Consider the following 120,257-nt stretch of genomic DNA (forward strand, 5'->3'; position numbering starts at 1 on the left):
AGCGGGCTAAGATTAAGGATCAGTAGCAATCATTATGGGTGGAGTTTGGTTTGAGGTTGAAAACAGGGTTAAGATTCTGGCAAAGATGACAACCAGCCCTGGTGTATGGGTTATGACCATAGTTGGGGTTAGGATTAAGTGTGTAGGATAAGGGTAAAGGTGAAGTATAGAGTTAAGACACTGGTTATAGCAAGAATCACAGTCAAAGCTAGGATTATGGCTAAGATTAGGGCTTGGTTTGGATCTAGGACTGAACTGGGGTTAAAGAGAAACTCAGAGACAGAGAGAAGTGATCAGAGAGCAGAGAGAATGGGGGGGAGAACTCAGAGAGACTAGGGGACAGAGACCTAGAGAGAGTAGGGGACAAAGATCCAGGGAGAGGGAGGACAGAAACAAAGAAGGGGAAATGGAGATCTAGAGAGATGGGAGACAGAGACCAAGACGGAAGCCTAGAGACTAGAGAGGAGTGGACAGAGAACCAGAGAGAAAGGGACAGAGACCTTGAGAGGGAGTGAGTAGAGAACTAGAGACAGCAGGAGACTGAGATCCAGAGAAAGAAGAGAACAAAGATGGCGGAGGGGGGGGCAGAGAATCAGAGGGAGGGGGAGATGGGGGAGAAAATAGATACCCAGAAGGGTAGAGGATAGAGACCCAGAGAGAAAGAACCAAAAACAGAGAAATTCAGGGAGGAGTGGTGAGAGGTGGAGCCCAGAAGTCCTCTCCTCACCCTCACCTAAGCCAGCTTCTCCTCCCTTTTTACTTACTGAGGTGTGACCCTCCCCCCCAACACACACACACACACACACACACACACACACACACACTGGGTGGTTCTGAGTAATATCTATATGTAGTTCATTTGTTGATTTTAATAGATGAATTGTCATTTTCTGTTTATTTTCCTTTTTTTCTTTTTAAGTTTTGTATCTTAGAGGCAAGGAAAGGGAGCCTCTCCAATCCTGACCACTCCTTTTTAAAAACAAACAAAAAAACCTTAACCCTTTCCTCTCTTGCTATGGATCTCAGAGATTGGGTAGAATTTTGAGGATGAATGTAGCAGACAAGTGTCCTTTGGTGAGGGGTATCTGCACATCCCCAGATGCCTGCAGCTCTTTTGTCCCCACCGTAAGGTTGATCCCCAAGATGTTTTTGAAAGATCACTTACGGACAAGGAGGTGTGGGTGGGCAGATGCCTGTGAGTCTCATGACCTTCAAGCCCTCTGCCTACACCCCTCCAAGGCCCCGAGATTCATGTGGCTCTAGGAAAGGATGTACCTCGCCCACTCCCCACGGCAGCGCCTTTCCAGGGGCAAAAAAAGTCTCCAGGACCCACACTCATCTAAAATAGTGATTACTCAAGGTCTAGGGCATTGAGGGGGCTGCGGGGGGCTTCGGTCACCTAGAACCTAGTGGACAGGGGACGGTGATAGACCGGGCGGGGAGGAGGCATGGTGTCCTGTGGGGCGATTTGGGCTGACCCAGACCTGGAATTGACAGGGAAGCGTGGCTTAAGGACTTTATGTCTGGGATTGGAGGAGCGATTGGGGGCGTGGTCAAGGGGCTGTGGGCGTGGTTAGAGAACGCGGGACTTCGGGACGAGGGAGGTAGCTGACTTTTTTTTTTTTTTGCGGTACGCGGGCCTCTCACCGCCGTGGCGTCTCCCGTTGCGGAGCACAGGCTCCGGACGCACAGGCCCAGCGTCCATGGCTCACGGGCCCAGCCGCTCCGCGGCACGTGGGATCCTCCCGGACCGGGGCACGAACCCCGTGTCCCCTGCATCGGCAGGCGGACCCTCAACCACTGCGCCAGCAGGGAAGCCCGGTAGCTGACTTCTTTAGCCCCGGGATTGGAGGGTTGGGGAGGGGGCGTGATTCCAGACCAGTGCCCAGTTTGTACTAGAGTCGGAGAGTGGATGCGGAGAATTAATCCTGTAACTAGTCCTGGAGTGGAATATCCAGAAAGTATCAATGTGGCACTTCCGACCGCTCAGGAATACACAGGATGGCAAACATAGTAACATCCAATGGACAGGAAATGAAGCTTAGGGAGTATCACCCAGCACACACTGCAGAATGACACACTGAATCAAATAGACTGCCCTTGATGAACCACAGGCTGGGCCTTATGCCTGACACCTGACAAGCACCATCTCCTTGAATAATCACGCGGCCATGTGAAGCAGAAATTGTGATTATCTCCATTTTACAGAAAAGGAGGCACAGAGACGCTAAGTAACTTGCCCAAAGTCACCCAGCTAGTGAGACATGAGGTTGGAGTTGAAGCCATGCAACCTCCTTCCCAAGCCAATGCTTTGATATACTAAGACTCAGATACTCCCACGGACCCCAGGAGCAGAGTGAAGGTAACAAGCAACAGATGCACACGATGCATGCCCTGACTGCATGATCCTCCCTCGTGCCCACGTTGCCAACTGTGGGACCCCAACCAAGCCACCCTCGCCCCAAGCCTGGGGTCCTCACCTAACCCAACAGTGACAGCCTCTGCTTTGCCCAGCTTTCCTGGCAGAGCTGGAGTCAAATAATCGACCAGAATTTTTGACTGGGTTTGAGACCCCTGGGAAGACCCTGGTTGGATTTTAGGGCATCCTTGACCCCTGAGATTGAGTTAACTTGGAGGGAGTTCTGGCCCAATGGCTAAAACCAGAGACTCCAGGTTTGTCACCCTTCCTTTGTCACTGACTACCTATGTGGTCATGGGAAAGGCAGTTATCCTCTCTGGTTCTCATTTTCCCATCTGGATAATGAGGATCACCAAGCACCTTCCCAAGACCTTTCTCCCTGGGTTGCTGTGAACACTGAGTTACCTGCTTATAACGCATTCAGAACAAAGTGTGGCACACACTAAATGCTCTGTAGATGCTAGTTATTATAACTAGCTGTGAGTCTCCGTTTACCTGTGTGAGGGGGACGGCGTAGACCAAACCACACAGTCTGCACCTGAGTGTTCCGTGAACCCCCTGAAATCGCACACGAAATTGCACGTGTTTCCATACAGCTTTTCTCAGATTCCCCAATGGTGAGAGAAGCACAGAGAAAGACAGAGACAAAGACACGCCCCTTTCTAAGCAAGGGTGAAAGGGACCTCGGATCACATCACTCTCTGCTTACAACCCCCATCCCCACCCCAGTGGCTTCCCATGTGAAGTCCTTGCTACCCACGTGGTCTGCAAGGTCCCATCCCGCCCGCCAGCCCATCAGCCTGATCTAGAGGGGACCCAGCCTCAGCCTCACTTGCTCTCCTTGACCCCTTCCCCCGTCCCACCACCAGCCCTCTCTCTGCTCATCAAATACACCATATTTTGTGTAGTCTCAGGGACCTATTGTATCTGCTTTTCCCCTTTTTTCTGACTCAAAAGCACGGGCATATTGACACTCCTAACATCTTACCTAAAATAGCCACACACCGCACTTCACCGCACCCCAGAGTCTCTTTAACAAATACTCTGTTTTACAGTCTTTATAGCACTTAATGTTATTCATTCATTCATTCATTCATTTCAACATGTTTTTATTGAGCGTATGTGCCAGGTGCTGTTCTAGGCACATATGCAGCAGTAAACAAGACAAATCCCCTGCCTTCACCCAGCTGACATTCGGAACCTCCTAACGATTGGTTTATTTGCTGGTCTGTTGTCTTCCTCCCTCCACCTCACCCCCAGCTAAAAGGTTGCTTGGTGAGAAGGAGGGGCATTTCTGTCTCGTCTCTAATGGTAGGCACTTTTTAAAATGTTAAAATGTATCCTAAGCAGGATCTTCACATAATCTTGAAGTGTTATCCCAGCAATCACTTGGTAATTACAAAGGGGAGAGGGAGCGTACACAGCGGTGAGGTCTGGTACACGCCACCTAAACAGAGGGACAGAACTCAGTATTGCCCATGACAGGCCATTCTGATGTCCTGTGCCCCCCATGTGACATCCATCCTAGCACAGAAGGATGGGACAACACCTATGCACTATGATTGCCCCAGATGCTTGCATCTAATCATGAGGAAATATCAGACAAACCCAAATTGAAGGACATTCTACCAAACACCTGGCCTTCTTGAAAAAAAAAAAATCAGTATCACGAAAGAAAAAAAGGTAGGGGATTGTTGTCGATTAAAAGAGACTGAAGAGGGGCTCCCCTGGTGGCGCAGTGGTTAAGAATCCACCTGTCAATGCAGGGGACACGGTTCAAACCCTGGTCCTGGGAGATCCCACATGCTGCAGAGCAACTAAGCCCGTGCGCCACAACTACTGAAGCCTCCGCGCCTAGAGCCCAGGCTCCGCAACAAGAGAAGCCACCGCAATGAGTAGCCCCCGCTTGCCGCAGCTAGAGAAAGCCCGCAAGAAGCAACGAAGACCCAATGCAGCCAAAAATAAATAAATAATTACATAATTAAAAAATAAAAAAAAAAGACTGAAGAGATATAACTAAATGCAGCACGGATCCTACACTAGATCCTGGATTTAAAGGGGGCAAAAAACACTGCTATATTATTGGAAGGTTGGAATGATTAGGCAATTTTGAACATGTATATTTGATGATAGTAGTCCGTCTATGTGAAGTTCCCTGAACTGGATCATTGTGCTGTGGTTGCTTAAGAGAATGCACCTCTTATTAGGGGGTGTGCACATGCTGAAGCATGTACAGGAGTGTCATGATGTCTGGAACTAACTCTCAAAAAAAATCAACCAAAAAAAATATATATATTTTATATATATTATATTATATATAATATTATATATAACATTATATTATATATAATATTATATGTAAAACATATTACATATAAAATTTACACACACACACTTGTGAGAGAGAGGAAGCAATGCGGCAAGTGTTTAAAACTGATGCCTCGAGGAATTCCCTGGCGGTCCAGTGGTTAGGACTCTGCGCTCTCACTGCCGAGGGCCTGGGTTCAATCCCTGGTCCCGGAATTAAGATCCCACAAGCCGCACGGTGCGGCCAAAAAAAAAAAAGTTAAAAAAAAATTGATGCCTCAGTTCATACTGTATGGGGTTTCATTATACTAGGTTGCAACTCTTCTGTGAGTCTGAAAATTTTCAAATTAAAAAGTTGAGGGAGGGAGAATGAATCAAGGACACTAACTCCGTAAAGGTAGGCTATGGTTGTGCTTCAGGGCATCTGTATGCAAAGTTGTAGGTGGGGGGGTGGATTTTCCTGGGAGGGTGGGGTGGCCATAGCTTTCAGCAGATTCTCGGTGAAGCCTAAGACCCAGGAAGGTACCACAGAAAGCAGACAGGAGACTCTCCATATATGGAGGGTATCTCACTGGGGAGCACAGACTTTTGACACGGTGGTCAAAAGGATCCCCTGAGGGTGTCCACAAATATCTTGGGTGTCCACGAATACTTCAGGGAAGCAGATCTACAGATTGCAAGAAAATTCTGCACTTTCAAATGCTATACCAACTCCTGGTCCATACAAGCACTGTCCCAAGTGTGGGCGTGCAAGATGGCCCAGCAGGAGGCCAGAAGGAAATATTAGAACCTGTTTCTACTGTTGATTTTTATCTGGTTCTTTTTTTCATTTTAATTGGATTTTTCAGGTGGTGTAGATTTATAATGTACATTAAAACATCAGTACAGGAAGAAATATATATATTATATATATATAAAGTTTGTAAATAAACCTACCTAGTGGTACATTCATGAAAAAAATTTCACTGAATAATTTCACTCTTTGCAGCCAAAAATTAACAAAATAAAAAATGAATAAAAGAATGGCCACGTGTCAACAAGAGTGGGAGCTGTCTGATGAGTAGGTGAGGGTGGATGTATTAATCTGCTCAGGTGGCCATAACAAAATACCATAGACTGGGTGGCTTAAAAAACAGAAATAAATTTTCTCACAGTTCTGGAGACTAGAAGTCCAAGATCAGGGTTCCAGCTGATTTAGTTTCTTTCACGTGGCCTTTCCTCTGTGCTGGTGGAGAGAGAGGTCGGTTTAGTGTCTCTTCCTCTTACGTGGACATCGAATCCATCAGATGAGACCCCAATCCTATGAGGTCATTTAACCCTAATCATCTCTGCAAAGGCCCCATCTCCAAATACCACCCCATTGGCGGGCATAGGAGTGGGAGGGGTGGAGCTGGGGTAGACACAATTCAGTCCATAACAGTGTGTGTTTGAAATTTTCCGTAATAAAAAGTTCTTAAGGAGAACTCTCAATGTGCGTCAGAATCACCCAGAGTGCTGGTTAAAAATGCAGATTTTTTTTTATAATTCATCTGATGGCCTTTTATTTTTCTATTATTAGAAAAGTGCTATGAGTTCACTGTACACATTTCAATCAAACCGAAATATAGAACGTGGAACATACAAGTTCACTAAGAATTCTATTTCTAGACTACCACCATTTGCAGTTACATTAAAGATGGGAATATTTTAAGACTCATCCTCGGAAACATCTGCTTCTCTGGTGTGGGACACAGAAGGCTGTATTTTTAACAAGGTCCCAAGCTCCTTCTTACGGTCCGTGGACCACCATCATCGTACTCCACTCCCAGTCTTGGAGAAACAGTGCCAAGGATTGAGGTCCAGGAATTAGGATGCAACCCAGTCCTGCTGAGAGCAGGAGGTTGGCAGACTCTGGGGGAGGGGGTCCCAGGCTTGCTTCATGGAAACCTCCACTCTGTTATACCAAACACATCTCAGGCCTCCTAACATTTCATCCACAAATATTCCGGGATGTGTCTTTTAAAAATAAGAGTTTTTTGTTTTGGGGGGTTTTTTTGGCTGCACCATGTGGGATGTGACATCTTAGTTCCCCAACCAGGGATCAACCAGGGAGCCACCAGGGATCGAACCGGAGTCCCCTGCATTGGAAGCACTGAGTCTTAACCACTGGACTGCCAGGGAAGTCCCATAAAATAATGGCTTTTTAGGGCTTCCCTGGTGGCGTAGTGGTTGGGAGTCTGCCTGCCGATGCAGGGGACACGGGTTCGGGCCCTGGTCTGGGAGGATCCCGCGTGCCGCAGACCGACTGGGCCCGTGAGCCACGGCTACTGAGCCTGCGCGTCTGGAGCCTGTGCTCTGCAACGGGAGAGGCTGCGATTGTGAGAGGCCCATGCACTGTGATGAAGAGTGGCCCCCGCTCGCCGTAACTAGAGAAAGCCCTCGCACAGAAACGAAGACCCAACACAGCCAAAAATAAATAAATAAATATTAAAAAGAAGGAAAAAAATGGCTTTTTAAAACAACAAGGTCCTCCTGTATAGCACAGGGAACTATATTCAATGTCCTGTGATAAACCTAATGGAAAAGAAGATGAGAAAGAATGTATAGGGCTTCCCTGGTGGTGCAGTGGTTGAGAGTCCGCCTGCTGATGCAGGGGACAGGGGTTCGTGCCCCGGTCTGGGAAGATCCCACATGCCGTGGAGCGGCTTGGCCCATGAGCCATGGCCATTGAGCCTGCGTGTCCGGAGCCTGTGCTCCGCAATGGGAGAGGCCACAACAGTGAGAGGCCCACATACTGCAAAAAAAAAAAAAAATGTATATATATATATATGTATAACTGAATCACTTTGCTGTACAGTAGAAATTAACACAACACTGTAAATCAACTATACTTCAATAAAATAAATTTTCTTAAAAATTTAAAAATAAAAACAAGGGCTTTTAAAAACATTGCTATAATACAATGATCACACCTGACATTTTTTTTAGAATAATTTCTACTCTCACTTGATAAAACTAATATGATACCTGGTGTGTTTGAACATAGGAGAGGTCTTTTTACTCTTATAGTGAAGAGTTTGGGGTTGACTCCATGGTGGAAAACTAAACCAATCACATAAATGGCAATTATTCAATCTCATGAAAATAAAATGTTATCTCAGAAAAGAAATATAATCATAGCGTACGCTAAGGTTCAGCTGAGGACAGGATTTTACTTAGTCATCATAATATAGACGTGAATATTGATCTCATGGTCAATTGGGAGGTGATTCTGCAGTGAGGAAGGGGAGAGGAAGTGCATTTGTGAAGTGGTGTGTATGAAGAAACCTCAATCTTTACCTTCCATAGTGGAAGTCAATTGATAATGTGAAATAGAAAAATAAGAAGTAGCAATTTATTTATTTATTTTTATTTCATATTGGAATATAGTTGATTTACAGTGTTGTGTTTGTTTCAGGTGTAAAGCAAAGTGATTTAGTTATACATATTCATATGTCTATTCCTTTTCAGATTCTTTTCCCATATAGGTTATTACAGAATATTGAGTATAGTTCCTTGTGCTATAGACTAGATCCTTGTTGATTATCTATTTTATATACAGTAGTGTGTATATGTTAATCCTAACCTCCTAATTTATCCCTGCCCCCGACCTTTTCCCTTTGGTAACCATAAATTTGTTTTCTTAGTCTGTGAGTCAGTTTCTGTTTTGTAAATAAGTTCATTTCTTTAGATTCCACATATAAGTGATATCATATGACATTTGTCTTTCTCTGTCTTATTTCACTTAGTATGATCATCTCTAGGTTCATCCATGTTGCTGCAAATGGCATTTCAGTTTTTTATGGCTGAGTAATATTCCATTGTATATATGTACCACATCTTCTTTTTCCACTCATCTGTTGATGGACACTTAGGCTCCTTCCATGTCTTGACTATTGTAAATAGTGCTGCAATGGACTTCAGGGTGCATGTATCTTTTCGAATTATGGTTTTCTCCAGATAGAGGCCCAGGAGTGGTATTGCTGAATCATAGGGTAGTTCTATTTTTAGTTTTTTAAGGAACCTCCATACTGTTCTCCATAGAAGTAGCAATTTAAACATGTTACCTAGAATCCTGAGGGTAAAATACCCAGAGAAACACCTACAAGAGTTCAAAGTGATTTGATAAAAATTAAAATTAAATTAAACAAATAATTGACACAAAATATATTAGGGGTCCTTAAGATGGAGTGTCCATAGGGCCTCTCAGAAGGCTGGGGGTCCTTGAGCCATGGCCTTGTGTTTGTGTAGGTTTTGTTCAAAGAAGAAGGGTGCTGGAGTCTGGGATGTGAAGGGCCCTCTGAGATGAGATAATGGGAGATGGGGTGGGCAGGGCCATTAGGATTTATAAAGTGCCTGGCATGTGTGCAGGGGGTTGTCATCCCCACAAGAAAGCTCAGGATGCCCCCATCTGCCACCTGGGAGGCCAGAGACTGGTATTCCGGCAGAAACAGGGCACATTCAAATTGGGTCATTTGAGGAGTTTGAGAAAGGAGCTATTTACAAAGGTGTGGGCAAGGTATAGGGACATCCCAAAGCATGGTGCAGTGCCCTGGGCCAGGTAAAGGTGGGAACCCCAGGCTGACAGCTGTGAGGGGAGGGAAGAGGACCCAGATCTGGACAGAGAGAAGGTTTTGGGAAGGGCATGAACTCTGTGAGGTAGTGATGCCTTGACCTCTCTCTCGTCTCACTTCCTCCCATCTCTTGGGATGGGGTGGGGTCGAGCATTGGCTGAATCCTGTTGATGTAATCTGTACAGATCAGCATCCCGGACAGAAACAGCTGGGAAGAGACGGGCAAAAGTGGATCCGGGGCTTCCCTGGTGGCGCAGTGGTTGAGAGTCCGCCTGCCGATGCAGGCAGGGGACACGGGTTCGTACCCCGGTCCGGGAAGATCCCACATGCCGCGGAGCGGCTGGGCCCGTGATCCATGGCTGCTGAGCCTGCGCGTCCGGAGCCTGTGCTCCGCAACGGGAGAGGCCACAGCAGTGAAAGGCCGCGTCCCGCAAAAAAAAAAAAAAAGTGGATCTGGAGGGACAAACAGGAGCTTCCTACAGCAGGGAACTGAGGGACAGAAACATCAGTATGTCAAATTTCCATACGTAATTAAAAGGGAGAACAGTGATAGCTAGGCTGTTGGTTCCTTGGAACCTCTTCCCAGCTGACCCCCCCATCTCCGCCCAGCCCCTCCTCACGTGTTCCTCCCCACCATCCCTACTCCACCTTCTAAAATGCTTCCCTCAGGGATGCCTGGAAATAGCAAAGGACCAGAGAATACAAATGACTCATCAACAGAAAAAAAGATAGCTCAGAACACCAGTAGAATCTCTAGGAAAGCTTTTAACCTGGAGAAGTTATGGCCTGGCCATCTTTTTTTTAAATTGAAATATAGTTGACATACAGTATTGTGTTAGTTTCAGGTGTACTACATCATGATGTGACATTTGCATACGTTATGAAATGATCACCATATAAGTCTAGTAACCATTGGTCCCCATATAAAGTTATTACAATATTATTGACCACGTTCCTTATGCTGTATATTACATCCCCGTGACTTATTTATTATACAACTGGAAGTTTGTACCTCTTAATCTCCTTCACCTGTTTTGCCGCCACTCACCCCCTGGGCTGGCCATCTTCTTAGAGGGAATATGTTCGGATAATTGGAAAGTTTAACGTAATGCATTGGGTAATGGCTGGCTGAACTATTCACAGCACCCGTCCCACTGAGCACAATGGAAATGTTGGAATTTTTTTTTAATCTCAAAAACACTATGGAGAAACAGTTTGACAGTTTCTTATAACACTAAACAGGCCATTACCACATGACCTGGCAACTGCACTATGGGAATTACCCAAAGAAATGAAAATAAATGTTCACACATAAAATTGGTACATGAATATTCACAAGAGCTTTATTCAAAGAGCCCAAAACTGAAAACAATCCAGATGTTTTTCAATAAGTGAATGGTTAAATCGACTATGGTACACCCACACTATGGACCACAACTCAGCAATAAAAAGAATGAAGTGTTGGCATGTACAACAACTTGGGTGAATTTCCAGAGAATTCTGCTGCATGAAAAAAAGCCAATCCCAAAAGGTTAAGTGCAGTATTATTCTATTTCTGTAACATTCTTGAAATGACAAAAATCATAGAAATGGAGAATAGAATATGTTGCCCGGGTACAAGGAGAGCGTAGGAGCCAGGAAGGAAGTGAGTGTGTCTATAAAAGGGTAACACAAGTGATGCTTGGGGTGATGGAAATGTTCTGTGTCTTGACTGTGGTGGTACGTAAACAAACCTACATGTTACAAAATTGCATACAAGTAAACACATACACACACAAGTTCACAGGGCAAAAGCTAAACAAGATCAATGGATTGTATAAACGTCTACATCCTGGTTGTGGTATTGTATTATTATTTTGTAGGATATTATCATTTAGGGAAACTGCGTTAAGAGTACACAGGACTGGGGCTTCCTTGGTGGCGCAGTGGTTAAAAATCCGCCTGCCAGGGCTTCCCTGGTGGCGCAGTGGTTGAGAGTCCGCCTGCCGATGCAGGGAACACGGGTTCGTGCCCCCGTCCGGGAAGATCCCACATGCCGCGGAGCGGCTGGGCCCGTGAGCCATGGCCGCTGGGCCTGCGCGTCTGGAGCCTGTGCTCCGCAACGGGAGAGCCTGCAGCAGTGAGAGGCCCGCGTATCGCAAAAAAAAAAAAAAAAAAAAAATCCGCCTGCCAATGCAGGGGACACAGGTTCAAGCCCTGGTCCAGGAAGATCCCACATACTGCAGAGCAACTAAGCCTGTGTGCCACAACTACTGAAGCCCGTGAGCCACAACTACTGAAGCCCACGCACCTAGAGCCCGTGTTCCACAACAAGAGAAGCCACCGCAATGAGAAGCCCGCGGGCACTCCAACAAACAGTAGCCCCTGCTCGCGGAAACTAGGGAAAGCCCGCGCGCAACAATGAAGACCCAATGCAGCCAAAAATAAACAAATTTTTTTTTTTTTTAAAAAGAGTATACAGGATCTCTATTCTTTCTTATGACTGGATGTGACTCTACAGTGGTCTTAAAATGAAAATTTTAATTTTCCAAAAAACATTGATGAGATGAAAACACAGAGGGGATAAAAGCCTGCAGAGTTTCCAATATAAACAGAGAGGCAGGGGACTTCCCTGGTGGTGCAGTGGTTGGGAGTCCGCCTGCCAATGCAGGGGACCCAGGTTCGAGCCCTGGTCCAGTAAGATCCCACATGCCACGGAGCAACTGGGCCCGTGCGCCACAACTACTGAGCCTGCGCTATAGAGCCCGCGAAGCCCGCACGCCTGGAGCCCGTGCTCCATAACAAGAGAAGTCACCGCAACAAGAGAAGCCCGCATACCACCCCCGCTCTCCACAACTAGAGAAAGCCACGCGCAGCAACAAAGACCCAATGAAGCCAAAAATAAATAATAAAATAAATTAAAAAAAAAAAAAAAACAGAGAGGCAAGCATATGATGCAGCAATCCCACTCCTGCGCATATATCCAGAGAAAACCGTAATTCAAAAAGATACATGCACCCCAATGTTCATAGCAGCACTATTTACAATAGCCAAGACATGGAAACAACCTAAATGTCCATCAACAGACATTTAGGTTGTTTCCATATCATGGGTATGCAATATCAATATAACATCATGGGACATGTTAACCTTGATCACCTGGTTAAGGTGATGTCTGCCAAGTCACTCCACTCTAAATTTACTATTTTGGGGGACTTCCCTAGTGGCACAGTGGTTAAGACTCCGTGCTCCCAATGCAGGGGGCCCAGGTTCGATCCCTGGTCAGGGAACTAGATCCCACATGCATGCTGCAAATAAGAGTTCGCGTGCCACAACTAAGAGTCCAGATGCCACAGCTAAGGAGCCTGCCTGCTGCAACTAAGACCCAGCACAACCAAATAAATAAATAAAATAAATATTTTAAAAAAATAATAAAAAATAAAGTTACTATTTTTCCTCTTTCCACACTCTATCCTTGTAAGTAATTCTTAAAAAAAACTGAAATAATAATCTGACTTAACAAAAATATATATATATTTTAATATAAACCTTTACCAAAAATCTAGAATGCTGAAAAGCTGCGTTGCAATCACCACTAGAGTTCCCATATACCTCCTCTCCTCCAGTTTCTCCCATTTCCATCCTGGTCTATTTAATTTTGCTCTGTCTGGAAGTTCTGGGTGGTTGCAGTGAATGAGAAAGCGGTTCAAGACAAGGCTGGAGAAAAACTGGGCAACTACTCCTCAGAGTAAGACAGGTAGTGTTGTATAAGAGACAGAGCCCTTGGCTGGGACAGGCCCCCATCCCTGCCCTCCCCAATTCTGCTCTAGTTTTGGTCTCATTCATTTATCCCCCCAAATCTCCCTTTGTGCCCAGCCCCTGTATAGGACAGTGTTGGGGACACAGCTGTGATCAAGACACTCCTGGCCCTGCCCTCATGGGGCTTCCAGTCCTGTGGAGAAGACAGACCTGTCCCCAGACAGACATGCCTCAGAGTGGGCAGAGGTGGGATGGGGGAAGCACTGGGGGCTGCAGGAGCCCAGAGGGGTCATCTGACCCAGCGGGGGGTCTCGGAGGGCTTCTTGGGAGAGGGAATGTTGGAGCTGAGATTTGAAGGAGCAGTGGGTGTTACCGGGTAGAAATGTTTCAAGCAGAGAGAGTAGTATATGCAATAGCCCAGAATGGAGAGGAAGCCTAGAGTGTTTTCTAAAGCTCACGGGACTTCCCTGGCGGTCCAGTGGTTGACTCCTTGCTTACACTGCAGAGGGTGCGCCTTCGATCCCTCGTCGGGGAACTAAGATCCTGCAGCGCAGCCAAAACAAAAAGAGCTCAGGGCTTCCCTGGTGGCGCAGTGGTTGAGAGTCCGCCTGCTGATTCAGGCGACATGGGTTCGTGCCCCGGTCCGGGAAGATCCCACATGCCGCGGAGCGGTTGGGCCAGTGAGCCATAGCCGCTGAGCCTGCGTGTCCGGAGACTGTGCTCCGCAAAGGGAGAGGCCGCAACAGTGAGAGGCCCGCGTACCGCAAAAAAAAAAAAAAAAAGAGCTCAGATATAACCATGGCGAATGAACCTTCCTTGGCTCCCAGTGGCCTTATTAGCACAAAGTCCAAAGTCCTCTGGTTGGTGTTCATGCATTCATTCAACAAACATTTGCCTACTCTGTGCTCTCTGATGGTTGAGTGGGAGTTACCAGGCCTTATACTTGGGGACACATCGCTGACTCCTGAGAAAGCCCAGACCTTGGTACATCAGAATCACAGGTGTGTGTGTGTGTGTGTGTGTGTGTGTGTGTGTGTGCGTGCGCGCGCACACATCCTCCAGGAGGGGATATGTGGGACTGTTCCAGACCAGCGATGATAGAGTCAGACAGACAGACTTGGGCTCTCTTTGGACTCTGCCATCCTGGACACATTGATCTTCCATCTCTGAGCCTCAGTTTCTTCCGCTGCAAAATGGGCTTAATAGTAGAACCACTGCACAGAGTTTTATTCAAATGCACATGTAATCCTAGAGCCCAACCTTCCTCAGAAGCCACTGTTAGATCTTGAATCAAATCATGTCACTCCTGTGCTCAGAACCCTCCCATGGCTCCCACCTCATTCAGAGCACAAGCCCAAGTCCTTGCAGTAGCCCATGGGGTCCTGTATTACCTCTCACCTCCATTATCTCCCACTCTCCCTCTCAATCTACCTAAGCCACGATGTTCATTGAACACAGCAGTCACGCTCTGACCTCAGGGTCTTTGCACTGGCTGTTCCTTCAGTCTGAGACACTCTTCCCCCGTATATCTACAAGGGCTCCCTCTCTTACCACCTTTAAGACTTTTCTCAAATGTCACCTTCTCCAAGAGGGCTTCCCTGACCACTCTTTTTTTTTTTTTTAATTTTTGGCTGCACCACGCAGCATGCAAGATCTTAGTTCCCCAGCCAAGGATGCAATCTGCACCCCCTGCAGTGGAAGCACAGAGTCTTAACCACCGGACTGCCAGGGAAATCCCCCCTGATCACGTTTATCTCCCTACCCCCTTTATTTTTTCTCTATAGCACACAGCCTTACCTGAGATATATTTCACTTTTCTCTCTTATTTGTTATCTATATAAAATTTCAGCTCTGTAAAGGCAGGGATTTTTGTATTTTTTGGTCATTGCTGTATCTTTGGCACCTAGAACAGGGCCAGACACATGTTAGGTATTGCATAAATAGTTACTGAATGAATGAGCAAATATTCCTCTACTGGGGCCTGCACAGTCTCCTTCCCCCTGCCTAGCACTCGTCAATGAATCTTTAACGAGGTAATAAAACTAAAAATAATGGCTAAAGCTCACTGTGTACCTGTTCTAATGCCTTCACCTGTGTTCTCAGCTGCCATCTTCAAAACAGCCCCAGAGCAGGGGATCTTCAATGATCTCCCTTTTTGTGAAATGGAGGAAACAGAAGCCCAGAGAGGTGACATCACTTGCTAAAAGCCACATCTCTGTAAGTGGCAGTGCCAAGATTTGACCCAGGCCCTCTGGCCACAGCAGCCACACACTCAACCACGTTATTTTCATTTTCTGCCCCTTGCTTCCACCTCTCTCTGCTGGAACCTCTGTCCCTTCCCATCCCTGGGAGTGTGAGTGTGTCCCTCTTCTCTCTCTGCAGACCTGGATTTGAGTCTAGGCTAACGGGATAACATCGATAAGAGATGTCACCTCCCTGGGCCTCGGTTTCCTGCTCTGTAAAATGGGGATATTATAACACTACTTGACAGGGTTGTTGCAAGGGTTTCATGAGGTCTCACAGGCCAGCACCCAATACATAGAGACCATGAGGACGATGACCATGACCTCCTTGGTCTCCGGGTGTCTCACTTTCCCTTGGTCTTCACCTCCCCTGTCTTGGTCTCTGCACCAGTGTGTCCCTCGGTCCCTTTGGGAGTCTCTCCCCCTCTTTCTCAGGATTTCTCTCCTCCTGACTCCCCCTAGCTCCTCCCCAGCCCTCTCTGGACCCCGCATGAGCTGTTTCTGGCAGACATGAGGGTGAGAGGGAAATTCACAAGTAAACAGAGCAGCTGTGGAGTCTGGGCAGCAGGAAGTGGTGTGGCCTTGCTGTGGGGGTGGAGGTTATGATCAAGTAAACACCAGGCTGATGAATTTCTCATCAATATCATCTTTGACTTTCCTTCAGTACACAGCAGCAACCCTGCAGAAGAAGGCTTGCCTGAGGAGGGGTGCCCTTCAGTTATTGATCCAATAAAACACCACAGGGTTGGGGGTGAGCTTGGGGGTTGGGGGAGGGTAGTCATGGCCCCAGTAACAGAGTCCTAGAAGAAAACAATTGGGGAAAAAATAAATAATAAAGAAAAAATACTGGGAATTCCCTGGCAGTCCAGTGGTTAGGACTCGGTGCTTCCACTGCAGGGGGCACGGGTTCGATCCCTGGTTGGGGAGCTAAGATCCTGCATGCCCCTAGGTGCAGCCAAAAAAAAAAAAAAAAAATCACAAACAAGAGAATCTGAGAGTCTCCAAACAATAGGTGCGATTGTTGAGGGGATTCTCACACTTCCAGCAGATGCCACAGCTGCAGCGACCAGCACTGACTGGGTCCCCGGGTCCCGCCCTGCTGCACACAGGGGACGCATGCATCTTGAGCTGGCGGTCTCGGCTGTGACTTTATGGAAAGCACTTAGTGCAGAGGCCTCCCACACCCGTGCTGTTTCCTCCCTCCGGGAGCCTCATTCTTCCACATGGGAGAGAGCCCGGTCTCTTCTGCCTTGGAGTATGTCCATCAGTGACCGACAGATCCTCCCTGTGAAAACTGTCACTCTAATCCCCCCCATCCTTCCTGGCTTCTCATCTCATTCTCTCCCTACGCCTAGGAAGTCCCTGGCTCCCTTGCTTTCCGAGCCCTGGGTTCGAGCTCCAGCCTACCACTCACTGTCTGTACAACCTCGGACAAGACCCTCGGCCTTTCTGAGCCTCCCGTTGCTCATCTGTAAAATGGGGCTATTGCTAAACCCTACTTCACAGGGTCTGGGGAGGAAGCAAGGAAAGCCCCTGAGCATGGTGCCGGCCCAAAGGAGATGCTCAGTAAATAAGTGCCCTTAAGATTATTGCCTTAATTGTGTCTCAATTTTCATGACTAACATTGAATAATCATACCCCACAGCCAAAATGTGCTATTTGCAAACACACCTGCAGTCCGTGCCCTGGGGCATGCACCGGTGTCATCCCCTCTTGACAGATGAAAAAACTGGGGTTAGGAGAGGTTAAATAATAAGCCCACAGCCACGCAGTGAGCAGGTGGTAAAGCCTGGCTTGAACTCGGAGCTTATCACTGAACGTTTACCCACGATGCTGCCCACCATCTAAACTGTGGGGGGAAGTTGTGCTCAAGTCACCCCACTGCCCGACCCGATGATCCCAACATAATAACACAAAGGTCTGATTTACCTCTTCAGGGAGATGAACAAGCTGAAAACCTCACAGCCTACCCTATGACCACTGGTGTGTTTTCATTAATAGGTTTCCAGAAGGTACTCAGTGTGCCTGTGAATCCGGGGACCTTGGCAAGGAACCATGACTTTAAGAGACTGAGGGCTTCCCTGGTGGCGCAGTGGTTGAGAGTCCGCCTGCCGATGCAGGGGACGCGGGTTCGTGCCCCGGTCTGGGAAGATCCCACATGCCGCGGAGCGGCTGGGCCCGTGAGCCGTGGCCGTTGGGCCAGCGCGTCCGGAGCCTGTGCTCCGCAACGGGAGAGGCCACAACAGTGAGAGGCCCACATACCGCAAAAAAAATTAAAAAAATAAACAAATAAATAAAAAAATAAGAGACTGAAACTTGGATTCTTCCAAGGATCCTTCCCTGGATCCTTCTTGAGGCCTCATTTCCACATCTGTAAAATAAGAAAGTGAGATGAGCTGGACCAGGTGATCTGGAAGATGCTGTGTATGCATTCATTTATTAGTTCATTCTCTTGATGAGTGTTTATTGAACAGTGTAGGGCAATGGTTAAAGGCAAAGACTGAACTCAGGTAGACCCAGTTTGGAATCCCAGTTCTACTGCCTGCCAGCTGTGTGACCATTGACAAGTCACCTAACCTCTCTGAACATCAGGGGCTGCCTTTGCAAATCAGGAATAATATTGGTACTTAACTCGAGAAAGCAATGAGGGGAATTCCCTGGTGGTCCAATGGTTAGGACTCTGCACTTTCACTGCAGGGACCAGGGTTCGATCCTTTCTTGGGGAACTAAGATTCCCGCAAGCCGTGCAGCGCGGCCATTAATAAATAAATAAATAAAAGCAATGAGGGTTAAATGACAGGAGACACATAAACGTGGGAACAGCCTTAGACCTGCCCTTACAGCCCAGAGGGAGAAACAGACCCACCCCAAGTCAGTGATGACCCAGAGTGGGCAGGGCTGGGATGGGGTCTCTGAGAGAAGGCTGACCCAGCCTGAGGGTCGGGAGGGCTTCCTGGAGGAGGAGACGTTAGAGCTGAGCAGTGAAGAACATTGTAAGCACTCAAGACACAGGAATCACCCATGTGAATGATGTATTAATAGTCTGTGGACATTCTTCCTGCTAACATCTCCTGTTCTGCTCGCCTGGCCCTGTGCTGGCTGATGCTGGGGACACATCAGTGACCGAGACAGCCCTGACCCTGACCTCCTTGGGCTCACAGATTACCAGTGAGGACAGACATCAAACAAGTCATTATCCAAATCATTACTCAAAAGGAAATTACGGAAAGCTAGAAGATCACACCGCAAGAAGACCTTTCCTCTGACATTCACAAATTCCTCCCTTTGTCATCTCCCAACCTTGAGCCCATCCACAGAGAGAATACGTTCACTCTACAAGCATGTATTAAGCTCTTTCTGAAGGCAAGACACAGTGTCCGCCAAAAGGGAGTCCTCAGCAGACTTTGTTCAGACTTTGCTCCCTGACTAGACGGAAACAATGTGAGCTGATGGGCACAGCCTCACTGCCTCTATTCAATCAACAGCAACCAGAGGAGCATCCTAAAACACACTTCTCATTTGTCCCTCCCTCGCTTATACCCTTCAGTGGCTTCCTATTGCTCTGAAGGCAAAGACCAATGGGCTGATCTTGGTCTATATCACGGGTTCTTAACCGGGTGAAACCTGACACCCACTTTATCTAACATCTTAAGATGTCCCTTTAGTATTCTGAAATTAAACTCAGAGGTAATAGAGCCCACCAACACACAAATTTTATTTTCTGAAATTAATATCATGTCCTAACTGAATTACAAAGGAAAAATAAAAAGGCAACAACTTATAATCAACTGATCATCTATTTTGGTGTAGAAATGCTCAGGCATGGCTGCTCTACAAAGCATCTCATCAGGCAGATACTAGCATCTCCGTGTAGACTCACCATGAATGAGATAGGAATAAACTGTGTGTTGTTTGGACAATCACCACAATCAGCATTGCCTGGGGTGACGTGGCTTCTAGAAAGAGTGAGCAACTCCGGATCAAGTTCCCAACAAAATCAAGAACAGGCAGGCTGTGATGGACACAGTCTTTGCATTTCAGGAAAGTTCAGTGTACCTTAAAATATTGCAAAAACACTTAGTGTTTATACGTAAAACATAGCTGAGCTCTAGACTCAGACCATCATAAGTGGGTTTTTCTACCCACATGGGTGTCCAGTGAGACACTGGAAAGTTAAGTGTGTCCGGGACAGATCTTGGTCATATGGATGGCTGAGACATCTGGCATCCCTGGTCCCTGTCCGTTACATCTCTTCACATGTCATCACACCTCCAATCACTGTGGCAAACCCAAAACACCCCCATCATTTCCAAAACATCTCCTGAGGGAGATCACAGTCTGATGGCATACACCCCCTGCACACTGGGCTGGCCTCATCTTGGGACCCTCACTCCATTCTGGCTACCCCTGTCCCCTAGCTGTCCCCAGACTTCAGGCTTACATAGTTTGTGTTCCTTTTCCTGGAAGATTGTCCTGTGTGGTCTCAGCTTCCAGGCCACCTCTCCCAGACCAGCCTATGTAATCGGGTCTTTATGATCTATTGTTTTCTCATTTGCTGACTGTTTCCCTACTGGACTGGTTGTTCATGAAACAGGTACAAGATAGCTGTGGTCACTCCTGAGTTTCCAGAGCCCAATGCAAGGGGCCTCAATGATTATGTTGAGTGGTCAAGGGGACCAACTGGGGACCACAGGTGGAGGAAGAAATCCTGGAGGTGGCATGGGCAGGAGGCAAGGCTTTTACTGGGTCTGGAAGGTCAAGAAGGATCTGGGACAATGTACCAGGCCAAGGGGGAAGGGTGGGCATTCCAAGGGATTCTGTGCCATGCCGAGGTCCTCTGCTGCTTCTCAGATCACTCCCCAGTGTCTCTGGGGCCAGACCCGGGTGCAAATCCCAATTCTGCCATTTCCCTGCTGTGTGACCTTGAGTACTTTCCTTAACCTCTCTGAGCATAATATCCTTCTTTATAAGATGAAAATGATGGTGCCCACCTCCTTGAATGATTATGGGGTTCAAAGAGATCCTTTTTAAAGCTCATTCTTTTTTTCTTTTTTTTTTTTTTTTTGCAGTACGTGGGCCTCTCAACTGTTGTGGCCTCTCCCATTGCAGAGCCCAGGCTCCAGACGCGCAGGCTCAGCGGCCATGGCTCCGCGGCATGTGGGACCTTCCCGGACCGGGGCACGAACCTGTGTCCCCTGCATCGGCAGGCAGACTCTCAACCACTGCGCCACCAGGGAAGCCCCAAAGAGATCATTTTTATAAAACATTGAATACCGTAGTGTGCACTCAATAGATATTTGGTGAATAAGTGGTTCTTAGTCCCAGATGTGATGAAAAATGAGGTTTTAATCCAAAAGAGGTAGGAAAGCACTTGCTTTGGAGTCATATGGCCCTGAGTTAGAGCCTCAGCTCTGCCACTTGCGTGTTATATGACTCTGGGTCACTGAGTTTTCCTCTCTGAGCTTTAGTGACTTGTCTATAAAATGGGATCATAACTGTGTTACCCACATGGAATTGCTGTGAAAATTAGATCAGATCATGAAGGTAACTGTGCAGCACAACGTGTGGCTCATAGTAAGGGGCTGTTGTTCTGACTAGGAATGGCTCTAGAGTGTATGGAGGCAGCAAACTCCCAGCCTTGGAGTAAGGGAGGATGGGGGCTGGGGGAATTTTCAGATATGGAGCTTTATTGAGTGGATAGGGAAACTGAGGCCCAGGGAGAAGGGTCTTTCCAGAGGTCACAGAGCACCTCGCAGGCCCAGCAAGGACCAGCAACAAGGGAAATGACCCCCTTCCAGATCTCCATGGGGAATTAAAGTCAGAAGGGATCAAGGGTAAGGGGTGGGCCCTTTAAATCCTAAGCTCCACCTTTGCTTTGAAGGGTCTTTGGGGCGTATAAAAGGGGGTGCAATTCCTCTCTGCTCCGGAAAACCATCTGCTGTTCCTGTCCCCGGGCCCCCAGCCCACCTCTCTCCAGCTGCCCACCACCTCCACCTGGATGCCATGCAGCTGCCACCCTTCGACATGTGGAAGGACTACTTCAACCTGAGCCAGGTGGTGTTGGCACTGATCCAGAGTCGGGGGCAAGGGCCGGAGGCCCAAGGGACCGGGGAGCCGAGACCTGGGCCCCAGCTGGAGCAGGATCAGGGGCAGGGAGGGCAGGGGGCCAGCGGGGGCCCGGCCACCCTGTGCAACTTTTGCAAACACAATGGGGAGTCTCGCAACGTGTACTCCTCACACCAGCTGAAGACACCAGAGGGCGTGGTGATGTGTCCCATCCTGCGGCACTATGTGTGTCCCCTGTGCGGAGCCACGGGGGACGAGGCCCACACGCTCAAGTACTGCCCGCTAAACGGAGGCCAGCAGTCTCTCTACCGCCGCAGCGGGCGCAACTCGGCCGGCCGCAAAGTCAAGCGCTGAGCAGCATCAGGTGCCCACCCCCTGCACCCCCCAGCCCTCCTGGTTCAATCCTCCCAAGTCCCTGGACTCCCCCACTTCCGCGGACTCACCCAGCCCTCTGGAATGTCTGACCCCCAGAACTCCAGCCCTGCTGAATCCTGAAACAACGGAGGCTATGGGGAGCCAGGCCAGCCCTGCCCTTTGGAACTCTCAGCCCCTGGGGTTCTGTCCTGGCGGTGTCTGTGGATTCTTGGTGCAGCAGGACCCCTGCCCCTTGGACCACACAGCCCTGTGGCTCCTTCTGGGTCACGGTTCATGGATCTTTAGTTCTCCTGGGACACTAGCCCTGCCCCTTTGACTTCTCAGCCCTCAGGGTTCCGTTTTTTGCGGAATTCTTGGACTCTTGGACCTACAGGAGCCCGCTGTGCTCTCTCAGGCCAGCCCTCAGAATTTGGAGAGCTGTGAACAGGCTGGCTTGGACCTTCCAGCCCAAGAACTTCAAGATGGGATTCGGACTTAAACCAGCCTTCTCCGTCTGCTCCAGCCACCAGCAGACCCACCGTTTCATCGTGGACGGCGCCGGATGGGTCTCAGCAGCCCATCCATCAGGAGCTGGGGGAAGGACGGGGCACGCCTGAGGGGCACCATGTCTTCGCAGGCTTATCTGGGGCTGGAGAGCCTTGAGGTGAGTCGATACCCTTGAACTCTCCCTGGTTGTTCACTCCGTTTCACGGCACTGGTGCCCGCCACGGCAAATCACCGATGGCTCCTTTCCCCAGCGAGAGGGCGTCTCTCCGCCATCTCCCAACTGCCCCAAATCACCATAGTTTGTAAAGTTCCTTTTTTTTTTCCTCCTCCAACAGTTAAGTCAACGAAGCTGCCCCAGGAAAGGGGTGTGCATGCCCAGATGGGAATGGCAACCGCCTAGATTTTATTTTAGGGGCAAAGAGAAGCCCCAGTCAGATTTTAAGTTGTTCGGTTTTTGGCTCAGGGCTGGGCCCGGGTGTTGAGCTCTAGTAAATAAAAAGCTTTTCTGGTTGTCTTTGAAATCGCTACGTCTGTTTCCTGCGAGGCTGGGGGAGGGAGCGTGGGGGTATCCGAATTTGGCCTAAAACATGGGAAGCAGGAGGCAGAGCAGGAAGGAGACCTGGGTCCCTCCCACGAATGTGACCCCCTTACATCCTCTGACACAGGACACCTATGGACTGGTCCCCAAGTCCCAGCCTCCACCTTGACCCCAGATTCCCTTTCCCTGTCCTTCCCAGGGCTCTGTCCAGGGTCCCCTCCCAGCCTGCTAGACCAGGTCTTCCAGGACCGACTTTATGGTTGTCCTTAAACTTTAGGCGCCCAGGGGCTTTCCTGGTGGCGCAGTGGTTGGGAGTCCGCCTGCCGATGCAGGGGACGCGGGTTCGTGCCCCGGTCCGGGAAGATCCCACATGCCGCGGAGCGGCTGGCCCCGTGAGCCATGGCCGCTGAGCCTGCGCGACCGGAGCCTGTGCTCCACAACGGGAGAGGCCACAACAGTGAGAGGCCCACATACCGTGAAAACAAAAAAAACAAAAAACTTTAGGCTCCCAAACTCCATTGGAGAGGTGACAAAAAGTATGGTCCCCACCTCGGGGAAACGCACATATGCACAGAATATTGCATATAAAATCAGGGCTTCTTTTATTCCATTGTTCCACACCTATTTACTGAGCTCCTACTTTGTGCCAGGCACTGTTCTGGGTTTTGGCAGGTACAGCGATGAGCAAAGCAGACAAGACTCCTGCCCTCGTGGAGCTGACATTCTAGTGGGGATGGGGGTGCGGTGACCATCAAGCGATAAATATATAATATGTCAGGTGGGTGATAAGTGCTGTGGAGGAAAAGGAGTCAGAGTAAAGGGATGGAGAGTGAAGGAGAGGCTGTTTTACGTGGGGGTGTGGTCAGGGGAGGTCTTTCTGTGGAGGTGACACTTGAGCAGAGTCCAAATAAATTGAGGAAACCAGGAGAAGGGCATTCCAGGCAGAGATGACAGTGAGTTCAAAGGCCCCAAGGTGGGATAGAAGCTGGTGTGTTTGCAGAACAAGCAGGAAGCCGGCTGAGTAAGAGATAAGATCAGAGAGGCCAAAGGGTAGGCAGAGAGTTCAGAATCTTGCAGACCTTGGTGAGAATTTGACCTTCATTGTGCATTTTCAGACTCTGAAATCTGTGAGAGTGAGAGGGCTCCACTCTCATATACAGTAGTCACAGAGAAAAAAACAGAGACTCCCATTAAGGACCTCTGCTCACAGGTCCTTTTCCAAAAACACAGCTCTGCCCTTAACAGAGATCCCCAAGGCCCCCAAACAATAGCCAAAAGGGACGCCCTAAGCCCGGAGCTGTGGTGTGCGCATGTGGCAGGTTGAGCCCTGGAGAAAGTGGGGGCTGCACCGGGCAGGAAGCTGATGGCCTCTCACATGTGATGATGGAGGAGAGCTTAATAGTTTAATAAAGGGACGGACTCTGGTAAAGCGTATGCAGCCGTTATGGAAAGCAACAAAGGTGGTATACTCAGGACTGGGGTGGGAGGGAGAATTACGACAGGTGACGGGGTGCATTTTACACTAGAGAAGTGAGGGGGAAGATGCTGAGGTCAGTCTGGGATAGGGGATATGAAGTGCCTAGGGACATCCAAGGTGAAAGCGTCCAGGAGGCTGCCGGACACCTGATCTGGGGCTCCGAGGAGAAGACAGAGAATTAGTGATCAAGTTTTGTTTTTGTTTTTTTATTATTATTATTATTATTATTATTATTATTTTTTTTTTTTTTTTTGGCTGTGTTGGGTCTTCGTTTCTGTGCGAGGGCTTTCTCTAGTTGCGGCAAGTGGGGGCCACTCTTCATCGCGGTGCGCGGGCCTCTCACTGTCGCGGCCTCTCTTGTTGCGGAGCACAGGCTCCAGACGCACAGGCTCAGTAGTTGTGGCTCACGGGCCTAGTTGCTCTGCGGCATGTGGGATCCCTCCAGACCAGGGCTCAAACCCGTGTCCCCTGCATTAGCAGGCAGACTCTCAACCACTGTGCCACCAGGGAAGCCCCTGTTCTTGTTTTTTAAGGAATTAATTTTTTAGTGAATTTTCATTTATTTAGCAGATAATTAAGTGGCAGCATAGCTCTGACAAGAGCTGAGGACACTAAAGGAGCTGCGGTAATAATGTACCCTGACCTTGATCTCCTCCAGCACCTGCAGAGCTCCACACACCTCTGCCGATGGCTCCCTACTTGCAGGCTCCTGCCGAGCTCCAGGCCAGATTTAGACCCAACTCCCCCCTCAGCCCAGACTCTCATGGAGCCACAGCATCGTGGATGCCTCCCCTGGATGTCCAGTGTATTCATTTCCAAGGGCCACCATAACAAACGACCATAAACTGGGTGGCTTAAACACCAGAAATGCATTCTCTCACTGTTCTGGAGGCTAGAAATCTGAAATCAAGCTGTTGGCAGGGCCACACTCTCTCCAAAGGCTCTAGGGGAGGATCCTTGCCTCTTCCAGCTTCTGGTGGCCCCAGGTGGTCCTTGGCTTGTGGCAGCGTCACTCCCATCTCTGCCTCTGTCTTCACAGAGCTGTCCTCTTCCCTCTGTGTGTCTCTCTCCTCTTCTTATAAGGACACCAGTCCTGTCAGCTGAAGGACCTGCCCTACTCCAGTATGACCTCATCTTAAGTAATTACATCTGCAATGACCCTATTTCCAAATAAGGTCACGTTCTGAAGCAGTAGGGGTTAGGACTTCAATCAATATTATTTTGGGGGAGTTGGGGACACAGTTCAAACCATAACACCCATTGAGAACCTTACACTCACCATGTCCTAACTGACCCCATCTCCCCAACTGGGACCTGAGCGGAGAACTGGGTGTCACCTCCCTTTCCCTCCCCAACCTGACTGCACTCTGTCCACTCTGTCACTGCACTCTGTACATTGTTTTTTTTTTTTTTTTTTTTTTGCGGTACGCGGGCCTCTCACTGTTGTGGCCTCTCCCATTGCGGAGCACAGGCTCCGGACACGCAGGCTCAGCGGCCATGGCTCACGGGCCCAGCCGCTCCGCGGCATGTGGGATCTTCCCGGACCGGGGCACGAACCCGCGTCCCCTGCATCGGCAGGCAGACTCTCAACCACTGCGCCACGAGGGAAGCCCTGCACTCTGTACATTTTGCCTCTCAAATGTCTTCCAATTCATTTTCACCCTTCCCACCGCCCCTGCCCTGGTCCAGTCTCTCCTACCCTGTCCTTGGTCCACCCCTGACTTCTCCCTTGACTCTGGCTCATAGTCTTGCCCCCTCCCATCCACCCTCCACACAACAGCAGGGGATCTTTCTAAAGCACACATCACACGCTGCCCATCCTCACTCATTCAAGCTCCTTAACTTGCCCACAAGGCCCAGCATGGGCTGCCTCTGCTTCCTGGACCCTGACCCTTCACGGAGCACATGGTGGGAGATCAGCTAAACCCAGCCCTGGTGGAAGCCAGCTTGCCACCCACTCTGCACCTGCTCCCACTCAGAAAACTATAAACAGAGAAAAACACACAATCAGGGGGACTCGTCACTCTTTTATATCCAATTACCTCAAGTGATTGGTTCTATCCATTCATTCACTGTTTCATGCTTTCTCTCTCTCTCTCCTATCCTCAGCACCTCCTTCTCACCCTGACCTTGCTTCCGGCTCTACTGAGACAACAGAAGGAACCAGGAGACAACATTCACGTGCTCCTGACATGCTCTGACACTATATCACCACCTGCCTGCCTCCACACCCTCCCCGTTTACTGTGGCTGAACAGCCCATGCCCCTTAGACCACCCCCTACTTGTGCCTTGAGTCCCACCCACTGTGCCCACTCAAGGACATGGCTCCAGCAATTCTCCCCTCTCTCCTCTGCAGCATCAATCTCCCCCCTTCTGGATCATCCCTTTGGACACACAAACATACTGTGACATCTCCCATCTGAAATAAACCTCTGGAGATCACGTGGGGAGATACCACCCCATTTCTGTGCTAGAAAGGATCATCTACACTGGCAATCTCTAAAGCCTCTCCTGAACCCACCCAATCAAGCCCCCACCGCACCACCAAAACTGCCCCTTCCAGGATCACTGATGAATTCCTTATCACTAGCCCCAGTGGTCAGTTCTCAGTCCTCATTGGACTTGACTTCTAGGCAGCGTTTGGCATCATTAACCCTTCCCTCCTCCTGGATTTGCACTTCTCACTTGGCCTCCAGCACAGCAGACAGCGCTGGTTCTCCTCTCACTCTCTGACTGCGCCTCATCAGTCTCCTTGGCTGATCCCAGCCCTCTACATCGGAGTGTCTAGCCTCAATGCCATGGACTTCTTTTTTTTTTTTTTTATGGGGACAATGTTTATTGAATTTGTTACAATACTGCTTCTGTTTTTTCTGTTGTTTCTTTTTTTTGTTTGTTTGTTTTTGCTGCTTTGGGTCTTCGTTGCTGCACACGGGCTTTCTCTAGTTGCGGTGGGCGGGGGCTACTCTTCCTTGCAGTGCATGGGCTTCTCATTGCGGTGGCTTCTCTTGTTGCGGAGCACAGGCTCCAGACGCACGGGCTTCAGCAGTTGTGGCTCGCGGGCTCTAGAGCGCAGGCTCAGTAGTTGTGGCGCACAGGCTTAGTTGCTCCGCGGCATGTGGGATCTTCCCGGACTGGGGCTCGAACCCTTGTCCTCTGTATTGGCAGGCGGATTCTTAACCACTGCACCACCAGGGAAATCCACTTCTTTTCTATCTACACTTGCTCCCCTGCCAATCTCTCCCGGTCTTAAACGTCATTATTCACTGACAGTTACTAAATTCCTATCTTAAGACTGAAACCTCTCCCTTGAAGCCCAGACTCAAATATCCAACTGCCTACCTGATCTTTGTACTTGGGCAAACCTGAACTCCTGATCCTCTTACAGCCCTTTGCCCGTCTTTGCTTCTGGCAGCTCCATTCTTCTGTTACTCAGGCCAAAGTCACTGGAGTCATCTTCAACTCCTCTTTCTCTCACTTCCTCTACCCAATTCCACTTCACCTCACCTCAGCAGCTACCACCCTAGTTGAAGCCACCACCATGACCTCTCACCTGAGCCACTGTGGTCACCTCCTCACTGAGCCCCCGATTCCACTCTCGCTCCCTAAACTCAGTTTCTGCTACTGTTAACACCAGAGTCAGGGACTTCCCTGATGGCGCAGCAGTGAAGAATCCGTCTGCCAACGCAGGGGACATGGGTTTGAGCCCTGGTCCCGGGAAGATCCCACATGCTGCGGAGCAACTAAGCCCGTGTGCCACAACTACTGAGCCTGCGCTCTAGAGCCCGCGCACCTAGAGGCCACGCTCCACAACGAGAAGCCACTGCAGTGAGAAGCTCGTGCACCTCAACAAAGAGTAGCCCCCGCTCACCACAACTAGAGAAAGCCCGCATGCAGCAAAGAAGACCCAACGCAGCCAAAAATGAATAAATAAATTTACTTTACAAAATAATAAAATAAAGTTACACACACACACACCCCATACTCCCCAACCCTTTTGCCTACTTCCATTTATTTCACGGTACTTATCACCTTTTCACTTATATATCTTATTAATTTTGCTAAATGTCTCACTCTCCCAACTACAGAGTGAGCTCCATGAGGGTACAGATTTTTGTCTTCTATATTCACTGCACCTAGAATTGCGTAGGCGCTCAATAAATATTTGTTTGAATGATGAATGAAGCACTGTTTGTGGAATGACCTTCAGAACTCCAGCAGGAGGCTAAGCTACAAATTTCTCAGTGTAGACTTAACTCCATCATCCTACCTTCCAGCTAGTACCCGTGTTCTAGATTCACTCCTGCCTCCATGCATTTGCTTAAAGTCATGCCTGTGCTAGGATCACCCCTTACCAGCCAAGAAGCTCTCCCTCTGATCTCCCTCCCCGCGTGCCGGCCGTGACGTGTGTGGACACGGGTCCCGCCAGGTAGGGTTGGAAGGTAGATGAGTTGCTATGGTTACTGCACCCGCCTGGGGCGTAATATCCCCAGGGTGCCTCGCCCCTACGGGTAATGGTTAGCAGACCCCGAGCAGCCCCGCGCAGGGACGGGTATAAGGGGCTGCAAACCCAGTTTTGTTCCCACCCCACCCACGCAGTTGTCATGGAAACGAACCGCTTCCCTCCAGCACCGTCTCCCTCCCTTTCCTCTAAGAGAGACACAGGCATAGTTAGAGGGATGGGTGGGCTGGAAAACGGTCCGAAAGGCTAGGAAGCCATTCGGTCCCATCATTCTCCAAGGTCTCTCCCTCATCCTCCAAGGATTGCTACGCCTGCGCAGAGACGGAGTCCGAGTACCAAAGCTAGCGGGGAGAGAAAGGCGCGCATGCGTGCGAGGGTTTTGAGCGTGCGTTCTTGGGGCGTTAGGGAGCAGGGGAAAGAGCGCTGCGCTAACCTTGCGCCTGCGCAACTGCGGCCCGCTTACGGAGGCCGGTAGAGGGCAATTCTGCGCTTGCGCTCTGGCGGGAGGAGTGAAACCCTAGAGGTTCGGGCGTTGGGGGATCGTCTGGCGCTAGGTGCGCCTGCGCTTTGGCTCGCGGGGCGGCCGGGGGCGGGGCCCAGAAGGGGAGGGAGAAAGCCGGCAGGGGGAGGGAAGAGGCCGCAGAAGCCCGAGTCTTGACCGACGGGCAGGCGGGGGCTGCGGCGGCGCCGGTGAGTGACCCGCGGCCCAACTCGGTCCCCACCCTCCGCGACCCTCACTCTTCCCGGAGTCTCCCGTAGCCCCCGTTGGCCCCTCCTAATCCCGGACCCTCATAACCCTCAGGGCTCCCCTTGATTCGTGGCAATCCCCAAAGCCCCCACAATCCCCGCAGACCCTAATGCCTAGTATTTTATTCTCCCAGTTTCTCCACTGTCCTAGGAGCCCCAAATTCACCATTATTTCTGGACTGCGCCTCTAAGGACCACTTCTCTTATTGGTCTTACAGACGTCCCATTGCCCCGGAACCCCCAGAGCGCCCCTCTGCTCCAGATCCCCCCCTTCCTGCTGTATCTCCTCTTCAACATCTCCTTATCCCCATCACCCTCGTGCTTCTTTGACCCCCGAGATACCCCCATTCTCCTTCCATTTCCCATCCTCCTATGCCCCCAATTCTCCTCTAACTCCCGCAGACACCCGCTCTTCCGCTTCTCCTCATTTCCCTCCACTCCTCCATACCCATACCCATACCCATACCCAGTTAACATCAACTCCATGGCCTGGCACTTTGCGCCGCGCCAGGCACAAGATGAGCGCTCAGCCGGTGTCATCTATTATTAGGCACTCTGACGGACCCCCGCTGCCCGTCGCCTCCGTCCGCCCTTCGCCCCCACCCCTATCCCCGGGGACATAGGAGACGGTATCGAGGCGGCCGGGGTGGGGCGGGCGGCGCGGGTCCGCTGAACCCCTGCCAGCGCCGTGCGCCCTGTACCCGCAGCGCCGGCGCCCCCCATGCGCCAGGCGGCCGGACGGCGGCGTCGGGGGGCGCCATGGCCTCGGCGGCGGCGGGCGAAGCGGAAGAGACCACCCGGCTGCGCAAGCCGCGCTTCTCGTTCGAAGAGAACCAGATCCTGATCCGTGAGGTGCGCGCCCACTACCCGCAGCTCTACGGCGCTCAGAGCCGTCGGGTGAGCGTGGCCGAGCGGCGGCGTGTGTGGGACGGCATCGCCGCCAAGATCAACGGCATCACCAGCTGGAAGCGCACTGGCCAGGAGGTGCAGAAGCGCTGGAACGACTTCAAGCGCCGCACCAAGGAGAAGCTGGCGCGCGTGCCGCACTCCACACAGGGCACCGGGCCTGCCGCCGAGGACGCCTTCTCCGCCGAGGAGGAGACCATTTTTGCCATCCTGGGGCCGGGTGTGGCGGGGCCAGGAGGTGGTGCAGGGGCAGAGCAGCCCTCCGCGGCCGCCTCTTCACAGCCACCGGCCCCAAGCGCCTGCGCCCAACGCTGTGTGTTGTCTGAGGACCGCAAGGAGGACCGACGGGCAGGTGAGTTCCTTCAGCATCACCTTAGCAAAAGCAAACAGAAATTTTACTTTGTGCCTGGCGCTGTTCCAAGCCCTTTATATGGTTCATCAGATCCTCACTATAGCTGTGGGAAGGGGGGGGGTGCTGTTGTAATCCCCATTTTACACCTGTGGAGACTGAGGCTCAGAAAAGTGTAGTAATGATCAGAGTCGGGAATGGAACCCAGACCTAGGAGGCTTGGCTCCAGAGTCCACACATGGGATCATCAGCTCACCCATGATTTCATTAAACTGTAGTGTAGAGGGAGTGACTCTGAAGGCAGATAGTCTGGGCTCCAGTTACAACTTTGCCACTCAGCTGTGTCATTTGGGATAAACTACTGCACATCAGTTTCTGCTCTGTAAAATAGGGATAAAAAATTGTCCCCACCTCAAAGGGTTGCTGGGAAGATTAAATGAGTTAATATGTGTAATTAGCTTGGTATATTACCTCCTTGCTAGCTATTGATATAATTACCAGTGCTGTGAAGCACGAACTGTTTCACCATTTTATAAATCAAAGACTCAGGGAGGTTTGGAAATTTTCCCAAGGTCATGCCCTGAGTAGAGGAGGTGGGGAGGGTGGAGTACAAAACTTCCCACTCAGCCTTGACTCTGAATGATTATTTCTTCTACAGCTATTCCCCAGGCAACTGCCTGGAGCTGGACAGTGTTGGGGACAGAGATGTGACTGAGACATCCTCAGGCCTGCCCTTCTGGGGCTCATAGTCCACTGGGGGAGACAGACCCATGCATAGACAGTGATGACTCAAAGCAGGCAGGGCTGGACCGTGAGAGTCCCTAGGGAACATCTGATCCAGACTGGGAAGTCAAGGAGGGCTTCCTGGAGGAGGAACCATCAGAGCCGAGATGCAAAGAGTGAGGATGAAGAAGAGATGGGAAAGTGTTCCTGGAGAACGGCATGTACAGTGGCTTGGAGACCAGAAAGCTTGGCCAGTTTAGGAAACTGAGAGATGCTGCCCAGTTAGGGGAGGGGAGGAAGGGAGAGTGGAAAGATTAAAGAAAGGACATGTTTTGAGATGAGATCAGAGAGGTCAGCAAAGGCCAAACCTTGCAGGGCCTTTAGGCTGAGATAAGGAGTTCAATTTTATCCTAAGTACTATGGGGAGCCATACAAGGGTTTAGAGAAAGAGGGGGCACATGATCCAACAAGGCAGCTCAGGATCATGTAATTTCTGAGAGGTTCATTTACCCACCCAAGGTCACACAGCAAGTAGTAAGTAGAATGGTTGGAACTTGAATATAAGTTGTGTCCAACCCACTGTCCAAGCACTTAACCACTGGCTAGATGGCCTGATATATACCATATATATACATACATATATATGTAAATATGTAAGTAGTTTACATATATATAAACAATTAATATTGACTACGAGTTAATGGGTGTGCCAGAATTGGATCACACGTGGTTTAAAATGAAGGTCAGGACTTTGGATTTTATCTTGAGGGCATTTGGGAGGCATGAAAGTATCTTAAGCCAGAAAGAGACACAATCACTCGGGACCCTTGTAGTCAATATGAATCAAACCTCAGTGTTTCTACCTGTGAAACGGCCCCATTGAACCAGCGCGGAGATGGCAAACTTACTACTTCAAAAGCTGTACAACCCCTTATTCATTCATTCAACAGATATTTATTGAGCGCCTATTCTGAGGCAGACACCATGGTAGGTGCTGGGAATACTCTGAAGAAAGACAATTTTCCTTCCCTTATGGAGCTGACATTCTAGTTATGGGAGACAGACGACAAACAAGTAATCCCCCAAAGCAGATTATACAAAGAGGTGATAAGAACTAAAAGAAGTAAAACAAAGCATGTTAAGAGGATAGTGAGTGATGGAAAGGGGGCCTCTCTAGAGAGGGGAAATTTGAGCAGAGGACCTGAATAGAGAGACTGAGCCAAGTAGATATCTGGGGGAAGAGTACTGCAGCTGGTGGAAACAGCAGGTGCAAAGGCCCTGAGGCAGGTATGTGCTTAGAGTGATTAGAATCTCACACAGAGATTACCCACTGTGTAAAACTCTTAAAAGAGGAACTGCTCTGATTGAAGGACAGGAACAGGGCCTGGGGCAGCCTGAGGCAACTTTGTTGACACTGGAAGGAGAGATAAGAACCATTTATCTTGTGACCTAATATTTGAATGAAAGAACAGTAACAACCACATTGAGACTTTATTACGTGCCAGGTACTGGCCTATGCCCTGGCCCATGGTAATTCAATTAGTGCCTGTAACGGCCCTCAGGGAGATATTCCTTTACAGGGTTACTTGGTCCTATGTTCACACACATCCATTTACAGGTGGGGAAACCGAGGCCCAAAGGTTGCGAATAACTATGATTTTAACTCTCACAGTGGTCCTTACATGACACCTGTGAGCCCTGTGGGCATGAAGGCTGGGCCCCATTTCTGTTCTTTTTACTCAGTAGACTAGAAAAGTCATATATTTTTCCAAGTGGCTGGAATTCTCATGCCCTTTATGAAGAAGGCTCACCACCCCACTGTCAAGCCCACAGCCCCAGCCCAAGGAATGGTTAAAAGCATAGGCTCCAGAACCTGCCTGGGTTCAAAGTCCTCTTCTCCCATTCACCAGCTCTGTGACACCTCTTTGGGCCTCAAGTCACCTCATCTGTAAAATGGGCTAATACTGATAGCACCTACCCCAAAGACTGGCTCGGAGGACTGGGTGAAATAACATAGGAGAACTTAGTCACTGCGACCAGGGTCGGCCAGGAAAGTGTCCAACCACCGTTAGCTCTGGTTATTGTCTCTCTGCCAGCCTCTCTTACTTGCCCAGGCCGGCTGGCCCAAAGAGTCTGGAGCCCCAGCCTTCGAGCCTGGGGGTGTGGGGGGGTAGTGATGCTGGTAGAGGGAACAACATGTGCACTGAGGCAAGGAAGAAGAATAGAAAGGGGAAAAAGCTGAGGCCTTGTAGCCCTAGAGAGAGGCCTGGACTGTCCCCCGTGGGTGCTGGGGAGCTGCGGGAGGGTTGTTGCCAGGACCTGGGGCCTGGTGCCCGATCAGTACTGACTCCCAGGAAGCCACAGTTCTTTTCTCATTAAAGACAAAATTTTGTGCTGGACATTGTTCTAGGCGCTGGGTAAACAGCAGTGAACAAAACAAAGCCCTGCCTGATGGAGCTGACATGAGGAGGAGACAGACCACAAACACAGAGCGATCCCATGCCAGGTGGAGATAAGTGCTATAAAAGAAATCAGGTAGGGCTAGGAGAGAGAAAAGGACAGAGCTGCTTCAGATGGAGGGTCAAGGAAGGTCTCTCCAAGGAGGCCATGTTTGAGCAGAAGCCCGAGGAGGTGAGGGAGGGAGCCAAGCAGGTGTCTGGGGAAAGATCTTTCCAGGCTGAAGGAACAGAAAGTGCAAAGGCCCTGATGCAGGAGCGGGCCTAAAGTGTATGTGGACCCAGGACTTCCCTGGTGGTCCAGTGGTTAAGCCTCTGTGCTTCCAACGCAGGGGGCTCGGGTTTGATCCCTGATCGGGGAACTAAGATCCCACATGCCCCCCGGCGTGGCCAAAAGTATATATAAAAAAAAAAAAAAGTGTATGAGGACCTGCAGGGAGGCCAGTTTGGCTGGAGTCAAGTGAAGAAAGAGTGAGAGAAGGAGTGGGAGACGAGGTTAGGGAGGCAATGGAGGCACATCGTGGGGACCTTGAAAACTTTTGCTCTTACTGTGGGTGAGATAGTAGCCACAGGAGGCTTTTGAGCAGAGAAGGACATCTCACTTGTATTTTTTTAACACCTTTATTAAGGTAGAATTCTCATACCATACAACCCACCCATTTAAAGCGTACAATTCAGTGGCTTTTAGTATATTCATAGAGCTGTGCAACCATCACTACAATCAATTTTAGAACATTTTCATCACTCCGAAAAGAAACCCTGTACCTCTTAGCCATCAACCCCCCGCCTCGTTCCCGCATCTCTGCCCAGCCCTAGGCAACCACTAATCTACTTTCTGTCTCTGTAAGATTTGCCTATTTTGGACATTTCATGTAAATGGATCATATGACATGTGGTCCTTTGTGAGTAGCTACTTTCCTGTAGCGTAACTGTGGTGTATTTGAGTTGGACCCCTGAGGCTGCTGGTGGAGAATAGACTCTTAAGGGGTGGGGCTGTGGGCTGGGAGCCCAGTGAATAGTCCAGGTTGGGAGATGGTGGTGGTTGGACCACGGTGGGGGCCGTGGAGGAGGACAGATGTTGGCTTAGTTTGAAGGCAGAGCCCACGGTATTTGTACAGGAGTGGTGTCTTGGGAGAGAAGAAGAGTGCGTTTTTGTCCCAAGCAGCTAGAAGGATGGAGCTGCCATTATCGGAGATGGGGTGGCTGAGGGAGGAGCAGGTTGGGGGAGGGCCAGGAGCTCAGCTCCGGGCAAGGGGGTTGGAGGCATTATAGGATGGGATTATTGGAGGGGATATGCCAAGTACACAGCCAGAGGGAGAGCTTCAGGCTTGGCCTGGAAATCTGGGCGCCTCTGCACGCAGACTCTTCAAGTCTGTGAGCACGAATGAGATCCCAGGTGAGAAGAGGCGGAGGAAGAAGCCCTGCAGGCTTGGGGTTAAACTGGCACAGACCAGAGTTGAGACTGAAATCCTGACTGGAGAGAGCCCCCTACTCCCCGCCTCCAGAAGTTCCCCCCTCTCCTTCTCCAGCCACCCAACCTCTTTTCCAGGCCCTCCTCCCCTGGGGCCTCCCCAGGATCCAGCAGTGCTGCCTGAGGGGGGGCGGGGAGGGGCGGGTCTGGATGGTTCAGAGCCTTCTAGCATGTTGGCTTTTACACTGAATGAGATAAGAACTGCTTGGTTCGGCAGGGGACCTCCAGGACCCTGTTCCATTAAGGCTGGTATCGGCCACCAGATTATTGTTAAATATATTGTCTCTCTCCCCTGGGTCATGGGGCTTCTGCTCCAAGGCATGACCTGACTTAGGTTTGCAAAGGATGCCTTTGGGTCCAGGGTGGGTGGGAGGTGGGAAAGGGAAATCATGACAGCGTTAGGGGTCCCCCACATCTTACCTACATCTCTCTCTCCACAGATACACCAGCCCACAGCAAGGGGGGCTCTAGCAGCCCAGAGCCTTGGGCCAGACCCTCCTGCAATCCTCAGGAAGGGGGCTGCCAGGCACCCAAGGAGCGTGAGTCCCCGCCCCCTCCGGCCCTGCAGACCATCCAGCTGCCCCGCCTGGCCTTGTCTCCACCCCCCACAGCCCCTCCGCTGCCACCACCCCCCGAGCCACCGCAGCAGGTCCAAGTGGCACCCTCGCCCTCCAGCTCCCCCTCCCCTCCACTGCCTCCACCCTCGGCCCCGGACCCCTCCCTGGACTTCCTGCGGGCCCAGCAGGAGACTGCCAACGCCATCCGGGAGCTGGCCGGCACCCTTCGCCAGGGACTGGCCCAACTGAGCGAGGCCCTCAGCGCCTTGCTGCCCCTTCTGCCTGGAAACCCCGCTGACCCACTGCCCCCGCCCCCGCCCCCACCTCCACCGCCCAGGCCTGTCTTGTCCCCGCCGTCCCCCAAGGTGGAGGTCGCCCCAGAGCCTGTGTCCGTGGTGGCTGCTGTCGTGGACGGGGCTGTGGTGGCAGCCAGGGGGGTGATCATTGCCCCTAGGAGCGAGGAGGGAGCCCCCCGGCTGCCCCCCGCCCCACTCCCTCCCCATGACTCGCCGCCACACAAAAGGAGGAAAAGTTTCCCTACACGGAAGAGGCGGGGGCGGTGGAAATCTCCGTGACATCTGCTGTGGGGTTCAGGCTTGTCTGCGCACCTTCTGCCTGCACCTCCTCCCCCCAGCTTAGCCCAGTGGAGGAGGGCAATGCACTTTCCCCATCCCAGCTGCACCCCCGCTCCCTGCTGCGGGGCACGAGCACCCCACTCCCTGTACTAGTTAGTGCCTGATTCTGGGGGGCCTCCTTGATGGGCCCCCCAGCCCTTTTCAGTACAGCGCTGTCTGCCTGGCTGCTTTCCTTAACCCTGACTTCTAAGCCATGGATTTTATGTTATTTATTATTGCCCTTTGTGGGCTGTGGAGGGAACTTGCACATCCCCCCTCCCCTAACAAAACTCCTGGCCTTGACTTGAAGACAACTGACCCACTTCCCCTACCCGGACTTTGGAGGGGGTGGGAGCTTCAAGACAAGTCAGAATATGGATGAAGAGGCTATTGCAGTCTGTACACTAGGGGCGGGTGGAGTTCTCACTGGTGTAGGTTGAGCCTTCTGCCTCCCGTTGCAGTCTCTGACCTCCAGAGCTCAACCCCCTCCGTGCTCCCCAGTGGTGACAAGATATCAATAAACTTATTTTTAATATAATTACTTGGGGCTCTGTCTGAGACAGGCCTGAAGTTCGAACACCTACACCTGCCTCATCCCTCCATGGGCAGGTGACACCCCCTTGAAGTTTTAGAGGCTGGTGGTTTTCCAGACTTCTTTTTTTTTTTCTTAAAGCCATCAAGTCCTGTGTTCAAATTTTATTCCTACTTTTTCATCCTTCAGATACTACCCTAAATGTCATCTCTGGGAGGACATCCTGGATTCCTTCCCACGGGCTAGGGTGGGTCTGCTTCTTAGATTCTCTCTCAGCATCCTGTGGTCACTAAATGAACACATGCCCTTATCTATTTAAAGCCTGCTTCCCGTATAGTTTCATGAAGGGAGGAGCTGGTTCTCTTTTTTACTCCCAAACTGGCTGCAGAGCCTGGTAGCAAACTAGCTAATAGCCATCACCCTGGACTCAGACCTGGCTCAACCCTTGGTGCTGCCCTGGCCAGCTGTGTAACTACGGGCCCCACTGTCCTCATCTGTAATACGGGCATAAAGATTTAGGTGTCTTTGCTGCCTACAACTACATTCTCTTCATCCTTCAGGTCACAGCTCAAATATCACCTCCTCAGGAAAGCCTTTCCTGATCCCCCCTTTCCCCCAGCAGTTGTGAAAGAAAGGCAGTTAAGTAATCATTTGAGTAAATTTAAATTGAATGTCCCTCCATCACCAGGATGAGCCTTGTCAGGGCAAGGCCTGAGCCTATCTTGGTCACTGCTGTGTCCTCAGCATTGCCCAACACAGAAGAAAGGTTGAATCTTTTAAGTAATGGGAGCTTAAAAACAACTTTCATTTATGGTGCTCCTTTTCTGGGCCAGGTGCCATGCTAAGCATTTATTTGCATGTTTGCATTTTAACCTGAAGGTACCCAATGAAAAGCAGATTTTAGGGGGTCTCCATTTTTTCCTGAGAAGTTTAGGGACTTGCCCTAAATTTGTCAGGGGCCAATCCAGTCCACCTGAAGCCAGCCTCTGGCCAGAACTCCTGACTCCAACTAGTGTTTACTAAAGAATGGCCCAAAGACAATTTTAGGCGATATGTGGATGGCCTTTTTAACGGTTCTATGGTTATATGTGAATGTAGTTATATTTTGTAAAAATATACCTAGTACATAAAACCCATAATCATGCACATAATACTGCTTAGGATGAGGCGAAAGTAAATAGTGTTTTATTCGCAGGAGTCAACTTCAAGAAAAATGTTAATAATACAGGTGGTAAACAAAATGGTGAAGCTGAGACTGAAATTTGGGTAACATAAAATCAGACCTGCTATGGTTGCAGCGGGATGAGGGAGAGTGGGGGCAGGCATTCCCTGATTAGTTTGAAAACTACTAATGAATGCAACCCTGGCAGGTCATTCAAATATTTTTGAGCGCTTAACACAGACCCAGGCCTAGAGAGAGGAAGAGGCTGATGTGGGTTAGAAGCTGGAGACCTGTCTCTCCTCCACATGCGCCCTCTCCAAGCCTGCCCTGCAGTGTTCCATCGCCAGGAAGAAAAAAACATGGGGGGTCCCCAAAGCCTGCTTGGGCCTATCAGGTAGTAAGCACCCAAGGTTGGAGAAAGGTGGTCTGGCTCTCGCTCTCCCCAGAAACTATGCTCCCCGAACTGTTGCCATCTCTGGCCTCCTTTCCGCCCCCCAAATTGGTGAGCCCTAGAGGGTGTGAGGGCCCTCTCACCCGGTGCTCGGAAAGATCCCCCAGAAATTGAGGCGGGGGTGGGGGGGTGTACGGACAGCCAGCGGGAATCGGGAAGGCCTCCCCCAACCTCCTAGACAGCGGAAGTGCGTCAGTTTGTTCGCCCCGCAGAGCATTTTGGGAATTGTAGTGAAGTTGGGGTGGGGGGGGCGGAGAAACTGACAGTGTAACCCCTTGGAGACCAGAGCGCGCCCGCAGAGCTGGAACAGAGGGGCGCTCGACCACTCCCTTTAGTAGATAAAGCAACTGAGGCTGAGACCGTCAGTCCTCTCCTTTCTCCGGCTTTTGTTGGCCCCAGTCAGAGGCTTCTATCCAAGATCCTGGCCAAGACGAAGTGCCAAGTGGACGGTCCTGCCCAACACTAAATTGCTAGCTTCCCTTCCCCCCCCGCCCCGAAAACGTCCAATTAAGGTCCCTCTGCCCTGCCCCAGGAGCTGCTGCCTTCGTAACCGGTCATTGGCCCACCTTTGAAGGGCGGAGAACTGAGCCTCAGAGAAGGCAAGACTTGTCTAAAGCTGCAAAGCAAGTCGGAGCAGAAACTGGCCGCCCGGAAGCCTGTCCACCCCCTACACTTTCTGAACCCCTGGTGGCTCTCACCATTCGTATCACATCCCCGCCCCCAACCCTTGTGCTCGAGCTGCTTGGAGCCAGTCAAACTCCCTGCCCTCCGGCGAGGAGAGGTTAAGGTTGCGCAGCGGAGAGGCGGTGAGCCCCTACCGTCCCCGGCAGCCGGCGGTCCCCTTTAAGAAACGGCCCCGGAGGGACTACGTTTCCCAGAAGGCTTTGCCGGCGCGTTATGTAACTTTCCCTGCGTAGCGGCCTCTGGGGCAGAAGGAGGTGGAGGCGGTGGCGGCGGCGGCGGCGGCGGCGGCGGCGGCTGCGGCGGCAGTTGCAGCGGCGGTGGCGGGAGCGGCGGGAGCCCGAGGCGGCGGCGCCCGCGGCCTATCGCGGGGCCCGAGCTGTGCGCCGCGGCCCGGAGCTCGGACCCGGCGGGAGCGCCGACGTGCCTCTGCCTGCCTTTGAGGAGGCGGGAGTGAGGAAAAAGGCTTAGGGCCCAGGGGGCGGGGAAGGGGGGCCGGGCCTGGATCCGCGGGGAGGCCGAGCCAGAGGCCCGACCGTAGCTCGCGCGGTCCCGGGGACACGAATCGAACGTCGGCGGCGCGGATCGAACGTCGGCGGCGGGTGGAACGCGGGGGCCCGGAGGCGCGCGTGCGGGGGCTATGGCGTCCGTGCAGGCTTCCCGCCGCCAGTGGTGCTACCTGTGCGACCTGCCCAAGATGCCGTGGGCCATGGTGTGGGACTTCAGTGAGGCCGTGTGCCGCGGCTGCGTGAACTTCGAGGGCGCGGATCGCATCGAGCTGCTCATCGATGCCGCCCGGCAGCTCAAGCGAAGCCACGTGCTCCCCGAGGGCCGCTCGCCGGGGCCCCCGGCCCTAAAGCACCCGGCCACTAAGGACCTGGCAGCCGCCGCTGCACAAGGGCCTCAGTTGCCGCCTCCACAGGCCCAGCCCCAGCCGTCGGGGACAGGCGGCGCTGTCTCAGGCCAGGACCGCTATGACAGGGCCACATCGTCGGGCCGCCTCCCCTTGCCCTCGCCCGCCCTGGAGTACACCCTGGGGTCCCGCCTGGCCAATGGACTGGGCCGCGAGGAGGCTGTGGCGGAGGGGGCGCGAAGGGCCCTGCTTGGCTCCATGCCCGGCTTGGTGCCCCCTGGGCTGCTGGCAGCTGCGGTGTCTGGCCTGGGAAGCCGAGGTCTGACGCTGGCACCCGGCTTGAGTCCTGCCCGTCCAGCCTTCGGCTCCGATTTCGAGAAGGAGAAGCAGCAGAGGAATGCGGACTGTCTGGCAGAACTGAACGAGGCCATGAGGGGCCGGGCAGAGGAATGGCATGGGCGCCCCAAAGCTGTGCGGGAACAGCTGCTGGCGCTGTCTGCCTGCGCCCCTTTCAATGTCCGCTTCAAGAAGGATCACGGGCTGGTGGGACGGGTGTTCGCCTTCGATGCTACTGCCCGCCCGCCAGGCTACGAGTTCGAGCTGAAGCTCTTCACCGAATACCCCTGTGGTTCTGGCAACGTGTATGCTGGAGTCCTGGCCGTGGCTCGCCAGATGTTTCATGATGCTCTGCGGGAGCCGGGCAAGGCACTGGCCTCATCAGGCTTCAAGTACCTCGAATATGAACGCCGACACGGCTCAGGGGAATGGCGCCAGCTGGGGGAGCTGCTAACCGACGGTGTCCGCACCTTCCGCGAGCCAGCTCCCGCCGAGGCCCTGCCCCAGCAGTATCCAGAGCCAGCCCCTGCAGCTCTTTGTGGCCCACCCCCACGAGCCCCATCCCGGAATCTGGCCCCCACGCCGCGCCGTCGCAAGGCGTCCCCTGAGCCCGAGGGCGAGGCATCTGGGAAGATGACCACTGAGGAGCAGCAGCAGCGGCACTGGGTGGCACCCGGTGGCCCATTCTCCGCTGATACCCCAGGTGTGCCCTCACCCATCGCCGCCCTGAAGAACGTGGCCGAGGCCCTTGGCCACTCCCCCAAGGACCCTGCTGGGGGTGGGGGCCCTGTGCGTGCAGGGGGCGCCAGCCCCGCAGCCTCCTCCGCGGCCCAGCCTCCAGCCCAGCATCGTCTAGTGGCCCGAAACGGTGAGGCAGAAGTTAGCCCCACAGCAGGGGCGGAAGCTGTTAGCGGGGGTGGTAGCGGCACCGGGGCGACCCCTGGGGCCCCCCTGTGCTGTACCCTATGCCGGGAGCGGCTGGAAGACACCCACTTCGTCCAGTGCCCCTCAGTGCCCGGACACAAGTTTTGCTTTCCCTGCTCACGGGAGTTCATCAAGGCGCAGGGTCCTGCTGGGGAGGTGTACTGCCCCAGTGGAGACAAGTGCCCGCTAGTGGGCTCGTCTGTCCCCTGGGCCTTCATGCAAGGCGAGATCGCCACCATCCTTGCTGGAGACATCAAGGTTAAGAAAGAACGGGACCCCTAGGCCACCACTGCCACCGGTCTACTGCCCATCCGCCCCCCCCTTGCCACCCACCGCCGCTGCGGATAAATTATTCCCACCCAGCCCAGTGCCTCCCCCGCCTGTGTACATACCCCCTTCCTTAACCCAGATGGGTCCCCTCCTTATCCCAGATGGGTCCCCTGGGGTAGATGCATTGAGGGTGGGGGGAGAAAACTTGTGGCTTCTGTCCGAGGGGGTGTTTGGGGTCCCTTGACCCCTCCGGTTTCCCTCTCCCCTCCTTGGCTTGGCTTTGCTGCTGCTTGTAGTTGGAGGAGAGGTGTCCCCGCCCCTCCTTGAGAAGGGGCCTCCTGAAATCTCGCTCTTTATAAACGAAGCAAAAGCATTTTATTGCCCCCCTCCCCTACCCCCTCTCCCTCCTTCAATAAACCGAAAGATGGGTTTTTTCCTTCTTGGTCCCTTAGTTGCGTGAGATGCTGCGCCCCCTTTGGGACCGAACTGATCCTGCAGGGGAGAGGACGTTGCCTTGTAGCCTCCAGGTGGCGCCCTTCACTCAGGTGGGCCCCCCGGCTGTTTTTATAAATGCTGGCCAGCTAGTCAAGCGTTCTAGCCATCAGCCCGTTTTCCAGATGACAGAACCAAGGCTCAGAGAGGGGATGGCTCTTGCGAGGGAGCCACAGCCAAGCTCGGGAACTAGCCTTCCCTTCTGGCCCATCCCCTGTATCTCCCCCGAAGGTGGAGGACTCAGTGCCACCGAGGGGGAGGGTCAGGGGGCATCCGGAGGCTTCCCAGAAGGGACGGGCCGCGAGTTCTTGCTAGGCAGGGAGAGAATTAGGCCAGATTGCTAGAGGGGCTGCCTGAGGAAAGAGGAAATTTACCTCATGAGGTACACTAACAGGTTCCCTGGAAACAAGGTGACTGCTGCTCGCCTCTGGTGGTGCCCTGAACTGCGCGCCCATCTCTGGAGACCAGCCTCAACGGCGGCCGCCCTAAGACACCGTGACTGGCCGGGTAAAAGGCGCTCCCCCCGCGGTCGCCTCTGATGTGCGCGGCCTTGTCCCGCACCTGTCCCGGCGGGCTGATTATTAACCAGGACTTCCTGCTCGCTGGCGTCAGGGGGCGGGGCCCGAGCGGGCTGCGGCAAAGCAGGGGTTAAGGGGAGGGGGAGGCCCCAAGATCCAACCCCCACCCCAGCGGCCTCCCCCGCGACCCTGAGGTGGAGATTTCGTGAAGGGGGCAAAGCTGGGCGCAAAGGCCAGCGGATGGACAGAGAGATGGGGAATGACAGTGTGTCCTGCCACAGCACAGCCCTGTCACACGGCTGTGAGACCCTAGGTTGCCCCAGGTCTCAGGAACCCAGATGTTACATCACCTAAATCTGCAAGACCTTAACGTCCTGACCCATCTTGGTTATGCAGGTGTCCCTCCCACACATCTCGCAGACCCCCATGTCCCAACTCCCAAATATTAGGGACTCTGGGGCTTGGTCCTCCACATCTGGAGGACCCTCAGTTCTCAGACTGAGGAGTCCCCTCCCCCAGCCACCGGGTCTCAGGTGTTCTGTCACCCCTGGCACTGCCAGCCTGGGCTCTGGGCAGGGCTGGGAAAACCACCCCTGATTAAATATACCAGGCGATAAGCCAGGAGCAAGGGAGACGCTGGATGGAGCTCCATGCCTGGGCACCCCTCCTGGGCAATCTTGTGGCCTCTCCTGACCCAGCTCTGCGGACCCAAGTACTGGGTAGCTCCCCCTCCCCCATCCTCTGAGCTAGAGGCCTCCAGACACGGGGGCGCTGTGCCCCAGTGGGGGCTAAAGAGCTGTGGAGGACACCTGGTCCTTTAAGAACAGCTGGTGGGTGGGTAGGGGCCAGGGGAGTCACCCCCAGCCTGGCTGGTGTGTATTCTAGATAGAGGTTGGGTTAACTATTAACAGAGCAGGCAGCCTGAACTGTGTGGGTGTAGGGGCCTAGATCAGCCCCCCTCTTCATTTAGTGCCAGGCTGGGGCCAGAGTGGAGGGGTTCTGGATTGATCTGGGAGGTCAGTGAGTAGGTGAAGAGGCTTCACAAAAGGAGAGACAGAGACACAGAGAGAGACCCAGGGAAAGATGGAGACGACAGAGGTGGGGAGGGAGATGCAAAGAGACCAGCTCACTGAGAGAGAGAAGACAGAGACCCAGAGAGAGAAAAGGAGCTCGCTCGGAGATGAGGGAGATGAGGTAGAAACAGAGAGAGACAAACGTTCAGAAAGGAAAATTAGAGAAATATCCAGATGGGTTAAGAGAGGCCAAGGTACACTGAGGAAATGCCAACAACAGAGACAGAAAGAGAGAAGAGAGACTGAGATGCGGAGAGAGGGAGGGAAGGAGAGAGGCTGTGAAATCAGGAAAAGGTACAGGTTTGAACTAGAGAGTTAAGACATCTTCAGACTCAAAAGTTCTATGAGACCGAGGGGGAGAACAGAGCTCTGTGAAGAAAGGCAGGGCTGGGTCTGTCTTTGTCACTTGGTCCCCATGACCAGACCTGGCTCACTGCTCACCCTCCAGTTCTCAGCTCAGCTGACCTCTCCTCCAGGAAGCCCTCCTTGACCCTCAGTCTGTGTCAGGTGCCATCTCTGGGCTCCCACTCCCCTATCCCAGCCCTGAGCATTCTAAATCATTATTGTCTGGGGACTGGACTGTGAGTGTCCCCAGCATTGCCCCGCACTGGCAAGTTTAAAGGATGGATAAATTAATGGACTCCTTTCTTTCAACAAATGTTTATTCAGCATCCACTGTGTGACAAGCCCTGCAGTAGGTGCTGTGGATACAGCAGGGAACGGAATGCAGCCCCTGTTCTCATGGAGCTGACATTCAGGTGGGAGATACAGACCCAAAAATGTGACAGCCGTGACGGTAAATCCTAAGCAAAAATAAACCAGGGAAAGGAGAGAGAGAATGATGGAGACTGGTATTTTAAAGAGGGAGGCAGGGGGAATTCCCTGGCGGTCCAGAGGTCAGCACTCCATGCTCTCACTGCCGAGGGCGTGGGTTCGATCCCTGGTCGGGGAACTAAGATCCCATGAGCCACGTGGCCCGGACCAAAAAAAAAAAAAAAAAAAAAAGAGGGAGGTAAAACTGAGATGAAACTAAAAACTAAGGGAGGTGAGTGAGCGAGCCACGGGCAATCTAGGGAGATAGCAGCACATGCAAAGGCCCTGAGGTGGGAGCCAGCTTGGTTCATTCCAGAAGCAAGGTGACCAGTGCAGCTGTGGTATGAGAGAGAGTCATATAAGATTGAGGTCAGAAGGATAGTAGGGTAGGGAGCGTCGGGGGCCCTGTCTGTCATGGTAAGGACTGTGGATTTAGTTTTAATGGGAACAAGTAGAGGGTTTCAAGCACTGAGGGAAGGGATGAAGCAAATGAGACAGAAAAAGCAAGGAATCAGCTGGGATGGACAGCATCCCGCTCATCTCTGTGTCCAGGGCTCAACAGAGGGCCTAGTACAGATGCCCAATGACAGTGTGTGCATGAGTGAATAAGACCCCAATCGACAGAGAAAGAGTCAGAATGACATTAGATGGATGGACAGACTCCCAGGGAGAAGCCAGGTAAGGACCCGGGGACGCCCAGGGACAGCAGACACAGACAGCAGCCCAGCTGAGAAGTCCTATTCCTTCCAGAACCCTCCCCACCCGGAAACCTTCCCTGGAGCTGGAAAAATTCCCCCGGCCTCCCTGCCCGCCTTGCCCTGTGGCGTGCCCACTCACACCTCAGGCAGAGGAAGCTGGCAGGCCTCACAGGAACCTTTCTGTGAGGGGGGAGTAGAGGCGGGCAGGCGGGCGGCAGGGACGAAGGGAGAGGAGTGGCGGGCGGGCAGGCAGCGGGCAGCAGCTACACAAAGGCCCCAGTGTCTGCCCCTCCTGCCCCCAGGTACAGATATAAATAATATGTACATATACCTTTAAATACACACACACACACACACACACACACACACACACACACACACACACACACACACACACACACACACACACACACACACACACACACACACACACACACACACACACACACACACACCAGTGGGCTGGGGTAGGAGGCTGGGGGCCACACACTTCCCTAAGGACCCTGATATGGCAGACGTCTGCTCCTGTGGGGCTTGGGGGCTCAGAGACCCACAGAGATAGTGACCAAGACTGAGAGGCTCGAGCTGAGAGGGATACAGGGACAGAAGGGCGAGAGAGAAACTTACAAAGTGTGAGAGACAAACAGAAAGAGACTGGCCGACTGCGACGCCGAGTTAGAAACCAAGACTGGCTCAAATGGAGACAGATCAGGAAAGCAGAGAAATCAAACTTTGCTGAGAAAAGACAGAAAAAGTCAGAGGTAGAGGGGCAGTGACAGAAGGAAGACACGGGTCATTCCCGAGAAAGGCAGAGCCACAGAGAAACCCAGTTGAGAGGAAGTAGGGACAGAAAGAAGCAGAGAGGCCAGCAGACATCCAGAGAGGGACAGAGAGAGAGGGATGGAGAGAGAGAGAGAAGCTGGCAGGCAGGCAGGGCCAAGGCTGGGGGCTTGGGAAGGCTGGTGACCGTGGCGGGGGAGGGTCAGGGCACGTCTCCAGTTTAGGGGCACCGCCTGCGCAGCTCTGGTCCAGCCCAGTCCAGGGCAGGCTAAGGGGCAGGGAGTGGAGGTGAGGGAGGTGGCCCTTGGGTTCCGGATCTTGGTGTTTACCTGGGGCAGTCATTGCAAACAGGCGCCCAGCCTGGCCCATGGCAGAGCGAGGGTGGGATGGGATGGGCCCCAGCCCTGGGCACCAGTGGGCCCGACACGCCCACCTGTGGCCTGGGTGGTGAGTAACACACACGGTGACACCTGGGTAGATGGTGACACATAGGGGGACAGACACGGTGACACACAGGGACAGATATAGGCAGACCCAGAGTGTCTGAGACATAAACAGACCCACAGAAGCCAGCGACAGAGACACACTGTAATAGACACAGTGACAGAGACCAGGACACAATGATGGGCAAACATAGTGTTAGGCTTAGAGACACAGCAACAGAACACAAGGACAGAGGACACAGTGACAGACACAGAGAAGACAATGATAGAACAGTGACATACATGTATACCCGGTGACACAGCACTGCAACACCTACAGAAACCCAGTGAGAAGACACTGACACAGAGACGTACAGGCACACACAACACACACTCACACACTGATCAGGCAAATCATGGAGTAACACAGAAGCCTGCAAACGCCTTGACATTGACACAGACTCATAAACCTCCCTGGCTGCTGGCTTCTGGGGTGCCCCCTCGGCCTCCAGGTGCAGGGTGTGAGTGGCGGGGACCGTGAAGGGGGGCTTGGGACCCCAGGGCCCTGCTGTGTAGCTGTTGCCCCTCCTATGCTCTAGAATAGTGTCCTGGTTAAGGGCACTGGCTCTGAGCCTGGGTTCAAGTCCTAGCTCCCCACTCACTACCTGTGTGACCTTGGGCAAGTCACTTCATTTCTTCATGCCTCAGTTTCCCCAATAATAAAATGGGTGGTGGGAAGGATTGGGTCTATCGATTCTGTAAGGTGCTTACATAATGCCAGACACATGGTAAGCCCTAGTAGCTGTTATTATTATTATTATTATTAAATATTATTATTTTCATCATCATCATCTCATGTCTTCTGCCCACAGGGGAGACCCTGCCTTGGCCTCTGTTTCCCCACTCATGGCCCCTCCCTTGGACTACGTCACCTAAAGCCCACAAGCCGTGCCCAGGTCCATCTGTCCCAGCCCAGGCTTCTCTGTGTCCCCGTGGCTAACCCTCCATCCCTGATCCCTAGCGTCCTCATGTCTGTCCATGCGTCCCATGTCTGACTGCGGTACTTTTCCATTGCTGGCCACCAGCCGGCTGTCCCTGGGGTAGGGGTCACACCTGCCCACGCCAGCCGAGCCGGTGGCCACCAGACACCCTGACGGATGGCCCCACCCTCCCCCCAGGACCCTACAACAACACCCGCCCCTCCGGCCACCTGAGGTCCCCACTGGGGCGGCCTGAGGCCTGAGCCTGGGGACAGGAAGCCCCAGGCCTGGCTGCCCTGAAAGCCTCTTTCAGCCTGGGCCTCCTCCCCGCTGCCACCGACTCCTCCTGCGGAATAATATTTGGGCTGTTGGCCGGGGGGCGGGGGCCAGATCCGGAGGCCGCCTGGGAGAAGCCAGAAACCGCAGGGCTTCCTGCCTCGGGCCGGCATGACTCTGGGAGAGACCCCCAGGCCCGAGGGAGGGGGGTGGGCACCCAGGGAGACTGAGGGCCTTTCTCTCGACACCAGTTGTTTTTTCCAGGAACCAGGAGGAATTCCCCAGCCTGCTCAGGACAGCGAGGCTGGTGGGACGGCTGACTGGGAGCCAGCACGGCAGGGGGCGGGGGGGGGCGGTGACACGCAGCCGGCAGGGCGGGCACGGTGACAGAAATAGAGGGCCTGGCCTGCGAGGTGGCAGGTAGAGGCGGAAACTCAGGGAGCTGGGAGAGAGACCGGAGGAGGAGGAGAGAGGCCAGAGAGCCAAAGGAGTGGGGGGAGGCGGACCCCAAGAGAGGAAGACCCAGAGCCCCCAAGGGAAGGAGGGAGCGATCCAGAGGCCCAGAGAGAGGGAGGACGGAGTCGAAGCAACGGAGAGGATGAAGAGAGAGAGCAAGGCAGAGAATACGACAGACAGAGGCGCAGAGGCTGAGCGAGCGTTGTCCCATAAACCAAGGGACAGAGATAAAGGCACAGAGAGAGGTAGGAACATAGATGACACTAAGAAACAGAGAAAGATGGACACACAGAACTGGGAGAAACATCTCTCCCCCTCCCCCGCTCCCTCTCTGTCTCTCACACAAACACACACACACACACACGCGTGTGCGCACATAAAGAGACAGCCTTTGGTCTTTGAATGACTGACTGACTAAATGAATGAGTGGCTAGAGAGCCAACAACCAAGTAAGACACATGCAAACTAAGGAAAACACACCCGCTCCAGCGTGGCGGAATGACCTTGGCCCAGTCCCTTCCCATTCTGGGTCTCTGTTTCCACTCTGTGAAACGAAGGCCATGAGGAACACAGTTGTGTTTCACAGAGCCATCCCTTGGAACATCTGAGCCACAGATATCAGACTCAGAGCCCAGGCAGAGACCTGGAGGAATAGAAACACCCAAACCCCAAACCCAGAGGCTCCCAGAAGCCCCCAGCACCCAAAGGAGGACCCAGCTCCTTTCCCACACACCAGCTCCTTTCCCACACACCATGAAAGAGACAGACACACCAGGGCCATTCAACCTACGCTCACACACAGCCACAGCAGTCACAGGCACACAGCAAAGACAGGCATAATACACAAACACGGACATACTTAAAAAAAAATACAGACACATGCTGATTCCCAGACATACACATGAAACACAAAATGACCCACAACGCCAATGTAGTCACACGTAGACTCTTTAAGGCAGCAGGTAGGTAGACAAATGGACATACAGAAACACACATCCAACAGAGTGAGGGTCCCAGGGTGAGGCCCAGAGGGTCCCAGGGATAGGTGTATAAGAGAACCACACACACAAAACAATAAAGGAAACACGCACACGAGTCTGATATCCTGAGACACTGAGAGTAAGCACATACCCAGGGGAGGAACAGACATACAAACTCAGACAGTTGAGGGGTACAAACAATAAAGAACACCCTGCAGTGGACCACAGGGACCTCAGTGGCCGCAGTGATGTCCTATGACCCACAGAGGCACAGGCGCATGCAAGCGCACGCATACAAACTAACACACACCCTGTCTCCTTCAATTAGCACCCTGTTTGTCCCTTCTCCTCCTCCCTAGCTTAACCAAAAATCAAGCAGCCCCTGGGCTCCCTGAACCTCGGGGCTAGAAGCATGTGTCTGGAGAGTGGGGGTAGGGAGATGGCCTTGGTCACTGCACAGACACCTCCTCCTGCTGCCCTGGCCCCACTGCTGCAGGGGCTGCTATCTGTGAGCAAACTGTCCTTGGGGTCAGGGACAGCAAAGAGTCAAAGGTCAGGTCGATGCCTCCCCCAGCCCTTCCCCCAGAGGCAGCCAGCTCTTGGGGGCAGGACGGAGAGGGGACAGGGGACAGCAATTCAGGTGTTCAAGCCTCACAGGGCCCACTCGCCAAGGAAAAGAGACATTCAGTAAGAGGCAGAAATGGTGCCTTTAATGGTCATACACAGCCAGTATCCCGCTTCCCAGGCAAGAACCAGACTTCAGTAGAAATTCCCCACACCCTAACGAGTCCTTTCTGGTTTCTTCTGGACCGGAGGGGGGATGGGCTCCAGAAAAAAACCAAGGAGTATCCTCATCTCCATCCCTCACTCAACTCACACCAGAGACAGTGATGACATGGCCAACACAGGGGCTGCTGGTGGCCATCATGATGCACAGTGGTACACTGGTTATGTCAGCCAGTCAAGATGGTGGCCACCACAGCACCCAGTGGGCCAGCGTCGCCATCACATCCAAAGGATCAGCCAAGGGGATGTGCATCACGGCGCCCAAAGGGCCAACCAAGATGTCATCCCAGATGGTGGCCATCAGAATACCCAGTAGATCAACCAATAACATCAATCAACATGGCAGTCTTCACAGTACTCAACGGGCCCGCCAAGATGTCAATGGCAGTTATCACAGTAGCCAGTGGATCAACACGATGCCCACAGAGATGGCAGTCACCACAGTGAGTAACAGACCAGCCAAGATGTTCACTGACAGGACAAGCAAAGTGTCCCCAGGAGGATCAGGCCCCAAGAGCCTGATGGTGTGAGCTACAGCCATACCCCACCCACCACTCCCACCACCCTGCTAGGACGCGTTAAGCAGAGAGCGGGAATAGAGACCCTGGTAGTAGATCCCAGGCTCCCCACCCTCCGCCCCGTAGCCCCCAAATCCCACGTCCAGTTTGGGAGGTGCTGGTGTCTGTTCCGACATCAGGTTGTTGATGGAGAAAGGGTGGTTGAAGTTGTAGGGTGCATCCAGCTTCAGCTCCCCTGGGAGCTCCAGGCCAGTGAAATAGGGTGTGGAGGAAGGGGGTGAGCCACAGTCCAGAGTCCCCACATCTTCCCCACCCTGGGCCTCGGGTTCGGGGGCTGGAGGCTGGGCCTGCGGCGGAGAGGCGACGGTGGCCGCGGGGGTGGTGGTCGAGGAGGCTGACCCCGCACTGTTCCTGGAGGCAGAGGTCCCGCCGCCCCCTTTCTTCACCTTCTCCTCCAGCTTGAAGCGCTTCTGGCGGCGCAGGTAGCAGCCATTCTCAAACATGTTACCTGAGCTGGGGTGCAGGGCCCAGTAGGAACCCTTGCCTGGCTTGTCTGGAGAGCGCGCCACCTTGACGAAGCAGTCGTTGAAAGAGAGCGAGTGGCGGATGGAGTTCTGCCAGCGCTGCTGGTTCTCCCGGTAGTAGGGGAAGAGGTCCATGATCCACTGGTAGATCTCGCTCAGGGTCAGCATCTTGCCCGGCGCCTGCTGGATGGCCATGGTGATGAGCGAGATGTAGGAATACGGCGGCTTGGCATGTGCCAAGGGCCGCCGGTACCCTTTCGGCATCTCCTTCCCAGGCACCAGCCCGGGTCCCGGGCCCCCATACCCCGAGCTGCCGCCATCACCACCGCTGGCACCCAGGCCGGGGAAGGTGGGCCCCAGGGGTGCTGTGGGCGCTGGGGGCGCCAGGGGTCCAGTGGGCAGTGGGGAGGCAGGGAGCCCCCCCGGGGGGTAGGGAGAGCTCAGAGGGTTCAGGGTCATGTAGGAGTTGAGGGGGGCCATGGTGGGTACTGGGGTCACCGGAGAGTAGACCTATCGGGAAAGAAAGAGAAACGGCGAGTGGTGAGTCTCTACTCTGTTGGTAAGCAAAGGGTCACTGGACCAATTGTGTGTCCATCTGTCTGTCTGTCTTGCCTCCTCTGAAGACAGCTGTCTGCTGAAGTCTCTGTCTTTCCCCCCTCCTCGTGCACCTCCCTCCCTGACCCCATCCCCCCACGCTCCCATATACTGAAGCTCACGCTTTAAGTGGTTCTCAAAGTGTGGTCCAGGACACCCTGGGAAGTCTCGGAGACTTTTTTAGGGTATCCATGAGGTCAAAACCATTTTCATAAAATGAAAGATATAAGATATAACTAGCCTGTTTCACCCTCTTTCCCTCATAAGCATACAGTAGAGTTTTCCGGAGGCCACATGACAGGTGATATTGCAATAGACCAAATGTGGAAGCAGCTAGGAAAATGCAGCTGTCTTCTACTGAACCAGGCACTAAAGAGATCTGCAAAAATGTAACGGCCATTCCTCTCACTAAATGTCTTGAAATAGTTATTTTAATAAAAATACATTGCTTATACTAACACATTGTTGCTATTTTAAAATGAATTAATGCCTATTTTTAAAACGCCGCAGTTTTAATTTTGAATGCTTTTAACAATCAATATAACCCCGATCGATAAAAACTGTTTGGGGTCCTCAATAATTTTAAGAGTGTGGACTTCCCTGGTGGTGCAGTGGTTAAGAATCTGCCTGCCAATGCAGGGCACATGGGTTCGAGCCCTGGTCTGGGAAGATCCCACGTGCCACAGAGCAGCTAAGCTCATGAGCCACAACTACTGAGCCTGCGCTCTAGAGGCCGCGAGCCACAACTACTGAGCCCATGCGCCGCAACTACTGAAGCCCATGCGCAACTACTGAAGCCCGTGCTCCACAACAAAAGAAGCCACCGCAATGAGAAGCCCACGCGCCGCAACGAAGAGTAGCCCCTGCTCGCCGCAACTAGAGAAAACCCGCGTGCAGCAACGAAGACCCAACACAGGCAAAGTAATAACTTTAAGAGTGTAAAGGGGTCCTGAGACAAAAAAAAAAAAAAAAAAAAAAAAATCAAGAACTGCTGATTTATCTAATAATGGAATATATGTGTACTTTTTTTTTTGATGTGGACCATTTTTAAAGTCTTTATTGAATTTCTTACAATATTGCTTCTGTTTTATGTTTTGGTTTTTTGGTTGCAAGGCATGTGGGATCTCAGCTTCCCCGCCAGGGATCGAACCCTCAACCTCTGCATTGGAAGGCGAAGTCTTAACCACTGGACTGCCAGGGAAGTCCTTATATGTGTACTCTCTGTCCATCTAGCCACCATCTTTTAGGTTATACACTTACAGATTTTATAGGTCAAAAGCATTCGAAAATCAGAACTCACATATTTCTACCTAATATATGTCGTCTGTTTATTATATATCATCAAATCTAAGACATCACTTCATAAGCTGCAGTATTATTTTAAGTATCAATAAGAATGGAGGGCTTCCCTGGTGGCGCAGTGGTTGAGAATCTGCATGCCAATGCAGGAGACATGGGTTCGAGCCCTGGTCTGGGAAGATCCCACATTCCGCGGAGCAACTTAGCCCGTGAGCCACAACTACTGAGCCTGCGCATCTGGAGCCTGTGCTCCTCAACAAGAGAGGCCGCGACAGTGAGAGGCCCACACACCGTGATGAAGAGTGGCCCCCGCTCGCCGCAACTAGAGAAAGCCCTCGCACAGAAACGAAGACCCAACGCAGCCAAAAATAAATAAATTAATTCATTAATTAAAAAAAAAAAGAATGGAAAAAACACTGTCAATTATAATCCCTAGACACCATTGACTGTAAAACCCATTCCATTTTCAGATATGTTCAAATGGGGGGAAAATGTGCCTCTTAGCTCAGTGAAATGCAGTAGACATTGCTATGGCTTTGTAAGTAACTATATAGTCCCTCAATTATTCAGATTTCTTGGCCTACTCTGTGCCGGCACTGCTCCAGGCACTTCACAGCAAAGGTCTGCTTTCATCTTTACAACCACACTATGGGGGAGGCACTATCATGACACCCATTTTACAGCTGAGCAAGCTGAGGATCAGAGAGGTTGTCCAGGGGTCACACAACAAGGAAGGAAAAGAACGGGGATTCTGAATCCAGGCAGTCTGGCTCCAGATCGGTGTTCTGGATCAAGCTATAAAAGCAGTGACCAAGACAGACTGAAATGCCTGCCCTCAGGGAGCTGTCAGTCTAGCAGGAAGTGAACAAGATAAGCAAGGAAAATAGGAAGCATGGTGGATGGTGATTTCTCTTTCTGTGCGCATTTACCCCTTTCATCCCCTGTCTTCCATCCTTTCTCTGTCAATCTTCCATCTGCCTGTCTGCCCCGCTCCCTCCCCCTGAGGGAGGGTGGTCTCATGGCACTGCGGGGGGGTGCTGTAGCTCTGGTGGGAGCCACCTCTGCTATGAATCAGTGTGTCCCATCTCATTCCCTTGTCACTCAAATGTCTGCACATCCAAAGGTCCAGAGAGAAAAGGGAGTCAGGGGCAGGTGGCAACCAACCCAGGTCTGCCTTCTAGTAGAGAAACTCTCCCCTCTCTTTCACATGACTGTCCAGGTAGTTCTTTTCTCCTATGTCTCTGAATCTCCCTGTGGCTCTGTGTGTATCTGTGCATCTCCTTCCCTGTCTCAGTACCTCTATACTCCTTCCCTCACCCGCTCCCCACGTCTGTCTCTCTCCCCTCCCCACGCTCTCTCCCTTTATCTCTCCCTGTCTCTCTCTCCTCGTTTTTCTCTCCCTCATCTCCCCCCCCACCCTCTGCCTTTCTTTCCTTGTGACTCTCCCATACCCCATCTCTCTCTCCCTCTGTCCCCACCTCATCTCTCACGTCTTTTTCTCCCTGCCTTGGCACTCTCTCTCTCTGTCTCTCTCTACCCCACTCCTCTCCCACCCTGTTCTTTCTTTCCCCTTCAGCACGTCTTTGCATCTCTCTGCCCCTTGCTTCAGCACCACCATCTCCCCAGAAGTCTCACATTGAAATTGGAGCCACAGCTACTCCCCTCCCCAACGCACTGGTCTCCCCCACCCCCCCCACCCCGCCCCCGGGTTGGCTGGTTCTCGCCCCTCCCTAAGAGTAAGGGAAGAGGGTCCTTCAGAGAGAGGGGAGAAGGTGATGGACTCAGGGGGATCCACAGAGAGGTCCTGGATCCCTCTACAACCCCCTACATTTCTCCAACTCAGTCAGACTCTCCTGTATCACAGAGGAAGACAGAGTGGGACCCCAGAGCCCTCCTCTTCTGGCTCCCTATCCACCCGGAAGTCCTCCTTGAGGTCTGACCTCAAGCACTCCAGCTGCCCTAATCCACCCTAGGCTTTCACATGCCTGGGGCTGGGATGAACCCCCAGTGTCCGGGTCTGAACCGGATCTCCCCAGCGAGGGCGGGGCTGAGATTGGGGGGAAGCCATCAGGGGACCTGCACGCCCACCCCAGGAGGCTGGAATTTCTCCCCTTTCATTTCCTTATTGTCTCTGGAGGAGGATGTGACAGGGAGCAGGGGGCCGTGTGAAGCTACAAGCTCCTTTCTAACCCTGGTCCCAGCCTAGGACCTCAAGCGGCTCCCCCCGCACGCCAAGAGGCTTTAGGTTTTCCACCTCTAAAATTGGGGAGCAGTTGAACCAGCTGATCTGTGAGAACCAGAGGCCAGTGGGGATGCCTTAGGGCAATAACTTTCCAGTTTCCTTCCAGACAGGGAGCCAGCCTGGGGAGGTCAACATCACCCCAGCAGGAGGGTGTGGTGGGCAAGAAGCAGTTTGGGGGCCCCTTCAGTTCTCAGTTGCTGAGTGAGTGCAGATGTTTCTCCCCACATTGTTCTGACCCAGGGGGAGGTGGTGGTTTGGTTGATGGGAAAGCTGAGGAGACCCTCACACAGCATGTCCATTTCCAGCCCCCTATATGTCAACTCTTCCAAAATATGCCCCCAAGTGCTGACTATCTCTAGACTGTTCCTCAATTTCAGAGACAATTTCCACACAAATTGTCCCCTACTAAACGTCAGGTTTTGCCCCAAATAATGACTCCTTCAGCCTAGACCCACGCAATTTACTTCTTAAGATATGCCTCCAAAACACTGATTTGTAGTTGGTACCCTTAAATCAGGTCCCCAGACTCTGAACTATGTCGGGCCTTCAGCCGGGATCCCCCAATACCTGGGAGTCTCCACCACCAACCTGGTCTCTGCCTTGCCCACCATATAACTGACATCTCCAGCTGCCCAGGCTCCACCTCTCAACACTCCCAATCCCTTCCCTGCACCACCCCACGTGCACCTCACACCTCCACAGCCCCAGGACTGGCCCCTCCTGGGCACCTTGCCAAGCCCCGCAGGCCTGGGTATTCAGGAGTCTCACCCTACAGCTTCAAACCCCAGACCCAGGACTCAGGCACTCTGGGGCCCCTGTAAACCCCAGATCTTGGTCTCTTTGGAGAACTCAACCATTCCAGTCCCATACCCCACCTCAAGCCCACAGTCCCCTTCCATCAGAAACCCAGGTATCCAGACCCCCATAACCCTCTGACTAGGACCCTTCCAATTCACAATGCTGACTAGGCAGAGAGCACGCTCAGGAGAAGGAGTCCTTGCAGCAAGAGGAATGGGAGTTAGACCTGGGGAGGGACTTCCCGGCGTCTAGGGTGAGCGAATTAAGATACATCCCTGCCCCCTACTCCAGGGAAATCTTGTCTGAGATGGGACTGGTGAGGACATTAGCAATTAGTGGAGATTGCTGGAAGGTGGAGTGGGGGCGGGGATGGGGGGTGCGAAATCTGAAACCCTCCGGACTCCACAAGGAGAATCCCTGCTGAGGGTCTCTGATAACAGTTAAGCCACTGAAGTTCAGCTGGGAGGGGTGAGGGTCATTAGTAGGGATGGGGGGCAGGGGTGGAGACCGACCCCTCCACTGCCAATCAGGATCCCGACTCTGACCCCTATCTATCCGAGCCCCAACTCTTAAATCACCTGTTATTTCACACTCCCCAGACCAAGCTTCATCTCTGAGCACCTTCATCTCTTACACCCGAGCACCAACCCCCATTTCTGACTTAGACGTAGTCGCAGCCCCAATCCTTATCCCGGAACCCCAATTCTTATTTCTACCCCAGACCCCCATCTTTAACACTAATTTCTAACCCTGAGTTCCCAGCTCAGATTTCCCTTAATGGTGACCTCCCTCTCCCATCTCTTAGTCCCTTATATTTTCCCCAGTTATAAACCCCATTTCCTAATCCCCCAGCTCTGTCCGTATCCCGGAGTTCTGAGTCTTATCTTTGGTCTGTTAATTTTAATTCCTTGTACTTTGGGTCCCTGACACCCAGCCCTCACATTTAAGCTACGACTTGACCCTTGCCTAAATCTTCCTGACTCCCATTTAAGCCCTCACTCTGACTAGCCTGCCTAAACCGCGCTCCCATGCATTGTCCCCCGTCCCTGACTCCAACACCTGGTCTCCGTGGCTCTAGTTCCTCCGCTCCCCAATTCTATTTGGGGCCCCCACTTGAGTCCACACCCCGGTCCTTGCCCCCATTTAGGCCCGCACCCTGATTCCTGCCCCCCCACCCTCCCCGCTCCGCCATCCCCGAGGACACACCTCGCCCGCCTCCGGGTAGTAGCTCCACTCGGCCAGGTCATGGGCCTCCATCTTCACCGAGCCCAGCATCCCCCGGGCCTGCGCCCCCACCCGCCCCCGCTCCGGCCCGGGGGGGAACCAAGCGCTTCGGATCTCTCAGCCGGCACGGCCTGGGTTCCGACAGGCGCCCGTCCGTCCGACCGCCCAGGGTCCCAGCCTTCCCGGGCGCCGCGGGAGGCGGCCACGCTTTATAGCCGGGACACCCCCCCCCGCCCCCCCGCCCTCGCCCTCGCCCGCCCTGGGCTCCCCTCCCGCCTCCCTCCCCGAGGGCGGTGCGCCCGGACTGGGGCGCCCCCTGCGGGATTGAGAGGAGACAGACCTCAGGCGCCGGGAGCCGCAGCCCGGGGACGCGAGAGCTGGAGATGACCGACGAGTGAGGAGCTACAGGTGGGAGGCATTGCTGATACTAAAAGCCTCGAGGTTAGAACTCTAGGGCCCTTCCATCCAGGGGTTTCATCATCTCGACAGGAGCAGGCGAACAGCCAGAGCCCAGCAAGACTGCCGCGGAGTAAAGGAGGCTCAGAGCCGAGTGGTCTCCATGGGTCCCGATGTGTTACTATAAGAACCTGTAGGAGCTCCTCGAAACCACATTTCCCATTGGACGGACTGGAAGACTGAAGCTTCTGATAGCTGGAAATGCTCCATACTGTGTAAATGGTCAGGACCAAGGGTTGAGGGGATCGAGGCCTCTGCTCAGACCCCGCTGAGGAAACAGACCACCTTCCAGACCTAAGAGCTTCGCCTCCCGGACTCTCCACTCTCTCTAACACCTGCCGTCCAGGGACCCAGAACTACTGTGAACTCCATTTCCCAGAAGCCTCTATCCCCCTTTCCTTCCGGACCCCGTCAAAGGACTACATTTCCCAGGAGGCATGGCTCCCGAAAGCCGGAAATGAAGGGCAGCCCCGGCGTCGTAGGGGGCGGAGAGCGGAAGGCCGGTCGCGCGGCAGAAGGTAGGGGCGGGGTACGCCACAGAGTGGACTCCGTTTCCCAGCGACGCTCAGTGCACGGCGCATGCGCAGTGTCGCGGCGGCGAGCGGAAGATGGCGGTGGCGTCTGTGAAGAGGCGCTGCTGAGGGGGCGCGAGGGGGACGGAGGCCTGAGCCGCGGTGAGAGGCGGGGCGGCGTGGGGGCCCGGGGACGAAGGGAGGAAGGACCCTGGAAGGGCAGGGGCGCTGCCGGGGGGAGTGGAGACGCTGAGAGGGGAAGGGAGCAGTGACGCTCGGGACCCCAGTTTCTTCCCCATTTCTGGACCCTCCCGTGGCTCCCCAGTGCCCTCAGGGCAAAGTTCCATCGTGGCCCCCAAGGCGCGTCCGCCCAGCCGGCCTCGGCTCTGCCTCTTAGGTCGTTCCTCACGTCGCACAGCTGCACTGGCCTTTCGGTTCCTCAGACTCGCCATACGCCTTCCCGCCTCAGGCTTTTTGCACATGCCGTCCCCTCTGTCTGCAACATCCTTTTACTCATTCCGCCTGGCTGACTCCCATTCATTTTTCGGGTCTCGGCACCAACGTCACTTCCTCTGCGAAGCCCTCCTTTCCCGCTCTCCGTCCCGAAATCCGCCTGTTAAACGCTCTTATAGGTTCCTGTGCCTTTCCTTCATGTCACTTGGCGGGGGGTCTCATTTGTTATTGGACCTTTATTTGTGTGGCTCTTTAGTTCTGTCTGTGACCATGAGCTCCGTGGAGGCAGGGAGGTGTGTGTTGGTCACCGTCGTGTTTCCCAGCACAGCGCTGTCACGCCGAAAACTCCCAGTTAATGTTCGTTGAATGATGAAGGATTTTCGCGGGGCCACTCTGTGTATATGCGGGGAGTCGTCATATTCCCAGGTGGGAGTGGGGCGGTGGGACCGGGAGGGAAGGGGAACCAATGATTGTTGGTAATAGCAAAAGACTACAAACACCCCAAATGTTCTTTAGTAGGGAGACTGGCAGGGGAGAAAAACAGATAACAGCCACATAATAAAACATCATGCAGCTGTAGAAAGGAATGAGGGAAGGGGGGCCAAAAAGGAATGAAATATATAGAGAGTGGGCTCCAGCATATATTAAGTGAAAAGCGAAATGAAAGACAGTGTTTATCATACGCTCCCTTTTTACAGAAGAAAAGGAAATATGTATATACGTTTAAAAAATAAAGAAAGAAACCAAAAAGTGGAAGAGGAAGAACATGGTAAAAAGTTTGGGTGGATCAATGTGAAAGGTTCATCATGAAAAAGTTCCCTGTGTTCTGATGGGAAACAGAAGTATACTGGATTGTTGGGAAGAGACCTAGCAGGGGGAAGCAGTTCCTTTAGAGAGGCAGACCAGCACAGCAGTGAGAAGGCTGGATTCTGCAGCCATACTGCTAGGTCTACATCTTACAGGTTGTGAGCCTTTGATCAAGTGACTTTACCTCCTTGGACTTCAAATTTCCTCATCTGTAAAATGGAAATTAAAAATAGTACTTACCTTGGGGCTTCCCTGGTGGTGCAGTGGTTGAGAGTCTGCCTGCCGATTCAGGGGACACGGGTTCGTGCCCCGGTCCGGGAAGATCCCACATGCCGCGGAGCGGCTGGGCCCGTGAGCCGTGGCCACTGAGCCTGCGCATCCGGAGCCTGTACCCCGCAAAGGGAGAGGCCACAACAGTGAGAGGCCCGCATAAAGCAAAAAAAAAAAAAAAAAAAAAAAAAAGTACTTACCTTGGAATCTAGAAAAATGGTACAGATGAACCTGTTTGCAAGGCAGAAATAGAGACACAGATGTAGAGAACAAACTTATGGGCACCAAAGCGGGGGAAAGGGGTGGTGGGATGAACTGGGAGATTGGGAATGACATATACACACTAATATGTATAAAATAGATAACTAGTGAGAACCTGCTGTATAGCACAGGGAACTCCACTTTGCTGTACAGTAGAAACTGATGCAACAATGTAAAGCAACTATACCCCCATTAAAAAAAAAAAAACAGTACTTACCTCAAAGACTTGGTGTTGTGAGGTTTAAATAAGTTACTGAGTTACTATGTGTGTTAGAATTGTGCCCAGCACATATTAAATGTTCAGTAAACAGTAGCTGTTATTTTTCAAGCATTCTAGAGTCAAAGGGTAGGGATACTAAGCCCAGTGATTGTTGAAGCCCTTTGGCATTCACTCAGCAGGTTTTTATTGAATACTTACTAGGTGCCAAGCTCTGTTCCGTGCTGGGGATAGAGAAAGTGAACACACACACACACATCTCTGCCCTCATGGAGCTTATAAATAAATATATAGTGTGTTGATGATAATAAATGCCATGGAGAAAAATAAAGCAACACAGATGGGGACGGAGAGGAAATGGAAATTTGAAATGGGATGGTCAGAGAAGACCTCACTGCTGCGATACTTGAGTTGAGACCTGAAGGAAATAAGGAGGGAGGGAGTTGTGCCAGTCTGTGAGGGGAGGGGTATCCCAGGCAGAAAGAAGAGAAGCCCTTGGAGGAGAAGGCTTGGAGGAAGGGGTATGATTGGCATGATGACAAGGAGGCCAGTGTCGCTGGAGCAGGGAGAGCTGAGGGAAGTGAGGGCAGAAGTGGAAGGGACCAGATCACATAAGGTCTTCTAGGCCTTGGTGAGGAGTTGGCTCAGACTGTAAGCAAGATGTGGGGATGACAGGCAGCAGGGAGACTAGGAAGGAGGTATTCAGCAGATACCTGTTGAATAAACTACTGTGTGCAGTATATCTCTTTTAAAAGATGCACCTTTTTCACCCTCCTCAAATTATTGTTAACAGTTTATGCAGTAGCCTTCTGAAACTAATCTACTCCTCAAAATAGTTCTGAGAGAGAAACACTGTTACTATCCCAGTTTTACAGAAGAGGCAGCGGAGACCCAGTGGTTTCTTACCTCGGGTCATTCTGTGTATACATACACAAACTTGACAAAAGTCAGTTTAATTCTTCTGTGATGCAACAGGCTGTCACTGTCATCTTTTCATTATGATAATACATTGAGAGCCATCTTTTTTTTTTTTTTTTAAACTGTATTCTCCCTTTTCTACTTTTTGGTTTTTCCTTTCAGTTTTTTTTTTCTTTTTTTAACATATACACATATTTTCCTTTCTTTTGTAAAAAGGGAGCATACAGTAAACATTGTCTTCACTTTACTTGCTTTTACTTAAAATGTGCTAGAGCCCACTGTTTATCAATGTATATAGAGATTTTCCTCATTCCTTTTTCTTTTCCTTCCCTCATTCCTTTTTATAGTTACATAGTGTTTTATTATGTGGATGTATCAGTTTTTCGGCCAGTCTCCCTATTTGAGAATATTTGTGTTGATAATAGTCTTTTTTTAAAAAAAATAAATTTATTTATCTATTTTTGGCTGCATTGGGTCTCGTTGCTGCACGCGGGCTTTCTCTAGTTGTGGCGAGCCAGGGGTACTCTTTATTGCGGTGCGTGGGCTTCTTATTGCGGTGGCTTTTGTTGTGGAGCAAGGCTCTAGGTGCACGGGCTTCAGTAGTTGTGGCTCACGGGCTCTAGAGCGCAGGCTTAGTAGTAGTTGTGGCGCTCGGGCTTAGTTGCTCCATGACATGTGGGATCTTCCCAGACCAGGGCTCGAACCCATGTCCCCTGCATTGACAGGCAGATTCTTAACCACTACACCATCAGGGAAGCCTGATAATAGTCTTCTGCTATTAGGAATAGTGCTGTAATTGATACCCTTCTTATTTGTTAATTTTGCCAGTGTGGCTTTGGGACAGATGCCCAATAGTCCCCCACCCCCGGCCTTTTAAAGCACAACTCCATAGTAATCCAGAAAATGGCAGAAATATAATTTAATTAGGCCTTCTCTGATGTATTGAGTACTTACGACGTACAGGACTCTGACTGGCGCTCCTCAGAGCTATGTTTTAGAAAGCTTGCTCTGGTGTCCAGTCCAGAGGACAGCCCTGATGGAGAGACAGGAGGCACTGAGACCAGTGCGTGGCTGCTCTGTGTTCATTTGTTCAGTCATTCAGCAGGTGTTTGTGGTCAGCCTGTCATGTGTAAAGTACTGAAGGTGAGGCTCGGTACTCCATGAGGTACTGCCTCTGAGCTGGGAGACATCGGTCTCCCCCAGGTTGCAGCCTCATGGACACGTACAGTCTGATCCAGACTCTGGAAGGGGGAGGGGCCTCAAAAGACCCAACAAAGACCCAACAGGCTAGAAAGGAGGGTTGAACCCTTTGCAGCTAGTGAGGTAAGGTGCAGAGCTTGATCTCTCTTCTCCAGGGAGTACCAGGCAGCAGCCATGGCAGGCAGCAGTGGGGACAGCGTCACTCGCCGGAGCGTGGCATCGCAGTTTTTCACACAAGAGGAGGGGCCAGGCATTGATGGCATGACCACATCAGAGAGAGTGAGTATGGAGAGAGGGGTTTGGAGTGGGAAGGCACAGGCCCTGTCTTTGGGCCATCCACCTCTAGGTGGCAGAACCCAGGGAGCGCCGTCAGGGCTGGGCTGGCAAGGTGAGTACTGTCACATGCCTTTCACCTTCCTTCCAGGTGGTGGATCTCCTCAACCAGGCAGCACTGATCACCAATGATTCAAAGATCACAGTGCTCAAACAGGTGAGGGGAAGGGGGTGATGCTGGGCTAAGCAGGACGAGGGGAGCCAGGATGGGAACCCCTGGAAAAGAAGACACTGGTAATAACACTAGTGTCCACAGTTAAGCACTTGGGATATGCCTGCCATGGTGCTCAGTGCTATTCGGCCATGCTGTCATTTAATTCTCACAAAAACTCTATGAGGCAGGGTTCTTCCCTGTTTTATAGAGAAAGAAACAGAGTCTCAGAGCTTAAATTAGCCCAAGGTCACTCTGCTAGCAGCTGGCTGAACTAGGACTTGAATGCTGGATTCAGACTCCAAATTCTATGCTCTTGATCCTCGTATTTGCTCTCTGCCAGGGTCATGTCCAGTGGGGAAGACATGCAGGTCACCAGACAGTGAGGACCCAGAGTGGGCCGGGATGGGATGGAGGAACCCAGAGGGGTGTGGAACCCAGAGGGAGCTTCTGACCCAGCCTAGTGGTGGGGAGTCAGGGAGAGCTTTTTAGAAGAGGGATGTCTCGGCTGAGACCTGGATGATAAGGAGAGAACCAGGCCAAGTGAGAGAGGGAGAGTGTCTTGACCAGAGGGCATAATAGCTTGTACAGAAGCAAAAGAGGGCATGGGGAATTGGGGAGGCAGGTGGAGTTCAGAGGTTGGGAGGTCAGGTTGCCTGGGTGAGGACCCCAGTTCTACTTGTTCGGCATGTGGCCTTGGGTAGTCGATTCCACCTCAGCAGTAGAGTGGGGTCCTGATGGGGCCTCCCTCGTGGAGTGGTTGGCAGGGCTGTTCAACAGTGCCTTGGGTCATAGGCAGTGAGCTTCTGTGAGAATGTTTTTGGGAAGGGCTTATTCCAAAGAGCCTGGCAGGTACAAGGGCCTCAGAAAATGTGTTCTCACTGTCATAAAATGCCTGATGAATTGTGACAGTTGAGGGGAGTAGAAACAGAAGGAGAGTGGAGAGAATTGCTGGGTGAGCCTCAGGAAGGTACGAGTCCTGCAGCACTTCCCTCTTTTCTTTAGCCTCCATCTGTAACACATACTCACTATCCACCAGGACCTGCGCCCTGTAGCATCTTCTTATTGAAGCCTCACAACAGCCCTATAAGTTGTTGTTTACGATTCCCATTTTACAGAAGAGCAAACTGAGACTCAGGGGAAGCCACTTGCCCAGGCCATGGTAGGAGTGGCAGAGCCAGGATCTGAACTGAGCTTATCTGCTGCCTACCCCCATGCTGTTTTCTCCTACATGTTCCTATCTGCACTGATTGGACCCTGGTTTTATATGTGTGTTCCTCCTTCCCATCCCCAATCTCCTTCCAGGTCCAGGAACTGATCATCAACAAAGATCCCACACTACTGGACAACTTCCTGGATGTGAGTGACCGACAGGAGAGAAAGGGTGTGGGTGTAGGGATAAGGGAATGGATCCTGGTACAACTCTGACCTACCTTCTTCCTGACCTTGGCAGGAGATCATCGCTTTCCAAGCAGACAAGTCCATTGAAGTGCGCAAGTTTGTCATCGGCTTCATTGAGGAGGCATGGTATGGGGCGGTGCAGGGAGCCCCTGGGAGCACCCCTGCTGGAGTCAGCCTCTTTGGTGCCTGGCCCTGCCCTGAGAGTCTTGCCCTCTGCTTCTCAGACCCATTCTCCCTCCCATGCACAGTGATTCCCCAGCAAATATTTAATAAGGTCGAAATCTTGGACTCATCCACAATTCCTCTACTTCTCCCACACTTCACATCTGCATCATCAGTAAGGACTACCGGCTCTACCTTCAAATTGTAAACAGCATCTGACAGATTTTCAGCTACTTCCCTTGGTGTACTAAATACTTCATCTACTTTGTTATTCGATCCTTAAAATAACACTGGATTATTTGTTTGGCACATTTAACTGAAGACAGAACTGTGACTCAGAGAGGTGAAGTGCGTTTCCTAAGGTCACACAGCCAGTATGTGGCCATGCTGGGATTTTAACCCGTGTCCATAACACCATTGCCCAAATTCTCAGTCTCCACCTTTTACTGGGAGAATTTTTTTTTTCAGTTGAGGTATAGTTGATTTATAATATTAGTTTCAGGTATACAACATAGTGATTCAAATTTTTTATATATTCTACTTAAAGTTATTTTAAAATATTGGCTGTATTCGCTGTGGTGTACAATATATCCTTGTAGTTTATTTATTTTATGCATAGTAGTTTGTACCTCTTAATCCCCCTACCCCTATCGTGCCCCTCCTCCCTTCCCTCTCCCCATTGGTAACCACTAGTTTTGTCTTTTTTTTTTTTTTTTTAAGATATAGTTGATTTACAATATTATATTGACTTCAGGTATACAACATAGTGATTCAAAATTTTTATAGATTATTACTGGGACAATTTGTGGTAAGTTTTCTGATTTTGCCAAAAAACTTTTTGTTCGACAGATATGTATCACATAACTGCTATGTGCCAGGCATTTGTGTCAGACTGTAGGACTATAACAGTGAATAAAAACAGGTATCATTCCTGCATGTCATGTAGCTGACAGCTGAGTTTCATATTTTTGACTGATTAGCTTAATAATTAAATTCAGATTGTAACGTGTTATGAAAATACACATTCTGAGCTCTACGTGTAGCCTTGAATTTATTCGTTCACTGAGTAAATATTTATTGAAGGCCTTTCATTGTTTCCTTCAACAAAAAATGAGACTCTGCTAGTACTCAGACTAGAAAGGGTCCCCCACTTTCAGAGCCCTCAGACGTAGGTAAACAAATCAGTAAACAAAACCAGTGATTACATAAAGCAGAGTGCTTTAAAGTAATAATGACTAATATCTATTGAATGCTTTCTTTGCTTTTCTAAGAACTTTACATGTGTTGTTGCAGTTTTCACAGCAAGCCTTGAGGTAGGAACTGTTCTAAAAGACACAGTTACTTATCCAGATTTACAGTTGTCTGGCTCTGCTGCCCCTTATGTGAACAGCAAGGCCCTAATAATACAGAACAGTGGGGGTTACAGGACCAATCTAGATAGCGTTTGGGGTCAGCTGTGTCTGAGGGTGCCAGGCATTGTTCTCAGCTTCCAGCTGTGCTGGCAAACAAGACAGGTGCCCACCTCCATTCCAATCTCCTGACACACTGACCCTGATTTCCCTTTCCTTGTGGACCCCAGGCTCCCATCACCTGCCCAAAGACCACCTTGACCTTGCCCTTTTTCCTCCATCCCCTAGCAAGCGAGACATTGAGTTGCTGCTGAAACTGATCGCGAATCTCAACATGCTCTTGAGAGATGAGAATGTGAATGTGGTGAAGAAGGCCATCCTCACCATGACCCAGCTCTACAAGGTGGCCCTGCAGGTAAGAGCTCCCTCCCCACCTGGGGCTGTCCCAGCCTGACAGGTCTCATTTACAGACTCATCTGTTAGAGTTCAAAACCAGCATCAGATCAGATTCGTGATGAGCAAGACATGCTGTTGATCTTTAGGAAAAGACAACAAAGGGGTTCTGATGTCTAATGGTCAGGGAGTTGCCATTAACCCATCCTTCCATCCATCTGTCCATTCATTTGTGCATTCAACAAACATTCCCTGAGTACCTCCTTTGTGACCAGGATGGGCCAGCCAGGTCCACACTCTGGTGTGATGTACATTAACATTAATGAAAGGAATGAATCCATTTAATCTCTGCCATCACCTTGTGAGGTTGGCACTGTTGTTCCTCTGGCTTCCTTAAGATCTGAGTCTTCATCACTCTGGGTTGTCACTATCTGTGAACCTCGTGAGGGCAGGACCAGACCTGGCTTGGTCCTGTCCCCAGCATCACCTAGCATGGGGCCAGAGACAGAGTTGTAACTCAGTGAACATTTCCCCAATGAATGTATTCATCATCATTTATGGATCTCTGGGAGTTGGTGGAGTTGGTGATTGATGTCTTTTTCCCCATCTGTCTGTCCGTCCATCCCTCCCTGGCCCACTCGCAGTGGATGGTGAAGACACGGGTGATCAGCGAGCTCCAGGAAGCCTGCTGGGATATGGTGTCTGCCATGGCTGGGGACATCATCCTGCTGTTGGACTCTGACAATGACGGCATCCGTACCCACGCCATCAAGTTTGTGGAGGGCCTCATTGTCACCCTGTCGCCCCGCATGGCTGACTCGGAGGTGCCCCGACGCCAGGAGCACGACATCAGCCTGGACCGCATCCCTCGTGACCATCCCTATATCCAGTACAGTGAGTGCCACCTATCAGCTGGTGCCATTTGTCAGTCACTGCACTGGCTCCCTTCCTCCTCCTCCTCCCCCTCCCCACCTTTTTTCTTGGTTTTTCATTTCTGGAGTCAGTTTAAAACAGTGCTTAAGAGCCCTGATGCTAGGTTCAAATCTCCGTGTTACCACTTACTCATGTGAGCTTGGGCAAGTTACTCCTCTCTGAACTTTATCTTCTTTTTGTAAACTGGAGGTGATAGTAGTGCCCCTTTCACAGGTTTGTGGGGAGGTTCCGTGAAGACGTGAGCACTTAGTGGTAAATACTAGCTAGTTTTACAGGTTTTCTAATTGCAAATTATGGAAGTAGTAGATGCACATTACTGACATGTCAAGCGATAAATATAGAGGGGTATAAAGGGAAAATACCCCCTCCCCCAGTCCTGCTTACCAGAGATGAATACTGCTAAGAGTATTGTTTTCTTTCAGACCTTTTCTATGCAAAGATATTTATATGTATATATTCATAGTTTCTGTGTCTGTTGGCCCTGTTTTTACAGGAAACAGGGCCATGCTTTATACTTTCAACTGAGAGGCATTAGAGTAGTGGCTTGTGTTTGAATCTCTGCTCTACCATTGAGCAACTGACCTATTCTCTCTGATCCTGTTTCTTCATTGGTAAATTGGGGGTCATTATTATGGCATCTACTTTAGGGTGTAGGTATGAGCATTTGGTGAGTTAACATGGCTGGCATAGTAAGCATTCCACAAATATTAGCTCTTCTTATATGTTGTTTGACAACCTTTTTTTTTAAATTAATTAATTTGTTATTTTTGGCTGCGTTGGGTCTTCACTGCTGCACGCGGGCTTTCTCTAGTTGCGTCGAGTTGCGGCTACTCTTCATTGCGGTGTGCAGGCTTCTCATTGTGGCAGCTTCCCTTGTTGCAGAGCACGGGCTCTAGGTGCACAGGCTTCAGTAGTTGTGGCACGCGGGCTCAGTAGTTGTGGCTCGCGGACTCTAGAGCACAGGCTCAGTAGTTGTGTTGCACGGGCTTACTTGCTCCACGACATGTGGGGTCTTCCCAGACCAGGGCTCGAACCCGTGTCCCCTGCATTGGCAGGCGGATTCTTAACCACTGTGCCACCAGAGAAGTCCCTTGACAACCTTTTGAACTCAACAAAATTATCTTGTTACATCTTTTCCTAACAATATTATGTTCAGATGCTACAAAATATTCCACAGTATGGTTACATCACATTCTATTTTTTTTTTTTTTTTTTTTTGCGGTATGCGGGCCCCTCACCGTCGTGGCCTCCCCCATTGTGGAGCACAGGCTCCGGACGCGCAGGCCCAGCGGCCATGGCCCACGGGCCCAGCCGCTCTGCAGCACGCGGGATCCTCCCGGACCGGGGCACGAACCCGCGTCCCCTGCATCGGCAGGCGGACCCCCAACCACTGTGCCACCAGGGAAGCCCCACATTCTATTATTTATTCACTATTTCAGATAATGTGGCATCCAGTATGTTTGTGTAAGAAATGTCAAGATATCTTTCACAGTTGTTAAGAGTTAACTTTTGGTGACTAGATCAAGGAGCGTGGTGATAAAAAGAACTTTGAGTTCTTTGTCTGTGTGTGTATAGACATATACATATTCAAAGTTTTACATCAGTGTAGTTCAGACAGTCAGTTTCCTTATAGTTGGATTTTTAAAATTATTTCTACTTTTTCACTGTTGTAAGCCCATGCTTTGAGCATCAGCTCTAAATTCTTATACTCATTAATAGTCTTATAGTCAGACTCATCAGCCACTAAATTTTCTGTGTTTTTTCAGCCATTCACAGCCATCCATGTATGAGGATCTTTCTCCTTTTGGTCTCAAAGGCTGCCCTCTCTGGAGGCCAGGGAGAAAGGGCCCTACTAACTGGTTCTCTTCTCTCCCTCATTAGATGTGCTGTGGGAAGAAGGCAAGGCAGCCTTAGAGCAGTTGCTCAAGTTCATGGTGCACCCCGCTATCTCCTCCATCAACCTGACCACAGCCCTGGGCTCCCTTGCCAATATTGCCCGCCAGAGGCCCATGTTCATGTCTGAGGTGATTCAGGCCTATGAAACCCTGCATGGTAAGTTGGTCCCCTCCTTCTCCCCTTCCCCTGTCCACAGACCAGTCTCCTCTTTTCTGAGGAAATGTGAGCTAGGTAGTGGGCCCATAAGGGATTCATCATCAGTCTAGTAGGTTGTGGACACAGGGAAGGATTCTCTAGGTTAGACATGTATATTTTGGTGGTTGTATGTGACAGAAACTTGGTTCAAAGCTGATTTTCATATTGAGGTATGTGTGGGTGAAATGACCTGGTTGGTGTCTGTGAAGTACTTTAAAATACTCCAGCTCTTCCCTTCTCTCCCCCAAAAAGCAGGGAGGATCGATGTGCCAAGATCGGCAAAATATTGATGGATACATGGTGATTCATTATACTGTTTTCTCTACTTTTGTGCATGTGTGAAAACTGAAAAGTCTGGGGTTGAGGCATGAGTGTGTGCAGATCATGAATCCCTCTCCGTCTCCTGGCTCTTGTGTGTCTCTTTCCTTGGGGTAGCAAAGATGGCCCCCAGTTGTTAACAGGCTTCCATTCCATCTTCTTGGCAACCCCATGGGAAAGAGACTGTCTCTTCCCAATCATTCCAGCAAAGGTCCAAGGGCTCATTGTTTCTGATTGGCCAAGAAGATATTGTGAGCCTCTCTCTGAACCAGTCACAATGGCCAGGAGATTGCAGTGTTCTTACTGGCCCTGAGTATCTTGCCCACTTGGACTGAGAATGGAGCCCAGGTGTTTCCCTCAAAGGAAAATGGGAGTGTTGTTGGCTGAGGAAGTGGGAAGGGTTGCTGGGCAGGAAAGATTGCAGGCATCCTCTTTCTCTCTGGAACAGGGGAGGCTTACTTGTCAAGGTGATGGTTAGGCATTAGAAAGTCATTCTGGTGTCAGGGACCAACGATGAACTGTTGTGGCAGTTCGGTTGGGACATTCTGGAGGTGATTATAGCCTTCCCCAGAGCAAGCATGTTGGAATTTCCAGACCAGAGATGGAGGGAGATGAGACTATGTTTAATGAAAGGGAGGGTGAGTTTTCTCGTTGTTTTAAGGTTGACTAATACTGAAGGAGACCTCTCAAGGGTTTTGAGTATCAGCTTGTACAGGGGGAAGGCCATACATTAGATCTGAGAGCGAAGGAACTTTTCTAGGAGATGTCTGCCACCACTGCCCAAGCTGGGGCTTGGGAAGTGAGGGTGGCAGGGCCCCATGAGCTCTGTCCACAGCGCGAAGTTCTTGCTACTTTCCTCACAGCCAACCTGCCCCCAACGCTGGCCAAATCTCAGGTGAGCAGCGTGCGTAAGAACCTCAAGTTGCACCTGTTGAGTGTGCTGAAGCACCCAGCCTCCTTGGAGTTCCAGGCTCAGATCACCACCCTGCTGGTAGACCTGGGCACACCTCAGGCTGAGATCGCCCGCAACATGCCCAGCAGCAAGGATGCCCGCAAGCGGCCCCGAGATGACTCGGATTCCACGCTCAAGAAGATGAAGCTTGGTGAGCTGAGGAGCTGAGTCAGGCCTGGCAGGAGGTGTTGGCGGGGACTGACCACGTTTGAAATGTCTAATTATTTACAGGAAACTGTAAGCTAAATTTACATTATAAATTATGTTGTATAAATATGATGACATATAATAAGTGATATCAAAGTAAAATTACTGAAGAATATAATACACTTACAAGTAATTATGAGTTACTTAAGTTATACAGGAAGGAATAAAATGAAAATAGTCTCTCTTTCATCCCTCACACCAAAAGTAACCACTCCACAAGTATTAACACTTAGATTTTCTTTCAGAAATGCCTTATATGTGTAGAGTTCTCCTTTCCTGTGTTTCATTTATAAATCGAGTCTCTTTTGGAAGTAATTTTTTTTTTTTTTTTTTTGGCTGTGCCACATGGCATGTAGGATCTTCGTTCTGAAACTAGGGATCGAACCCACATGCCCTGCAGTGGAATTGCGGAGTCTTAACCACTGGACCACCAGGGAAGTCCCTGAAGTAATTTTTTAATGGTTGTATTATTTATCAATAGTGTTGACCATGGCAACCTTCCTTACTGTAAAAAAAATATATTTTTTTAAGTGCTCATTTGTTTCTAGAACATTTATGAAACAATCGAGTTTTGGATTTCCCTGGCAGCCCAGTGGTTGAGACTCTGCGCTTCCACTGCAGGGGGTGTAGGTGCGAACCCTGGTCAGGGAATTGGGATCCCATGGCGCAGCCAAAAAAAAAAAGAATCAAGTTTTGTTTTCGTTTTTTTTTTTCCACTTTGAAAAATAACTTATTTTGATATAAGGAGTGAGGTAGGGATCTATTTTTCTCCCCCTAATTAAGCACACAAAGCAGAGCGTTCTGTACCTTACTTGTTTAGGAATTATCTTGGAGTCTTTTCTATATGTGCACATGGAGATTTGCTGCATCCTTGTAATGGTGGCATAATAGTCTATAGGGTACATGGACCACTCTAACCAGTCCCCCTGTTGGTGGACATTTCATTTGTGTCTATTTTTATAAAGTATGAAGATGGCTGTAGTGCACAGTCTTGCATGCGTGTCAAGTCATGAGACAAGTTCCCAGTAGTGGGATTGATAGGGCAGAGAGCTTATATATTTATTTTTTGCCAACCAATTTTATTTTTCTATTACTTTAAACTTTTCATTTTTAAATAATTTCGAACTTGCAGATAAGTTACAGGAATAATACCAAACACTCCTGTGTACCCTTCACAAGATGGGGATCACACATTCCATTTAGTTGTCACATCCCTTGAGTCTCTCAAATCATTTCCTCAGCCTTCTTCTGTTTCATGACCTTGACGTTGTGAAGAGTCCAGGGCAGCTGTTTGGTAGAATGTCCCTCCTCTTGGGTTTGTCTGCTCTTGCCTCCTGATAGGATACAGGTTCTGCACTTTTGGCAAGAACACTGCAGAAGTGATGCCCCGACCTCCTCTGTGTGTTGTGAGGAGGCACATGATGTCAGTTTGTCTCATCATTGGTGATGGGAATTTGATCTCTTGGTCAAAGTGATGACTGCCGGGTTTCTCTAGTGTAAAGTACCCTTTTTCCCTTTGTAAAATAATAAGCTGAGAAGAGATACTTAAAACTATGTAAAATACTAGTTCTGCTTCAAACTTTGTGTGGTTTTGGCATCCATTAATGATTGTTGCCTGCATCTATTATTACTGTAAGGGTTATAAAAAGGTTTCTTTCTACATTTATTACTTGGCATTTTGCTGTAAGGAAGAGCTTTCTTTTCTTCTCCCTACTTTATTATTAGTGTGGACTTCTGGATTCTTATTTATTCTCTGGGTTATAATCCATTATTGTTGTTATTCATTTTGTTACTCAAATTGCCTTATATTTAGTAGCAGGAGCCTTTGAGCTGGCTCCTATGTCCCTTTAATGTGTCCTATAAGTTTTTTTGAGCATTTCTTATTTTCTGGCATAACAAGGTGTTCTAGACTCATCGTGTACTTTCCTTACCCCAACCTTCAATCAGCCGTTTCTCTAAGGAGCCCTGGTTTCTTTCCTTTTCTATCTTTCTTTCTTTCTTTCTTTTTTTTTTTTTTTTTTTTCTGATTTCTTTTAAGTAGGGAATAGTTTCAGAAACCAAGATCTGAGCCATGGATGTGTCCATTACTGCTGGGTGCATTTAAATTCTTTTTTTTTTTTTTTTGGCCGTACTGTGAGGCATGCGGGATCCCAGTTGCCCGACCAGGGATCGAACCCATGTCCCCTGCAGTGGAAGCTCAGATTCCTAACCACTGGCCTGCCAGGGAAGTCCCTAAATTCTTGATAGCAGTTTTCAAAAAAATCGCACCAGCGTATACAACCCCAGCAGTGTGCGAGTGCCAGTTAACCCATTCTTACCAGCCCTGGACATTTGTTAACTCTCTGGGTATAAATGGTATCCTAGGTCTCAGCTTGCTTTTTTGCATGTGTTGGAGTCAGGCTGTATGTTGTTTTACATTTATTAGCTACTTGGATTTCTATGAAGTGCCTGTTCCATTGTGTTGGTCAGCCTTTTTTAACTGAATTGTATGTGCCCTTGGTTAATGCAGGGTATCAACTCTTTGTTACATGAGTTACAAACTTGAAGAGACTGCATAACATTTCATCATATTTTGCCTTAATCTACTTAAATCATTACTCTATTGAACATTCCAGCTTTTCCACTCTTATAAATACAGCTTCAAGGAACGTCTTTGCACACAAAGCCTTTTCTCTAAGGTTCATGTTAGTTTTTTCCCTTGAGCTAGAACCGCTGTGCTTGTAGTCACCCAGCCTGTTATTGATAGAAGTTGTGTGCCATCTCTGTACAGTCAGTGTTGCAGTGAATTCTCTGTACATCTTACCTTATCTATATCTGTAAGTTTTTTTTTTTTTTTTTTGCGGTATGCGGGCCTCTCACTGTTGTGGCCTCTCCCGTTGCGGAGCACAGGCTCCGGATGCGCAGGCCCAGCGGCCATGGCTCACGGGCCCAGCTGCTCCGCGGCATATGGGATCCTCCCAGACCGGGGCACGAACCCGTATCCCCTGCATCGGCAGGCGGACTCTTAACCACTGCGCCACCAGGGAGGCCCTATCTGTAAGTTTTTAGAGTAGATATTTAAAAGTGGAATTGCTGTGTTGAAGAGGTGTGCACATTTAAAATATTGACCTACTATCAAACTGCCCTTCCAAAAGGCGATACCAGTTTACATTTCCACGGTTCACACCCCTATTAACAACTGTCACTACTAACCTTTTTGTTTTTTGTCAATCATATAGGCAAATTCGCTGTCTTATTAGGATGTTTTTACATTTTTCTGATTCCTGGTGAGGTTGAGCACTGTTTCGAACGTAGGTGTTTTTAAACAGTAAAGCTCTGTGAACTTATTACTTAACCTTTTTGTCTTTTGGAGCTTACTGTGATCAGCCAGGCTGGTATGGCTTATTCCCATTTCCCAGGTGAAGAGAACTGAGGCCTAGGGAGAGGCAGGTAGTTCCCCAGGGTCATATGGCACAAAGGTCTTCATCTGCTGCACTGCTCCTATTTGCTGAGGCTGCCTGGGGGCAGGGACCACTGGGGGTGCCTGGGAGGAGGGGAGGGCTGCTGCCCTCTCTAGAGCCATCATCTTGTCTCCTTCTCTATCCCAGAGCCCAACCTGGGGGAAGACGACGAGGACAAGGACTTGGAGCCAGGCCCCTCAGCAACCTCGAAGGCCTCAGCCCAGATCTCAGGCCAGTCAGACACAGATATCACAGCCGAGTTCCTACAGCCTCTGCTGACACCTGACAATGTGGCCAATCTGGTGAGGATGGGTGGGGGCCATTTCCCACCAGGCAGGGAGGAAGGGTGTCTAGTCTTTTCTCTGCCCCTCCGCTCCACACTGCCCTCCTTTTCCAGATGACATCAGACCTGAAACACTTTTCTGTTTTCAGTATTGGGAGGGTGCGGTCCAGTGGGCCTTCCTCACTTTGGATGGACCTCTTCTTGCATGATCTTTACTCCTTCAGGAGGTTACTTGTCACTGCCTCCCCATCCCCCTTTGGGTTTTCTGAGTCTTCATCTAGACCCACGCACTCGCACTCTCTCTCCTCTCCTTTGCAGGGAGGGTCTGTTAACTGGAGAGTGAACCCCATGACTTGTTTGCTAAGTGGTGTAGGATTGGCATCGGTGAGGTGGGATGACCAGTGTTTTCTTTGGATTTTCAAAGATGACCTGCTTCACAGTGAAAGAACCAGTGGTTTGAGTTGATGAGGGGAGCTGGAGTGGTGGGGTGTCTCATATCAGTCCTCCGGCTGTAGCAGCACCGAGACCTTTCTGTTGGGTGCTCATGGAGACTAAATACCTCTTCCCATGCTCAACAGCAGTCACCATCAGCTTTCCCTTCTCTCTGCCTAGAGCCTCCAAGGGGCTTAGTTGTTGGGTGATTGGGGTGGCGAGAAGTTTTCTTTCCAGCTCAGATCTCTTTGGTGAGCTCCGGGCCTGGATATGCGGCCACCTCCTGCATCTTTCTCTCCTTGGGTGTTTCCCAGGCACCTCAGACTTAACATTTCAAAACTAAACTTGTGAAATTTCTCCCCTGACTCTTCTACAGGCCCGTGGCCCCTCCTGTGTTCTTGGCACACATGCCTCTCGTCCCCACGCCAGAAACTTGGGAGTTAAACTCTTTGCCTCCCCCTCAGCCCGAGTCTTTCCCCTCTTCTCCATTCCCCATGGCCCATGCCCTGTCCAGGCCCCGCCCTTTTCACACAGAGAACTACCTGCTTGTTCCCTGGCTCTGCCTTCCACTCTCCCTGTGGCAGGCAGAGGCATCTTTGTAAAGTACAAGTCATGATGCTCCCCTGCTCAGATCCCTGCCAGGGCTCTTTGTTTCCTTCCAGATAAAACTTAAATTCCACTTGCCTTAGACCCTGTCTGATTTGGCTTCCATTAACTTGTTGTACCTTATCTATCCCTGTCACACTCCGGGAAATTGTCTTTTTCAAATTATCAGCATGAAGTTCATAAGATTCTTTTATTTTTATAATACCTGCTGTCTCTGTAGTAATGTGCCACCTTTTTGTCCCTAATACTGTGTCCTTCCTCTTTTTTTGTTTATTCTTGCTGTAGATTTGGTTGGTTTCAGTCATTTCAAAGGACTGGCTGTTAAGTTTTGTTGATAATCTTTTGTAACCTTTTCTGTTTTATTTCTGCTGTCTTTATTTCTTTCATGTTACTTTCTGTGAATGTTCTTCCCCAAGGTTAAATGCTTGGCTTATTAATTTTCAGTTTTCTTTTCCAGTGTAAGCATTTAAGGAACTGATTTTCCATCTAAGTACCATTGTAGCTGCATCTTACACATTTTGATTTGTAGTTATTTCATTATCTTTCTGTTCTATTATTATTTAAGAGCATGCATTTAAACTTCCAAGCCTGTAGGGAGTTTGAGATTATCTTTTGTTACCAATTCCTGACAGACATGGATGTGCTCTATTAGGATACTGATTTTTTTTCTTTTAAGTCAATTTCTGGTTCATATTATACTGTGTCACTGAACCTCCTTCCACTCACTGGGCAGGGTACCAGCTCTGCTGCCTCTTAGCCTTCCTATACTTGGAATATATTTACCCCGCAACCCCTCGCTTGCAAGACTTCACTCTGTGTCAGTCTGATTCTGGCCCTTCTCTCAGTTCTCAGCCTATGTGCCACTGCCCCGGGGAGCCAAAGCCATCCCTGGCACCCTTTACTGTGTCCCGTGGCACCCTTTACTACTTCTCTCTTGCACCACACTGCACCAGTACTCGTTTTCTCTCTGACTTGTACAAGAATCTGCGCTCCATGAGAGCAGGCCCAGGTCTGTCCTAGTCACTGCCATTTCTCCAGCATTGGCCTGGGTGTGGAACGAATGTTTGTTGAGTCAATAAGTAAGGGAAGGTTCCTTTTCCTGGGCATCTCGCAGGTCCTCATCAGCATGGTGTACCTGCCCGAGGCCATGCCCGCCTCCTTCCAAGCCATCTACACCCCAGTGGAGTCAGCAGGCACTGAAGCCCAGATCAAGCACCTGGCTCGGCTCATGGCCACACAGATGACGGCCGCAGGACTGGGGCCAGGTGAGTGTCATATGGAGCTGACCAGGGCCAGGAGTTGGCACTGTGGCCACTGGGTTCTCCTAAGTGGAAGAGCACCTCTTTGTAGTGCTGCAAATGGAAAATCATGTGATCTTAGGTGTAAATAGTTACAGGTCCCATAGATACAGTGACCACTCAATAGTTTTAGGCCCTGGGCTTTGAAATCCAGCAGACCTGGGTTTCAGGTCTGAGTTGAACTAGACTACCTCAGCCACTTAATAGCTGTGTGTCTTTGGTCAAGTTACTTAACCTCTCTGAGCCCCAGGTGGTTTCCCATTCTAACAGTACTATTGAGGTATAAATTATGTACAGTGAAACACACAGCTCTTAAGTATACACTTTAGTGAATTTTCACAAAGTGAACACACCAGTGTAGCCACCACCCAGATGGAGAAGGACTGTTACCAGCACTCGGGAAAATTCTTTCTCGCTCCTTTCCAGTCAACACTCAAAGCATCCCCTGACCAGAGGCAACCACTGTTCTGACTTCTGTCTCCACAGATTAGTTTTTTCTAGTTTTGAACTTCTTATAAATGGAATCATAGAGTCTGGCTTATTTTGCTCAGCATAAGGTTTTGTTTTGTTTATAAATTTATTTATTTATTTATGGCTGTGTTGGGTCTTCGTTGCTGTGCGGTGGCTTCTCTTTGTTACAGAGCACGGGCTCTAGGCGCACGGGCTTCAGTAGTTGTGGCATGCAGGCTTCAGTAGTTGTGGCTTGCGGGCTCTAGAGCGCAGGCTCAATAGTTGTAGTGCACGACTTAGTTGCTCCGCGGCATGTAGGATCTTCCCGGATGAGGGATCGAACCCGTGTCCCCTGCAATGGCAGGCGGATTCTTAACCACTGCGCCACCAGGGAAGTCCCATCAGCATAAGTTTTTGAGGTTCATCCATGTTGCTGTGTGAACCAAGAGTTTATTTTTTATTGCTCAGTAGTCTTCATTATGTGAATAGGCCACCGTTTGTTTATCCACACTCCTCTGTTGATGGACCTGTGGATTGTTTATAGTTTTTGGCCACTGTGAATAAAGCTGCTGCGAACATTTGTGTACAGGTGTTTTGATGTGCATGTGCCCGCATTTATCTTGAGTTTATACCAAGGAGTGGAATTGTTGAGTCGTGAGTTTGGGTATGTTCAGTGCTATTCGAAACTGCTCATCAGCTTTCCAAAGTGGCAATACCATTTACTACTCCCACCGGCAGTGAGTGGACATTTCTAGTTTGAGTCTCCGTTGTTGTATGGCAAAATGGGGATGAAAAAGTTACCTGCTCCAGAAAGGCATTTTGCAGATTTAAATGAGTTTTGTGTGTACAAGGCTTAGAGTAGAGCCTGTCTCACAGGAGGTCCTTGGGTGGGAGCGGGTGGGTCTGACATGCCAAGAGCCCGTTTGCTGCCTCCCCCTCAGGCGTGGAGCAGACCAAACAGTGCAAGGAGGAGCCCAAGGAGGAGAAGGTGGCGAAGCCAGAGAGTGTCCTGATCAAGCGGCGCCTGTCAGCTCAGGGTCAGGCCATCTCGGTAGTGGGCTCCCTGAGCTCCATGTCCACCCTGGAGGAGGAAGTGCCCCAGGCCAAGAGGAGGCCAGAGCCCATCATCCCCGTCACGCAACCCCGGTGAGTCCCCTTGCAGGTGCTGGTGCAGGACTAGAGGCCTGGTTCTTGGTGTGTGTGTGACAGACAAAGACAGATAAACAGAGATCGATCTGGATGAGGGTCTGATTCCAGAGTCAATGCCCTAACCACTAAGGCTTAGCTGTTGTTTTCTTTTAGAAAAAACACCCCTTACTTATATCTAAAATTGGGATGGGATGATAGTATCTCTCTCTAAGGATGAGGGAGAATTAAACGAGTTCACAATGATGGTTGGATGATTAAATCAGATAAGTCTTGGGGTGGACAGTGATCATGATGTAAAAAGCACTTAGCATGATTCCTAGCACGTAGGAAGTGCTACTGGTTGTTGCCATCATCGTCCTCATCATTACCTGCCTTAAAGACCACAGAATCCAGCCAGTCCCTGCCCTGTCCCCAACCGAGGCTTGCTAACAAGGCCCTGCCTGATCTGCTGCCCCTCCAAGCTCTCCATTCCCCTTCCTCCCTCCTCCAGTCACACCAGCCTCTTGGTATTTCTTGAACAGCCAAGCACGTTCCCACTTGAAGGCCTTTGCACCTCCTGTTCCCTCTGCCTGGAAAGCTCATCGTCCACATATTTGTGGATCTTATTCCCTCGTTTCATTCAGATCTCCAATCACAGGTTGCTTGCTCCTTATAGAGGCCTTCCCTGAGATGCTGTTTACAAAACCAAAATAGCATCCTCTCCTTCCCATTACCCTGCACGCTGCCGTGCCTCAGAGTCACAGGGGAGTTGGAGAGACAGTGAGGGGGGTGTCTCTGTGTGTATGGCCTGGGGTGGGCCTGGGCTCCAGAAAGGATGTTCCGAGTCACTATGTTCCTGTCCCTACTCTCCCATGTAGGCTGGCAGGCGCCGGCGGGCGCAAGAAAATCTTCCGTCTGAGTGATGTGCTGAAGCCCCTGACCGACGCCCAGGTTGAGGCCATGAAGCTGGGCGCTGTGAAGCGGATCCTGCGGGCTGAGAAGGCCGTGGCCTGCAGCGGGGCAGCCCAGGTGTGCCTCTGTACCCCCCAGCCCATCCTTCCAGTCCCTCTCGCCAGGAGTCTACCTCACATCCCAGCAGAGAGACAGGCCCTGGGGTCAACCTCCATGGCTCCAGATGCCAGCTCTGCCGTTCACTGGCCACTTCTCCAAGCCTTACTCTGTTGTCCCATAAAACGAAGAGATTAGCAGCTCCACACAAGTGACAAGGAGGAAGAAATGTGTGGACATGCATGCACTCTCACTCAGCACAGGGCGGCTGCAAGGAAGAGCCCTGCGAGTGCGGGCTGCCATGATGCTCTTTCTTCCTTGTGGTTGACAGTATTCTTGTTCGTTAGCTTCAGAAACACTTACACACCTGCTTTAAATCCTGATTCTGCCACTTCCTGGGATTGTAACCTCAGTCAAGTGACTTTTTCCCTATTTTTTTGACGTTTATTTTTAATTAACCAAATAGTATATGAACATATTCTCTCTGTTAAAAAAATATTTCCAGGCCACAGAGGGCCTGTAAGTCTCCTTTGACCCGCACTGCATGCCATCCCCTCCACAGAGGCGACCAATGTACAAATGAAGGGAGTCCTTCAAGATCTTTTTCTGTGTACCTAAGTATGTAGATATTACTCCTAGAGATTTAGATATTTATATTTTAGATACATTTTAGATATTTAGATATATGTTAGATATTTGTAATTTCATACATTTACAATTTAGACATTACTCCTAGAAATTTTAGCGATTACTTCTAGTTTTATTCCGTGATGATTAATTTTTTTCTCCCTTTTCATTTTTTTTCTTCCATACAAATGAGACCTACCGAGAATAAGGTTCTTCAGCTTTCCTCCCTCACTTAACACTGGGTCTGCGCTGGGGGTCCCTGAGGCTGGGTGGGAGTAGTTGCAGGGCACCATCGTGGGGTGCCTGGGATTGCCCACCCCCGCGCCAACACAGACCCTTGCTCACGTCAGGTGCGCATAAAGATCCTGGCCAGCCTGGTGACTCAGTTCGACTCGGGCCTGAAGGCCGAGGTCCTGTCCTTCATCCTGGAAGACGTGCGGGCCCGCCTGGACCTGGCCTTTGCCTGGCTCTACCAGGAGTACAACGCCTACCTAGCAGCTGGTGCCACGGGCACCCTGGACAAGTACGAGGACTGCCTCATCCGCCTGCTCTCCGGCCTTCAGGAGAAGCCAGACCAGAAGGATGGGTGAGGGGGATGGCCCTGCACCTTCCTGTCCCCAAGAGTCCCCCCCACCTGTGTCCTGCCTTTTCTTTCTAGTTTCTGACCACCTCTTTCTTCATCGGCACCCGAGTCAGTCCTCCACGCGCCCATCCCAAGTCCCCCTTCTCTTCCCACTCTCCCCACGCGCAGACAATGTCGCCTCACTGTAGGCTCTGGGTCACGTGCCCTGGGCTTGTTTCCCAGCTCTGCTGCTTGCTCTCTGACCTGTGTCACTCACTTCTGGGCCTCCGTTTTCTCATATAATATAGAATAAATAACAGTGCCTGCTTCAGAGTCTTGTTCTGGAGGTTGACTTCTCGCCATCCCCATCTCTTGCCTGAATCAGTTCTGTGGCTTCCTCCTTGTCCTTGACCTCCAGGTTATCCATTCTCCACACAGCAGCGCAGGTGACATTTTATAATGTAAATAACCATCTTGTTATTCCCCACTAAAAACCTTCAGTTGTCCTCGAGATAAAATGCAACTTTCTTACTATGTTTTATGAGACCTTGTGTAATCCGATCCCTACCAACTTCTTTAGCCTCCTTTCTTACCTCTCTGCTTTTCCCTGCCCCCAAACTTTAACCGCACTGGCCTTCAGTCTTCTGTTCCTCAAACATGATGAGTTCAGGGCTTGGCACTTACTGTTCTCTCTACCTGGAATGCTGTCCCCCTACTCCTTGCATGGCTGGCTCTTTCTCATCTGCCAGCATTGACTAAAGTATCATCTCAAAGCAGCCTTTCGTGGTTACCACGTCTAAAATAGCAATACCCTTTCCCAGCCCCCATCATTCCGTCCCATTGCTGTATTAAACAAGCTAGAAATCCCCATTTGACAAAGGGGAGAAACTGAGTTTCAGAGAGGCAGTCTCTGCCCAAGACACCCACCTGGCAGCGTTTGAACCCTGCTCTGTTGCCTCCAAAGCTTGTACCCAGGGGGTTGAGCGAGCTCTCTGTGAGGAGGGGGCCCTGCCAGCTATGAGCTGAGGTCAGCAGGATGGGGAAACCAGGGGGCCCCTTCTCTGCAGCCGTTCACTGTCCCTCCCTCTCTGGAAGGATCTTCACCAAGGTTGTACTGGAGGCGCCGCTGATCACTGAGAGTGCCCTGGAGGTGATTCGCAAGTACTGTGAGGATGAGGTGAGGACGGGCGGCACATCTCCCTGCGTCCCCAACACTGTGGTGCGGGCAGGAGCCCTGCTTGTTGCAGCCTGTGGTGGGGGGTTCTGTGAGGGACCAGTAGCTTTTGTCTAGGACCAGATCCGACTGGAGCAAGGGAGACACCCCAAAGGCACACTGCGGGTGCCTTCAGCTCTGGTTCCCTTCCTTTCTGCTGCAGAGTCGCACCTACCTGGGCATGTCCACTCTTCGAGACCTGATCTTCAAGCGCCCGTCCCGCCAGTTCCAGTACCTGCATGTTCTGCTAGACCTCAGCTCCCATGAGAAGGACAAGGTGATCCCCCGTTGCCCTTTGCTGGGTTACACTCAGTCCTTCCTCTGTCCCAAGTAACCAGCCCAGTCTTTTCCACATTCCCCTGAAAGTTTCTGGGCCTAATGTCCTTCTTGCAACAATTTTTTGTGGTGGTGGTTGTTTTTCCATTTACGATGGCACGAGGCTGCTTAGAACATACACACATACACACTCACCACCTCCCAGGAAAGGCAGTCCCATTTTCGCTCTTATTCCACCCGTGTTGGTGCGCCCCTCTTAAGGCCTGGTGGTGTGCTGGGACCTGGGGGAGCACTGACCAGGAGGGGAGCCATTGTAGCCCACAGTGTGTTCAGTGCCAGGAGTGGAGTAAGGTGTGTGGTGGCGGAACCCTGGAGGCTGAGGAAGGGAGGTGGTCTAAGGAAGGCTTCTGGAGGAGGGGTCGTGTGAGCCAAGACCTGAAATATGAGTAGACGGGTGTGCCCTGGACGGAGGGAACGGCGTGTGTGCATGTGTGTGATTGAGAGGGCCCTCGGTCCACCCTGCTCCAGCCTCCTGCCAGCTCCTTTCTGATGTCTTGTGTCCATTCATTCAGCAGACCCTCACTGCACACCCTGGCTCAGTGCTGTGGTGCTTTTGGGGACAAATCACTGCCCCAGACCAGGCCCTGTCCTCATGTCTCCCAGCAGGGAGTGTCTGAGTGAAACAGGATACAGCCAGTGACAGGCATGCCAGGCAGTGGGAACCTTTTGTGCCAGGTCTCAAAGCCAGGGAGAACACTGTTAACTTTTGAGGAACTGAGGAAGACTCCTTCTGGTTGGAGTATAGCAAGCAAGGCGAGAACGATAAGAGATGGGGCTGGGCAGGTAGATGGTGAGGTGGTGCAGGGCCCTGAGGTGGGCCAGGAAACCTCTCTCCCAAGCCGGTGACGAGTCTTGGGCACAGGTAACTCAGCCCAGCTGGGCCTCTCTCAGACTTCGGCTTGTTTTCACACTGGTGCTGCCAAGCTCAGAACAACTGTCTTCCCCTCCACCATCTTCCCCCACTCTCTCAGGTGCGTTCCCAGGCCTTGCTATTCATCAAGCGCATGTACGAGAAGGAACAGCTACGAGAGTATGTGGAGAAGTTTGCCCTCAACTACCTACAGCTCTTGGTCCACCCCAACCCGCCATCTGTGCTCTTTGGAGCCGACAAGGACACAGGTTTGGTGCAGGCTCTTCAGGGGTGTATTGAGCACCCGCTGTGTCTCAGGCTTTGGGCTGGGTCTTGGGGACAGAGCTGGATCTAAGCTGAGCCCTGCCCAGCCTGCTAGAGAGGATAGCCAGACAGTAATAACCAGAACGAGCAGGCCTCAGGTGGCGAAACTAGGAGTCTGTGGAAGCCCAGAGGGAGCGCCTGACCCAGCGTGAGGGGTCGGGGAGAGCATCCTGAAGGAGGAGACAGCTGGGCTGAAAGCCGAGGACAGGGAGAGCTGGACACTGATGGGGCTCCAGGAAAGGCCAGGCAGGATCATCGCAGGCCAGTTTCCTCAGCAAAGCTCTGGGTCCTCCAGAATTGCAGACAGGGAGACCCGGGCCCCAGGGGAAGGGACCATTAAATTGGAAGGTTCAGGCTGTGGCAGGAAGCACAGGGCCTTCGAGGAGCACAGGAGCCCTGGTGCAGCCTGGGTGCCAGGAAGGCTTCCCAGGAGACGTACTGGCTATGTGAGACCCGGAGGAGGAGGTACATAAAGAGGAGTTGGCCAGCAGTGTTCTAGGCATCAGAGCAGCACGTGCAAAGGCTCCACAGTGGGGGCCCTGGGGGACTGTCAAAAGTAGGGTGTAACCAGAGCACACAACCCCAGAGGCAAGGCCATCCTGAACAGGATCTGGCAGGTAGAGCAAGGTGAGGAGCTGGGGGTTTATCCTGAGGGCATAGGACAGCCGTGGGAGCACTGAGCAGGGGAGGGACAGGGTCAGAACTTGGAAAGATCTCTCACCGCCTTGTGGAGTGGTGGTCAGAGGAGGCCAGATGGGAATTGAGTGCAGAGACTTCTGAAAGGGGAGCAGTCCTGGTTCCACCCCATTTCCCAGATGATTGGCTTCCTGCCCAAACAGTTTGCTTCCCAGGCCCAGCTCCCTTATGTGCCTGTCCCCCAAGAAGAGCCAGATGCTGGGGGTGGGAGGGGAGTGGGGCCGCCCTGATCTTCACCCCCTGCCCTATTAGAGGTGGCAGCGCCCTGGACTGAGGAGACAGTAAAGCAGTGTTTGTACCTCTACCTGGCCCTCCTGCCTCAGAACCACAAGCTGATCCACGAGCTGGCAGCCGTGTATACTGAGGCCATCGCTGACATCAAGAGGACAGTGCTGAGGGTCATCGAACAGCCGGTGAGGCCCCTGAGCCCACCAGGCTCTGCCCACCCATGGGTGGGGCTCAATCCCCAGCTCCAGCCCTTCCCCTGGTATATTCTCCTTGTGTGTGCTAAGCACTAAGGGTTGTCACCCCAGGCTGAGCAGCTGTGTCACTTGCGGGTGGTCCACACTTCCATCTGCTCCTGAGAAAACAGCAGGGTAGCCCCGCAGTTAAGAGCCTAGAGTTGGATGGACCTAGGTTCACATTCCGCCTCTCACTTTCTCACTGCATAAACTTGCACCCTTCAGTTAAAATGGGGAAGATAATTCAGTCCCCGAAGCTTGTTGGAGGGATTCCGTGACCTCATGCGTGTAAACATCTGTGTCACTTATCATTTATGAGCTGTCCTTCCCCTGCCTTGCTGACGGGAATCTTTAGTTGTCACTGCCTAAGTCCCTCCTGCTCCTCTCTGGAGCCCCAGGGTCACCCACAAGGGAAGCATCTCAGTTACAGACTGGCCCCTAAAATTCAGAATGTCTACCGTTCCGATTTGTAGCTGGGTTTGAAACTACTTTTTCATATCTCTGTCCCTGACGTTTTATTACTGAGAATTTCCAACATAAACAAAACGAGAAAGTGTGGTACATTAATTCCCACATACCCACCCCTCAGATTCAACAGTGTCTTTACCTGTAATGTGGGGGTAATAGGCTCGGTGTGAGGAAGAAGCAGATTCTTTTCCCCATTCTCAGTGTGAGCCCACCAGACTCTGAGCTCTTCGAGGGCAAAGACTGGCAGTTCCACTTGGAATTGTAAAGATTTATGGGGCAAAGGAAGGCTTGAACCCTTGAAGCCTGGCCCTCCGCTCCCTGTGTTTGGCGTTTGTGGTGGGTTGGGGGGAAGCCTGCAGAAGCAGCAGCAGGTCGAGCCCTGATCTGAGCACGCAGCCAAGCCAGGGCCCTGGCAGTCATAGAGGTGGGTGGGCAGGGGTGCCTACAGAAGCCAGAGAAGTCTTCACCGAGGAATTGAAGGACAGGTTGGGCACTAAAGCTCAGGTTGAGTCAGAGATGGCAGAGAGAAGGCACGGTTTGCCTAGAAGGGCAGCATGGGTGAAGGCTCAGGAGCTGCAGGAAGCCTGTGCCTGTGCGAGATTGGGTGGAAGAGACGGAGATGCTTCTGCCCAGCCCTGCCCCCCCTTCTCCCCACTTCTGTGAACCCTGTCACCAATACTTTTTTCCCGTTTTATTGAGATATAATTGACATATAACATCTTAGTTTAAGGTATACAACAGTGATTTGATATATGTATATATGGTGAAATGATTATTACAATAAGTTTGATTTACATCCATCACCTCACAGAATTAACGATTTTTTTCTAATGAGAACTTTTAAGATATACTCTCTCTCACCACGTCTTACTCCCGAGTCCCAGCCTCCACCCTGCCCCCGACACCTGGGCCTCCCCGAGCTCTCACCCTGGGCCCCTCATCATCCTCACATCGCCTAGCCCCTTCCCCGGGCCTTCCCTGTCATCCCTCTCTCTACATCTAGATCCGAGGAATGGGCATGAACTCGCCCGAGCTGCTCCTGCTGGTGGAAAACTGTCCCAAGGGGGCAGAGACACTGGTCACACGTTGTCTGCACAGCCTCACGGACAAAGGTGCCCCCTGGGACCCTACCTTTCATCCTTTTCTCCCATTGCCCAGGTCTTCCCCACTTCCCCTTCCCCGGACCTGGGGATCAGAGCTGCTGGGTCCCCAGATGCTTGGCCCTCTTGTGAGTCTCCCCATCCTTGGGCCTCAGTTTCTCCCATGTGGAAGAGTGTATTGCTAAATGCACTTGAGGAAGCAAGGGGCCAAGGACTTCTGCTCTGAAATGGAGTTGCCCCTCCCTGCCCCTCCCACACACCCACCACCATTTCTCCTCCTCCTCGGAGCTCACCTTCACCCCACCGCCTCCAACACCTGTGCCTCCTGCTGCTTCTACCTGCAGTCCCACCCTCCCCAGAGCTGGTGAAGCGGGTCCGGGATCTCTACCACAAGCGACTGCCCGACGTCCGCTTCCTCATCCCTGTGCTCAATGGGCTGGAAAAGGTATGGAGCTGGATGCCTCGATGCCCCCACTGACGAGGACGTGGCAGGGCAGGGGCGGGGAGGAGGTAGGCACCCAGGTGCCCATGTCACATGCTTGTAAACACATTCTGGGGCTTGTCTGGGTCAATCTCAACTTTGCAAGCCACTCCCCTCTCTGAGCCTCAGTTTCTTCCTCTGTCAAGTGAGTGTCACAGTGATCCACCCTCCCCACCCTCCTCGCCCCCCCCGCCCCCATACACAAGATTGTCCTGAGGCCTAAATGTAGCCACAGAAGCAGCACTCTTCCTAGCATAGGAAGCACCTGCCCTTGAGGATGTGCATCCCCTGCCCATGCTCAGTCTTGTTCCTAACAGGCTGTGGGACCTTGGGTGAGCCTCTATCTCCTCCACTTGCAGGAGGAATCACTGAGCTGGCCCAGGGGGCTCAGATGGGGGTTGATGAGGCTGGGGCTGAGTCGGGCCCAGTGAGTTGGGAAAGCTCAGCCTTAAGGGACCAGAGGAGGTGAGAGGAGGAAAGCACTGAAGGGGCTTGGTGAGGCCAGAGCTTGCCCCCCACCTCCAGGGTGAGCAGTGGGGAGGCTTGTTTGGAGGGGGTGGGCGGGTGTATCTGACCTGCCTCCCCTGCCTTGCCCTTGTAGAAGGAAGTGATCCAGGCCCTGCCAAAGCTCATCAAACTCAACCCCATAGTGGTGAAGGAGGTCTTCAACCGCCTGCTGGGCACCCAGCACGGTAGGTGATGTGCTCTCCTCCCCACCAGCGGCCAGCTCAGCCCTGGCCCTCATATCCCTCCCCCGTGGCACCCTGTGCCCCAGCACCCCCAGGAGACCCCACCTCAGGCGCTAGGAGGAAGGGGTCCCAGAGGTGAGATGTGGAATGCTGGGGGAGGGATGCCATCTTTAGAGAGGAAGGGGTGGGGGCTCATCTTGCTCTCTGGGGCTACCGTCCAGACTTGAGACATCTCAACGTCTATCCCAAAGCTCCCAGGTCACCCTCCTGTGATACATGGATGATGGTTTCAATCCACAGTGGGGACAAAATTGTGGAATTGAGGTCTGACTCTGTATAAGCGTCTTCCCTTCTAGGACCCAACTACTCTTCCTCAAACATGGGCTCCACTCCTGCCCTTCCTTAGCTCTTGCCTGAACCCCTCCAGCTGTGGGTGAGGGGTCTTTGTTTGACCTGGTCAAAAAGAAAGAAAACTTCCAACCTAGAAAGACCACCAAGTGGCATAGGGTAGATTCCTCACCCCTCACCCCAGTGGCTGGAGCTAAGGAGGGTGGAGGCTGTCTGTTCCACATGTAATCTGGTGATTTAAAACATACACACAAGAGTGACTGGGACCCTCAAAACCCCACCAGAAGACTGCCATCTCCCCCAGCCTCCTCCGCTGTGGCATTCAGTTCAAGAACTGTTTGCAAGTCTGTTGCCTGCCCCAGCCTTTCCTGTCCAGCGAATTCCCCTCAGTATCTGTGCTGTGCTGGGCACCTGGGATGAGCTCGTCCTAGCTCTGCCCTCATGGGTGCCCAGCCCGGGGCAAGTGTTGGGGAGAGCAGCCGAATCACACTAGACGTTGCCCTAACGAGGGTAGGAGCCCAGTGCTGGGGAGGAGGAGAGCACAGGGAAGGCCTCTGGTGATGCCTCCGGTTGTGAAGGACGGCTTTCCGGCTGCTATCTCCTTCAGGCCCCTCTTGCATTCTCAGTCTCCTCCTTCCGCTACTTCAGCCCTTTGTACCCCTAATCCCAGAGGGTACCTGTCTTCATTCGCCGCTCCCCCCAATTTGGGGGACTTGGACCTGTTTCTTAGGCCTCCATACTGTCTCCTCCACCTCCCCGCCACTCCCACCTGCTGCAGGTGAAGGGAACTCAGCCTTGTCCCCCCTGAACCCTGGAGAGCTTCTCATCGCATTACACAACATCGACTCCTCGAAGTGTGACATGAAGTCCATCATCAAAGGTGAGGCGTTCCCCCCAAACCCCCTTGAGTGGTCTGGCCACTTCGGACCTAGGGAAGAACCCAGTCGCCCACGTGCCCCTGCTGGAATCTGCCAAGTCGGAGATTATGCCACCTGCAGCCCCATCTCAGAGCTCTGGACACCCACCCTCGTTCCTTTCCCTCCCTCCCCCCTTCTGTCCTTCCTTTCTCCCTCCCCCCACCTAAGGAACTGATGCACCCACTGTGCACTGACACACAGTAGTCCTCAGGATGGGTAGGGAGCCCCTCCCTCCCAGCACCAGCCTGAGAAACTAACTAAGCAGAGCCCTTGGCCAAGCTGGGCAGATGCACAGCCGGCAGAGCAGACAGAGTGCACCAGGGCAGTTGTTGGACCAGGAGTCTAGTCTGGCGTCCAGTTGAGACCCGAGAGTGTGCCTCCAGGGCAGGGGAGTTGGTGGCAACCTGGTGGGCTCACCACAGTTAGCAGTTTCATAATAGCTGCTGTCACTGTTTACCTAGCACTTACTCTGAGCCAGGCTTTCCTCAGCACCTTACAGGCCTGCCTGCCAATCCACACCACTCTTTACCTGGTAAGTATGCTGACTTCCGTTTTGTAGACGAAACGGAAGTTCCAGAGAGGTTAAGTAACTTGCTCAGGGCCACATAGAAGCTAAGTGGTATAGTGCAAAAAAACAATCTGAAGTTGGGTGGATCTGAGTTGGAAACCCGGTCCTGCTGGTTCCTCCTGCAGATGGCATCCTGGGTCCCAGGGCTGCCTCCTGTGGGACAATCTCTCTCCCTCAGCTCTCCCCAGTGCTCCCTTCCACTTCCTCCCTGAAAGAGGTTCCTGGTCCAGAAGCCATGCTTTCGCCCAGAGGTGGAAGCGCTTACTGTCCCCTGCTCTTCTCGGAAGACAACTGTCCTTTGCTTCCCCCTCTCTCCTTTAAAAGCGGGTTTTTCCCTCCTTGCCACTTAGTTTCATGTCTAGCCTGAAGTAGCTTCTTCAGTGACTTATTTCCTCGTCTTCCTCAGCAAATTCTCTCCAACTTTTGGGTCAAGAGAGGAGCTTATGAAAATTATAAACACGCTACAACGGAGAAGGAACTAAGGCCTCTAGTGGAAGCAGTAAAGTGAAAAGTGTCTCAAAGCTGAGACTCCAGGAGTAGTCTTTTTACATGCCCTGGCCCCTTAGATGGTCTCTGGAAAGTTACGAGCCCGTTCCCAAGGACGGTGCCCTCACATGATTTTGTGTACAATTTGAGGGGTTCGGATTATGCTAGTATGGCCTGATTCTGGAACTGCAGAGCTGACCCTGGCTGGGTCTGGTGGTTTGGGGGAGGGGGCCTGGTCAAGAGATGCGGTCAGGTGGTAACCGTGTAGGCCCCGCCCACCCCTGCCACCTCACTAAAGCCCATTCCTGGACCCAGATTTAGTCTCTGATCTTATACATGGGAACCAAGGCCCAGAGAGAAAAAGGGCTTTAGCACAGGTCACACACGAAGCCAGCGACCAGGCCCTGGAGATGTCAGCAAGTCCTGGCCTTTAGAACCCCACGTGTTTCCTCCTACAAACCCAGGCCCACACGGAGCCTCTATATTGGTGAGCTCTTGGCAACCCTTCACCTGGTCACCCTACCGGCTGTTCATCCCCAGCATGCAGTCCAGTCAGTTCCCAGAGCACGCTTCTCTGCCCAGGCACCAGTGCTTTTCTCAGTTGCACTAGTAACCCTACTTGACTGTAAGCTCCAGATCCAAAGTCCAGTACAAAGTCTAGTCCTGTTCTGGGCCCCAGTGGAATCCCCAGTGCCTAGCAGTATAAGCAGTCATTCCTGGCATTCACTCTCCCCTTAAACCACCCTTTTTCTCTGGTGAGTTTTTCTACAACTGGACCTGTCCAGTGGACTGGTTCAGTGATTAAGAAAACTCACTGAGCACCTCTGCTCAGTCCTTTGCTGGGCAGTGCTGAGGATACAACAGGGATGGGGACAGTCCTGGCCTTGCCCTGCTGGGGCTCACAGGTCATCCCCAGAGTAACAGTCTAAAATGAACAGGACTGGGACAGGGGGCCCAGAGCGGCCACTGACTCTCCCTTGTATGGGACGTTACGGGGGGCTTCCTGGAGGAGGGGACACCTGAGCTGAGGCCACAGAAGGATGAATAGGGGTGAGGTAACAGGAGAGAAGATGATCCCAGAGAAAGGAAGAACGTTTGCAGAGGCCAAGAGAGATGCTAGCGTGGCCTGGTTCTGGAACTGCAGAGCGCACCCTGGCTGGATCTGGCGGTTTGGGGGAGGGGGCTTGGTCAAGAGATGAGGTCGGGCTATAACCGTGTAGGCCTTGCCCACACAGGGTCTCTCATAGGCCACAATTCAAGTTTGGACTTGCTCACTTAAGGGCCTGTGGGAGGTACAGGGTCAGGTTGAGCTTTTGAAAGACCCCTCAGGCTGCTGTATGGAGGGTGGATTAGAGGGTGGGTGAGAGGCCCAGGAGGAGGCTGGGGTGTAGCTGAGGGGGAGGAGAGGGAAGAGGGTTGATTTTGGAGGCTTTTAGGCAGAGCAGGCAGAAGCCAGCAGCTACCTAGAAGGGAGGAGGAGGAACAGCCTCGGGTTCTGACAGGTCCTCTTGCATTTTGTTCACCTTCTACTGTCCCTTCTGCTCTTTCAGCCTAGATATCCTCACTACCCTGCCTCCAACCTCCTCCCTACCTGTAATGCCTCCATCCTCCCCCTTTTCCTTATAGGAGCCCCCCACCCCCCTTTCTTTATAGGCACCCACCCCTGTTCTCCATTAGCCTCTCAAGTATTGGGGGTCTCTTCTAGTTCAATAAAAACTTCCTGGTTGACAGACTCACATGGCAAGTGGTGTTTGGGGAAGAAGGGTTTCAGAGGCAGTTCCTGGAGTCTCCCCATTAACACAATGGATCTGAGCACCACTGACTTTGGGGTACCACAACCCACTCCTGGGGGAACAGACCCCAGGGCCTGCCCTGGTCTGCCTGCCTTCGTGGGTGCTTGTGTTGTACCAGCCCTCCTTGGGCCCTTCCTGGCACTGGGTGCTGAGCTGGGGAGCTCATCGTATGCCCAGACATCCTCCTCTCACCCCTCTCTCATTACTCTGTGGACCGTGCCCTCCGCGTAATCCTACACCTGGTAACACCTGAGCACCAGCACAAGCCCTCATGCACTGGGTTGAGAGTGGGCAATCTCTTGACCAGCCTGCTGGTGGAGACCATCTCTTCTGTCTCCTATGGGATTACTTATGGAAGTTAAAGCTGTTTCCCTCTCCAGTAGGGGTGGAGGTGCCATGCCACACCAATCAAGCCAGAATAGGTCCCCAGGGGTTGGCAATATATCTTTCTCACCTCACCCTTTCTGGGGGTTGTCCCCAAAGAGAGAGGGCCAAAGTCTTCCCACTCTGCCCGGTGGGGCTTCTAGGAGATGGAAGTGTCTTTTTCCCTTAGACCCAGCTCCCAGGCTTTCCAAGGACCAGGCCACAGTGTCCCCTTAGAAGGAGACCTTCTGCTGGGTGGGGGAAGTCTGTCTTGCCTGGAGCTTCAGGAAGTCAGGGCTGGGTCTCCCCTCACACGGGCAGATAATGGGGCTGAGGTTCTCTAAGGGGTGGGGCTCCCACTTCCCCGGGGGCAGCTGGGCAAAGGGGACAGGCCCCCTCTCCGCCTCCTCACAGCCACCAACCTGTGCTTTGCGGAGCGGAACGTGTACACGTCGGAGGTGCTGGCCGTGGTGATGCAGCAGCTGATGGAGCAGAGCCCCCTGCCCATGCTGCTCATGAGGACCGTCATCCAGTCCCTGACCATGTACCCCCGCCTGGGGGGCTTCGTCATGAACATCCTTTCCCGCCTCATCATGAAGCAGGTAACCCACCCCTGACTACCCCAGTCTCCCAAGCAGGGGACTGCAGCAGGACACACTACAGACAGACGTGAGGCAAAACCCCAGGCTTTTCCAGCCTGCTTGGCCCCTACCCCAAGGGAGCCATGATGCAGCGAGTAAGCTCTACCAAGACAGCCAGCTTCTTTGCCCTGCCCTCTGCTGAGACAATACAACCTTTTAGGGGTCACTGAGTCAGACAGGTATAGGGTGGCAACGTGACGAGTGAGGGCTGTTGGGTGGTAGGAGCAAGCAGAAGGCTTCAGGGGGTGCACGTCCCAGGAGAGGTATGGCCGCCCCTTGTCCCCCACCATTGTGCACCCAGCCAGGATGCGTACTAGGGCTGAAAGATGGTCCTGTTTTTCAGGAGGAGCTAGAAATTTTTTTAGAAATACCATGATGAAACAAAAAAACAAACCCCATACACAAGCCTTCAGACTGGATTTAGGCCACAGGTTGCTACTTTGCAACATCTGGCTTAGAGGTTAAGTGCAGATTCAGACAGACCTGGGTTCAGATGTTGGTTCTGCCCCTTGGCGCCGTACCTGTGTGACCCTGGACAAGTCCCCGCACCTGGGCCTTGTAGGTTTTGCAGGGCTAATGTCGCCCTCTAGAGGCTGCTGTGAATGAAATGAGGCGGTGCCATCTTGGCAAGGTCTTTCTCCCAGTTTCTGGCGTGGCTGGCTGCCTGCAGGCCCCCTGATGACTGCTCCCTCCCTGCCTGGTCCAGGTGTGGAAGTATCCCAAGGTGTGGGAGGGCTTCATCAAGTGCTGTCAACGCACCAAGCCCCAGAGCTTCCAGGTCATCCTGCAGCTCCCACCCCAGCAGCTGGGTGCCGTCTTTGACAAGTGCCCGGAGCTCCGGGAGCCCCTGCTGGCCCACGTCCGTTCCTTCACCCCCCACCAGGTACCCCAGGGTGTGGGGTGGGTGGCCCCATGGGTCCAGCCCTGGGGGACTGGGTGGGATGGGCAGAGGGGAGCCCTGTACTGCCCTGAAGGTCTGGGCCTCTGTGGGTCAAGGACACCAAGGATCTGGGTGAGGTGGGGTGTCTCTGGGTCAGAGCTGTCCGCAGCGCCCCCATCCTGCTCTTCCCCTAGCAAGCACACATCCCCAACTCCATCATGACCATCCTGGAGGCCAGCGGCAAGCAAGAGCCAGAGACTAAGGAAGCACCTGCCGGGCCCCTGGAAGAGGTGAGGGCCTGCAGCCCCCTCCCAAGCCAGACAGGCCCTGTCCCCTCCTCCTACCCACTCCAGCCATCTCTCTGCCGAGGCTTCTACTGAAAGGAACTGGGGGTGGAGAGATAGCTGCCCCTTACTCCCTATGCCCAGTCTGCTGTCTTCTTAGGATGGTTTCTGTCTTCTTTCCCACCAACCTCATGAGAGCAGCCTAGGTCCTAGGTCCCACCTGTCCCTGAGCTTTTGTGTATCCCTCCGCACCCCCAGGATGACTTAGAGCCCCTGGCCCTGGCACCGCCCCCGGCCCCCCGCCCCCCTCAAGACCTCATCGGCCTGCGGCTGGCCCAGGAGAAAGCCTTAAAGCGGCAGCTGGAGGAGGAACAGAAGCTGAAGCCTGGGGGAGTGGGAGCCCCCTCCTCATCCTCCTCGTCGTTGTCCTCTTCCTCGGCCCGGCCAGGCCCTCCCCAGCCGGAGGAAGCCATTGATTTCCGGGAGGAGGGGCCTGAGTGTGAGACCCCGGCCATCTTCATCAGCATGGATGATGACTCGGGGCTGACGGAAGCTGCACTGCTGGACTCTAGTCTTGAGGGACCCCTACCTAAGGTAGGGCTGACAACCTCAGAGCAACAGAGGACGAGAAAGATCAGGGGCCTGGGGTTACGTGTGTGTGCCGAGTGCCCAAGGCGGGGAGGGTGCAGAAAGGGTACGGCCTGAAAACATATTGGAGGTGGGACCACGCTGTCTTTGACCGCTCCCCATTTTCCTGTCACCAGGAAGCTGCAGCGGGCGGATTGATTTCAAAGGAAGAGCGGAGCCCCCAGACCCTCACCCCTGCCGGAGAAGACACCGTGAAGACTCCCAGCCCCACTGCTGAGGAAGCCGGGGAACCCGAGACCAAGGGGAACAGCTGACGGGGCTTGGTGGGGAAGGGGAGTGGGACTGGGAGCTCAGGGAGGCCTGGGAGGGGCTTGCCGGCGGTGCTTTGCCTTTAAAAATTAAAAAGATCGCTGGTGTGGGGCAAGGGTGCAGTCTCTTCTCTGCCTCCGTGTCAGCTGTGGAACTGTGTAGAAGCTAGTGGGCGTGCCCAGGAGCTCCCTGGAAAACTGGAAGCCCTTCTGGCGTGCCGTTGCGCCTGCGCGGAAACCAGCTGCTTGGCCCCAGCGTCTCCGCGTGCGCCCTCCCTTGGTAACGGGCCGCTCCCTGCCTCGTTAGAAACCGGCACCGCTGGCCTAGCGGCTGCCGAACACACACAAGCCGGGCGACTGGTCTGGCCTGCCTATCTGCAAGCCTTCCTCCTAGAAATCTGCGATCCCTTTGAACTATGGGAGACCTACCCCCCGACCCTGAGCCCCCTCCTCAGCCGACCTCCAGCCGTAGGAATTCCCAGGTCTCCGAGCGGCGGCGCAGTCGGGAACACACTAGGCCCCAGCCCACTGTCCCTGAAGAGGTGCAGCAGATACCACTCGACGCTCAGATCCTGCGCGGCAGTCGGGAGACGGTGTCGAGCCAGATCAACCGGGGCTGGTCACAAGGGGCCAGTCTGACCCCAAGTGAGAACTTTATTTTTCAGGCCGAGGAAGCCCAGCGGGGGAGCATTCAATACCCTTCCCTGAATACGGGCTTTCCCTCAGAGGTACAGCCCCAAACTTACCCGAGTGAAGGCAGGCTCCAGGCCAGCCACAACGCCAGCCTAATGCTGCAGCAGCTACAGCAGGGTGAAGGCAACCTATTCCAGCAAGTGGAGTCTGCCTACCAGGAGCCCCGGGCTGACCTCTTGGGCCAGTACACCAGGTACCAGAGAGAAGACCTGCAGTTCAGCCAGGACACCCAGCATGGGCCCTACCTACGGGATGACCCTGCGCTCCAGTTCCCGCCCTCTGAGCTGGGCTTCATGCCCTTCAATATGGAGGTGCCTGAGCCAGAACCTCGAGAGCTGGCCGTGCAGAATGCCAAGGCCTACCTGCTGCAGACCAGCGTCAATTGCGACCTCAGCCTGTGAGAAGGGGGCCCCGGAGTGGGGAGAGGGAGGGGCCCAGGCAGGGAGAAGCCCCAGGCAAGGCCCTGCCTCAGGCCTGGGGTCTCAGACGAGATTGCTCCTCACTGAGAACCAGCGACCACTCTGGGGGCCTCTAACTCAGCTTAGGAGTCGGGGAATAAATACTAACGATAGCTAGCATTTACTTACCAGACACTGTGCCAGCGCTTCACACAGAAACATCTGGTTCTCATGGCTGAGATTAGTACATCTTTTGTTCCTATTTTACAAGAGAGGAGACAGACACAGAGGAATTAGGTCCCATATCCAAAGTAACACAGCTAAGATGTGGCAGAGCCAGGATTTCAATACAAGTGATTTGGCTCCTGAGGCCCTTTTATCCACTAAAGTTTCCTGCCTGAGGAAGGCACTTGCCAAGGCCACTTAGCTGCAGTCATAACACACCTCTCAGCCCCCTATCACATCCTCATGAAGCTGACACTCTAGTGGGAGAGTAGACAATAAATATAATAAGGTATAAGGTGATGATAAGAGCTAAGGTGAGCAATAAGGCAGAGTAAGGGGGATAGGGAGGGGATATTAAATAGTGTGAGGTCAGGGAAGGCCTCTCTGAGGAAGTGGCACTTGATCAGGGACCTGAAGGAGGTAAGGGAGAGCATCTTGCAGGTAATTGGAGGAAGAGTTGTCCAGATACAGAACACAGTGAGCTTCAAGGCTTTGAAGGTTGCCGTGTTTGAGGAACAGCAAGGAGGCTGGCGTGACTGGAACCAAGGGAGGAAGAGAGGAAGTGAGAGAAGAAGAATTTGAAGTAACGTCTTGCTAAAGCACAAAGCTGACTCCCATTCCTCCTCCTCTCCGAGCCTGCTGTGGCTCACCAGTGCCCTCAGGAGAAGGTTCAGGCTCCTCGTAACAGCCTTCAAGGCCCTATATGATTCAGCCCCTTCTCCCTCTCCAAACTTCATCTTTAGTCAGCTCCTACCTCAGATCCTAAAATCTAGTCAAAATTAACCTCCATCTCTTCCCTGATAGTACCCAGCCCTCAGGAGCTTCAAGGTCCCTTATTGTAAAGCCCTGGCCAAAGTCTCACTCCTCTTTACCCTTCCCAATTCAGTGATGGCCCTCCACCACACCCAGGACTGCTGCCAAAGGGTTTGCACACTGAAGAGGGCTAGACATACATGTTTTGAAATCAGGCCAACCTGGTTTTTAATCCTGGCTGTGTTACCACTGTGTGACCTCATGACCTCAACTTTTCTTAAGCCTCAGTTTCCTCATCTGGAGAGTGGGGATCCTAATTGTTCCTCAGATGTATGATTGTGGTGAGAATTCAACGTTGCTCTCAGGTGCCCAGCACAGTGCCTGACTCGGGTGACTGGAAGCCATGATGATACTGTTATCACTCCGGCCTCCTTTCCCGCCACAACCCCTCTTCCTCGCCCTACTCCAGACCTCCTCAGTGTTCCTCCAACATGCCAGGCACACCCTCAGCTCAAGGCCTTTGCACTCCATTCTCAACCATATCATCTGCAAGCCATGACAGTTTTGCTTCTTCCTTTCTAATCCTTTTACCTTTTTCATGTCGGATTGCATTGGCTGGGACCTCCAGTGCATTATTATATAGAAGTGGTGAAAGAAGGCATCTTCATTTCCAATCTCATAGGAGAAATATTCCGTCTTTTACCATTACGTTTGGTGTGTGCTGCAGGTTACTTGTGGCTCCCCTTTATAAGATTATAAAATATTACATTCTATTCCTAGTTTGCTAGGTTTTTAAAAATCATGAATGGGTGTTGAATGTTATCAGTTTCTCTGCACCTATTGAGGTGATCTTACATATCTCCTTTAACATGTTAATGTGCTGAATTATATTTTTTTCCTGTTTTTCTAATACCAGTTCAGTCTTGCATTCCTGTTATTAGCCAAATTTAATCATGGTGTGTCATCCTTTTGAGGATGTTGGATGCCACTTGCTAATATTTTGCTTAGGATTTCAGCATCTATATTTCTAACTGAGAATAACATGGAATTTCCCTTTCTCCTAGTTTCCTTGAGTTTTGGTATCAAGGTTATGTTAGACTCATAAAATGTCTCAGGGCCTATGCATATGCTGTTCCCTCTGGCTGAAATACTCTTCCTTCCAATATTCGCATGGTATGCCCCCTCCCTGGCCTCCGTATTTAAAATTGTAAACCATCTCCTATCCCTGGCATTCCCAGTCCCCATTCCCTGCTTTATTTGTCTCCGTATAAATTACCACCCCCAACACACTATATATTTTGCACATTTGGTTAATATGTCTCCATCACCAGACCATCAGCTCCACCAGGGCAGGGACCTTTTCTCTTCCCTGTGTCCCCAGAGCCAGGCACAGGGCCAGAAACACAGCAGCAAGCTCAGTATGCTGAGTGAGCGATGTCCCCCACCTCCCATTCCCCTCTCCCGGAGGCAGGTATGAGCACCTGGTGAACCTGCTGACCAAGATCCTGAACCAGCGGCCCGAGGACCCCTTGTTCCTCCTGGAGTCGCTGAACCGCACCACTCAGTGGGAGTGGTTCCACCCCAAGTTGGACACGCTTCGGGATGACCCAGAGATGCAGACCACCTACGAGATGGCCGAGAGGCAGAAGGCGCTGTTCGGCCGGAGCGGCGGCGGCGGCGAGGGCAAACAGGAGATGGAGGAGGAGGCGGTGAGTGAACCGGTGGGTGGGGAGGGGCGTGCGGCGGAAGAGCGGTGGTGGCCCGGGTTTAGGCACAGCTCCTGCTAATGCCTGGAGGGGAGGGAGCACACAGCACCACCCAGAAACACACACGATTTCAGTCCAGAGTGTGGGGCGGGGACCAGGTCACAGAGGTCCTTGAACGCCAGGCTAAGGGGCTTGGGCTTTCTCCTGAGACCACTGGGGCGCCATGGGAGGGTCTGAAGCAGAGGAAAGATTGGACAGCTCTGCTTTGTAGAAAGCTGACTCCAGCCACATGGAGGTGGAGGCTGATTTCTCCTACCATCCCTTACTCCTTTCTGCAAATAACTGCTCTGTGGACGTTTTCTGTGAAACCCACTGACTCCTGGAGTCTCTCAACACTGAATTTGCCTCCTATCCCCGGGACTCAGTTTCCCCTTTTGCAAGTTGAGACCCGCTGAGAACTCTTCCACCCATGACTGATGAACATTCTACTATCCTCAGAATATTTAATTCCACGATTCTGTTTCCAGCATTGGACGACGGCTTAAAATTTGGCTGAAATGTTCTTTCACTCGTTTAAGAAACATTTGTTGAGAACTCTGTTTATCATAATGCTGACACCTCCTAGGCACCCCCCACCCCCGGCTAAGAGTTTTAGGAGCATGGGCTCGTTTCCTCCCTGAAACAACCTTGTAAGGCAAGTGCCATTTATTATACCTATTTGTGGAGGAAGGACTTAGAGGGCTCGAAACTAGAAAAGACAGGACTAGGAAGGCAGGACCATGTCCTCCAAAGCCCGGGCTATCACCTCTGCCATCTCTGCTGATGCTGTTGGTCTGTGCTCACGTTTTATGCTTCTGAAATTCTAGGATTCTGGCGACAGTGGGGTGGGATAGTGAGAGAACTGGAAACGACAATCTGGCCAAGGAATGAGCCCTTCCTTGGGTGAGCAGAGCGCAGGTCGGAATCCAAGTCTTAGACATGAGGAACAGTCTTACCTGAGAATATGGTTTTAAATTTCAGATCAGCAGTCTCTCCTTGGGAGGCCGCACCCCCTTAGAACTGCACCCTTCCTCCCCCACACCTCCAGGTCGCACCCCTATCTAACGCAAGTCCCTGTCGGCCCCGCCTCCTTAGAAGCTGTGCCTCTAGAGGCTCCACCCGCTTAGAATTCCACAGCCCGTGAGGCTCCGCCCCCTTAAAATTCAATCCTGAGGGAGGCTCCGCCCTCTTCGAACGCTTGGTCCCTAGAGTCCCACCCCCTTAGAACTTGGAGCTGGAGGTTTTTTGGTTTTGGTTTTGGTTTTGGTTTTGGTTTTTTTTGTTTTTTTTTTTTTGAGCTGGAGTTTTTAATAGGAGGAGGTCTGTAGAAGGGCAAAATTGTGGGCGTTTGTGGCCTGTGCATGCTTCTAGGAAGAGACTCAAATCCATGATTCAGCATTTTGTATTTGTTTTTCTGTCTGACGGGAGGAAGGGCTCTCATTTCTCTCATTTTCTATTTCTTCCAAATGCAAAGAATTTCTGTTTCTTCCATGATCCCCAACAGCATTTATGGAAAAATCCATCCTTTCTCCTGCTTTGAAAATGCCACTTCTACCATTTATTTACACCGATACGGACTCCAGTCTGTTTCTGGAGTCTCTGTTTTCTGCCTTGCTCTGTAGATGGCTTTCTGCTCTGGGACTCTCCTGCTTGTTGTGTACAACCGCTGCATAGCACGTTTGGCTGTTTGGTAGCATAAGACTCCCCATCACTGCACCTCTGTTTTGAAAACATCCTCACATTCATAGTTTTAAACTAACTTTAGTATTATTCTTTTTTTTTTTTTTTTTTTTTTTTTTTTTTTTTTTTTTGCGTTACGCGGGCCTCTCACTGTTGTGGCCTCTCCCGTTGCGAAGCACAGGCTCCGGATGCACAGGCTCAGCGTCCATGGCTCACGGGCCCAGCCGCTCCACGGCATGTGGGATCCTCCCAGACCAGGGCACGAACCCGTGTCCCCTGCATCGGCAGGCGGACTCTCAACCACGGCGCCACCAGGGAAGCCCCTAGTATTATTCTTGTACTTGTTTGGCAACACAGATCACTTTAAGACAGGAAATAGTTGTCGCAGAAATGAAGACAAGTGGCTTAGACGAGATAGTTTTTCTCACACCTAATAGGTGCAAGCAGTCTAGGGCTGGTAAGTTGGCTCCCCAGTGAAGGGGCACTGAGGGCTTTCTTCCCTCATCCCTCCCCTCCACTCCACCCAAACCAAGAAAGCCGTTTTCAGCATCATAGAAGCCTGGTTATAAATCCTATTTCTGAGGAATTTCCTGGCAGTTCAGTGGTTAAGACTCCGTTTCCACTGCAGGGGGCTCGGGTTAGATCCCTGGTCAGGGAACTAAGATCCCACATGCCGCGCGGCATGACCAAAACATAAGAAAAATAAATAAATTAAATCCTATCTCTGGCCAAGGCAGTCAGTAAGGCTTACTTTGGGCTACAAGTGCTTGATTAAAATGGCACAAGCAGTTCAGCAAAACATTTCATTACTTCACTTTGCCAAGAGTGAGTAGAGTTGGGGCAGCGTCTCTGTGAGATCCTGAAGACTCCCAGCTCTTTCCTCCCCTCTGTTCTGCCTTCATCACGTTGTTGATGTTTGGTCCTTGAGTTTGTCATTTCATGTTTGAAAAATGACTGCTACAGCCTCGGACATCATATCCACACCAGCGCCCCCAAAAGAGAGGGGAAGCTCTTCACCGTATGTCTCCCCCTTTTTTCCCTTTCCTTCCTTCCTTCTTTCTTTCTTTCTCTCTCTCTCTCCCTCCCTCCCTTCCTTCCTTCCTTTCTTTCTTTTCTTTCCTTCTTTTTTTTGGCTGAGCCATGTGGCTTGCGGGATTGTGGGATATTAGTTCCCCAATCAGGGATTGAACCCAGGCCACAGCAGTGGAAGTGCTGAGTCCTAACCACTGGACTACCAGGGAATTCCCTCCCCCTTTATTTTTTTAAACAAGGGGAGCAAGGGAATTCCCTGGCGGTCCAGTGGTTAGGACTCTGCCCTTTCACTGCTGAAGGTACAGGTTCAATCCCTGCTTGGGGAACTAAGATCCTGCAAGCCATACAGTGTGGCCCCCCCCAAATAAGTAAATAAATAAATACATCAATCAATCAATCAGGGGAGCAAGTTTCCCAGGAGCCCCTCAGAAAACCTCTGCTTGTGTCTTATTGGCCAGATTGGGTCACATTATCCCTTGACTGCAAGGGGCGCTGGGAAAGTTACTGTGAAGGCAAGCAGTGGAGAAGGGGGTTGAGGATGGTGCCATCTGCCGTTGAACCCAAGGACAGGAATGTAGCTGGGCCCCAGGCCAAGCTGGTATTCAGGAATCTCAGTGCCCATATCTCCCCTCTACTCTCTCTCCCCTCCCTCCTCACACGGCAGCATACAGCTGCCCCACACACTTCCTGAATTTTTTTTTTTAATTCATCTAGTTGCCACTAGGAAACCTTTTCTCCCAGATCATAGACAGGATCTTCCTGGAAACTGGGAGAAAGAAAGAGGAAGGAAGATTCTGACCACAGTTAATAGAGGAATTAAGGAGTAGGGACTAAGAATATGACCTCTGGAGCCAGACCAACCCGGGTTTAAACCCAGCCATCCCAAAGAAGTAATTTCTAGGCAGGGAGACGCCAGCTGTACTTTCTCTCCACCCAGTTACAAATTGCAGAGGTAGAGAAGAAGAGCCTGATCTGCCATTTTGGAGCAGTTGTCCTCACTTGCTCCAATCACCAGTGGCCAGAAGGCAGGGTGATATCATTTAATCACGGTTGGTGTGGCCGCTCCATTGCCAAGTGGGTGGAAGACAGTACCAGAAAGAGGGTGATGGCCATTGGCTCATGGGCCAGGCACACACCCCAAAGAGAGTTTTCTATGCTCATTCCTTTATCTTCCCTGCTGGCAGCACAGTGAGTCTTGGGATTAAGTTTTGACCCTGTCCCCAAGTTGCTGGTGTCAATATCAATTAGGCAGACAAGGTTTATTTATTTATTTGGTTGCATGGGGTCTTAGTTGTGGCAGGCAGGCTCCTTAATTGCAGCTCCAGGAATCCTTAGTTGCGGCTCGCCGGCTCCTTTAATTGTGGCATGTGGGCTCCTTAGTTGTGGCATGTGAACCCTTGGTCGTGGCGTGCATGTGGGATCTAGTTCCCTGACCAGGGATCAAACTCCAGCCCCCTGCATTGGGAGCGCAGAGTCTTAACCACTGTGCCATCAGGGAAGTCCCCTAGGCAGACAAGTTTTGCACTGCGTTTAAGATTGAGGGCAGGGAATTCCCTGGTGGTCCAGTGGTTAGGACTTCACACTTCCACTGCACGGGGCGTGGGTTCAATCCCTGGTCAGGGACCTAAGATCCCACAAGCTGGACTGCCTGGCAAAAAGAAAAAAAAAAAAAAGATTGAGGGCAACTGCCAGAATCCCTTTCAATATAACAATTCTCCTCCTATAGAGTATTAGTCAGGGTGTGCCATTTCAAGCTGAGATAACAAACAGTGTGGGCTTCCCTGGTGGCGCAGTTGTTAAGAATCTGCCTGCCAGTGCAGGGGACATAGGTTTGGACGCTGGTCTGGGAAGATCCCACATCCCGCGAAGCAACTAAGCCCGTGTGCCACAGCTACTGAGCCTGTGCTCTAGAGCCCGCGAGCCACAACTACTGAAGCCCATGATCCGCAACAAGAGAAGCCACCGCAATGAGAAGACCACGCACTACAAGGAAAAGTAGCCCCCACTCGCTGCAACCAGAGAAAAGCCCGCATGCAGCAATGAAGACCCAATGCAGCCAAAAAATAAAATAAAATAAACATTAAAAAAACCCCAAACAAACAGCCAAGCAATCTCAGTGACTTAACACCACACAGTTTATTTCTCACTCACACTACCTGCCCATCCAGGCTTGGCAAGGGGGCTTGGCTTATCAGACACTTGAGCTGGAGGGTGATGGAAATGCCACTGTAACACAGGCTTCCACAGTTGCAGAGCAGGAAAAAGAAGGCAGAGCAAAACCCACATTGTTTCTTACAGCTCCTGCCTGGGTATGACCCGTGTCCCTTTCACTGCCATTTCAAGTGGTCAGAACAAGTGACATGGCCACTCCTGAATGCAGTGGGGTGGGGGTGGGAACGTATAATCCTCCTGTGGACAAGAACTTCAGGCATTTGTGAACAACGAAGCAGTCTGGCAGGCAAAGGAAGAGGATACAATAATTGTTCCTTTTAACACTGTGTTGTTCACAAATGGAGCTTGTAAGAAAATGGGAATGCAGTATATACCTTTAGGAAAAACCTCAGGATGCTTGTCCCCAAATCTTTTACATCAGCTGTACAACTTAGACATCATCGTTCCTTGGCACACTTACCCCTACATCTCAGTGGCCAGAAACGGTGGCATGAGCAACTGGGTTACAGAGTCGTTTCACTCTGTAGACTCTAGAAAAGTCAGGCTGGGGAGCAGGGCTTCAGCCTGGTTCCCTCTGCCTTCCGCCCCGCCCTCTGCAGGCCAGGATGGCCGTGCCCAACATCATGGAGAAGGCCTTCTACTTCGAACAGGCCGGCGTGGGCCTGAGCTCAGACGAGAACTTCCGCATCTTCATGGCCCTGAAGCAGCTAGTGGAGCAGCAGCCCATCCACACCTGCCGCTTCTGGGGCAAGATCCTGGGGCTCAGTCGCAGCTACCTGGTGGCTGAGGTGGAATTCCTGGAGGGCGAGGAGGAGGTGGAGGAGATGATGGAGGGCGGCGAGGTCATGGAGGCGCACGGCGAGGAGGAGGGCGACGAGGGCGAGGAGAAGGTCACCGACGTCATTCCCAAGCCCACGTGGAAGCCGCCGCCCGTCGTCCCCAAGGAGGCGAGCCGAAACGGCGCCAACAAGTACGTGTATTTCGTGTGCAACGAGCCGGGCCGGCCGTGGGTGAGGCTGCCCCACGTCAAGCCGATCCAGATCGTGCAGGCCCGCAAGATCAAGAAGTTCTTCACTGGCTTCCTGGATGCGCCGGTCATCAGCTACCCACCCTTCCCGGGCAAGGAGGCCAACTACCTGCGGGCCCAGATCGCCCGCATCTCAGCTGCCACACACATCAGCCCCCTCGGCTTCTACCAGTTCGGCGAGGAGGAGGGCGACGAGGAGGAGGAGGGCGGTGCCCGGCGCGACTCTTATGAGGAGAACCCCGACTTTGAGGGCATCCCGGTCCTCGAGTTGGTGGACTCTATGGCCAACTGGGTGCATCATACGCAGCACATCCTGCCACAGGTGAGGGCCGGACTCCAGCCTCCCCGCGGGTCGTAGCACCAGGTGTGACTCCAAAATAAGACAGCAAGCACCTGCTCGGCAGCTAGGCATCATGCTCAGTAGTATTCATTCATCCATTCCTTCATTCATTCAACAGATATTGGTTGACAGTCCCCTGTCAGAAACCTTTGGGGCCAGATGCACCTTGGAATTCTGAATTTTTCAGATTTTAAAAAGGTGACAGGAATTCCCTGGTGGTCCAGTGGTTAGGACTCAGTGCTTTCACTTCTGGAGGGGGGTGCCCGGGTTTGATCCCTGGTCGGGGAACTGAGATCCCACAAAACTCCTGGTGCAGCCAAAAAAACAGTAGTTACAAAAATAAGAGTACTTTAAAAACATAAATAAAAATAAAGGTGACACACACACTAAAAAAGTGACACAATGCACATACTACATGTTATGCAACATCTCAAGCAGGGGCTGGGGCTGCAGCCTGTATTCAAAGGCATCATTATTTCTGCAGCAGAACTGAAGAGCTTCTGATCACTCAGGTCAGGGTTTCTGCCAAATAACTTGTGAAAAAACTTTTGGTTTTCAAAAAAGCTTTTCAGATTTTGGAATTGTGGATAAGAGATGGTGGACCTGCGTTTATTGAATGCCTAGTGTGTCTGAACTTTACATACATTTATTTATTCTCTCAAGGCAGCACCTGCTGTGTGCTAGGAACTTTTTATTCATTCATTTATTCAATAAACATTGACTCCACAATGTTTTATTGAATCCAGATAACTGCTTCTGAGATCGGTACAATGGTCATTCGCATTTCATAGTTGCTGAAATCAAAGTCTGCTACATGCTCTGCACTTAGGTTCACTCACTGATTCAACAAACATTTATTGCTCTTCAGTACCTCCTGCAACCCAGCAACAATCCAATGAGAGAAGCACCCATGACACCCCCATTTCGCAGATGAGCAAACAGAGGATCATACGGGCTGCCAAATGCCAACTCCACAAGGGCAGACATGGGGGGGGTTCTTTTCTCAAGGACACATATCCAGCGCTGAGAGCAGTGCCTGTATCTGGTAGGTGCTCCTTAAATATACAGTAAATGAATGGATGAATGGATGCACAAATGGAGGCCACAGAACCTGAGAGAGGCAGGAGTCCCCATCTCACTGCTGCAGCTCTCAGCCCATTCTCCCCTCACCTCCTACCTGTGCAACTAACCTTGTCCTTCTACCCACTTCTGGGTCCCTGAGAACAGGACCCGTCCCCAGTGTCCTTGCCTGGTCCTTCACCTCCTCCCAGAGTACAGGCCGGGCTCTGTGCCCTGGGGGTACCACCTGACCTCCTCCCCACCTCCAGGGCCGCTGCACTTGGGTGAACCCTTTGCAGAAGACAGAGGAGGAGGAGGAGGAGCTGGGGGAGGAGGAAGAGAAGGCAGATGAGTGGATAGAGGAGGCGGAGCAGGAGGTCGGGCCCCCGCTGCTGATGCCACTCTCAGAAGATGCAGGTAAGAGCCCTCACTTCACACACAGCTCTGGTGGAGACTGGGAGAAAGGGGGGGGCAGCGAGACTGGTGGTGGGGGGCACCTCTGTGAGCTTTGGTTGTGTTCTCATCTATAAAATGGGCATCCCATGGAGTTGTAGGAATGTGTCCATCTTGTGAACCTTGTCTGGCACATGGCAATGGTCCAGATGGTGAGATACGGTCTTTCGAGTCCCATATGGGTTTGGGGAGGGGGAGAGATAGCTAGGGAGTCCTTCCCAGAAGAGGCAGGACTTGAGCTGGATTTTGGAAGACTAGACAAGAATTTCCTGAGGTGGGGATCTCAGGCATCTGAAGGAAGAAAGGAGAGGCTGAGAGTGGGCGAGCGAACAGAGTCTGTATGTGGACCCCGATTTCCATGAGCCTGGAGCCTGTGCCCTGTCCTCTGATCCCTGGTCCAAACTGATGGCCAGCCTCGAAGGAGAATCACAGTAGCTCCCCTGTCGGGGCCTCAGGGCTCACTGCCACCCTACAAAGGAGGTGAGATAAGTGCCTCCTTTCCCGGGTGCGGTCACTGAGGCTCAGACAGGTGTAGTGGCTTCCTAGGGCCACACAGTGAGAGAGTGGTCAGAGCCAGGGTTCAAACACTGAAGCCAATGCTGTTAGCCCCACAGGCCCTTCCTTGCCCTCCCTCTTTGCTCCCTGTCTTCCTCCTCTCTACCTTCCCTCCAGGGGGCTGTGCAGGGCGGGGGGAGCTGCAGCCTAGCCTCTGACCTCCCTGGTGCGCTCTGCTCCCCCACAGAAATCATGCACATGTCACCGTGGACCGCCCGCCCGTCCTGCAGCCTCTGCCCCCAGTACTCCGTGGCTGTCATGCGCTCCAATCTCTGGCCAGGGGCCTATGCCTACGCCAGTGGCAAGTAGGTCTTCTCCTAGTGCCTCCCAGCAGAGGGCGCCGCTACAACTTCATCAGAGCCAGGCCGGGTGGGGCAACTCACCAGGGTGGGCAGAGATTGGGACAGCTCCCTTCAGGAAGCCCCAGGGGCTAACCTCCTCACTCAGCTCCCAGGGGTCCCACTAGGGCTAAAACGAGAAATCCCATACCGAGTGTGTGAGCCCCTGGGATGAAACAATGGAAGGTCAGGAAGGGGAAGGAATTAACTCAGGGATCACACTGCCTGTGCAGTATTCAAACGTGGATACCTTGGCCCCTTTGGCCCAGGCTTCCCTGCTGCCTGAGGCATGGAGCCAGACAGGACTCAGATGTCCCCTTTGGGGTGGCCTCGATGGGCAGAGTCTCATCTCTGGGGAAGCTAACTCCTTCCCTGGGCCTCCTCCACAGTTCTTCCAATCTGAAGGATCTTCTCTCTAAGGGCACAAATCTTCCCCACCAGGATCCTCCACCAGCTGTTCCCAAAAGATTGGCAGGTGGAAGTCACTCCCACATCCTCCCACCTCGGCTACACGTACTCGAGACAAGCCCCTCAGCTTTTCACCAGGCACCATCCCAGCTTTTCCGCTCAGCCACTAGAGAGCGCAGCCTGCAGCCACGGGGCGTGCACTTACCGGCTCTGTCCAGCAGATGGCATGACGGTTTTTCATAGCTTTTCCTTTTCCATACCAGTGAACAGCAGCCTGCACTGTATTCGATACTATGCTTCACAGTCAAGGTGGGATTTTACATCATCTTATAATTTAACCACATTCTTGACCATTACTTTTTCGCCTCCAGAAGCATGGAAGAGGTATGCTTGCTTTTGCCAGCGCCCTTCTTCTGGCCACACCCTAACTTGCCAGCATCCCTCTGAAAGCAAAGGATCCAAACTTGGAGCTGCACTCACCCACCCATCCTCCAACCCCCACTTACCCAACCACCCATCCACCCTCCCATCCACCACCCAACCATGCATCCATCTCGCCACTTTTTTTCTTTATAAAAGATTCTTGAATGTCACCATTTACCAGCTGTACACTGGGCCCCAAGTACTTTGTTGAAAAAGCAGATATGGATCCTACTCTGGGAGCAGGCAGAGGAAGCATAGGTGTTAGATGTACATCGAGCTTCACCCTCCCTCACCCCCTTACCCCCATGAAATACCCTGTTACAAACTAAGAGAAGTACCACTAGGGAGAGTGGAGGGACCAATGACAGCTCATACCTGTCATGTCTTGAGGGGATCAAGGAAGGATTCAAGGCTGAGAAAAGCAGCCTTGATCGGAAATCTTTGGGGGAAAAAAAAGAAGTAACTAGGGGCAAAGCAGGCAGAAGGACATTCTAGACCAGAGCTTCCCAAACTGTGAGTGGGTAGGACTCACCAGGGGCTCTGGTTAAAGCTCAGGTTCTGGTCGCCTGGGTCTGGGTTGGAGCACAAGACTCTGCCTTCCTAGAAAGCACAGCCTCCTGGGTGAGGCTGCTGGTTCCTGGACCCCAGGAACCAGGGCTGGCAGAGGTCAGGGTCTTCCAAGGAAGGCAGTGTATTTGAAGGCTCCGAGGAAGACCCGGAGGAAAATGATTCTCGAGGGAACAGCAAGGCTATGAAAATAAGGTCAAATCCAAACTGCTCCCCGTGGCAAACTCTCCGCCTCTCTCCCTGTCTCTTAGTCCGCTCCCTTTCCCCCCATCTACTCCTCTTTCCTTCTCCCATTAAAATTCTGGGGAGAGGTGAATTGGTGGGCCTGGGATGCAACCAATTATGCTCTGGTTTATTGTCAGTCTCCTGTCTCTAGAATGTAGGCACCACAGCAGGGATTCTTGTCTAATTTGTTCACTGCTAGGTTCCCATATCTAGACCAGTGCTGGTCAATATAAACAAAATATGAGCCACATATGTCATTTTAAATTTTCTTGTAACCACATTCAAGAAATAAAAATAAACAGACGGGCTTCCCTGGTAGCACAGTGGTTGAGAGTCTGCCTGCCGATGCAGGGGACGCAGGTTCGTGCCCTGGTCTGGGAAGATCCCACATGCCGCGGAGCGGCTGGGCCCATGAGCCATGGCCACTGGGCCTGCGCGTCCGGAGCCTGTGCTCCGCAACGGGTGAGGTCACAACAGTGAGAGGCCCGTGTACCACAAAAATAATAATAATAAAAAAAAATAAACAGGCAAAATGCATTTTAATAATGTATTTAACCCCAAATATCCTAAACATTCTCATTACAACATGAAATCAATAATGTAAAAATTATTAATGAGCTAGTTTACACTCTTTTTTTCATACTAAGTCTTCAGAATCTGGGGTGAAGTTTACACTCACAGTACATCTCAATTCGGGTACTAAATTTTCATCAGAAATACTTGACCTGTATTCAGATTTCACAGCACTTACAGTTGAAAAAGTAGATTCGTGTACCCAGGTTGTCCCAGACATACTTAGATGTCTTCCAATAAATGAAGTATCAGTTTTATTGTTTAAATTTAAGTTAATTAAAATTAATTAAAATTAAATAAAATCCACTCCAACAACAGTAGGACACACATTCTTTTCAAGTGTGTACGGAACATTCTCCAGGATAGACCAAATGCTAGCCATAAAACAAGTCTCAATAAATTTAAAAGGATTGATCATATAAAATTTCTTCTCTTACCACACTGGAATGAAATTAGAAATCAGTAAAAGAAGGAAATGTGGGGAATTCACAGGTATGTAGAAATTAAACCACAGAGTCCTAAATAATCAATGGGTCAAAGAAGAGTCCACACGTGAAATTTGAAAATTAGATAAAATTAGAAATTCAGTTCTTCAGTCTCACCACATTTCAGGTGCTCAACAGCTACATGTGCTGTTAGACAGTGCGGCTCTAGACAAGACCTGACACTTAATAGGTGCTAAGTGAACACTGAAAGAACAAATGAACAGAGAAACCTGGTGGGCACATTCCACTCTACCACACATAACTTTGCAGGCATGCCATGCCTAGGCTGGGTCCCACCTTTAACAAAAGTCCAGGCTGGGGTCTTTGAGGGAGGATTTCCCAGCATCTCTCTGCCCATCCAGGAAGTTTGAGAACATCTACATCGGCTGGGGCCACAAGTACAGTCCTGAGAATTTCAGCCCGTCCCTGCCAGCCCCAGTTCAGCAGGAGTACCCCAGCGGCCCGGAGATCATGGAGATGAGCGACCCCACGGTGGAGGAGGAGCAGGCCCTCAAGGCTGCCCAGGAGCAGGCCCTGGCGGCCTCGGAGGAAGAGGAAGAGGAAGAGGAGGAGGAGGAAGATGAGGATGAGGACCAGGATGACTGAGGCCCCATAGCCCCCTTCCCCAAGCAGGTAGATAGCAAGTTTTCCCTCATACATGGTTTTAGCTTGGGTTTTTTTCACTGTTGGTTTGCTTTCTGCCCCTAGAGGGCAGGGGTAGAAGAGGTAGGCAGCTGCTCTAAATAAAATTTCCTCAGGGCATTCCAGCCGAGTCACTCATTCATTTGTTCACCGCATTTGTTGACATGGCCTCCAAGTCAGGACTGTGGCACTTTGCTAGGAACACAGACATTGCCCGGCATAGTCTCTCCCATCTGTTCATTTATTCATTCATCTGGCCATCAAACAACTTTTTTTTTTAAATTTTATTTATTTATGTATTTATTTACTTATTTTTGGCTGCGTTGGGTCTTCGTTGCTGCGCGTGGGCTTTCTCTAGTTTCAGTGAGCGGGGGCTACTCTTTGTTGTGCTGCATGGGCTTCTCACTGCAGTGGCTTCTCTTGTGGAGCACGGGCTCTAGGCACGCGGGCTCAGTAGTTGTGGCTCACGGGCTCAGTAATTGTGGTGAACAGGCTTAGCTGCTCCGCAGCATGTGGGATCTTCCCGGACCAGGGCTCGAACCCATGTCCCCTGCATTGGCAGGCGGATTCCTAACCATTGTGCCACTGGGGAAGCCCCAAACAACTATTGAAGTGCCCTGGGTCAACCCAGCCCTGTGCTGGGAACACAGTGTCGACCCAGTGGCCCCAGATCTGCTTTCCAGGGGCTCACACTCTACAGGAGAGACAGACACATTCCTTAGGCAATGACAACCCAGATAGGGGAGCCCAGAGGACTGACAGAGCTCCTGAGCTGGCTCACAAATGGTCAAAAACAGAGTGGTAGGGCATTCCAAGCAGAGGAAACAGGGCATTCAAAGACCCAAGGGCAAGAGAGAGTGTGTTGTGTTGGGGTAGATTCTCAAACCTCATTTTTGGGACATGGTGTGAGGAGTCAGTGGTGAGAAATGAGGCTGGAAAGAGAGGTTGGCAGGAACAGATTACCCAGGGCTGAACTTTGTCCTGAGAGCCCTAGGGAGGCCACAGATGGGCTTTGAACAGGGCAGGGTCCTGATCATTATCATGCTTTAGAAAGACCTCTCTAGATGCCAAGTGGAGGGCAGATAGAGCGGTGAGACAGGAGTCTGGGAGAGCAGAGACAAGGCTGATACAGGGAGGGCCCAAGCAGGAGAGGAGGAGTTTAGAGCAGGGCTGCGCAGAGGAATGGATTGGAACGGAGGAATTCAGGTGACAGAATGCAAAAGACTTGGGGACTGGAATCAGGGAGTGAAGGGAAATGGCAGAAGTCTAGGGAGACACTGAGTTCTGCAGCCTGGTGACTGGAGGGGATGTCAGTGCCAGCCCTAAAATGGGGACACAGGAGAGGAGCAGGATTTGGAGTAAGATGTCAGTTTCATTGCAGGACTTGTTGAGTGTGAGATGCTTCTGGGACATTCCGGTGAGAAATCTGGGAGGCGATTGAATAAGTGGGTCTAGGAAGATCTGTGATGGGGGCAGGGTGGTGTCAGAAGAAGTGAGGGGCACTGGCTATCAGAGGGCTGATGGGATCAGGAAGAGATTTTGGGTTACTAGTGGATTATTGGGACGCTGGGGACATTGCAGGGATCAATAAAATTTTGGTGGGTGTCGGAGGACCAAGTGAGATTATTGAAGATTGTGGAGTTATGGAGATACATAGGAGGTTGGTGGGAAATGTGGAGATGTTTGGTGTTAGTATTAATCAGTAGTGGGTTAGATGAAGTCCTTGGAGTTTTATGGAGGCAATGGAGATCAGTGGGATTTGCGGGATCATCAAAGGTGGGGAGGAATGGTTGGAGATGCTGTGGCCAGTCAGGGACTTTAAGATGTAAGTGGGAAACACCGGAGGGTGTATGTTGGGAGTCTTCGGGAGACTCCAGGGTCACCTGGAGTCATCTGTGACATCATGGGAAGGACAAGGTTTGGATGAGGCCTTCTCTTGAGGGTACTCCCGTTGCTAGGCAAACGGTTCCCAGAGCGCCGTTGCTAGGGACCTGTGCTCTTTTGGTGGCCGCGCCCCTTTCCCTACGGGCCCCGCCCCCACAGCCAACCACGTCGGCCACAGGCACGAAGGCCGCGCCCACCTTGTAGCCCCGCCTTCAGTCCAGAACCGTTACCGGAGCGACGGCAGGAGCTCGTCCCGCCTCCCTACCCTGTTGCCAATCGAAGAGGCGTTGCCCGGGCGACGACACCACCTCTTCCGGTGCGGATCCCCGGCTTCCGGCAGGGGGCCTGGCGGCAGGCGGCTGTCCGGCACTAGCGGGGCCCTGGGCTGGGGTGGGGGTCGCCCAAGATGGCGGCGGGCGGCGCGGAGGGCGGCTCGGGCCCCGGCGCTGCCATGGGAGATTGTGCGGAGATCAAGTCGCAGTTCCGCACCCGCGAGGGCTTCTACAAGCTGCTCCCCGGCGACGGCGCCGCTCGCAGGTCGGGTCCGGCTTCCTCCCAGACCCCGGCGCCGCCCCAGCCGCCGCAGCAGCCCCTGCCCGGCCCTGCCTCCACCTCCGGCCCCGGTGCTGCGGGCGCCGCGCCGTCCCCTCCGCCCGCAGGCCCAGGGCCCGGGCCCGCGCTGCCTGCGGTGCGCCTCAGCCTTGTGCGCCTCGGGGAGCCCGACGGCGCCGGTGCCGGGGAGCCTCCCGCCACGCCCGCAGGGCTGGGCGCTGGGGGAGACCGCGTCTGCTTCAACTTGGGCCGCGAGCTCTATTTCTACCCGGGCTGCTGTCGCCGCGGGAGCCAACGGGTGAGCGGCCCGCATCGTGGGGCCCTGGGTGCTGGCTGAGAGGATGGGGATCCTTGAGGTGATTCACAAGTGACAGGAGAGTCCCTGAATGCTAGGGGGCCCTGAGATAGGCATCCTACATGTGACGGACATCTTAAGGGGAAAGGATTCTTGGAGGTAATACGGGATTCTAAAAGGTGATGGGAGGCTCCCTGGGTGCTGGCCATCCTGGAGGTGATGGGAAACCTCGAGATCATGTGAGATCCCGAGGTTATGCGAGGGGGTCCTGGGATGGTGACTATTCTGGAGGTGATGGGGAATCCGAGATGGTATGGGGTGCTCCAAGGTGCTGGCTGGCAGGCATTTTGCAGGTGATGGGAAATGCAGGCTCCGAAGTGATGGAGAGCCCAGGGGTATTGCTGTCTGGGGGTGTTGGGGGGACTTGGGGAGCCCAGAGGTGAGGAGGATTCTGGAAGTGATGGGGGCTTAGAGGTAATAGGGATCCTGAAGGTGAATGGGATCCTAGAGAAACTTGGGGTTCTGGAGGTAATGAGGGTGCTGGAGGAAATGAGAATCTCGGAGCTGATGGGAGATCTGGAGATAATGAGATCCCAGAGGGAACATCCTCAGGTGTGATGGGTGTCTCTAAAGTGATGTCAGTCCCAGAGGACATGAGACCCTTGGAGTTTATGGTGGTCCCCAGAAGTGATGGGGATCCTGAGAGCCCAGCGATGATGAAGGCACCTAAAATTTGGGGGCCCATGAGGTTTAATGGGTCCCTGAACTGTGATGGGGATGCTGAGATTTAAGGACTCCAAAGTGAGGAGAATCCTGGGACATAGGACTTTAGAATTCTGGGGATTGGGTGATCCTGAGTTTTGAGGGTCTTGGAATATAGTGGTGCTAAGACCCAGGGGAGTTGCTGAAATTATAGAAAGGAATTGGAGCTCAGGGACTACAGGGGCCCTGAAACTGACACTGTGGCCAAGGGTGTCCCAGAAGTTGGGGGTGTCCAACTTTGGGGAGGACACACTGTCGTCTCATGTGGTGGCAGGGGGCGAAGCTTCCTGCCTGGTTTTTTCCTCTGTTTGTGATTTGGGTCCTCCTTCCTGTCTGTGGTTGCCCCTTCCCTCCCCTCTCACCCCTCCACCTACCCACTCCCCTCAGGGATTTAACCCTGCTTCCTCTTTGTGGTTTTCCCCCAACCTCAACACCCTCTTCCTTCCTCTCAGTGGTAGAAGCCATTAACTCGTTTTCTCCCACCACCCAAGTCCATTGACCTCAACAAGCCAATTGACAAGCGGATCTATAAGGGCACCCAGCCCACTTGCCACGACTTCAACCAGTTCACTGCTGCCACAGAGACCATCTCCCTGCTGGTGGGATTCTCAGCCGGTCAAGTGCAGTACCTAGATCTCATCAAGAAGGACACCAGCAAGCTATTCAATGAGGAGGTGATTGTGGGCCCCCAGGGCCCAGAACTGCTCCTGTTCCCACCCACCCATACACTGTTTGCCATGAGACTGCAGCTGCCTGGGAAGCAGTGTAGGCCTGAGGGGGCAGGATGAGGGAGAGATGGGGGATGGACTGACAGACGTGGAGGATGGGGTGACAGCAGCTGCTGTGATGATAGCTCATAATGATGGTTGCACCTCCTGTGCCCAGGCCCTATGCTGTGTTAGCCCTGTGCTGAACACATTACTCCTGGAGTTTTCATCAACCAATGGGTTAGGATTGTGATACCCATTTCGCAGATTAGAGAACTGAAGCTACTTACTGGTCGGGATTTGTTGGAAGCCACAGCCCTTGCTTTTCAAATTCTGGGCCCTGTGGGCTTTGGATTCAAATCTTTGCTGCACCATCTACTCACTGTGTGGCTTTGGGAAGGTGACTGTTCCTCCCTTAGCCTCAGTTTTTCTCCTCTGCAAAATGGGATTCCCATCCCTACCTCATGGGACTGTTGTAAAATCATACATGGAGGTTGCTCAGTCCTGGGTGGACCTGGCAGAAGGGGAAATGCCAGTGAAAGACCTTATCTGTGTCCAGAACTACTCTTGTCCTCTATCTTTCTCTCTGTTCTGAGAAGGTATTTCAAATGTACAGAGTGCATGAATGGCAGAGGGGAGTGAGTGGAACACGGAATGGATTAAAGTGGACTAGGTCATCCATTCACAAAATATTCGTTGAGCATTCGTTCTTTGCCAGGCATTGTTCTAAGCACTGGGAATACTACATCTCGGTGAACAAAACAGAGGGCCCTGCCTTTGTGGAGCTTATATCTAGCTGGAGGAGACAGATAGTTATCAAATCACTAAGTAGGCTGTGTGTCAGAGTGTCGTGGAGAAAAATCCAGCAGGGAAGGCGAATGGGGAGTGCTCGGTGAGGTTAGGAGAGGTCTCACTGGAAGGTGACACGGAAATAAAGTCCTAAAGGAGGCAAGACAAATTATTGGAGAAAAGGACATTCTGAGTAGAGGGAACAGCTAGGACAAATGCCGGAAGCAGGACAGCAAAAAGGCTGTGTGGCCAGAGCAGTGTTGGGGGCAGGGTAGTAGATGAGCTCCGAGAAACAACTCGGAGGGGCCAGGAGATGTAGGGTCTGGCAGGTCATGGAAAAGACCTTGGCTTTTAGAACCTCTCGCCACTGGGGTTCATCTGAGCCATAGAACACAGAAACAATTTGATTTAATTTCTAAATTCTCCAGAGAATGGAGGATAGGAAGCAACTTGGGTACCTGGGAAAGAAGTTAATTTGTTACAGACAGTGGATGCCAAAGGGCTTTAGAGCTTGGCTCTCCCCGGAGTCCTGCTTGAGAAAGGCTGCCGTGGTGTTCAGAATGGGAGAGACAGTGCCGGGTGCTGACTTAGGTTTTAATAGCATCTCTTTGGCAACTGTGCAGAGAAGAGACCCAGGTGGTGGAGGCCAGTCAGTTAGGCCGTTGCAGGCCTGACGGCAGCTGAGACCAGGGTGGTTGGAGTTCGGGGTGGTGAGAAGGGATCAGGTTCTGGGCACATTTTGCAGATCAAGCCCACAGGATTTCTTGCAGGTTTGGAGGTGAGTTGTGAGGACAAAAAGGAGCAAAGATGCACGGCTGACAGGATGGGGTTGTCATTCAGGTGTCCAGGAACTACTTTCCAGGTGCCTCCTGCGGGCACAGCTCCGTGCTCTGGGGCTAGAACAATGAACTAAATAAACAAAGATACCTTCCTTGGGGGAGCTGATACTCCGTGACTCAGTATCTTGCCTTAAGCATGACATGGTAAAGATGGCGGAGGGGGTTAGACAGGAGAGTTCTCTGGAAGGCAGCACTGCCCTCCTGCCGAACAAGGGACATCGAGGCTCCACGGAGCTCCCCTCACGCAGCCCTTCTCCCCCTGCTTTCCCCTAACCTGGTGTCTGTCCGTTTCCCTCAGTCCCTCCTCTCCGAGGAGGCCCGGGCCACTTATGATGACCTTCTCCGGGGAACCAGGCTGGGGAGGAGGTGGGCCACTGGAGGATGGCCTTCTCCCAACCCCCGCTCTCTCCCCTGGCAGCGGCTTATCGACAAGACCAAGGTGACATATCTGAAGTGGCTGCCTGAGTCAGAGAGCCTGTTCCTGGCATCACACGCCAGTGGCCACCTGTACCTGTACAACGTCAGCCACCCGTGCGCCTCGGCCCCGCCGCAGTACAGCCTGCTGAAGCAGGGCGAGGGCTTCGCCGTCTACGCCGCCAAGAGCAAGGCGCCCCGCAACCCGCTGGCCAAGTGGGCGGTGGGCGAGGGGCCCCTCAACGAGTTCGCCTTCTCGCCCGACGGCCGGCACCTGGCCTGCGTCAGCCAGGACGGCTGCCTGCGCGTCTTCCACTTCGACTCCATGCTGCTGCGGGGGCTCATGAAGAGCTACTTTGGGGGCCTGCTCTGTGTGTGCTGGAGCCCCGACGGGCGCTACGTCGTGACGGGTGGTGAAGATGACCTGGTCACTGTGTGGTCCTTCACCGAGGGACGCGTGGTGGCCCGAGGCCACGGCCACAAGTCCTGGGTCAACGCCGTGGCCTTCGACCCCTACACCACGAGGGCCGAGGAGGCGGCGGCTGCCGGTGGCGACGGGGAGCGGAGTGGCGAGGAGGAGGAGGAGCCGGAGGCCGCGGGCACGGGCTCGGGCGGGGGCGCTCCCCTCTCCCCGCTGCCCAAGGCCGGCTCCATCACCTACCGCTTCGGCTCGGCCGGCCAGGACACGCAGTTCTGCCTGTGGGACCTCACCGAAGACGTGCTCTACCCTCACCCTCCCCTGGCCCGCACCCGCACCCTCCCCGGCACGCCTGGCACCACGCCGCCTGCCACCGGCAGCTCGCGAGGTGGTGAGCCAGGCCCCGGGCCCCTGCCCCGCTCGCTGTCCCGGTCCAACAGCCTCCCACACCCAGCGGGCAGCGGCAAAGCGGGCGGCCCGGGTGCGGCAGCGGAGCCGGGGACGCCCTTCAGCATCGGCCGCTTTGCCACGCTCACGCTGCAGGAGCGGCGGGACCGGGGGGCCGAGAAAGAGCACAAGCGCTACCACAGCCTGGGCAACATCAGCCGGGGTGGCAGTGGGGGCGGGGGCGGCGGGGACAAGCCCAGCGGCCCCGCCCCCCGAAGCCGGCTGGACCCCGCCAAGGTGCTGGGCACCGCGCTGTGCCCGCGCATCCACGAGGTGCCGCTGCTTGAGCCGCTTGTGTGCAAGAAGATCGCCCAGGAGCGGCTCACGGTCCTCCTCTTCCTGGAGGACTGCATCATCACCGCCTGCCAGGAGGGCCTCATCTGCACCTGGGCCCGGCCGGGCAAGGTGGTGAGTCACCCCACACCAGCCCACCTGGGACCCAGGCAGAGGCGGGCATTGGCAGAGAGGTTTGGTAGCATCACAGCCTCGAGCTGTGTGGGATGAGGGGAAGCCATGGAAATCTGTGTCCCAGAACAAGCCTTCTCAGATCTTAGAGTGACTTCTAGAACGCTTGACAAGCAACGGTAAGCAGAGAGAGGGTCAGGCATAAGAGACATCTGGGTGTGGTGGAGAACATGGCCAGTTATCAGAGGGGCAGCCGGTGGGCCCAGCATGGCTAGGTCTTACAGAATGGTGAAATTTTATTAATACTGCAGCTCGAGCTCTATGGGCAAGGTTGAGCCTGTGCACCCAGCTTCCAGCCTGAGTGTCAGACTCTCGGGATCCGAGCCCACTGCTGGAGGCTTGGGCTGTGGAATCCCAGGCTCAGGGTCCAGTCCAGCACTTCTGCTCCCTGTGTGACCTCGAGCAAGTCACTGCCTCTTTATGACCTTTCCCACCTCTTAGGACAGGGAAGCTTGAAGATGGGTAGGCCATGGGGTTCAGAAAGGTGCTAGTAAGGTGAAGTGCGGGCCTGGTGCCTTATAACTTGGGACCTGTGTTCTCAGATGTCTCCTAAGGGTTTGGGCTCTGGGTCCCAGGATGCTAGATCTGAGGGCTGTGCCTGGTTCCCTGGAAGAGCAGTTTTGGAATTGTAGGGTCCTGAATCCCTAGAACTTAAAGTACAGTCTCAGAGGCAGGGGCATTGGGATTTGGGGAATCTGGTAAGTCCTGAAAGAGATCCCTCTATCTCCCTAGTTCACAGACGAGGAGACCGAGACCCAGACAGGGGAAGGAAGTTGGCCCAGGTCACCCAGCAAGTCAGTGGTAGAGGTAGGACTGTCCCTAAGTTCGTTCTTCCCTCCCAGAATCTTAGAACCCCCTCCGCAGTCAGAAGGGGACCCCAGTTTCCCCCTCTCCTCCCTACCTCCACCCCTACCCCATCCTCTTTGCTCAGGATCACCTGAGGACTTTAATTATTGTATAAAAGTGCCACCTGCTGGGACAGGGAAGCTAGCCGAGATGTAAGTTCCTGAGCCTAGAGCAGCGGCCTCTGTCTGGGTGGTCTGGGGTGGATTGAACGGCAAGGCCAAGGTGGCAGCAGCCTGGGGGACTCCAGGCTGGCTTCCCCCCAACCCCCCACCCCGTGGGACTGGTGAGAGCCCCAGGCGGTCTCTAACCCCCTCCTGTCTCCACTCTCATCTTCCCCAGGGCATCTCCTCCCAACCAGGCAACTCCCCGAGCGGCACAGTGGTGTGAAGCCATGGATGTCGGGGTCCCCCACCCCATGCCCCCAGCTCCTAGCATAACCGTCCCCGCTGACCTCATGGATCAACGTATTAACAAGACTAACCATGATGGAAGGACTGCTCCGGTCCCTCTCCCTGCACAAATTTGGGGCAGAGGGTCCCTCAGACTGGCCCAGACACTGGGGGGATGTAGTGGCCCGTGTGGCCTCAGCCTTGTCCCCACCCACTGCCAAGTACAATGACCCCTTCCTCTGAAACATCAGTGTTAGCCTCATCCCTGTCCCCAGCATGTGACTGGTCACTCCTGGGGGAGAAACTCCCCACCCACAAGAGCCCCAGCTCTGCAGTGCGCCTCTTGGTCCTGTGTGCAGGGCAGGGGGTGGCCCACCCCTCCCCTGGCCCCCGCCCTGCCCTTGCTGTTACTTGTGCTTTTGAAGAATGTTAAATTATGGAAGCCCCTGGGGTCCTCGCTGTCCCCCAGGACCTCTTATTTATACTAAAGTTCCCTGTTTTCACAGCGTCTCTGTTCCCTTCCGCGGAGGTATGGAGGAAGTGTGTGGGTGCTTTCGATGCAGCCCTAGAATGAGTCCACTTTATCCAGAGGAAGAGCTAGGCCCTGCCTCCCCCTGACCCCCTTCTGAGGGCAGGAAGAACTGAAAACCAGAGGAGGGATGTGCCCGAGGCACACAGCTGGTGGATCTGCCGCTGGCCAGCCCCGGGCAGGGCCCTTCAGACAGAGGAGAGTATCCCTCGCCCCACTCCAAACTCTCGGAGGGAAGAGGGCCACCAGGACCCCCTCTTCAGAGTCTTCAGTGGGAGTTTTAAAAGTTGTTTCAAAGTGTCCAGATATTACAGGGCCCCCCAGGCAGCTCCCGAGATGCCCAGAGTGAGCTGCCACAGCACAGGTCCTGGCCTTCTGCTGCCGCAGGCCTGGCTTGGCCGGGCCCAGGCATCCAGGGCCAATGAGAGACCATGGTTTCCTCTGGGAGAACTGTCCACCCTGGAAAGAACACTGAAAATCCCTCCTGGCTGGCTGTCTGGAGCCACAGGGAGTGATGTCTTCCCACTCCACCCTCCACCCCCCGAAATGTTTCTGTTTCTAATCCTAGCCTGGGCAGGAATGTGGCTGCACTGCCAGGGTCCAAGGAGCTATTTTGGGGGCTCCTTTGCCTCCCCCAGGCTTTGGCCAGTGGGTCACCCCTGATCCTGGCTCCTGAGGGCCTCCCTTCCCAATTCTCTCACCACCCCTTCCCCATCTCCTGCCAAAAAAAAGTCAGTGTAAAGCAGAGGGCCTGAGGGCTAAATTTAAACCATCCCAAAGTCTGAATCCTTGGCTGAGTCACCCGCAAAGCTGCCCTGGCCTCCCACCCCCCTTCCCAGGCCTCACCCCTTCCCCCCCCAACCCGGCTCCCAACTCGAGAGCTTGGGAGGGGTGTTACCAAATCACTCTG

General features: G+C 52.2%; 7 protein-coding genes across 11 annotated transcripts; 6 read left to right on the forward strand and 1 right to left on the reverse strand.

Moving 5' to 3' along the window:
* The first annotated feature begins 21,299 nt into the window (after window positions 1-21,299).
* On the forward strand, window positions 21,300-21,719 carry NANOS2 (nanos C2HC-type zinc finger 2). The gene has a single exon (XM_060085637.1). The coding sequence runs from the start codon at window positions 21,303-21,305 to the stop codon at window positions 21,717-21,719; it is 417 nt and encodes a 138-aa protein (XP_059941620.1). The 5' UTR covers window positions 21,300-21,302.
* Window positions 21,720-29,323: 7,604 nt separating this feature from the next.
* MYPOP (Myb related transcription factor, partner of profilin) lies at window positions 29,324-38,234 on the forward strand. 2 transcript variants are annotated; one of them, XM_060085399.1, is made up of 3 exons: window positions 29,324-29,391; window positions 30,156-30,706; window positions 35,794-38,234. In XM_060085399.1, exons 2-3 carry the CDS (start codon window positions 30,208-30,210, stop codon window positions 36,483-36,485), a joined length of 1,191 nt encoding a protein of 396 aa, XP_059941382.1. In that variant the 5' UTR covers window positions 29,324-29,391; window positions 30,156-30,207; the 3' UTR covers window positions 36,486-38,234. The 2 variants fall into 2 exon arrangements, with proteins under 2 accessions (XP_059941382.1, XP_059941381.1); XM_060085398.1 differs by having other exon boundaries at window positions 29,330-29,391; window positions 29,999-30,706.
* A 1,453-nt stretch (window positions 38,235-39,687) lies between these two features.
* On the forward strand, window positions 39,688-42,172 carry IRF2BP1 (interferon regulatory factor 2 binding protein 1). The gene has a single exon (XM_060083892.1). It carries the CDS (start codon window positions 39,991-39,993, stop codon window positions 41,743-41,745), a length of 1,755 nt encoding a protein of 584 aa, XP_059939875.1. The 5' UTR covers window positions 39,688-39,990; the 3' UTR covers window positions 41,746-42,172.
* Window positions 42,173-50,575: 8,403 nt separating this feature from the next.
* On the reverse strand, window positions 50,576-57,257 carry FOXA3 (forkhead box A3). The gene is made up of 2 exons (XM_060084527.1): window positions 57,189-57,257; window positions 50,576-51,559 (listed from the first exon to the last, which is right to left on the reverse strand). Exons 1-2 carry the CDS (start codon window positions 57,255-57,257, stop codon window positions 50,576-50,578), a joined length of 1,053 nt encoding a protein of 350 aa, XP_059940510.1.
* A 974-nt stretch (window positions 57,258-58,231) lies between these two features.
* SYMPK (symplekin scaffold protein) lies at window positions 58,232-94,326 on the forward strand. 3 transcript variants are annotated; one of them, XM_060083410.1, is made up of 27 exons: window positions 58,232-58,336; window positions 62,456-62,579; window positions 62,725-62,790; window positions 64,090-64,143; window positions 64,238-64,311; window positions 65,985-66,111; window positions 66,734-66,983; window positions 68,904-69,074; window positions 70,295-70,534; window positions 74,178-74,332; window positions 76,466-76,616; window positions 78,041-78,245; window positions 79,106-79,256; window positions 80,213-80,448; window positions 81,520-81,601; window positions 81,801-81,914; window positions 82,945-83,092; window positions 84,096-84,256; window positions 85,776-85,884; window positions 86,217-86,317; window positions 86,955-87,045; window positions 88,169-88,270; window positions 91,932-92,119; window positions 92,865-93,041; window positions 93,233-93,328; window positions 93,581-93,916; window positions 94,087-94,326. In XM_060083410.1, exons 2-27 carry the CDS (start codon window positions 62,475-62,477, stop codon window positions 94,222-94,224), a joined length of 3,828 nt encoding a protein of 1,275 aa, XP_059939393.1. In that variant the 5' UTR covers window positions 58,232-58,336; window positions 62,456-62,474; the 3' UTR covers window positions 94,225-94,326. The 3 variants fall into 3 exon arrangements, with proteins under 3 accessions (XP_059939393.1, XP_059939394.1, XP_059939395.1); XM_060083411.1 differs by having other exon boundaries at window positions 80,213-80,385; XM_060083412.1 differs by having other exon boundaries at window positions 93,771-93,916; window positions 94,087-94,176.
* A 308-nt stretch (window positions 94,327-94,634) lies between these two features.
* On the forward strand, window positions 94,635-109,975 carry RSPH6A (radial spoke head 6 homolog A). The gene is made up of 6 exons (XM_060084726.1): window positions 94,635-95,308; window positions 97,759-97,996; window positions 103,516-104,265; window positions 105,612-105,759; window positions 106,538-106,655; window positions 109,732-109,975. The coding sequence occupies exons 1-6, from the start codon at window positions 94,635-94,637 to the stop codon at window positions 109,973-109,975; spliced, it is 2,172 nt and encodes a 723-aa protein (XP_059940709.1).
* Window positions 109,976-112,206: 2,231 nt separating this feature from the next.
* DMWD (DM1 locus, WD repeat containing) lies at window positions 112,207-119,321 on the forward strand. 2 transcript variants are annotated; one of them, XM_060084604.1, is made up of 5 exons: window positions 112,207-112,745; window positions 113,996-114,178; window positions 116,258-117,526; window positions 118,316-118,390; window positions 118,769-119,321. In XM_060084604.1, the coding sequence occupies exons 1-5, from the start codon at window positions 112,302-112,304 to the stop codon at window positions 118,814-118,816; spliced, it is 2,019 nt and encodes a 672-aa protein (XP_059940587.1). In that variant the 5' UTR covers window positions 112,207-112,301; the 3' UTR covers window positions 118,817-119,321. The 2 variants fall into 2 exon arrangements, with proteins under 2 accessions (XP_059940587.1, XP_059940588.1); XM_060084605.1 differs by lacking the exon at window positions 118,316-118,390.
* The last annotated feature ends 936 nt before the right edge of the window (window positions 119,322-120,257 follow it).

This window comes from Mesoplodon densirostris, chromosome 19 (genome assembly GCF_025265405.1).
Source record: "Mesoplodon densirostris isolate mMesDen1 chromosome 19, mMesDen1 primary haplotype, whole genome shotgun sequence".
In the NCBI taxonomy this organism is placed as follows: Eukaryota; Metazoa; Chordata; class Mammalia; order Artiodactyla; family Ziphiidae; genus Mesoplodon; species Mesoplodon densirostris.

What these genes read in the sequence shown, in the direction of transcription:
- NANOS2 (XM_060085637.1), top strand. Translation starts at nt 21,303, where the DNA reads ATGCAGCTGCCACCCTTCGACATGTGGAAGGACTACTTCAACCTGAGC.
- MYPOP (XM_060085399.1), top strand. Translation starts at nt 30,208, where the DNA reads ATGGCCTCGGCGGCGGCGGGCGAAGCGGAAGAGACCACCCGGCTGCGC. An exon ending in CAAGGAGGACCGACGGGCAG is followed by an intron (nt 30,707 to 35,793) that starts GTGAGTTCCTTC and finishes CTCTCTCCACAG; the next exon opens with ATACACCAGCCCACAGCAAG.
- IRF2BP1 (XM_060083892.1), top strand. Translation starts at nt 39,991, where the DNA reads ATGGCGTCCGTGCAGGCTTCCCGCCGCCAGTGGTGCTACCTGTGCGAC.
- FOXA3 (XM_060084527.1), bottom strand. Translation starts at nt 57,257, where the DNA reads ATGCTGGGCTCGGTGAAGATGGAGGCCCATGACCTGGCCGAGTGGAGC. An exon ending in ACTACCCGGAGGCGGGCGAG is followed by an intron (nt 51,560 to 57,188) that starts GTGTGTCCTCGG and finishes CTTTCCCGATAG; the next exon opens with GTCTACTCTCCGGTGACCCC.
- SYMPK (XM_060083410.1), top strand. Translation starts at nt 62,475, where the DNA reads ATGGCAGGCAGCAGTGGGGACAGCGTCACTCGCCGGAGCGTGGCATCG. An exon ending in CCATCCCTATATCCAGTACA is followed by an intron (nt 66,984 to 68,903) that starts GTGAGTGCCACC and finishes CTCCCTCATTAG; the next exon opens with ATGTGCTGTGGGAAGAAGGC. An exon ending in ATCCCCGTCACGCAACCCCG is followed by an intron (nt 78,246 to 79,105) that starts GTGAGTCCCCTT and finishes TCTCCCATGTAG; the next exon opens with GCTGGCAGGCGCCGGCGGGC.
- RSPH6A (XM_060084726.1), top strand. Translation starts at nt 94,635, where the DNA reads ATGGGAGACCTACCCCCCGACCCTGAGCCCCCTCCTCAGCCGACCTCC. An exon ending in AGGAGATGGAGGAGGAGGCG is followed by an intron (nt 97,997 to 103,515) that starts GTGAGTGAACCG and finishes CGCCCTCTGCAG; the next exon opens with GCCAGGATGGCCGTGCCCAA. An exon ending in TATGCCTACGCCAGTGGCAA is followed by an intron (nt 106,656 to 109,731) that starts GTAGGTCTTCTC and finishes CTGCCCATCCAG; the next exon opens with GAAGTTTGAGAACATCTACA.
- DMWD (XM_060084604.1), top strand. Translation starts at nt 112,302, where the DNA reads ATGGCGGCGGGCGGCGCGGAGGGCGGCTCGGGCCCCGGCGCTGCCATG. An exon ending in GTCGCCGCGGGAGCCAACGG is followed by an intron (nt 112,746 to 113,995) that starts GTGAGCGGCCCG and finishes CCACCACCCAAG; the next exon opens with TCCATTGACCTCAACAAGCC. An exon ending in GGGCCCGGCCGGGCAAGGTG is followed by an intron (nt 117,527 to 118,315) that starts GTGAGTCACCCC and finishes CTATCTCCCTAG; the next exon opens with TTCACAGACGAGGAGACCGA.